Raw genomic sequence first — 142999 nt, 5'->3', positions numbered from 1 at the left:
CTTTTTTCTTTAGCAGGCCTTGCTCAGGAAATAGAGGGGTGTTTTCTTAGTCGCTCTCAGTGAACCTTAGTTAACATGAAATGGACTTTGGTGTTGTAAATTCCTTTTTTCCTGGTGGTGGAACCAAGTTACAGAAACAACCAGTATTTACTAATCATCATTTCAGATTAAGCTGCTTATTTATAAATAGAATCAGGCAACTGATTATCAGAACCGTTCACACGAGTCATTCACTTATTCCCTCACAGTGTGCACATATATGTTGGCATTCTGTTTTATAGTTACCTGGTTGAAACAATAATAATGAGAGCCAACCTGGTGTATTTAAGAGGTATGGGGTTCTACTGACACTCTAGCAGCTTTAGATAGGTGTCCAGGATGTCCCTGGGGGTGTATTTCATTTCCAGATGTATATATGATCTTGCAGTCTTAAATACATAGTAGCCACTGCCTTATTTTGTGCTCTGTAAGTTACACCATAGTGTACACAGTTACACAGTGTAGTGCAGCTGTAGTCAGTGTTAGCATGTGCTGGTGGTTTTGTGGAGATGCATCTGGCTCTTACTGTTCTGAGTTTATCTCTTCATGCAAATTCAACGGGACTTGTCAATAGTTGGGAGTCTTTCATGTGCTACTTATTAATTTCCATGCTTTCTTTTTGGTCTGCTGTTTTCTGATAACAGTTTTCTCCCTCCACAAACACAGGAGCAGGTAGAACAGTTGACAGGAACTCGCAGCAGTCGGGCTTTGTGTCCATTGCTGTTCAGTGTGAAAAGATGAAAATAAACATGGGGCAGTTCTGTCTGTTGACTTTGAATAAATGTCTCTTCCATTGCTTGCAGCTGACCTGTGTCATGTATTCATTACCATCTTCTCACTATTATAGGCTGTACTTCATTTTGAAAGGCAACTTTTGGTTTCTTTCTGGTGCTTTTGGCGTAGAAGAACAGCTGCACGTCTGGAAGAGCAGGAGGACTTGGCTCGTGCAAGAGATCACTACAGGAACATGCTTCTTCTGAATGCTTTCCATCTGTGGAAGAAAAATACTCAGGAGAAAAAAATGGAGTAAGAAATTTTTTAAAGGGGAGAATTATTTGGACTGGCCCTTTTGGTGGCCCACTTTTGACAAAGCAACATTTAATTCAGTGACTCTGACTCCTTATTTGTGCTTCAGATTATACTGGTTTATCTTTTACTGAGTAAACTGACAGTAGCAAATATGGACTTAGGCTAAAGATGTGCAGTAACGAGGATTGCACTGAGGGAGAAATAATTAAATTGTTTCTCCTATATAGGAAGCTCAAGGAGATGCAGGCCTTAAGGTTTCACTGTTCAAAGTGTCTGCAGCAGTCTTGGAACAAATGGAGAAAGGTGAGACAGTTAACAGCTGGGGAAAAGCTTAAATCCTTTTTATTTTATTCAAATTGCTTGTACCCATATGGCTACACTTTAAAGGAAATTATTTTAAACACAAATCATTCCTAAGTCCTTCTCTCTTCCCAGGTGGATAAAATCAATTCAGTGTGGGTGGAACAGGGATAATGCAGGAATGAAGGGAATTAGTCTTCATCTTGTTCATTTGTCTAGGGATAGTTAGAATGGGACTGTAGCTTTGGAGATTTATCTAGGAATGTTGCCATAGTTAGTGTGATGAAATTGTTCCTAGTATGTTCCACCAAATGTCCTTCTGAAATCAAGCCCTTTAGCCCTTTTGAAAGGAACAGCAGACTACAGCACTACTTTGTGGACCCTTTACAGCAAGGTAAAGGATCAATGTTTCCCCAGAGATTAGGAATGGTCCTTTTCCTTCTGCTGTCTGTCATTGCTAGTTTTCTCTTCATCAGTTATCTATTTTATTTTTGGCATTTTTTTTTCTCCCTTCCATGTAGTACATGCAGCATCAGTGTGAGAAATGGAGGAAGCTGGTGCAAGCAGACATGCATTATCAGCATGTGCTACTGGGCAAGATGTTGGCAGCCTGGAAGGTAAGAGAGAATGCCTTTTTCTTTGTGGAAACTTGTCTGTGTGTACTTAAGTGTTTCAGTGAGAAGCTCTCTTCTCAAAGGCCCTGGCAGCTTAGGAAATCTCACCTCTCTCTGCTTTTCTTACAGAGTTATCAAAATAACATTCACTGCATTCTGTACCAAGTAGCTGAAAAGGAGGAGCAGCACACTAGACTGCTGCTGCGGTAAGGTTGTGTTTCTGTTTACTTGTGCAGTGCAGCATGAGAGAGGAGTAACTGCACTGTAATCAGTTACTGTGTTTCTTTTGCTTGCCACCCTCATAAATTTTTGAGCATTTGGTGATGAGCATTGACTGTGTCTGTACTGGTCTAACTAAAAGAGTTCAGCCACTTACTGGGTCACTATCTATTTTGCTTTAACTTTTCTTTAAATTATTGTTACCATCTCACTGACTGTGCCTGTTGCACTTGCAAGAGTTTATCTGTGTTCAATTCCATAACAGACACCAGACAGCAAGCTGTGTCATTCCCTGCAGTGCATGGATTCTGACTGCTGTTACACTGAAGGTACCAGGTGAAGTGAGAATCATTCCTAATATTTTCTTTTTCCTTGTTTTCATTTTGCTTACAGGCAGCTTCTGTATTTGTGGAGGGAAAATGCTCTTGCTCTTATACATGAAAGAAAAGTGACTACTCAAGCAGATGAGCACTACCAGAGAGCAATCCTGTTAAAGGTAGAGCAGATACTAAGGTCTGTACAAATGCTAGGTCAAGTGGGGTCAAGTAATGCACTTAAAAGGAATCAAAACTTGATCTAAGAGCCACTATCAAGAAAGGCCTAAGAAGTTGTGAGAACCAAATTCCCAGTTCCAGGTTATTTCAACTGGCATCTCTGAAACTGTTTTCTGTGAGTGAGCTCTTGTTACTTTCCTCCTCCCCATTTCCTTAGGAGGAAGTAGTCTGATACAACTACTGATAGCAGTATTACCTGTGGGGAAGATGGAAGAATGCCTTGAAAAAAATGTGAGGGGGACCCTCTGAAATTTCATTTGTAGGAAATTTGCACCATTTTGCTAAGCCTGATGTGCAAAAATAAAATAGAAATAGTTGTGGTACCAGCAGTGTGGAGTACACTGCTTTCACTTCTAAGAATATTACAGTGTCAGTCTGTATCCTGTCTCCTGTTTGCATCACATCTTTCAGGTGTTGCAGCACTGGAGGTGCACTGCCTCACTGCGAGTGTATCACCGTCAGCAGAAGGTGGCAGCTGTGATGGAGGCCAGAAAACATTTGGATGCAGGTGAGCTGGTGGGGATATTAAACTCCCTAAAAACTTAGCTATCCATGTATGGTCCCTAGAAAGGCGTAGCTTAGTAGGGCTGTCTTTTATGTTGTCAGTATGGATGACTTCATGTTAAGCCTAACTGTTTGGTTCCATAGAATGGGGAATGACCTGGGGCTCCAGCATTCTATTGAAAGCTGCTTATGCCTCTCTCTCAGTTCCTTCTCCGTATAATGGATGATAACACTTCCATCCTTAATGGAGTTTTCCATTAGTGATACTGAGATGCTCAGACATCTCTGTTCTGAAGGCTGTGCAAGTCATTTTATCAATTATTGCCTCTAGTCGTTAACATGAAAAGGCCCTCAAACTCTGCAAGCAATGTCATGATTTCTTGTAAACAGTGTGGCTGATGACTGTGAAGCACAAAGGGGTCAAATGATTTCCTAAAGATTGTGAAGAGTGTCAGTGACATCAGGAAAGACTTGCAGAAGAGGGCAAAGCATCAGGACTGGCATCTGAAATTCTTCAGCATCCTTCTTCCTAGTGCTGAGTACTGTCAGTGAGAAGTATGGCCAGAACAGCCTCGAGGAGTAGCTGATCAATCAATAGTAGCTGAGATTGAGTTTCTTTCAGTATGATAGTTAATTTGTCTTTTCTTGATAGTGCGTTTACGGACCCTGTTTCTTTGCTGGAAGGAATTTACTAAGGAGTCTCTGATGATGAAGGTTCAGCAGCGCAGAGCAGTGCAGCACCATCAGCAGCACCTACTGCAGAATTACCTGGAAAAATGGAAGAAATACCATCAGCAGTGCATTGAGAAGATGGTGAGATGGATCAGCAACCTCACTAGCAAGTTGCTTAGGGTGGGAAGTTGCTGGTGTAGAGGAGCAAGTGATGTGTCTGGAGAAAGAAATGATAGTCTTGGCCCAGGAGGAGTGTAAGTGTATTGTGCACTGAGGAAGGAACATGCATGTGCTTTGCTTGAAGAAGTGTTGATTAGAACTAACAGATGTAACAGGAGACGACAAGCTGGGCTGCCATATGTGAAATAATTTACTGTGGATAAAGTCTTTTCTGGGGGCTTGAAAATTTGTGGATGGTGTTACACTGTAGAGTGTTTGGGATTTGAGGGTGGCTGGCCTCAACAAAGGGTAAATGATGAAGGCCCCTTGGTACTTGTTTTGCTCTAGTAGCATTTGGCTCAGATAAATTGGATTTGTGTGCAAGTGACTCATTTCTTTTTTTGCCTTGCAGCTACTGCAGAGAAAAGGAGGACAGCTAATGACTCATAGGCTTCGCTCTACTTTCTTTTTGTGCTGGAAGACAAGGGTATGGAATTGGCCCTTGGTTAAGTATATAACTCCTTGCTGATGCTTATTCCTTCTTCTTCTTCATGTTTATTTCACGTGAGACCAAACAAAATTATTTAAGCATTCTTGGTTCCATTAGCTCAGGAGACTCCTTATGTATACTGGGTGAACTGAGTAGGTATTCAGCAATGGTTCTACCAGCACTTCCTCTTTGGTTAATGCTGCGTTTGGCTAGTATGTCTGGTGTGGCACATGTAAACTCCCAACCTGATTGTACAATATATATTTTTTTCTTATAGCTGTTGCAGCAGCAATGGGAAAAGCGGAAGACAGTGCAAGCATTGTGGCACTGGTCACTTTCATTGCAGAGGAAGGTAAGGCTGTGTGAGGCTCAGGGGCAGACAAGTGTGTTTGAGACTGTGCACATCATGCATAGGTCTGACTGCAGAGTGCACATTGTGCATCTCTTTTTTCCTTTTTCTCTTTGAAGTGCTGTATATCAATTTAGTATGCTGGAAAACTGTCCCCAGCCCCTCTTATCCAGTTAAAAAAAAATTCTGTGTGTTTTCCCTATCCTGTCTTAGCTGACTTAAATCCCCATTTCCTTGTCTTTTTGGTGGTGTTGTGCTGTAGCTCTACCTGTTACTGTCCAGTGAAACAGAGAATGTTCTTGTCTGCAGGGGGAGTCTGTCACCCAGAACTTGTCTTTGTAATGCTTTCAGCTGTCTGCTCTTTATGCTGTAGGTGTTCAGTGCTTGGCTGAGATTTGCCCAGAGGCAACAGCAGTACAAAGAACGCATTGAAAAAGCCAAAGGAGTTTATCATGCTGCCCTCCTGAGAGAAGGTGTAACCAGGATTTTGAGGTACACTGCTGGCATGAAACAGTTGCGGGGAGAACTCCAAGCCCGGAATCAGATGAAGGTAAGAGACAAGAGTGATCTCTTGGATACACCCAGGGCACTGATCTGCTCTGATCTATGGTCAGTCTGACTCTGTGTGTGTGTCTGCAGTGTGTATGTATCTTGGAACTCTGTATCTCAGCTCTTATTTGGATCAGACCTATGCTTTTGTATGTGGTGCAAAGCAAAACACCTTGTCCTTCAGCCCTGCTAAGTCTAAAGCAGTTCAGGCTTGTGGTGCAATCTGGAAGTCTTAATGAAGCTGTTTCAAAACTGGCCAAATCCTACCATAGGCAATGTAGCTGGTTAAAACCTTTGCCTGTGGTTGAAGTCTCTGAACTCTAGGTTTTAGCTGCATCTAACCCTGCCCTAGATTTAGCACCACTTATGCTTGCAAATGTGGGCTACAGTGTCACTTCTGCCTTGGAGTGTCTGCCCAGCCCTATGTGTGGAGAGGATCATAGGAATGCCTGCACTGATTATTTTCTTCCTGTTCTTGGGCAGCTTCCCTAGCTCTTTTCCAGATTTTCAAGACATTGGTTGTTGTTTATTCATGTGCAGCTTGTCTCGTTACAGAAGCACCCAGTTAATTCTCTTTATCAAAATGTTAATGTGCTGGACCTGCTGATTTAGCATGGAGAAATAGTATGGCTCTCAGGTCGTCCGAATTGCAGTTCATTTCACCTGTGCTCTCCATGGGTGGGGTGGTGTTACTGTCTATTCTCAACAGTCAAATACTGTACTGTTCTTTGTGTTGGCAGGCAGCCTACAATCTTCACCAGTCAGTCTATCGCTGTGCAATGCTCTGGAAACAGAAGGCTCTCTACAAGAAATTAAATAAGCCTCATTCTTTTCTGCCACCTCTGAAGAAGCAAGTGACATTTGAAATACCTGATGACAGCCTTGAAACAAGAGGACATTCAGCAGAGGAAAAGCTGTGGCCTTCAGAATGCAGTGATCTTCCATTCCTATTTGCTGGCAATAACTCAACTCTCAGTGAGCTGTGAGCATAAAATTCTGGTCTCTCCTGCATTCCTCTGATGCCTACATGTAGTTCTACCTACACTCTGTCTGTGTGTCTATGTATGTATGTGTGCATATCTGTGTCTTGGAGCACTACATCTCATCCCTTGTTTGAATCTCACGTACAATTTTGCCTGTGGTTCAAAGTAAAGCACCCTGTCCTTTTGTTCAGCTATAGATACTGACTATAAATAGATAAAAACAAATCTATCTATGTATGTTTCCAAGTTTTTACAGTGGTGATGGTTATTTCCGTGCAGTTTTCCTTTCTCTGACACTTTGCCACATGGCTGGTGTTGCTGAGTTATGCAGGAGCTGCTGATAGCATATATATTGGCCTTTAAGTAATGAAAGAATTTTGTGACTTCTCTATTGGAGACGAGTGGAATAATCTCAGCCATATGCTTTCTAGCAGGACTTTCTCAACATGCAACTATGAATTTATGGAGTATTGACAGTTTGTCATAGGATCTGTTACATAATGAAACACTTGATTAGTGTGTGGTGGAGGGATTTATGCCATTGTGAGAGCTTATCTTGCCCAAGTGACTTAGAGCTGTTACTGAAGCTCTTTTTTTCCCCACCATGGGAATGAAATCTGACAAAACAATAAACATACATTGAACCAGGTTGTGACATTGATACAGGTTGAAATCTAATCTTTAAAAACTATTGCATGCAAGGACAATTTTGCAGGCAGGGGATAAGTGACAGAATAAAACTATTTCTTTAGCTTATGCCAATTTGAAATAATAATGATTCTATATGGTTCTACATGGTTTCTGTTCTTTTCAGAGAGGTTGTCCGACGAGCAAGGTTACCACCACGAAGACCTGACTTCCTCATAGAATCTCTAGAAAGAAAGGAACTGCTGGGAACTCCTTTTTCCAGGTAGAAAATCTCTTTTTAATAGTGAAGGAAAATGATGTTACGCTGTGCTTCTCCCCTCAAATTCCCATGCCTTTGTAATACAAAGCGTTCAGTAACTGTGGGACTGTGCATTGTCCTGTACTATCAAAACTGCCTTAAAATTTCAGATTTCTTGTAAAGTGGACAAGAATAATGGAATGTTCAAGTCAATTAAATAGCAACCAAGGCCTTTGTTTCGTTAGTACAACATTTGAACGGAAAGATGAGAGATCACCAATTTCCAAAACTCAGGCTGAATTGTCACCTCTGAAGCTGTTTCAGCCAGGGTTCATGTGAAGGATCTGGACAGGGTGGCTAGGCATCGTAGAAACCTTAACTGCTTTTTTGTGGTTTTCTGTTTGTTTTTATTTTGTTTTTCTTATTTTTCTTGTTAAATTGAGAGTTGCTTCTGCAGAACAGAACAGCCAACTGGAAAGTTTTAAAAATATGATTGTTTTTTTGTCCCATTTGAAAGGATTTTTAAATTATTTTCTACAGCAAGGTCAGTGCAGGTCTGGATGGAGGTAGGTTGCTAGCAGTTCTGTGCCATTATGGTACTGCTGGTGGTTTAGGAAGCCAGTTAGTGCCCTGCATGGCAGGAGCTTATTTCAGTATGTGAGGGAATAGCAAGATTCTGTTTATTTTTTTTCCCACTGACTGTGAAGTATAAAGTCAGTAGGTTGAAATGTATGGGTACTTTCTTTCTTCCTTTATAGATCAGAAATGCCTTTTCAGTCAACAGATGTGAACAAATGTTCTTCTCAGAATGGGAATTTAATGTTAACAACGGAAATGGAAGAAAACACCTGTAAGAGGCTCTCTCAACTGGGCAGTACCACTCACTGCTACTCTCCTCTGACACACAGTGCTCTCCCATCTGTACCATCGAGGACAAGTGATGTGCACTGCGCTGTTCAGAAGCCAGAGTTATGGTCTCCTTCATCTTTCATGCCCCAAGTGAAAGTTGGAGCAGAAATGGTGAGTGTATTGCTGAAGGGAAAAACTAGTGTGCTCACTGGGCTACTGTCAGCACACGAGCAGCTTATTGCTGTTTCTTCCTAGGACTCCTCAGGATTCCCTATCCAGGTGTTGAGCTATTTTTATTTTCTGCTAGCTGTCATCTTAGAAACTGACCAAGTGAACTGTCTGAATGCTTGAGAACCACCAGTCTAAAGCAACACTGTGCTTGCTGGCCAGCCCACGTATTTTAAACTACAATGCAAGAATTTGTACTGGTCTTGTGTCTTTCCCAGTAGGATGCTCCTCCTAGCAATTGACTTGGGGGGCAGCTCCTTCAACATTTCAGAGTAGTTTGCCAAGATTACAGGAATTTAAGAAACTTAGGTTAGGAGTATTGGCTATGGCCCAGACTTGCATCTGAAATTCATTTCACCTGCAAGGATGTGCTTGCATTTTAAACTCCTCAGTTGCACTCAGAACAAGAGGTATGAATCTTGATGGAGTACTTCCCTGCTGTCAAGGAAAGAACTTATTTTTTTCAAATAGCACAGAACAAGTGGTGCTTGTGAGACAGGCTCAATAATTGTAGGCAGTGTTTTCATGTGAGGAGGGCTTAGTAGCTTGGGACAGGTGCATTCCTCCTTGTAGGAAACTAAGGAAAATCATCCGAGGAACAAAATAATGTCTTTCTGACCTTGCAGAAAGGAGGTCAGCCTGTGCGTGGTCAGACAGGAGCCTGTTCCCAAGCTTGTCAACAGAGAAAAGAGTTGGAGAAATTGCAACCAAGCTTAAGGTCACATTTGCTGTCACCTGAAGAATTACTGAGAAAACAGAGTCACCAAAATGCAGGTAGGTCCTCAGCTCTAAGCTGTAATGGTTACACGTTCTTTCAGTCTATGAAAGATTGTAGTTCAACTCTCAAACATGGGAGACAAGGCATTCTTGTATGCCAACATCAGGAGGTAAAGATTCAGCCATTTATTTTGGACTGGTAATAAAGCTGTGTGGATTCTGCTGAAGCATAGAACTAAAGCCCTTCTGGAGATGGAAGGATTGGAACTGATCTGGGTCAGGATTTTAGCAGTGTGCTAGCAGTGGGGTATGCATGTATACCCAGCACGAATATGAAGCTGAGCTGGAGAGGGTAAAATTCACCCAGCACTGCTGGAAAACTTAAAAGGATAAATGATGCCTGAGCACCTCTTTATACTGCATTTATCTTGATGGGACCAGACTTACTTCTACAGTAGATAAACAAAAAATTATCAGCAGCATTTGTAGTACAGAACTATTCTCTACAGTATTTCTCATCTTTGTTATGTTTAAAGTGAGAGCCTGTAATGCTGTCAGTGCTCCTGCTTTCTTAGCTATGATCTTTTGAGTCAACAGATGCCACATGGTTACAAAATGTGAAAAGGACTCAAGGGTTTCATGTTTCCTGTCTATTAACCTGACTTTCCCTGATAAGAAGAAACAGAATAAGTGTACTTTCCTTGCTTGTGCCCTTTATCTTCCATTCAGCTGAATTGGAAGAAAGAAAGCACAGTTCCAGAGAAGAAATAGTGCTACAGAGAAAGCTAGAAGCAGAGCTCCAAAGCATCCAACAGCAAATGCAGTACTACTTCAGCAGGAAGCAAGAACTCAAGTAGGTTGCAAAGCCTCTACAGCCAGCCTTTCTTTGTGCTGTCAGCTCAATATTGGCTTGTATGAGCATGTCTACTTATGGAAATAACCATTCTGCTTCACAGAACTGTGAATTAAACAAAGGTTTCTGTCCTTCTAGGAGTTCACTCCAGGTGTGAGAAAAGGGTACATGCACAATTTCTTTTGCAGTCTGCAACTGGTTTAGTTTTATACCTTTGGCAGTACTGGAGAAACACTGACCAAAGTGTCACTGGCCATAATCTGAAGGCAATGCAAACGAAGAGTAGCTCAAATGAATCTTTCAGCTCTTTCATCACAAGGGGTGAATTTTCAGGTTGTCACACACACACAAAAACAAAACAAAAAAAACTTCCACTAAAATTGTGGACTTGAGAGAGAGCTTCTCCAATAGAATGTTAAAAATTTATTAGAAGTGCTTGAAAAAGAATGGGGGTTGGAGGAGTGGGGTCTGTCATGAAATGCAGAAGTCTGGGAATAGGAGTAAAGGTGGAGATGGCAGCTTCCAGACACTTTTCTACTTCCCAGCACCCCTTATTCCCCTTTTTATACTTTCATCCCTCACTGGTTTGGGACAAAAACAAAAACAAAACAAAACAAAAGGGCATCAATTGCACATCTAAGTTGGATTAGACCGCTGAGCTCCTACTTTGGATAAGAATCCTTCTAATCTATTTTATCAGGTCTTGTCGGCAGCAGGCAGAGATTCTACATGAGTGGCTAGAAAGGAGAGCACAACCACAGGATCAAGATAGCATACAAAAAGTTCAGGAAGAATTGGACCAGGTGAGTAAACAGCAAACAAACAAAGCAAAGTCTAACTTGTCATCACTATGCTATGCACTTAGCCTGAAGGCTAATGGTAGTTGTGGGAATCATTAGTAAGCTGTTACTAAAATAAAAAAAGGGAAATTTGTAAGCAGAAGTGAGCTGCTGAGCTCAGCAGGCTGCTGCGTCAATGAATCTTTGTTCAGAAGTGTAGCTGCAGCTCCAGTAGAGTTTTCAGAGTTTTGCTCCACTGACCGCTAATGTAAAGGCTGGTCGAGCTCATTCAGTCTTCCTCAGTCAAAAAGACTAAACATTTGTACAAACAACTCATGCCACCTTCTTTACTTTCAGTTGGAGGTGAGGATCAGTGCTCTCACCAAAGCACGACACCGAGAGAGACAGCACGTGCAGAACCTGGTTGCTCGCCTGCATGATATTCAGGTTGCTCTGGATACGTAAATTCATATGAACCCAACTTCCAGAAGGAGTGGCTGCAGTTTTCACCCCTTTCATAGCAGGAAAGCATAGAGGATGGAAAGAGATGTATGCATTCTCTTAGTCCAGGTGTGGTACTTCTATTTTATAAACTAACTTAAATATTCTTGCTTGTTTTATTTTGTTACCATAGTTGGTTTTAAACAAACAAACTTCACACTGCACTCATAGGACGGAGCTTAGGTTAATCTGACATTTCACAGAAATAAGCAACACGGATAAGACTCTTTATTTCAAAATGTTTGCAATTAAATGAGTTCATGTCAGTAAGTCATACACTTTGACATACAAAAATACCGTGCTACTGATACAGTTGAAGAATTCAATGGATTCTCCATGCAGGAGAAATTCACAGCATTATCAGTACCCTCTAGGAACTTTGCTTCCACTTCCAGGGTGATTGCTGACCCCTGCATAGCAAGTAACATTTATTAATTAGCTAGCTCTGTACAGCACTGAGACCTTCACAAAACCAGCCACTCACACACTGAATCATCTCCCTCCTCTTAAGACTTCTATTAAAGCAAACATCAGGTAATCTACCTCCTACTGCATGCCATTAACCTTCAGCTACTGCAGCTGATGATGCTGCTGAGTAGCAATAAATTAAAGCTTGACATTGCTTTGGCTATGGCTGGATGCCACCAACCCCAGTGGAAAAGAGGGGAAGAGATTCAGTCATTTTTCTCTCATCCATAGGAATGAAGGTGTTGTCTATTAATCTGTCTTTGAAGTTGAGGCTAATCACAGCTGTAGCTGCTGGGGCTGATGTTTGCTTTAGTATTTCGTAGTGGTTTAAAAAAGTACACATTTCTAGAACCTGTCTGTGGTAATATACTGCTGCAGGAGTAAACTTGCTAATGCCAAGAAGCTTAACGCCATAGGTGGCTGAGAGCCACTTCAAGCTTTCAAACTCCTCCCCGTGTAAAGTGAGGAAACACTGACTCTCAGAGCCAAATGAATTTTCTCCTGCTTGTCACCTGAACAGCCACCATCATCTTTGAGTCACAGCTGGACTACATCACTACACCCAGTTTACCATCCCTTCTTTCCTGATGACAAGCTAAGCATACAGGACTTGGCAAACTGGACGTGTACAATAAAATTATATTCTATTTTCTGCAGCGCATACAAAAAAGGTAAGTATTTCTTAAGGAAAACACAGCTGGTCAAAGCCTACTAAGCTCCTTGAAGTAGCAGAAAAAAACACCCAAGGCTCAAGCAAGAAAGTAATATGAGAAATTTCTGGAGATCAAAAAGGCAAGTTTTGTAAGCACGTCCACTCCAGCAAGTTCTGGGCAGCAAAGACAGTTCTAAATGTTGGAGTGGCTGGACTTAGAAGAACTCAAACTCTAAAACCAATCAATATATTGCTTTAAAAAGGAATTTCTCCAGTTTGGCACAGTTTCTGTCAGGGCTTTTGGTGCCATACTCAACAGATCCAGGGCGTTATTGACTCTTCTTGATGTGAAGTTACAACAAGGCTCTTAATTTTCACTGTAAGATGAAGCTTCAGCATAAAGCATTCAAGACCCAGCCCATTCTCATCATTAAGTATGAGGGCAGAAATCAGAGCAGGCGTGGCTTTTTCTGTTTCAGCTAAGACAAAATAGTTGCCAGTCCACTGTAGGACAGCCAGGTTGGCAGCTGGGAGGCCAAAGATTGCTTCAACAATCTGCCATATTTTAACACAGTCAGCGCATAGGGCATTTCACTCCATGCAATAAAACTTGGTCCTGAAGTATCTGAAGCTGCTCTGTAAATAGAGGAACTAATTCTTCAAGAATTTGATGACAAAGCAACAACGAAGATACATAGAATCACAGGAGAAACATCTGTCTTCCCACCCTTAATTCCAGAAGTGAACTTTCTCTTACACAAAGTCCTTAAGGCCTGGAATAGCAAAATAAAACCATAGAGTAGAAAATGGACATATGGATCTGTCTCTTAATATTTAAAAAAATAAAATCCCAAGATGACCAGTTTCATCATATGGAATGTAGACACAGTGTTTTTAGCTTTAAAATACAGTGCAAAGTCCATTTCTAAAGGGACATAGGTAAAAGAATTAAAAGTTGTCTAACATTGGAAATAGATTGGGCATATAACTTACTGTACAGATACTCTCTGTGCATTTTGCTTAGTTTGGAGTGCAAAGCCATACTTGTCCATTGAACTTTCTGGCTCTCCGTGCATTTTATGTAAGAACTTCAGAGGAGTGTTTTAGAATAAAGATGAGAACACATCTGTTATTCAAGGTCTGAAAAAGATGCTCCATATCTAAGGTACAAGGTCTGACTCAACTTGTCAACGTCCCTTTAAATACAGCTAATCTCTGCTTCCACCCTTACCCATTGGACCTGCAGTCTAGGAAGGCTTAAAAGGGATTTATAAGCTTATGAACATAGTTATCCTGTGGCACACTGAGGGGGAGAACACAAAAGACTACAGGCACAGGGTAGGACAGAAACCTCCATGGTCAGTATCTTTAAAGGCAACTGTACCTGATACATACATGTTCGTTCTGCGTTTCAGCAGCAATATGCAAATATAGGCCAAATATTCTAAAGGTGAACACAGCAAAGACATCTCTTTTCCTCACCCAGGTCCTGCTGAGTGATACATGCTTGTCAAGTGAAACATTCCACGATGTATTAAGAGTTCCTTTGTATCTAAAGCCTTCTTGCTGTGTCAGTCTCTAGAGAGAGCCCAGTGCTTCTCCAAAACGGATTTTCTGTCCGGCTTTAAGGTGGAATTTGAAGTCCTTGGGTGCCTCAAAGATTAGTACAATAGTTGAGCCCAAGTTAAATTCCCCTAGATGTTCTCCCTTCCTCATGGGGATTCCCTCCTTGTTGTTGTTGGATATGAAGCTGAAGTCGTTGTAGGAACCTTTTGAGTAACGTGGGCTGTTGGTATGCAAATCCTGTAAAGAGAAGGAAGAAACTGTTGAGAGTCTCAATACTCTATCTGTATAGCTGTAGCTTTTGGGTATCAAGGCATTTTCAATGCAGGACCTTAGAATTCAAAAATGCAACAGGAATATTAAGAAGTCTACAGTGCAGAATATCAACAGGGTGAAACATCTTAATTTCAGGCTAATAGGATTTTGATTTTTTATTGTTCTTCCATTATGCTTTACAAACCTCAACCATCAAAACCAGAAAGCTGCCTGTCAGTAATCTTACTCACCTGGTCAAAGTAGATGCGGATAGAGCCCACATTTGTTGCTCCTACAGCTGTTAAAGAGAAAAATCCATGTTTCCAGTCTCCTGTAAGGACAACCCGTTCATTGTGGCAGAACAATTCCTTGATCCAGCGAGCAACTCCAGGATTCACAGACATCAAAGAGCCTGCAATGGTGAGAAAATACTCAAGCTCAACTATCAGTCTCATAACAGTACTGCAGAACTGTCTGGATGTAAGTGCATTACTTCACTACATTGAATCTGATAGTTACATTTCATTAAACTCCTCTGTTTTGGAGTTTGACTTCATAACATAGATTAAATCCGGCATTTGACAGATTTCTCAAACTTTGTGGCAGGTCTTTATCTTCCCTAAGAGTGTTTGAAATCAAAACCAAGACGTTAGGGATTGAAGACCAAGAAACAAACTCTTTTTTTTGCTAAGCTAGAGCACGATGGTCTGCAAAGAGGAGGACAAAGCCACCTGAAACCAACTCTGGTAGAATTACTGCTTGGCTGTATCTTTTTTTTTGCCAAATGCAGGAACGGAGATCATATTTTAAGCTGCTGTTTGCTCTGACTTGCAGAACTATACTTCATATGCAAACTGATCTTTTTTTTTTTTTTCTTCTTTTTTTTTTCCTCCTGGGAGAATAGGATCAACCTGGGTCAACAATTATTTCCAAGAATTAGGAAAGCCTGAATGCAGTATTACTGCTTTTACAATTCACATGTGATTAATTCAGTAAACTATACTGCCTTAGAACTCATAACCATGTGTGACAAAGCACCATGCTCCCATCATCTAACATGTACAACTGCTCCACTGGCACATCTCATCCTGCAGGGGCCTGTAGCAGTGCTCCCATCCACAGCCCCTCTGCATTCATTTTCTAGAAGAAACCTACCTGGAAAATGACGGCGGTGTGACACTCTCCAGTCAGTGGGCGAGTGGAAGCAGTGATAATCCCCTGGTGCAAGGTAGATTACACAGTGGTAGAGCTCATTCCCTTCCTTTGTGACTAGTTGTTGCTGAAATGAGTTGCCAGGTGGGACTGCATAGAAAGAAAGGAGTTAAAGGTAGTCTTCATGCCATCGTTACCATAGTTGAGCAATCTGTATTAGAAACAATGGACTGAATGCAATCTGCATGTGTTGATAGACTAGAAATAGGCCCAAGAATCAAATATGTCAATGTATTCTTTTCCCTTTACAAAATGAGATTAGATCCTGCACTGTTTTAAACTGTTTGGAAGTTTCTGCTTCTCTGCTTAGGGAATGTGAACTCCAAAACTGAAATCCTGTTTTCCTAAAGCTACCATTTGAAGTAACAGAATTTGTGAAGAGGTCTTAGGTTTATGAAATTCTCTGTTGGAGATCATGTTGAAAATAAGCCTGCTGTTAGCAGAACTTCTCTCTCCATTCCCCTCTTCAGTTCAGCAAAATATGTTGCTCTTATCAAAACTGAAGGCCATGAAGATGGTGCTCAAGGTGCAGAAGTGGTGACAGCACCTATCAGTGGAGGTACAGTGCTTGTACACAAAATGCATTAGGGAGCAGCCAATCTTTGCTAATCACATGCTCAGGCACATGGTCTGTCAGCAGGAATGCTACAGCACTGTTATTGTGGCAGGCCTTGGAGTCATTATAATTATTAATATAACCACAGGAAATGGAACCAACCAAAGAAACTGGGAGAATTAGAATGAGTTAGATAGTGCAAGCTACTGATGTGAAAGAACTACAACAGTGACATGTTTATCCCCAAAAATATAACAAGTATCACAGAACTGCTTTTTTTCCTGGAAATGTGATGTCTATGGACACTTAGAATGGGCAGAGCACAAGAGGTGTGAGGGTCAGAGCTTACCCTCACTGAAACGCAAGTCTTCTGTGCTGATGCGAGGTCCCAGGAAAGACTCCAGAGAATAAGTAACCCCTTTTACTTGCTCCACTTCACAGTTCTTTACTTGTCCAAAGTTAAGGATCTTTCCATCAGAAGGACTAATCTACAGCACAGATATGAAAAAAAAAAGGAAATGCAGTGGGAATTTATGCTTTTGTCACCCTTCCATCCACCACAGCAAGCAGACAAGTTGCTTGGCGGGGGGACATTTGCATTTCCCTTCACTCACCACACTGTGCACACAGCAAACTGGCCGTGCCTGTGGTTTCAGCTTCCTGCGAAAGAATTCACTGAGGTTTCTATAGTGATGCAGATCTTCAACAGCTGCCTCCTTCATGTTCACACCGAACGTCCAGATGTACAGGCTATAAACAGGCTTCCGGAGCCACGTGGGCAGCTCCACCTGGTTCAGACGACCCCAGGCTCGTGAGAGCAGTCGAGTTGGTACTGACTTGTACAGAGCAACCTGAAGGAAGAATTAATTACATCACGTCATTCAGTCCTTCCCATAAAGAAAAGAGAATCAAGCTGTTCGTGCCAACAACTCCCTTGGCACAAATGGATTAGCCTTTAAGCAGAGAAAAATTAAACGCTGCACTCCTCACTTCTTCTATTCTGATGACAGCAAACAAGGGATAGGATGAAACTTACTACATGCTTGCTATATAATATATTACATACTATATACTGAAGCCAGAAACTCTACTGCCTTTCAGGTTAAAGCTTCAGATTCAAGTTACTGGAAACTGCCCCATGTGAGGCTTACAGGAAAAGGTATTTCACACATGGCAGTGGAATACTTCTCAGAGGGGCTCAACATTAACAATTTAGTACTCTTTGTGAACAACCAAATGAAAACCGACAGAAAAAGAATGCACCTCCTAATGACAGTATTTTCTATGTTCCAGTATCTCTGATAATGCATACAGATGAAAAAATATACCCACATCAATGCACTTAAACTGGTATAAGCTGATGCCAGCCTTACTCCTTCTCCCACAATAAAGAAGTTGATAACTGCTAAAATGCCTGTATTTCTGTAGAAATATGTTTACCTTTGGGCTTACACCAAAGCATGCATTTTAATAGCAAGAAAAACCAAATGAAACAACGTTGGTAAGAAGTATACTACTGATGTAGCAGGACAGATGACAGCATACCCTGTTGGTAACTCCAGCTTCTGAGGTCTGTGTAACTCACAGTCAGCCAGAAAACATGTGTGTGTGACCATGTAGGAGGTAGCACAGAAAATGAGCCCTCTGAGACCAATTTTGTAAAAGAAGTAGTTCTCTGCTGAATCTGGAGCAATGTTTCAAACAGCATAACTCAGCTGTGTTTCACTCCCAAGATTTTTTTAGTTATTTTTAAAGTGTTTTTTGTTTGGTTTGTTTTATTCCTTAGCAAGACTCATCGTTTATTCTTAATCATATTCACTACCAGCTGAATACTTGCACAGTGTGGCAATAAACACAAACGAGCGCATGCTGGCTGAGAGCCTGTCTATCCTATCAAACACAGTGAAATAGGACTTGACTCAGAAATCACCATTCTGCACTTGAAAATAGTGACATTTCAGCAATAAACAACCAAATTGCTCCAAATAAAATCCTCCAAATCAACAGTGCTCTAGCTGAAGTAACGAAGAAAAAAACGCTTTGCCATTCTGACATGCCTTATACAGCATTCATTTCTAAAATCAATTTTGCTCAGTTTCCCACCAGCACTGAGAATATACAGGTGCAACTGTAAAGTCACAGAAATTGTCTATTTCCTATATTTCCTATAGCCTTTCTTTTCCAAAACATCTGTTTTCAGGTTGATGTGATGAAGCCAAGCAGCTATTCAAAGGAAATCTAAGTACTGCATTCTGTTACAGTTTTCAATTGAAACATTAATGTGGTTGCATTCTGCAACTGCATTACAGATGTAGAGAATACCTCCATGCAGGGCTGCCTGCAGACTACTCTCATTGGTGTCAGAGCAGAGATCTGCATTAGTGTATTATTTGGAAAGGCTCAACTAGAAATATTCAAAAATAAATAAATAAATTGAAAAACAAACCCTCTCTATACCAAAAAGCAGGAGGCCATTTCAGCATGGCCAGGAAAGGGAACTGGAAGAGCAATGTGCTCTGCCTTATCCTCACCCTCATACTTTGAGGCGACTGAAGTAACTCAGAAGTTTCTGTTGATTTTTGTGGACAAACCATTAGAGGACAGATAAATTCACTGCTACTGAAAAATGACTTATCTGTGAAGCAATTAAGTCACGGCAGTTCTAAACAGTAAAACTAAAGGGATGGGTTTAATCTCTCTGCTTTCATGCTAGTGATGCTCAGCCTGTTCTAATATTAAGGGCCCTTCCACCCAGCTGCTGCCAGCTCCCTTCAGCACCACACAGCTAACAGACACGAAGCACAAGAGACCTGCTCACACTTACCCTGCTCACAGGCCTCCATCCCACTCTGGTCAAGGGCTTAAGAGCACCGAAAGGCAGAAGGTAATAGAGAATAGTCAGAGGCCAAGAACGGAGTTTCAGAGCAGGCCTAGACATACAGCTTAGCTGGCCCAACCTTCGCCTCAGGGCCAGCTGGGGAAATTGCAACCTGAAAGATTACATACACAACATCAGAGGGTCAGCCATCTCAGCAGCAGAACCGCCAGCTTCTGGTAGCTGGGGATGATTTATTCCTACTCATCTTTACTTAAAAATCCATTCTGCAAGTCCTTACTCCTTTATTTTGGCAAGTTCTTCCCAAAATAGAGGACCAGTAAAATACTCTTCATCCGAGTAACAACATAACATGATAGTTTACAATGCAAACAACAGAGAGCAAAGATCCTTCTTCCAAATATCAGGAGATTACAGCCCCAGAAAACGCTGCTCCTGACTGTTCCATCTCTAGGACAGCCACGGTAGAAAGCCAGAACCCTGTGATTCTGGGACATCAACCCCAGCACTGTATGGAGGAGCAGCAATGAGGAAACAATGAGCAGAAACTAATTAAAGAAATCCTTGCGATCTAAGAAACAGAGGCCTCCCATAGTGCTCATGTGTTGAAGGAGTCTTTAAGACTAGATGATGTCTTAAATGAGACCAGAGTCAAACTCACGCAGACCTGCTGGTTGTTAACTGCCCTGGGAGAACAAGTGTATGAGAAACAACAGGAGTGGCACTGCTGAGTGAGTTAATACAGTGCTCAAATAACTGACTCTGACTGACAGAAGACATCTTTCCAGGTCTTAAATATTAACTGGGTACCCTTGGTGCTGAACAGAGAACACGCGGAACAAAGCTCACACGGAACAAAGCTGATATTGACTGATAACCCAGTCTCTACAGGTTAATCACTCCTTTGCCTCATAACCAACTGCACTAATGACTTTCCATACAGTGGATTTTCTGACTAAAAGCAACCTCAGCATACATGGCTGTAGGCAGAATTTGAATGTGCAACTCTCCAAGGGAAAAGCTGCTCCTCTAACTAGCAGAGGGCACTGTATACCTCAGTTCAGGCCCTTGTGGTAGGAGGATGAAAGACCCCTTGGGTATCCATTTATTCTTTGGCTTTGCTCATGAAGAATATTTTGACGAAGCCATTTCTGATACTGCCCAGGTCACGTTACCAAATGGAAGTCTGCCTACTTGAGGGCAAAATATTCAAGTCTTCTGGGCATTGCCTTAAACCCCAGCCAGAGGTGTACTGGATGCAGTATGCCTGCAACCAGGATGCAGCTATGTGTTAACAGACTGGAAGGGTACGCTCTGGCTGCTCTGAACAGTTCTCCTTTACGCCAGACTACACAATATGAAGTATGAACTACTTCTTTTCAGGGTGGAAAGAAGCTGGGAATCTTGAAAGGCAATTTTCCTGCCAACCTGTTATTTTCAAAATGTGGGTCAGGATTAAAATATCACATAGGCAGGTGACATCTGTCACCACTTTGGGATGCAAGATGGTGCTTTTGGCTCACTGATCCTCTCTGCAGTGAATACAACTTTCCTCCAAAAAAATAAACACGTAAAAACTCAGAGAATTATTTGTGCATCACAAAGCAAGGAAAACAAGATAGCAGCCAACACCTAAGGAGATGAAGTGCTGTCTCAGCAGGCGTAAAGCTGCTTTCTCAGTGGGAGGTGGGACTGACTCAACATGGGAATAGGAAGGGGCACTCCATGTCCTTCCTCCCACTCATCACCTGCCAGCTTGCAGTCTGCACGAGGCCAGTAGGATCGGCACCAGGCTCTCAGCATCATGCCAGGGTCCTGCTCCCCAGGGTCCCGCTCCCCTGCCACGCTCCCCCCACCACTGCAGTTGCTGGCGGACCAATCCCATCCGAGCTGCATCCTGGCAGCGCACTCCGGAGCCCTGGGGCTCCCCGCTGCTTGGCCTGGTTTCAGTGCAGTCCCTGGCTAATCTTCCTATTCTCCTCGTGATGGAGAATGGGAGAAAGGAAAGAAACCCTCTTCATTCCCCTTGTCATATAACAGCATGCCCTTCTCTGACAATTCATCGCATAAGGAGCTTTATAGTAATTAGGCCAAACAAAAGCTTTGCAGATGGCTGTCGCTCCTCCAGCCCAGAAACCCTCCCATCCTCCCTCCCTCGTTTCTCCCTTCAGACACCATTCTTGCAAAGCAGAAAACACCACACAGTACCTGAAACGAGCTCTCCTATTTGGTGTCCCGCCAGCAGAGCCAGCCGGGCCCGGGCTGTCCAGTTGTGGGTGCGGGTCCCCGGCACAGCTGCTGCTGCTGCCGTTCCCTGAACGCAGCCTCCGGACATGAATTTTAACTTTGTGGAGGTTGTAGCAAGAGGGTGGAGGGTTAGATAAAGCTTTACAGCATCTCACCATTTCCCTGTGTGCAGATCTGGTCCCTGCAGAGCGTTTGACTGACACATTGTCAGGGTGACGGCTGGATACAAGGCTCAGTCTTTTTTCCTCTACCTCTCCTTTCTTTGCTTGCTCCGGCACAGGAGGGAGGACGCGACGGTTTCTAATTCTCCCGCTGGTTTGCCTCTGGATTCCCCCTCTGTTTCCCACTTGAATTTCTGCTACGAGGGTTTTGCAGCTATTGCAAACAAACAGGCACTGTGTCACATTTCAACATCCCGCTACAAAGATGACTCTGCACAAGATAAAAATGAGCTCTCCATAGAAGCAGTCCTTGCTTCTCTCTCGTCCTGGCCGCCATGGAAGCTCAGTTCTCCAAGGAACACGCTGCAGTCCCAGGCTGCTGGGCGCCGAGGCTCCGTCAGAGCAGCCCACCAGCCTTGTGCCGCTAACCTCAGCGGCGGCCTGAATATGAGGCCGGGAGGAGGAGTGGGGCGGAGAAGAGGAGGAGATAATTCCCAGCTTCAATTCTGCAGTGCAGCAGCTGCAGCTAATGCAGTTCTGGACTACCTGGCACCAAAAATCCCTCCCTGCTCCCACAGACCATCTTGAGAAGGAGAGGAAAGGCAGACCTTTCCCTTTCACAAACTCTTGCCAGATGCCAACATCCAGCCCCTGGAATCTCTTTCCATCTCAGAAGAATCCCAGGCAGCAGGTAAAGGACTCTCTTCTACAAATGCCCAAATGCTTAGTGAAATAAGCCAGCTTTAGGGCCAGATTGTGAATGAATTATAAAGGTGTTAATGTATCTTTTATGTGGCTCTCAACACTGCCACAAGTTTATATCTAGCAGAACTGAAATGCAAAACATGAGTAAAGGAAATTGTTTTTTTCTTGGCTGACTGTTGGTAAAGCTTTTTTGTTTATTTTAGTGACAAAAGGCTGCAGTATTTCTATCTCTGAACTATAAGCAAATATAGAGAGAAATTTCCCTCTCTGGCCCTGCAGACCACATCTCAAACCCAGATTTCCTGCCTCCCATGTTGTCTGAGTTTGGGTTGTTAAGGCAGATTGAAACTGAAAGGGGAAGCGCGCTAGGTACATCTCACCTCAGAATTAAACCAAGTACCCAGAATAGTTTAGGGACTAACACTACAGTGGTTATGCATTTCTCTTTTTCTGTGATAGTCTGGGTTAAATATACATCTCCATAAGCTGTGTGTCTTGCAGATTAGATAAAAAGAGCACTGGTGCTGAGGTAAGAGAAAGGGCCGCGTTTCATTAGAGATAAGCCAGAAGAAGTGGGAGGGTCAGCATGAAAATCTAGAACTAGCTAAAGACTTCCTGCTCAGGCCTTGAAAGGAAAATATTCCAAAAAGAATCAGGTATTATTATTGGCCCTTGACTCCAAATATTTCAGATATTCCCTAGAAACACCCCTGGAGTGCCTGCATGATGATAATTTTTTTCAAGAAGAAAATGGTGACACGATATCCTGTGTCACAGGAAGTTTCAAACCCTGTGCTTATTGTTGTGCGAGCTGAATGTTGACAACTGCACTGAAAAGGAAAAAAAAGTACCCCAAATCCTACCAAAATTCAAACAAAAGGAATAAGGAGCACAGGAGGGCTATTTCTGCTCACTTGCCAGGAATGCTGGAAGTTGCCAACATTAAAAAAAAAAGAAAAGGATTTTAAATAGAAAAATTGACAACACCGTTTCCAAAGGCACTTCAGAGTAAATGAAAACCACTCTGGCACCCAGCGTGCATCTCCATAACCCTGTCAAGCAGTTTATTTGCAGCAATCGCATTCATTGCTGCCCAAATCAGGCTGGCACCCTACCCCCACTTCTCAGCAGCCTCTCTACCTACACAAAACTCCTCAGGGATCAGGGAGGTCCGGCCATGAGCCCTTTCAACAGCAGCTCAGTTTCATACCCCACACGTTTTCAAGGAATTGTATTCCAGACTGTGCAAGCCTGACCCTGCAAAGGAGCAAGCTCATCTGCTCCCTGAAAATGAATGGATGCCAAAATGTTCTGCTGCCCAACGCAATGGGGAATGCCACCCTTCAGTTCAATTGTTTTTACAGCGTGGTCTGAGAGATTCCTCTCCAGGAATGGCCAATTAGTGGCATTAGGAGGCTTTTTCCTCCACTAACTCAAAAAAATCAGCTCAGATGAGCGTAACAACCTATGTTTCTCTTAAGTTCTGCTCTACTGACCTCACTACATTCACCAAGATGCAAATACCCAAGTCTGCTTAAGTGCTGTCAGACATGGCAAGCTGCCATTCCTCCAGCTGCCCCACAACCAATTCACAGCTGAAACCAAAAATCCACTCTGGGTTTCCCTCCATTGTTTGAGCAACCTGCTCTAGTGGGAGGCGTCCTTGCCCACAGCAAGGGAGTTGGAACAAGATTATTTGTAAGGCCCCTTTCAACCCAAACCGTTGTATGATTCCACAGGGAAAGGAACAAGAGCTGGTGGGGGAACCCACTGAGGAAATTTCAAATGGCTGTTGTTGTTGGGATGCAGGCAGCGCCACCAGCCCCAGCTGTTAGCTCAGACAAGAACCTTACAACTGTTGATTTGCTGGAGTGTGGAGATCTGTACCAAACCCTGCTACTTGTCTGATCCCACCCAGAATCCAATTTAAGTAAATAAAAGTAGTCATGATATAGTAAAAATCCCTAGAGAAGGATCTAATCTAAATCTAACAGTGCTGAAGGCTAATTCTAAACAAACTGAGCTACCATTGTATTAGGTATCAGTAGAACAAATACTTAACCAGGGACTCCCCAGAGCCAGAAGGCCTTGGAGTGAACATTAATGAGGACAGCTGGTGACACAACTTGAGAAGAAAACCCCAGGTTTGTGCATCCTTGGATGAACTACTTTCAATGTAACACTAAGATTCACACCCACAGGTCAAGAAGAGCCCTGCCTGGGTGAAGACCCCTCCCGTGATCAGGCATAGCAATGGAAGCAGCATCAGCACTGTTGTAATTGCATGAAAACTACAGACCAACCGGAAAGGAACACTGCTAACTGTACTCCTGTGTAAGTGCCGAGCAGAAGGCTGGCTCTGTGTGTGTGAGCCATCTGTGAGAAAGCACTGTGCACCAGGCTTGTGCAACCCTGCCATAAATAAGCAACACTTGCCCCAAGTATGTGATGATGATCGACTCAACACACACAGGGATGAATCCGCTTTTTGGACAACAGCAAACTGCCGGCTTCTATCAGCTCAAACGAGCCTCCCATCCAGTGGCCCCACAGAAACGTCCTTTCACTGCTGCCTGGAGCCTTACCAACGTGTAACCGTCCTTCAGACCTACGTCTCTGTTTGAACCCATGAATCACTGGCCGTGGAACGCGCTCCCCGGAAGGCTCGCGGCCTCCGCTCTCACTTTCTACATTTGGTAGCAGAACTCCCGTTTAAAAAACGCACCGTCCACATCCAAACGTTTCATCGCGGAGCTCCTCCCAGCGCTACGAACCGGCAGCAGCGGCGGCACGTGGCTGCCGGGAAGGGCCGGGCGGCCCCGGGGCTGCGGGGCTGCTGTGCCCGGCTGCGGCTCCTCGAGCTCTTTCACACCGAGACCTTCCTCTCGGTTATGCTTGTTGATTAGTTTTGTTCGCGAGGAGGAGCGGTGTTTTAAGCCAGCCGCAGGGGTACGGGGGTTTCATTTGATTTTTAAATGTAAGCTTGTAGAAACCCCTCCCTTCCCTCCCACCCCCAGATGTTCCACGGTCTCAAAACTCTCTCCTCCGAAACAGGACAGTTGCGTTTACGTTCGCAAAGCGACGCGTCAACTCACGGCAACCAAAGCAGCCGGACCCACCCAATAACGCCCATCCCCGCGCCGCCCCCCCGCAGTTCCCCCCGAACCCACCCGAAGTAAGCCCCGAGCGAGCCGGGTCCTCGCACCGCCGCCGGTGAAGCTTCCAGAAGGACGGAGCCCAAAGCCGGACCGCCCTCTGCGCCCCGCAGCCCTACCTGGTACCCGCGGCACAGCCCGACGGGCGGACGCGGCGCAGCACGGCGACACTCACGGCTGCCGCCCAGCTCCGTACGGGCACGGGACGCAGCTCCGCGCCTTAAGGAAGCGGCCCGGGGCTGCCCTGCCCTGCGGGGAGGAGTCGGGAGGGGGGGGGGGGAGGACCGGAACGCGGCCACGGCGCCGCCTCCGCGATGGGGGACGCGTGAGGACGGCGGGGTTCATCGCCGCCGCGGGGCTCCGAGTGCAGGGAAGCGCCCCGCTGTGCGAAGCCGTCCGGCATCGCAGCCCGGGGAGCTGTGCGCTGGTCGGAACCCAGCAACGCGAATGAAGAATGAGAGATCCAGCAGCCATAGGCTGTGCTTCTTCCAAAGCAAAGCAGGTTGGATAAAAAAATATATATATGTTTTTCCCCATTAGTTCTTTCCTGAACTTGTTACACACCTCTTACCGTAACACACCTCTCAGCTATGAGCCAAGGAAAGCACTTTCTGTATCAGACTGCCAAAATATCACTGTGCATCTCCTGTTACACAAACACCCCCTGGCACAGTTTCTAATATTAATAGGAAGGCTGTGTTCTTCCTCCCTTTAAGGATCAAGACTTTAAATCTGTACTCAAGCACTTCCCCACTGCATTAAGCCATTTTAAAAGACTGTTAGTGACATCTGAAGCGTCACCACAGCTCAGTTCCCCTGTGGGCTTGCTGTTTTTGCAGATGCTGTCATTCCAACAGGAGATCCTTACACAAAACTTCATTACATCAGAAAAAACTATAGAAGCACAGGACAGGTACAAGAAATTCCTCCTAGCAGAAAGAAGTTCCAGTCACCCTGATCACTCTTTAGCCCAGGTCTCACCGAGTAATTCAGCCATCCTACAGCACCTTGGTGAGAAGCTACACGATGCCTTATGCATGGCAAGCTATGCATGGAGATCCTGGCCAAGAAATACTTGGTGACAACAAGGACTTGAAGCTATAAGCTTCCATCTATCTGATGAATGTATCTAACTGTCTTCCTCCAAGCCCCCTGCTTTACCTCACCTAAATAAATAAGAGCTAATCTTCACTGGTATTCACACTATGAGACACACTAAGGTGTTATCACATCAAGCTATTAGCGACGTGATGTCTCTAGGAAAATGATAGGTGTGCTAAAGAAACAACAGTGATACCCAATATGCACCTCTGCAACATGGAGATCCTCTGCTTCCATAACATGGTCATATTGCATTTCTGACTTTGCACCTGGGTGCCAGGTGGATGATGGTGTGTGTGCACATGAGCACGATGCTGGTACATCGGAGCCGGGTGTCGCAGCAGCAGGCTCAGCACTGAGGCCACGTGCAGCAGCTTCTCTGTTTGTATCGCTTTCAAAGCCCATTAAATCGCACTGAGGCTCTTCTTACCTATGCAAAGGCTTACAGTCCTGTTCTGAAAACAACACCCCTCTTTTCCTCAATCCTAAGTGTGCTTCCAGGGATGCAAAACCAGAGAGAGAATAATGGAAAGTGAGAGCTCAGCTAAAAAAGACCCTCCACTTTCTAATAAAAAGGCAACAATGCAGCTCTTATTTTTTCTTGAATTCTTCATTGTTTAGAATATTTCTTTCAATGTTTGAACACAGTTTCTCTGTTTCCTCTTTTCTCAAGCTTCCTTTCCCTCCCACAGAAGCATCCAACAGAACTCAAGTGTATCAGGAAGGACCAGGACAACTTCTCAGTGTGATTTCTTTAGAGCTTTTTCACCAAAAGCAATATCTGTAACTTCACCAAATAACCACCAGCAATAACACTCAGCATACTAGTATAATGAAAGAAAGCAAATTTAATAAGGGAATTACTCATTTACATACCTAGAAATATGAACATTATTAAAACAGCATTTGTTTCCAAGAACCAAAACTGAATTGATGGTGCCTTTTAAAATAAATACTTCATAGACACTTACCAGTCTCTCTTTTAATCAAAAGATAAAATCTCTTTGAAATAAACTTTAGTAGGAAAAGAATATACAGAAGACAGATTTACAGACAAATTCCTCAGGTGCTATCATAGCCTAAGCTGCCAGCATCCAGCCTTCCTGGGTCATAGCTCATTTGGATCACCAGTGAAAACGAATTTAAGCATTCCAGCCTTGTTCCCTGAAGGCACGTGGCCAAAACCACTCACAGACTGGCAGTGCGCTCAGGAATGCAAAGAGAAGAGATGCTAAAGGTCACACTGAAGCATCTCCTACACAATCTTACACTCCTAGAATTTTTAACTCCTTGCCTCCTGAAACAGTACTGACGCACTTACCTGGCTGTTTGGAAGAATACCACATACACTTTGAACTCCTTCACTGAGCTCTACTGTATAACCTTAAGAGTTTGAAGGAAATACAGCAGTTACGTCCGGTTAAGAAATAGTTGTTTAATGCTGCAGCAGGAATTTGATCCACAAATCTGATATACCTCCTGCCGTTTCACAACAGTTTCTAATCTCCTTGGAATCCAGAAAAAAAGGCAAAAAAGCCTCAGGGTCAGCAAGTTCCATTATAGATGTAGGTGCTTTCTAAGATGTATATGTAATGTATACATAAGTTTATGTAATGTATAAAGAAACCATAGATTTATAATGACTATATGTTAATTCTGTCTTAGCATCCTTGTAAAGTAGATAAGGCAGGAAGGCACTGGGAAGCAAGAAAAATGCCAGAAGTAGCCTGAGCCTCACTGGCTACTGAACTGCTAGTGAGAAATAAAAACCCTACAGATGCTGCACAGGCTGTACCTTCAGCTAGGACTGGGACCAACTCAGCACTAAACGTTTTTTTAATCCTAAGACAAGTCAATTTCAGTCTTGCCTAGTTTGAGTTCTGTAAATAATTCTGTATATTATGTGCTTTATTTGTCACCGTGCAATACAAGGTGGGGAAAGTAAGAAATTGCACTGCACTAAACAGAGCCAACAGATCCTTCAGAGCAGATGCAGATGCACACCTTATGTTCTCTCTCAAGAGTGCAAGTCACTTAAAAGACAAAAACAATTTGTCAAAAATGCATCAGCTACAGAGAATGAACTGCACATTCCCTCGCTGGAAAGAAAGCGAAGGGGCTTTGCCTCAAACACAGCAGAAGCAAAATTGCCACAAGTTTCTTACCTCCCATTCACTCGCAAGCTTCACAGGCAACTCTATGCCCTTCTTCTCCAGCTGTTCCAACTTGTAGCCCTCATACTTTTTGTATCCTGCATATCCCCCACCTGTAGCCACCAGAACATGGAAGGGGCGCAGGCGGAAGGCTTGTCCTACTGGAGCAGTGTGAAGCTTCCTCCTGTCTGTAACAGAGAAAAGCAGACTTTCAGAGAGCAGCTATAAAGTTAAAACAAACACAGCCAATATGCACAGTGAGGGATGTCAGCATAGATGATATAAACACCACCAGAAATGCAGGATACAGAAGGTATTAATATATGTTCCTGTGTGCTACAGATATTGCAGCTTACCGAGTTACTGAAACTCAGCTGATCAGCACTGACTGCTCATCTGTGTTCCCCCAAAATCCTTCCCAGGAAGTATGTAAAATGAGCTGCTTGACAGCACCACGGGGATGGGCTTCACAGTGCACATAAATTCACCTCTGGATTTCTACGTCATTACAGCATGGAAAACTCAGTCACAGAGGAACAACGTGTACATGCAGAGCTTCATGCTTCTCAATCATCAGAACCTTCATTACAGTTAGATATCTATTTGGGAATGCCCTAAATGGAAGAGGGAAGGATGTGACAACCTGGGTTAGCACAGGTTCAATAATAGGCACATTTCTGCTGTAATGCAGGTCACTACAGAGCAGGCACGTCCCACATCCAGCTCTCAGCAACAACCAAACCCTCAGCATGCTGTTACCACTGTCTGAGCTGAAGTCAGAACACAGGAGGGCTCATTGCAGCATTAACTCAAATTATGGGAAACAGTTTTATACATTCTGATACATGGGCTAAACACAGTCCTGTGAACAGCAAAAAAAGAAGGCAGTCTTGCTCTTTCTTTTGATAAACTAAATGGAGAATAAGTCTCTGGTCAAGCACTGTCATTGGAAAAAGTGTTCTTCTGATACACAATATAATGGAAGCTCAGTTTGTTTGAATTAGCCTTCAACAATGTCATCATCATTTGGCAGGACGTACCAACAACTGTTTTCAAGGATGAAGTACAGGAAGAGTAAAATTTCATCAGAAACCTGACAAACACCTGAGAGCTCACTGCGAGTGGCAGCCACTGCCACTGAACCAGCCTGCTAGCTGTCAGATTCACAAAACCAAGGTCAAATATCCCACTGGTTTTGTGGTTTTGTTGCTTTTTTTTTTATTAACGTTTCTATAAAAAATAAGTCTTGTTACTCGTGTACTTTAAATATATTACATCTTGTGTATGTGGCTCAAGACTATTCCTCCTCGCTCAGTCAGAAGGCTCATGCCCATGCTACAGAAGGAAAAAATGTCATCCAGTATTACATCTGTTCCTTACTGAAAATTATCGAGCTCCTCTTGCCTAACACAAGCCTCGCATGCTGCATGTGACACACTACTGGGCAGCTTCTAAGGGGTAAGATTTCTCTTCCAAACTCTTCAGAGCTGTTCAGGCTGAATCAACCAAGCTGCCCCGCTTGTATTACAGTCTGGTGTCACTGCCAGACAGAGAAAAGCTGCCCAAAGGAATTCATTCCCGGACAGTGAGTGGTGTAATTTCCACAACAATCATTGACAAGGGTGAGCAGGAAGCACAAACAATAGGCTCTATCTCGTTCCACCAACGTTAGGGGTAGGGCTTGACTACAAAAGGACAAATGGACAACTAAAAAATTTCAGTAAATACCAGCTCTATTTCTAGGCATGCATAGACACAAAGCATAATTGCTCTGCAACTTGGGGAGCTTGAATTCCAGGTGGCAGTGATTAGGGACATTCAGCTGCTCTCCACACAAGATACAGAAAGATGCCCCATATAAGCAGCTCTCGCTCATATTTTGCCAAAATATATAGGAAAGAAGTGAACAAAAATATGTGATTTAAAGATTTTGATTTACATGCCTGAAAATACATTATGATGTGAAAATGGCTTTATTCTTAGCATTCTTGTTTTTTGGAGGAAAAAAATACAAAACAAAACAAGGCAGCAACTGTAGTTCAAGTTAGATTCTAGAAAATATTCTAGGAGGGGGAACGGTTGTTTATGAGGGCGGATAGGAACAAGGGGGGATGGTTTTAAACTGAGACAGGAGAGGTTTAGGTTGGATATTAGGAGGAAGTTTTTCACTCTGAGGGTGGTGAGGCACTGGAACAGGTTGCCAAGGAGGCTGTGGATGCCCCATCCCTGCAGGCATTGAGGGCCAGGCTGGATGTGGCTCTGGGCAGCCTGGGCTGCTGGTTGGTGACCTGCACACAGCAGGGGGTTGAAACTAAATGATCACTGTGGTCCTTCTCAAGCCAGGCCATTCTGTGATTCTACGGTATAATTCAATGATCCTGTCCTAAAGAAAATGCTCAAAAGGCCAGGGATCATTTAGAGCAGTGAAACGTTTACGAAAAAGGATTTTACTTACTTTAAGTCTACAAAGACTCTATAACCTTTCAACTTTGGTCCGCCTAGACAGCTGCATCACTATTTCAACAGAAATGTCTGTAGAGACCAACAGCACTTGTTAGCCCTAAAGCCTTTAACTGCCTTCCCACTACATCTTTGGTTCTAAGTTGACAAAGCTGCTCAGTTACTTCACCAGAGCCAGTAAATACCAGAAAGCCCTCAGTGGGAACAGCTTTTTCTGGTTTCTGTACAGGTTTTATCCAGAGACTGTTTCCAGCACAAGAACTACTGATAGACCTCTGCAAACATTTTTCTTCCTGTGCTAGAGTTCATTTGCTGACAAAACAATCAAAATACAACTCCACATCTTTCAGCCATAAATGAAATTCACACAAGTTTACAGATTCCAAAACCAAAGTTCATTTTCTGACTCTGGCAACAACACCACGGTCAGGCAGCTGATGCTGTTCAGAGGTTTCAGCTGAACATCACGTTCTCCAATGGTACAAACACTGGCACAGCTATCTGGTGAGCAGCAGGAGCAAGAGGAAAGCTCCTGTTCCAGAAGATGAACCAGTAGGAAGGAACAAGTCCAGGACAGGGGACTTTAAATGTATGTTTCCATGCTCTGGATTAATCCTAAGCCTGATCTCCTTCGAGGTAAAGCTAACCTGAGATTTCTCTTCATCATCAACTACTTTCAGCAAACCAGAATAGAAAAAGTAAGTTCCCTTCTCTGGAATGGATAAAAGCATATATTTCAATAAGAAACTATTCATACATGACAAGAGACAAAGGATTTGGACAAGGAAATTAACCCAGATAAGTGCTGTTACAAAATGGGAGCAATTGCCACCTCAGTTGACAAGGAAAAAATACCTGTAAGACTACGGAATTGTTTTAGCAACAGGTCAACACATGGACTACAAGCTTACAAATACTTGGTAAAGAAAAAAACAACAAACAATATTGGCTCTTCACAGCCCTGTCCAGCTAGAGCACAAGCATCGTTTTAGCAGGCCTTAAATATTTCACATAATCCTACCTCAATTTCACAATTTATTAAAATTACAAGTACAGATAGGAATTTAAACTATATTTAGACCTCTTCTTTCTTACAGGCCTGCTAAACTGCTGGATTCTGACCTTCTCAGCTGTCCCCAAGTGCATGACAGTTACACTCCAAAGCAGAAACACAGCTGAACAGCTTCCAACAAATTCCCACCTGGTATGTCCTGTTTCCTTCCTACTATCCATTAGAGACTAAGCTTGATGCCTCCTTTTAAGTCAGTCATTACGCAGTCTAACATGATTCCTCTGAATTTCATGTTAATAACAGATATCATTTTTGTCATCAGGCTCACTTCATGACTCTGCTGTTACAAAGACCTCTCAGCCAACATCCACGACACCTTCACATCTCCCCTTTGTGACACCCACCTGCAAAATACAGGCTCAGCTTTCCTGGCTGGCACCTGGCTGCACACTGTGTAGAAATGCTGAGAGCATGAGATGTTGCAGGGCATGGTAAGCAATTAAAGTATGCTAAAATGTGTATAAGAGAGAGGGACTGACACAACATAGGTATGCAAAGGACATGAAATATTGGCTCAATGCAGTCATTTCATTAAAGTTGTTTCTATTTCTGAAGTTTTTTTAGAAAGGATATTTAAAACACTGTACTAAAATGAAACTCTGCTAAATTGTATTGCCTCTAGAAAAGTAATTTTTCATCTGGAGAGCCCTCAGAAAGCCACACAATCTGAGAAAGGTAATTACAGAAAAGGAACCTGTGGTAAATTGCCTTTATTCTGCTACAGAGATCATCATCACTGCAAAAACTGTTGAAGTCTAGAAACAATTTAAAAACGAATACATTCCATTGTATATGTCCTTCCAAACAGAGCTGCTTCCTCTAGCATCACTCCAAGCACTCTGATCACAGTCTGATTACATCTGGTTTACAAAATATTCTCCAGTCATTGAGGCGAGGGAGTATAAGGAAACGTCAATTCCCTCATTTTGAATAAAACAGATCTGGAAAAATATCCCAGTATAAATTTCCCTTATGAAAAAATACAAGGGAGAAATTAGGAATGTAGCCACCATTCACTTTATCATCTTGGCTCTTCTTCTGCTGGCCCTGTCAGACAGGTTTCTTCAGAAATGATAATTGCAGTGTACAGGAGGAGTGTTAAAGTATCAAAGAAGCTTAAAAAAAAAACAACCAACCCTCAAATGAGATGTATTAAAAGGGACCACAGGGCAGCAGATGTCACAACAACAAAGGAAGCCAGTTTTTCCAATAAAAAACACACAAGAATGATGAAGTATAAGGGTGAACAAATATCAAGGGGGGAAAAAAAACAAAAACAAGCATGCAATTTGTATTCTGTCATGCTCTAACACAGGTATTCCTAATTTGAGACAATGATCCAAATTCCAGTTTTAGCCAAGCACTGCTCTGGATATTACAGCATCTAAACTGCTGCCCAGATTTGCTTCTCTGCAAGGCTCTTCATATCCATAAAACCACAGTGGAACAGATAGCATTTCTAGAAGGAGAAGTAGCTTTCAACCACGGCTAGGGATTACTTGTTTAAAATGCCCCTATTGTAACTACATATATATAAGTATAAATATTATAACTATATATATGCATATATATAAATCATTTGCTTTTAAAGTTTGCTATCTAAGCATTCAAAAAAAAAAGGGAAAAACAATGAATAATCTAATAAAACAATCTTATGAAATAGATAAATATACTTATTTTACTGCCAGCAAAACACCAGAAGTTTAAAATCACTGTTTGCAAGCTGATGTCTACAGAAATTCCATAAATTGAGCAGGTCGCTGAATCTGGACTCCGAGTTCACTTGCTTCAATATCAAGAACTTTATATTCACCACTATTCAATCACAATTTGACTAATTTTGAGTAATCCTGAATTTATAAACATTGGATTACATACAAGATACACTTACCACTGAAAAACGTCCTGGAAGGCGGCTGCTTCCACAGGACTGGAGTTCTAACGCGCGGGTTCTCACATATGAGGAAGTTGCAGCCAGTCAGGAAACTGTAAATGCAACATATAACAGACAGTGGCTCAAGTACAAATGTTTTACAGTGCAAATGTAAACAGAACATTCAAAGGCTGAACAACACAGAGGGGAAAATTCCCCTCAAAGTACTGAGATTCATAAAGTAAAGCATTAAAATCCATTTTCTTCAGGCCTACCTCCTCCTCTTCCAATAAAACAAAAAATCCAACTGCTCCTGCAGATACCTCATTGTTTAGTGATGTGTTTAGTTTGCTTTTCTTACCCCCATGTATTTCTACTTTCTTATCAAAACGTGAATATATGTTCCTTTTAAACTTTATGATAATAATTATGCTCTTCTGAGTATAGTGCTTGCTAATGTCACGTACCCTATCTCAGGCTGTTTGGAGTTGTAATATATTGGTTACTGTGAATATAACCTGAGCCTTTAAAAGAGCAAGTCAGTGGCATCCAATGTAATCTTTGATTTTATGCACTACCCTGGTCAACAAGACCAACAATCTGCTTGTTGTATTTCAAAGAAGTGACTAAAGCCAGTGAGTTACTCTTCTCTAGATCCGTTTCCAGTTTAATATGTTGGATTTGATCCAACAGCACATAAACAACTACTCCAAGACCAATAAACAACTTGTGTTTTACTGGGTAAAGTATAAGAAGGTCTAAAGCAGAATTCCTATAATTTGGAGGAATGGTAAGCAGCAAAAATATCGACGTTATCTTCTGCAACAACACGGCTAATAGGTATTTACATCCACCCAAAGGTAGTGCTTATTACAAAGTGGCATCCAGCCATGCTGATCAAAACAAACTCTGCTTATAAACGTGGTAAAGCTTTGTAATGAGATCATTACAAAATGACCTGGCATTATTCCACCTCCAGGACGCTGCCACACATGCAGGTGCCATTTAAGAGCCACGACTCTTTTAAGATACACCCACAAATCGGGTTCTCAAATCTGCCTTTCTCAGCACACTGATGGGAAGATGGCAAACATAGAAAAGTTATGGGATCTGCAAACAAGTTCTGCCATTTCTTAGGCCAACTGCTGGGAAAGTAACGAGTGCCAGGTCTTGTTCCCAGGATGCAAACATGACAGCTGGGACGTCTTCATTTGGCACTGTGACCTTTCACCTGCTCCCATCAGATGCACGCTAAGAGCAGAATTACTTCATTAACTTACGGCTTTCTGCATCATTCGGGTGATTCAGTTCCAGGAAGTGATTAGCATTCTTCCATATTTTTAAGAATGAATTTCAGCTATCTCACAAGTTTCAAGTAGACTCTTTATTTAGAAAATAAGGAGTCTATGAATAGGTTTCTCGTCCAGAAACCACACAGCGATAGCAGCAAGCACTCACAAGCAATGTTTTACTGCTAGTTAAAGATAATTAGCTACAGTTTTCACTTATCCTCGTAAAACAGCATCACGAGTATTAAGAAGCTGACAGGTAGAGCATAAAACCACAGTGCTGACCCAAACGCAGCAGGACGGGCCTTCCCCAAAGCACAGTTTCCCACAACCGGGTCCTCACCAGGTAAAAAGCCCCGCACTGCTGCACGTTTTACACAGCAAGGCAATAAGCAACGCGCCCGGCGCCGGGAAGCGGCCGACCCCGGCTCAGGGCTCACCCCTCCCGGCTGTCAGCGGCTGCCACTCCACCCTCAGCTCCGTCTCTGCCTCTGACTCCGGCCCCGGCCCGTCAGCACGGAGCAGCGCAGCGCCGTCCCGCCCTGCCCGTACCTGCTCCGCCGCACTGCAGCACCGCCGCCTCGCGCCACGGCCGCCGCCATCTTGCTGCTGCTGCTGCGGCGCCGCGAGCTGCGCTGCGTGCCGAGAGCGAGGGCGGGCTGAGGGACGGGGCGGGGCCGGAGGGGGCGGGGCGGGTGAGTTGTGGGCTGAGGCTGTTCCTGACGGGCTGTAAGGGGTGCTGTGGGGCTGGGCGAGTGCTGGAACGTGGTGTGGAAGCGTTTGAGTGTTAGGAGAGCAGTTTGCTGAGGAGGAGGCAGCGCTGCTCACCTTGAGCGAGATGTTGAGCTGGGACCGCGTGGCGTTGGCTGTCCCTGTGTGGTAACACCACAGGGGGGCTTTTGTAAGGATGAGGTGGAGATAAGGTGGGTTCTGCCCTCCTACGTGTGTCCGCAGTTGGATGCGGGGCTACCGCGTTAGCAGCCAGCGGCTAATTGCTGTTTCCTGAGTGCTGGGGAGGTTTCAGAGGTGAATCACTGTGAAAGCATTCCTCAAGTGTCCTCACCTCTGCTCCAGGCCGAGGTGCTCTCATGACCTGCTGTGTTTGTGATTAATGCTTGGCTGTCCGTTTTCGCAGCCAGGACTCCGTGGAGTCTGCAGAATGTTGCTATTTTCACATCGCAGCAGCAGTATCTGTAAGTAGCTGATTAAGCGTCTTCTACCTTAGGCATAAGTAGGAAAGTCTGTTAATAACATGGAATAGCAGAGATCCAGCTGTAGCTCTCACATAACGTAATAACATGAGCTGACTCAGCTGTCAGGATGCACATTTTCCTCAGTTAACGTGAGGTAGGGCCAGCAGGAAGCACAGCTGCAGAGGTGGGATTTGATGGCACCGGGTTCGCTGCCCCCGGCACGGCAAAGGCTGCGGCTTTGATGTCTGACTGCGCACTGCAGCAGGGCCTGACCCACAGGCTGCCCCACATCTGAGTCAGGAGTGACTCAAGGTTAAGCTGTAAATAAGGCACACTTGTTTATAGCATGTTTTAATTGGTGTGGACTTAACCGATTAGTGATCTGGCCTGATGTAAGTTTTTTTTTTCCTGCCATTGGAAGTATATATTTACCTATTGTCTTAGAACTATTTCAAAAGAATTAGTTTATTCTAATTTGTTGTAATGTGATTATTTTTTTCTTATATTGCCATGTTGCAATGTGTTGTGCTAAGAGATTGCATGCACTCAGTGGGGAATGGGGCACAATTCCCAAAGTGTTCTGAGCTGAGCTAGAACTATGTGGGTGAGCCAAGTCAAAGGGTGGGATAATACTGTGATACATAGAATCATTTGTGTTGGAAGGGGGGTCTTAAAGGTCTTCTAATCCAACTCCTCTGAAATGGATGGGGATATCTATAGTTCTCTTATTAAATGAGAGAATGTAGGACTTTGGACTTGAGAATGTCCAGGAAGCATAGGAATGAGTGAGAGAGGTGAGCTCCTTCTGTGCTCAGACTAATGGGAAATGAGATAACATATCAATAAATGCTGCAGATTTTGTGAAGAAACCTAGGAAACGGCAAAGGTGAGCAGTGGAGTCTGTGTGCACAAACAAAAAGAAGGAAATGGGGAATAAGGTCTGTGAATTGCTTGGATAAGGTATATAGCACAGGAACAGAAATGTGGGAGAAGTGTTGTCAAAGTGCATGAAGCAGAGGAAGTGCTAGGAGGAAAACAAAACTGGGAAAAATACTTTCTTTCTCCAGGACTCAGAGTGATCAAGTCTCTCCTGAAAAGATCAGTGCGTATTAGCAATACATATATACATATATATTTATGTGTTGTTTTTTGGTGTTTTTTTTTTTTTTTTTGCATCAGTTCCATTTATACAGTTATGCTTAAATATATACACATACATATTAGCTCCTCTCTTTATATAGAGAGAGGGAGCAAGCTAATGATGTGAGTCATAGCTGCTTTAGAGTAATTAAGAGGCAATGCTTCTCTAGGCTAAATGTTAGGGAATAGGGAAACAAACCAGTTTGGAATGAGACTGCTGTGCTAGAATGGAATGAAAAGAATCAGGAAAGCTGACAAAGTCAGGATTCTGTTCTAAATTCTTAGGTGGGCATAGGGTTACTTTTTGTTTAACATCATGCAGTAAATAAACTCTCTTACCGTGCCAAAAAAAAAAAAAAAAAAAAAGGAAAAAAAAAAAACCCTACTTCAAAAACAGAGGTTTTCATTTCTTTGTATGTGAGTTCATGCACTGATAAAAATGCACTGATATTTTCCAGCTGTGGGCACGAAATAGGTCACTGTTCCTTTCTTCTCTATGTGCGAAGATGCAGTATCTGACAGAGCTTATGTTTATTTATTGCAAATCTCATTTTATCTTTGTTGATGCCCAAACCCTCTTTTCTATCTTGCAGAAAGTTTGGTCATCACTGTGGAATTCCTGGTATGAGAATGCAGAGCGTCAGAGTAGAGAGTGGATCCTTGCTGAACAACTGTAATCATGAAGGCAGTTCTTATAATTGTCCTAATCATCTTCACTTTGCTGTGTTCAGGTAAGTTTGATGCAGAGAGGGGAAAGAGAAAGGTGAGCTCTGGATGAATTATCAGGATACAAACTCTAATATGTGCTGTGGTTTTGTTTTCTTCTGAGTATAGAATCTGCAGCCAGAACTGTGCCTGTGATTTCCATTAAGATGGTATTTTTTTCAGTTTGATCGTGGGCAGATGGTGACCCTGCTGGTCTGAAGGCAGCTAGTTTCTCCACAGTTCTGTGAAGGTTTCCTTTGAGTAGCTGGTGTCCACACACTCATTAGTGCTGTCAAAATGAATCAGTATATTTTAAGCTGCTCCTCTCAGAAACTACAATGGGTTTCTTTTTGGAATCGCTCTGAATTACCATCAAAACATTTGGAGTGCTAATGTCTGACATCGTGCTCCAAGGAATAAAAGCTTCAGTGTTCTAGTATTCAACTTTGTTATTCCAGGCGTTTTTTGTTTAATATTAAGTGGTTGTTAGAAAACCAAATGGTGTTCTGAAGATGACAGTATTCAAGCTGTTGCAGTCTCTTCTTTCTATTCAGTACAGGATTCTGTCAAGTTGTATAACTGCAGGCTGCTTTCATGTATGAGATCCACTTTTTTCTCTCCTGAAATGCATCGTATCTTCTTGAAATGCAAATGAATATATTTTATAGTAGAGGGCAGTTGATGAGAAGAATATAAAATAAATCTGAATAGATCCAAAATGGATAATTACAGAGTATGAAGCAAAAGAGGAAATGTTGTTGGCAAATCTGTGTCCCCTTTGGTTGTAGACTTACAGTCAGTATACAGTATACACAAACCATACCCCCAGCTTCCCCTGGAAAGGGAGGTATCACCTTCACCTCCACTTCTAATTGTATCTTCCTAACTCGTTCTTTCTGCTGCGTGAGTTCCTAGCAACTAGTTGTTGGTTGCTTTTTTAAATTGGTTAATTAGTTTTCATTTGGGGAAAGAGCTGACAACTAAGTTCAGTTGTGCTACAAATTTATAGAGCAATCCTGTGCAGGTTCTGTGAGCTCATTCAGAAATGAAGGTAATTTTTATTTGAGTTTTTGCTTGATGTGATGATCTTGTTGATAATGTTTTTCTGATACACTGTTCAGCGTAGTACATGATTATTGCTTTTCAGTAACAGAATTGTCCTCACTTTCTGTCTCTCATAGTGCATATCTGGAAGATAGCTCTCAGGCACTTGAGAAAATGCTGGGAGGCTTCTTAGGTGCACTGTGGCTAATTGAGGAGCTTTATGTGTACTCTTGGGTGCCTCAAAGTACACTGGTGGACCCTGCAAAGCATCTAGGCCACACTGAGGAGCTTCTTGGATAGTCTGAGAAGCATCACTGCAGGTGATCTCGGGCACCCAAGGATGCTCTGGGGGACCCTGGGAGATATGTAGGGCACACTGGGAAGCCTCTGGGGTGCCCTGGAGTACACTGAGGAGCCCCTGTATTTACTCTCAGGTGCCCAGGAAAAGATCATGCCATAATAATTGTTGAATCTTGAAAAATCTGTCTGAAAACTAGTTTGTTGCTGCCAGTCAAGAGGAAGCATAGAGACTTAATGGCAGATGTTTGCTCTCTTGTGCGTGGAGCCAAAGTGCTTGGGTGCATCTCTCCTGTGCCTTCATGTGTGCGGATGTCTGTGTGAGCAGAGTCTTATTTATGGAGCTAATTAAAACAAAACAACCTCTTCCATCCATGGGGCCTTAAAATGAGTTTGGTTTTGCTAAGTCCTATAGTTCTTGACTTTTTTTTTTAATCCCACAGGGAAAAAGTTTCGATGGTGCACCCTCTCTGATCTAGAACAGAGAAAGTGTGCTGAGCTGTCCAAAGCACTGACAGCTGTGCTGCCTGTCACTAACACCGATTCGTTTGCCAGGATTTCTTGCATCAGAGCCCACAATACATATGACTGCATTGATAAAATCAGAGTAAGTTCACAAAGATTTTTAAAACTAACTTAATTTGAACCAAATTCTCTTTTGAAGTAGAAACTGGCTATCAACTCATGGAGAATGAAATGCTATTGACAGGGTGGTATCTCACATAGGAGAAGGTACGTTGGATGTTTCAGAAATAATGCCTCCTACTTGTTTTCACAGAAACTAGAGCAGATAAAAAGAGCACTATAACACTACTTGACAAAGCAAATTCTCTGCTACAAAGCTCTATTTTTCAACATGGTCACCACCATCAGCTATGCATTTTTGCTAGCAGTGAACAAGAGCCTGCATACCACTCTTGTAAAAATCTCTATGGGCATCTGAATGAGGCTTGTCTTTCACATCACCATTGCCACTGTCAGAATGCACCACCCACTGCCTCACTGTGCCCACATCCACTGTTTGGTCTCCATAAGTGTTCAGCAAGAGTCAGTTAATTCAGTTATACACCTTTGTCTCATACACACTTCCATGTCAGGCACCATTTTGTCACGCTGCCCCTCTGCTGCTATCAGTCAATTCTACTGCCATCCTGCCAACATAATGAAATGGGAGGCATTACTTTCAGAGCAGGCCTTGTACAAGGTGGCTTGAGAGATAAGAATTCAAATATGTGAGCCTTCTACTAACCATACTATTTTACCCCAGCTTGCGTTTTCCAAGAAATAAATATAAAATTGCATGAAAATAAATGGACAAATCCAAACTAATAAATTAAAGCCAGGTCAGAGCATTTTTCCTTCCTTGTAAGTTTCAATCCTACTCTGACTGGAATTAATATTTTTCTCTTCCCACTTTTCCCCCTTGTTTTTAACTCCTTGTTGATCGTCCCTGGAGTAAAGGGTGAAAGTTTTTTTCCATGTGAAGATTTTCAGTTTTAATAAAATTATGCATGAGACCATTTGTAGGATTAGCAAGCAAAACCAAGAAGGACTTTCTTGTTTGTTAGAAGAATTATTTAGTTCATGTTTTCATGATAAATAGAATAGGCTTGTTAATAGACTTAGTTCCATTTTTAGGTGGTTATTATAACCAGGAGGAATCTGAGAAGGTTTTGGTGTTCTGATGGAATAGTAGGAGGAAAAAGAAGCCTTTTTATTCAGGTGGCATTGGAATTGTATTTTTGGAATGGAAAGACCAAAGAAGAGGCAGGAATCAATGTTACTGATAAAGCACAGATACTTATTTGAAAGTAACAGCCTTAATCCTGGTGAAGTGTTAGTAATTAATAGCAGAGATTCAGTTAAAAACAAAGCAAATGCTTGTAACAGTCTCTGCTCACTTCAAGAGCAGAGTTTCAGCCTGATGAACTGCTCTGTTTCCATTTAAACAAACTTGTTTTGAGGGTTTTGCTGTTGTGGTGTTTGTTTTTTTTTTAAGGTGAATAAAGCAGATGCTGCTTCTCTGGATGCAGGAGATGTTTACTCTGCTGTAAAGCTGTATGGTTTGACCGTTGTGGCAAAGGAGATCTATGAACAGGGTGCGTACATAAAGAAGAATGAACTGTGCTTCTGATTTGCCTGGTAAATTGCTGTGCAGGCAAAGTCTCTAAAAGTTGGGGGGAAAAAAGGTCTATTGATTCTTAAGTACTTTGTGGGAATATGGAGATGACTAACAACATATACTTCACATTAGTGTGTGTAGAACATGTAGTGATGAATAAAATTCCAGTGGCGCTTTTTCTTTCCAGCCTATGGTGCTCTCATCACAATAAACTGTATCCACCCCTGCCCACAGCACTGATACACTGGGGTTCCACATTGCATAGGGAATGAAGAATGTTTTATCCCATCTGTGTTAATTCTTATACCATATTCCTTATTAGTACGACTGTTTATTGATTGTTCTTTAAGAGATCAGTTTCTGTTGTTAATTCGTTCTCTGTTCTTCACAGAAAGAGAAGTATATAAGATGGTGAATGTTACGGTAAGATTCTTTAGCTGAGCAGTCTGTGCATTGACTGATTTGCAAGAGAAAGCCAAGTATATTGTAGAAAATACCTAGGAGGCATGACTCTGAGAAGGAAGCCAAATTAGCAGGTGGATGTAGGAAAAGACTAATCAGAGGACATTGCAAGAGCACAAGTGAGTTTTGTTTTGACTGAAAACCATGCAGTCCTAGTGGAATCGATACATTTCTGTCACCTGATCCCTAGGTTTTGAGGATAAAACAGGAGTTCTTTCTGCTAGGATACCTCAAACTCTTTGATACAAATGTTCAAAATTCCTGAGAAGCAGCCTTGCCCTTTCATGGTGCTCACTTTCAGTATGTAGTCAGTATAGTGTGAAATTCCTGGTATGAATTCTTCTATTTAACATGCCTAATTTTTTTTTTTTCTTTGCAACATTTAGAGGGGAATTGAACCTGGTGCACAGACAGAAGCTGGGGAGTTGGGCTTTAGTTATTTCTGTTGCATATTTTGTCCTATCACAGGAAATTGTGTTTTTGCTGTGGCTGTTGCCAAACGAGGAGCTTTGGATATCCAGAGGCTACGCGGTGTGCGCAGCTGCCACAATGGAGCCAGATGGACCTCAGGCTGGAATATTCCACTTGGATTTCTCCTTGCAAGGAATGATCTTTCCTGGGATGAGGGACAACCCCTGAGCCAAGGTGCGTGATAGCAACTGTAGCTGTGTCTGCCCTCAGCAAGAGTGAGTGAAACAGGGGCAGAAGTGTTACCAAAACAGGAAAATCTTGGTGTTTTGTATACAGTAGGGAACAGGACTTTGCAGTATCAAGCCAGCACAAAGATGGTTTTGAACAAGAAAAATCAGATCACTCTGTTTGCAACAAACATTTCAAATTTGCAATTTAGACAGTGAAGCTGCATTTATTTGCCAAAGAGCAACTTTTTTCTAAAGCAGCATATTGCCTTACTTACAGTCATAATATGTTTGGCCTCTTTCTTCCATCTTTTTGTATTTGATTTTCCCCTCTTTTTTTTCCCTGCAGTAATCAGTGAGTATTTCAATGCAAGTTGCATCCCTGGAGTTGGTGTTGCTGCTCCTCAGCTGTGTGCTCTCTGCCAAGGACAAAAGTCATATATCAGAGACAAGAACCATTTCTGTGAGACCAGCAGCAATGAACCCTTCTATGACTCTGATGGAGCCTTCAGGTAAACTGGCTGCTTTGAACTTATACTGAATTCACCTTTGGGGAAAAAGAGCTAGTGAGGAGAGAAAAGGCTGATGACATGTTAATGGATGGCATTTGTCTTCCTGCAGGTGCTTGAAGGATGGAGTTGCAGATGTTGCCTTTTTAGATCACCTGACAATTATGAGAGCCACAGGTAGTCCTAAAAACTCAGATTCCTTTTAACCTTTGTCTGTGCTATTTCCTGCATGGGAGTTTAGGAGATGTGTTTGTATGTTTATTGTCAGTCACTGTAAGCAGTTCAGTGGTATTTCTTGGCTCTCCACACAAGTCAGAGGAAAACAGAAAAGGAGGTTGATAGGATGGGAGCAGACAGGCATTTTAATGCAGGTGATTTCTTTAGGCTAAAGTCTCTGCAGCTGCCAGCTGATTTCCTGACTATTAAGATTCCTTTTAATTTTCAGTGTTTCATGAATGTCCTGTTACTTTAGAGTCAGAACAACAAGAATATGAACTCTTATGTCCTGATGGAACTACAGCTGAGCTGAGCAAGTACAACACCTGTAACTTGGGCAAGGGGCCTGGCCGTGGCATCATCACCCGCCACAACTTCCAAAAGATCACCAACAAATTTCTTACCATGATCCAAGTGAGTGGATATTGTAAGCTGTATATCTCTGTACACAGGATTTTCTTCTGTATTTGTGTGGAGCTCACCACTCAGTTTGCCTTCTTTTCTCAATAAATTTGTAGTTATTCTGAAGAAAATGTTCAACATGAATTGTTCTGGAGAAAGGTCCTGTACTAGTTTCTGAAGGAAAATTTTACTTCTCTCTGAGTTGTTCTTCTGTAGAAGAGTGGAAATAACTTAGGAAGAGGAAGATGTCAGAACACCCAAATTGGAAAATAGATGGTTATTTCCATTCTGCTTTAAAGCTTATATGATAAGAGGCACATGGGTTCAGGCAAGATTCAGCTTTAAGAGGGTGAGGGAAACAATTTATAGCATCTGTTACGTTGATATCCAGGAATTTATGTGGACCTGAACTTGAAATGTGTATTACTTAAAGATGTTAAGAAGCCACTCCACATTTAAAATAACACAGCAAAATGAATAATTCCAACCCAGTGAGTTGTGCTATCTTGTGAACTTGGACAGACAGTGGAAGTACAAAATCCCTTCTTTGAGAGGTTTTCGCATGTCCTTGTCAGTGTGCTTATTGGCATGTTCCTTAGCTATGTTCCCCTATACATAACAGTGGCTATGAAGTAATATTCCCAGTACATTCTTCAGTGCATGTTACTCTTCCATCAAGCTGGACAGCTCTCCTTTGCACACAGTGCTTCCCATTGTAAAGCACAAGACATCTTGTAGCCAGTTACTGCAGTTATCTGTCACAAACATTTCCCATTTGGCTAAACTACTTTAGTTGCCCTTATAGGGCAGGAGGCATTGAGCACAGCCCAATGAATTTGGATAACTAAGATGACAGGTAAAATTCTTCAAAAAAGGAAACTGAATCTCAAGCAATATGTTTGTAGGACTGTAACCATCCAGTCACTGTGGTACCTATGGGCTTTGTCACAGTGTGGTGGATACTGGAACCCTGAACACTATGTTACAGGCCATTGCTATGATGGGTGAAGGGGGTGAGGCTGCCTGACACTAAAAGGATGAGATGAATTTTTGCAATTAAAAATGTTGCTTTTGTCCTAGCATCTCTTTGGTCGAAAAGGAAAGGAAAGAGCCAGATTTGAACTTTTCAATTCATCATCCTTTGGAGGGAAGAACCTTCTCTTTCGAGATGCCACTCAGCACCTGCAACTTCTCGAGGAACAGCTAGAAATTGCATATGTCCTTGGTCTGGATTATGTAGCTCTCCTTAAGGGACTAGGTCATGAAGGTAAGAAGCTTCTGGAGGACTGTAGATGTCCTGTGCTATTCCTCCCTGCCAGACCCAAATGAATAAACTGAAGCATCCACTTAATGAAGAACAGATTGTTGTATGATTGACGTGGTTCCACTGTGCTCCTTCTTTCTAATGCAGGGAGCTCCTTGGACAACAGAGTCGTGCGCTGGTGCTGCATCAGCAATGCTGAGCTTCGCAAATGTGAGGAGTGGGCACTGAGCATCAAATCTGACCCATTAGTCTGTGTCCAAGCAACTTCCATGGCAAGCTGCATTGAAATGATCAAGGTAGGAGAGTCCCTCTGATTATATGCAGATTATATGATAATCTGCACAGAGTGCATGTTCAGCTTAGGCAAGGACAAGTGGAAAAACACTTCTACACTACAGGAAACAGTGGGAGTGACAGGCAATTTATGCAGGGGAATTTCCAACCAGTGGAGAAGTACAGCTGCTTGGTTATACAATTAATGCAATTGCTATTTGTGTTATTTTCTGTAATGCTGTTGACAGAGTAGTGAGGCTGATGCAGTCACTCTGGATGCAACCCACGTCTACATTGCAGGGAGGTGTGGATTGGTGCCTGTAGTTGCAGAGTGTTATGGTAAGTTCTTGTGTGCACCATATAAATATAGTTAAATGTTGACACGTTGTGATGTTTTGTTATGGAAGCAGGGATCCATACACATATCCAGGCACCCTTCTCAGCTCTTCCATTAACTGGCTGTAGCTTTTGATCTGTTTGTGTATTGTATCTCTTCTATAAAACGGGTGGAGATACTGACATGGTTCAAGAGGGGATTGCAAGGTTATAAAGTTTTTTTTTTTTTTTTTTTTTTTATGCAGTGCTGCCGTGCAATGAGAATGACAGCAGTTGCAAGATCTTTAACGGTTGTCTTCTCTCTCCAGGACAGGTTTGTGCTCCAGCTGATGAGAAAACAGAGGAAATTAGCAAACATCATCTAAAGCGCAAAGGTAATGAGAGAACTTTGAAAAGGCAAAATATTTCAACATTCCTGAGAGTGCCTCTTAAGATTTCTGTTGGGATGTATTTGCATGCTCATTTGGGAAAGAAATTGCACTGCATTTTCAGAACTTTCACTACAATGTGTGGCTGCTAGAGTAAGAGCTCTGTGGCTAAGCAAAGAATGCAGATGATCCACCATTAACTGAAAATACCACGAGGGGATGAGGGAGGGAAGACTGGGGCTCTGCCTATTTGGAATACTTCATTGCCTTTATACAACTGGTTGCTGTCATTGTTTTGTAGGACTGTCACCTGTTTATGCTGTAGCCCTAGCTAAGAAAAACGCCAAACAGATTAACATCCATAACCTGCGGGGGAGGCGATCATGTCACAGCCACTTGTATAGTCCTGGAGGATGGTTACTTCTTTCCAGATACACAGTGGGGCCTCTGGAAAACATTACTGAAAACTGTGATATTGGATCTGGTATGAGTCGCTCTGGGTTATCTGTGAGGAGACTCTTCATGTCTAAAGCCTAACGTTTAGGCTTTAGAAGGAATCTTACTTTAGGAAGTAAGATTGAAAAGAGTCTGTGAGGGCAGAGTAAAAGAATTTCAGTCTTGCATATCATTGAAGATGTTCGTATTTGCTATGATGTGCTCCTGTATAGAGCTCTCTTTTCAGTAGTGGATTTCTCCTGGACTGCATATGATGTTCCTTAGCAAGCAGATGCACGATAAATAATAGTGGTATCTGTGCCTACATGCAAAAGAAAGGATGATCAAAAGACACAAGTATCCACTCCTAGAGCTCAATGCGTATGATTCTGTGTTTTGTACTTTAAAAGTCAGTCAATTTCTCTATCTCTTGATTAAGTTGTCTAATTGATTAGCTCAAATGCATTTGTTTATGTTCTGGGTGTAAAAAGTTACGGGCTAGGTTTATCTCAAAATATTTTAGGAAGACCAAGTACAGTTGTAATAGAAACTCTTCCTCCCCTTGTTCTTTTCACCCGCTGTCTTGCCTCTTGATCCTTCTGTGTTGTGCTTGTGCTCAACTTAGTTTATCTGTGTGGCTACTCCAAAACCTGGAGGATGATGATCTCCTGTTTCTATCTCTCATGTTATGGGAGAAAAAAAGTGCTGTTCCAATTGTTAATACTTTCAAGATTAGGTATGAATAGAGATGTTGCCAGCTGCTGTATGATCTACATAGTTAACAACCTCTTACACTACAGCTTGGTTTACTTTCTTGAGTTGCTTAGTTCTATCATTTTGCCATTTTACTTTACCCAAGAAAGAGTTGATTAGTCACTTGGCCAGCAACTGCAGTCTCAAAGGTTGTTGAAACAATTATTCCTCTTATCTGTGTATGTGTGATTCTTCATGCCATTTAGGCTTCTTTCCATCAGTTATTAAGATGGAATCCAGTTCTTCCAACAGAAGAAGAGACTTTGCTCTAATCTCACCTGAGTTGCTTTTTTTTCTTCTGCTCAGTTTACCAGAATTACTTTTGGAAGGGCTGCATGCCGGGAGCAGATGGAAACCTGTGCAAAGTGTGCATTGGAGACAGTGAGGTGGAAGGAGCTCGAGTATCCAGCAGATGCGCTGCCAGTCACAATGAACACTACTATGGCAATATGGGAGCACTCAGGTAATACTTCTTTCCAGAGTCAGAAACATGGAGCAATAGCCAGGATTGGTTTATTATTTTACTGATGGTTTCCTATGGAAGCTTTTTTGTTTGTTAAGCAACTGGCTGTATTAACTTTTGGTAGCATGTATTTTGCTTAGGCTGCAGTTGCTATGATTTGTTCAGATGGTTGGAGAGTTTCATGTAACCTTCTATGGAGCAAGACAATGCTTGCAAACATGTAAGATGTGGAGCATTGGAACAGAACTCATTTAAGAGATGGAAAAATACTTAGAAGATCAGAGAGTAGAGATGATGTAGTAACAAGCACTGTAATAAGCAGTGATTAGACTGGATTATTATAATATATATTTTTAAAAGGAAGAAATAGTTGAAGGTTGTGTAGAAAAGGAACATTAACAGTGAAAGTGCTTTCATAGAATATCTGTAGTTCATTTAGCTGAATTAAATTCTCTTTCCTGGCTAGGCACAGGTGGGGTTACTTGGATGCTGTGCTGCAGCTTTGACTTGGGAGCTGCTTTAAGAGATAAATGAAATTGGCTTGACAAACACATGAATGGTGCCCACTGACATCTATGCTGACATCACTAACTTATTCCACATAATGAGCAAATAGCTTCAGATGAAGATATTTTCAGCTACTCCTGTTTTAGTTTCCAATGATTGTCTAAGATTCAGTCATTGTAATGGCTGTCTCTGGTAACTTCTTATTTTCCTCCTATACTAGGTGCTTAGTTGGCAATCCCAGTGGAAGAAGCTTTGGAGATGTAGCTTTTCTGGAACACTCAAACCTACTCTGGAATATAGAGAGTGAGATGCAGATATTTTCTTCTAATTTAACAATGTAAACTGTTTTCATTTTCTATGCTGTGACTGTGACCGCTCAGGAGCAGTGTGGAATAGGTTTAAATTAAGTCCATGAAATTGTGTTTGAAACCAGAAACGTACAGGAACTTTCCTGCATGTAGATGTTATGGTAAAGCTTTAAATTCAGGTACTGTTCAATTTCAGAGAGGGAAGAGAAAGAATCACTGAGTGATTAATGCGTTTGCTGTGGACAGGAGGGGAAATCATCCTTGGAGACTGCACTAGTTTTTGGAAAGCTCAAACTATAAAAATTTTCCCACTGCACCTTCTCACACAGGCATGTACAGAGCATGTATTCACTGTTTGTATCAGTCTAAAGAATGAAAAGAACAGAGACACTGTGGGCTACTTGTGCTCAGAGGTGTTCTATAGCTTCACCATGACAACTTTTTGTTGTTTCATAGGTACTTTCTGGAATAAATAGTCCAGGTAGGTAGTTTAGTAGGTAAAAATACTGCAAAGTATTTCATTGCTGCAGTGAGAAATGAGTAACTTCTTCCAGGAAACTGAAGTTTGCAAGAGTGTAGCTGTTGAATTTTGTTGGTGGAAATGGTTTCAGTTACAGGAGCTTCAATCCTCTCAATCTCTTAAATTACTTCTACTGGTCTAAGAGCCAAAATGTGCTACTCATAGAGGTGAGAGTACAGGGAACTCCCATTTGTTCAGCCTGATAAAATACACTGAAATTCAACTCAGGTCAATTTCAGTAGCAGAAGAAAGCTTTATGAAAGAGAAATATCTGTAAAATCAAGCAGGCATATAAGAACCTGGAAACCCACAGGAATTCGTGCAGTGGTGAGCAGTTTATTTGAGGAAGCACAGACAAGGAGTATGAATTTCTTTGTATTCAGGAAGTGATCAGTGAAGATGAGACATAAGCTGTTTGTATGCTTTAATGTTGCTCTGCACCTATCTTCTAAAAACTAGCTTCAGTTCATTAACTTGGTTCCTCAGAGAAAACACCCAACTATTCCTTTTGCATTCTTAATAGATGAATATACAGCATGTGTATTCACTCAGCTCCTTCCTCTCAGTTTTCCTCACTGCATGAGATTCACCTCGTCTTCTGCATTTGTTTTTTCAAAAGGATTTTCCTTCACTTCATTATCTTTTCAGATCTGGAAAGCTCTGGTTGGGCAAAAGGTTATACAGCTGTTGACTTTGAACTCTTGTGTCCGGATGGAACGCGTGCTGCAGTCACCGAATGGGCTGGCTGCAACCTTGGTCCAGTTCCTCCCAGCACAGTCATGACTCGACCAGTTACTGTCACTAAAATCTATGACTTCCTAATGAAATCTCAGGTAAGGTGGATAATGGGGGAAAAAGTTAATATGTTAAGACTTCTTATATACAATTCTGGAAACCTTTTCGTTATCAAGAGCTTTGTATACTAAATGTATAGAGTGCCTTCAGATCTGATGTGACAGAATTAAGAATGTGTGTAGGAGATTGAGAAAAATCATTATTTGAACTCTCCAAAGGCCATCGGTAGCCATCGCACTCCTTCTGAGAAAAAAGCCACTCCTAAGTCATATCTTTTTTTGTATGACTGTACTGAATGAAAGTAGATCTGTTTGTTGTTTTTTTCCTGCTAGATCCTATTATGAAACTGATGGTCACCAACATAACCTTGGTATTTATAGTCCAAACTGTGGAACCTTTTTTCTGTTTAGGGATTTCTGGAGACCAAGCTGGATTCTGAATTCCGTCTGTTCCAGTCACAAAAATATGGTGAGAGTGATCTGCTTTTCAAAGATGCCACTCAGTACCTTGTTCCTGCAACTCACATGAGCTATCAGGAAATCCTTGGAGAACCTTTCTTTCAGCTGGCAGAATCAGTGTTTAATTGTACACCTGCAGGTAAAGTCAAATTCTTCTTTCTGAGTTAGAGAGAAATGCAAAGCAGTAGGAAGTCTTCTGTGCACAGACATGGCCCTGTGCTTTACATTGACTTTAGAGGGGATTTCTACACAACCTTGTTAATGGAGCATAACATTTGGAGTATGTTTAGGCCTCTTGCAACTGCTATCTGTAAGCACTGAAACCAGGGGTCTGTGGGAGTGATACAACCAATATGTGTCAGAGCAAATATGAAGTTATTGAAGTGGAATTGTTTTACCTCCACCCAGAAAGTTTTTTTCCTATCCCAAAGATCTGTGTACATCAGGCTTGGGGAAAATATTCACATTTTTATATTCAACCTCAGAATAAGTTAAAAATTCCATTTTTAAAAAAGATGCACTAAAAATTACAGCAAAGAACTCAAGTTAAAAATCTTTTTGTATTTATAGGACAGCTTTCTCATTATTATCTACTGAAAGCTATATGGAATTTATATTTAGTTCCAACTGGAACTGAAATGAAATGGCTTATGAGTCAGGACCGAGCTGCTAGGGGACCTAAAAATCTGTGTTGAAGTAAAAGCAGATTGCACGATGTTTAGATGCCTGAGAGTTTACTAGCTGTTAAAAAAAAAACCTGAAGTTCAAAGAGGAAATTTCACCTCTGTTCAGTTTTAGTGAATGGTAGCTAGAGAATTTGTAACTGTCAATGCTGATGGAGTCTTTAAGGATGTTTTCTCTTACTGGTTTGTAGGCATCTTAGACTTTTGCAAGCAGGATATCTGTGCCTCCTCATCGATCTGACAGCTGCTATAAAGGCTTTGCAAGGCATGAGCCTTCACCAATGCTGAAAACAAAGAACTAGACTAGTCCTGCCTATCCAGAGCAATCTGTAAGGAAACTGGCACCTCTGGACACATATGCTGGTTATTCTTTTGTCATAACCTTTGTTTTCTTTAGAAAGTAGATTTTAAGTTTATGATCATGTAATACTACTGCTATGTCATCCCTTTCTTGTTTGAAGCATGGAATTGTGTGCAACAGCTTTCACCAGTCCTCATAACCCACAGCACAGAACTAGGATCAGCAGTTCTGATTGCCTACTATGGAGGATTCAGCATTTTGGGGGACTAGCAGGGTCAGTGCAGTGGACTAAAGAATGGACTGTCACGAGTGGCGCAGGTTAGTGGATAGCAGTTCACCTTGCTTTACCTATTTTATCTTCTAAAATTTGTTTCCATACAAAAAGTGCAACTGATATTTTGGTGGCTGCAGAATTATCTTCCTGTATTGCAATTGCAGTCCATGTTGAACACACACACGTATGATAGATGGTTTATGTAATCACTATCAGAAGTCTCTTCTGCTTTTAACTGGCAATAATACATTTCCTTTTTTTAATCAAGGATTTATACTGGTAAATCAAAATCTTTTTCTCTCAAATTCATGTTGTAAGACATGAAGTAACAAGCGGACCTGGATTCCTGCAGCCTTAAATTGAAGGGAAGCAATGGATAGATGAGGGCTGCTCCAAAAGTAATGCCTTCTATTTTATTGTGTTGGCCCATGATGTTAGGTTTGGATGTTGGTGATACAGCAGTAAGTAGAGGCTGAACCTTCCCACAATTATTGTTACATCCTATTGCTGTGTGACAGATGGCAGCAGAGAAGGATTCTTGACAGAATGGCGTTTGATATGATGCAAAGGTGTATAATTGAATTCCTCCATGTGGAAAAAAATGGCACCCTTGACATCCATCAATGCTTGCTGAATGTTTACAGAGACTGCACAGTGGCTGTGAGCACAGGGAGGGATGGGTGGTGTGTTTCAGCAGTGGCAACAGTGGGTCAACTCCACTGGTGTATGTTTTTACAAGTGTGGCATGCAGGTTCTCGTTCACTGCTGACAAAAACACACAGCTAAAAGTGGTGACTGTGTTGAAAAACTGTTTCGTAGCTGAGAATTTGTTCTAGCAGATAGTGTGATTGTGCTCTTAGTAGCTGTTATTTCCATGGAAATAAAAAGGAGGCATTACTTCAAAGCAATTCCCATTCTTCTCAGAAACACAAATCATTACTTTATAATAACTACACTGACGCTTCTACTGTCAAAATACAAATTTTTTAATTAAACTGAACTTTTTTTTTTTTTTTTTTTTTTTTACATACAGAAACTGTCTGAATGCGATATCAAGTCTTTTCAACACAGTGCATGATATCATAGTTTTGTTTTGCCTGTTAGGGGAGGGCTTTGTGTGGATGACTACTCATTTCATTTTCCAATGAGTGTTATGACCTACCCCCATGCTGCCTGACCAGGCAAACTGAACTCAATTAAAATAAATACAACAGCACAAAGACCAAAACAGCCAGCTTATACCCAAATGTCACAGTCTTGCTATATAAATACAGTTGCATTTACCACTGCTAGCAATAAAAGAAATGCCAAAGTGAAGACTGGTCAGCTGCACTAGAGAAAGTAAATCTCTCTCCCCTACAGAGCAAGGAAAAAACCCCACAAAACAATAAAACCCCTCAATCAAGCAAAACTAGCCAGTAAGAGCTCAAAAATACTCAGCTGTAAAATACAGTGCTAGAGTGATCTGTTTTTAAGCAGCTTATTTCATGCCTAGGTTGCCTTTCCTTTGATTTACATTAGCCTTTTTCATTTCCCTTTTTTGCTTCCTGAGAAAAAAATAAATTGCACTTTGAGCAGCACAGAGGGTTTTGGATTCAGTCCATCACAGTTGAGGCTGGTCTCTAACTCATTTGTCCCACACTTGTCATTAACTAAGCAAATAGCAGAAAGCAGATGCAAATCCAAAGCCGTGTACCTTTAAGAAAGAAAGGAGAGAAATAAAATGTAGACAAGTCGCAGTATGGTAGCAGAACAAAACCTTTACGTGTGGCATCACAGCCGGGAAACTGTAGCTCTGATGAAGTGGAGGAAGAGCAGGGTCTATTCGAGGTCTCTGGAGCGCTCCTTTCCTTTCTTTACTGGAGCTTACATGCCACCTGCAGGACTCGCGTAACATTGCACTTCAATCACAGGAACAGCTCTGCGAAAAGCAAGAATGCTGCTGAGTATGTAATACACTGAAACCTGGGCTATAGGCATGACTTAATGGGCTGTGAGGGGAATTACTTTCTGTTAAGCTTTTGTAAGAGCTGTGTGGAGCCCTGTTTGATGTTCCCATGCTTCAACTTTGAGTTAAAAGCAGGGGTTTGATTTCTTTCACAGATTGCATTAGATGTGAACCGTGGTACTGCTCCAGCTTTGAAATAGTTGGTTCCAAACCTAGGGGGAATGGTCTGTGCTGTCTTGATGTTACTATTATGAAGAGTAGTTTGGTAGTTCAGAGTGTGCTTTATAGAGCACAGGTCCATCTCTGTTCCTTTCAAAGTATGGCTATAGGAAAATCAACACTGGAATTGCTGCTGCATACCTCACTAACAGCCCACCCACTTAATTGCTGTCAGTCTCTTTGGAGATTGGACCTTTTTCCCCACAGGTGTAGGACAGATGTATTGTGTGCATTTACTAATACAAGCCTGAAGAAGGCTTGAAAACAAACAAAAACAACAGAAAGGGTCTCAGAAAAATTTATTTCCATAAATTAAAAACACACAAAAGAAACAGTAAAATTTTAAATTCACACAAAGTTGAACAAATAAAATGCCAAGAGCTTGATGGAGGCTAATGGCACAGGCGTACAAATTCTCACTGAGCTATTTGTTGACATGATAGCACTGTATAGACATTTAATCCACAGTTAGCATCCATATCCTAGAAAAGCACCTGGAACACAATATGCCAAAGGCCCGAATCGTATGAAATACAATAAATGAGAACTGCTTGCAGAAGATCACATCCAGCAAACATCAGAACTCAAATGTATGCAGCTACAAGACCAGGCAGGCAAACTTCCTAATGTACATTAAGTAGTCTTAGCTGCTCCAGTTGCAGCATGATGAAAATAAGATTTTAAGAAAAAAAACCTAACCCTCATAATCAGCAAATTTAGTAAAAAGAGCTGCCTGTCTCTGAAAAACAACTGCTATGTGATGGTGCACGCCAAAAGCTTTGCGTTTCTTCTCAAGCTGCTCTAGACATCATTCTGTGAGCCATATCTATCAATACCTTTCCATGATGTTACAAGAAAAAAAAATTACTGGAGTAGGCTCTATGAAAAGAGAGTTGTACACATTCTTCTGCTAGGGAAGTATTTTAGACTCCCAAACATTCTCTCTACTTTTTTCCTTCAATAACCTGAGACAGAAGCAGCCCGGAGTGGCAGTTACCTACCTTTGCACCATCATCACTCCCAGTGTACAAAGAACAGCCACAAGGAACGAGGTTGTTCCATGAGTGTTGTAAATAGGGACAGAGGTGGGAGAGGGAAAAAAGTGCACATGTATGACTGACATCTGTTCCTGAGGAGGATGGGGGAGGAAGAAAAAAAAAATGCTTTGTCTCAATTAGCTTACGACTATCATACAAATATGAAACCAAATCAGAATAATTCACAGACCCTAAGGTCTGAGACAACCTAGGCAACTGCTACATCATCTTCTTACTCCTCCAATTATTGTAAATAAAAGGGGATCAAGTGTTTTCTTTCTTATGCCCCCTCTGCTGTAACTATTAAAAAGTTAAGTGTTGTTTCAAAGCAATTAATGAGATACAAGACAGAGCAAGGAAGCAGACAAAAAAATAATTAAAAAAAAAACAACACAAAAAGTTCCATATTTTGAAGCACATCAGAAGCCTGAACTTTGCTTGGACCCAACTCCCTCCCTCTCACCCTGTTTTCTTCAAAGCCCCAATGAGGTTACAGCTCAGTTCTGTCACAACAGTAAAAGCCTCCCATTTTAACAGAAGGTTAATTAACACTGTGTCACAATTCCATTCTACAGCATAAAACCATAAAAATATATCTATGTGTGTATATATATCACTCTTGCAACAGCTTCCATCCAGTCAATATTTGGGCAATAAGCCAACATAGAGACAGTTTCAAATATTTTTTGAAAGGTAGCTGACCTTTATTTTTTTATTTTTTAGGGATTTCTATAAAAATAAGATCAATTAAAATGTTCCCCAGCAGCTCAATTAGGTTAACCAGACCTTGCTGCTGAAACAGCATGTCAGTATGTTTGAAGTTTACCTACCTTATTTTATCCTCAAAATCCAAATGACCACTACTCTAGGTCTGTACTCTCTCTTTTCCTGAGTCTTCCTGATTAATCAGCCTCCAAAACAAGAATGTAAACTGTCATTAATCCCAGCATATAGGCTGAGAGCAAAACAAACCCAGAATACATTTATGTCAGGATTCAGGCACAGAGAATGTAATATTCTTCTTCCATTTCTCCACTTTCCAAACTCTGGAATTCAACAGATTGCTTGTTAATTCTGAGTTTTCTGTTAGGCCAGTAACAGAAGTGGCAGAGCAGCAGAAGACACTGATGTATTTTCAGTTCTTCATTTACTGGGACTTTATCAAAATACTTGCCCACTAGATAGCTGCTTATTCTGAATGTGAATATAAACTTTGTTATATGGATAGGTAACTAAGAAAGTGCAAGTTTTAAGAGACAAATGAAAGAATAAACTGGTTAAATTTGAACATCCCAACAAAGACAACTTCACATGAATAACTTCTATAGGCACTAAAGGACAGAAATTACCTGTACTGCAGCTAGCATTCATTCTGAATTACTCTTCAAGTAAGTTTAACAGAAGTTATCCCAGAAGCGAGTGCTCTTCTCTTAAAAGTTATGGCTGAGAAATTGCCCAGTGTTGCATCATCTAATGACAGATGGCCTCACTTAATGAAAAATAAATGTTTTTCACATGCTAGGAGGCTCTTTGTACAACACTAGCTGTTGCATACAACAGTGCTGTACATAGAAAATCTGATTGGGAGCTATCTGAACTGCAAACCTAAAACGGGTGTTAAAATCAAGCTGACTGTATTTTCTGAAATGAAAATCGCTTTGAAATGAGTCTCAAAGGATTTGCTGGTGCTTCTTGGATGAAGCAGTTCAGCTCAGCTAATAAAAAACTCTACTTGCATACCCTGTGGTTTAATGTACTCCTGGGATTTGCCTCTGGAGAAGGGGTATAAAGTATCAGCCAATTTGGTAAAAAAAAAATCACTGTTTAGGAAGAAATAGCAGTGGGCATCATCTTTTCTGAAAGTATTACTTATTCTTTTGTTTTGTAATCTCAGTTGTGTTAAAAGAGGTCCTCATGCTGCAAATAAAACAAGGATACAAAGTGCAAGTTCATTAAAGTCTAGTTATGTGGAGCTTCTGCTGCCTGAAGCCAGGAAGGGCACAGAAATTTATAAGGAACCTTCTAAATAAACAGAAGGAAGAAACAATTGAAAGTAAGATAGGAATGCTATTTTTAATTATTAAAAATTTAGTGGTATTATCAAGAATATGTTGGCTCAAATGTATCTTTACCAAACACCACATACTCTTATGTCATATTGTTCAAAAAGCCATTACAGTAGTAACAGCAGATTCAATGTGCAAAGATTTTGGAGTACAGAGTCCCAGCATCATGGAAGGTGTGCTACTTCCTCCCTGATACTCCCACTCTACCCTTAAAAGGTCTTGAAACATAACTAAATGTTAGCCATAACTTCCGGGGGTTGGGGAAGGAATGCTAAGTCACACGTGACCCTAAGAGAATCCCTCCAGTAGCAAAAAAAGAAAAAAAACCAAAAAATAGATTAAATAGCACCTTAGAGGGTCACAGCCATTACTTGATCGTCATATATTACAAGAGAGTAGTAGAGTAAGGTAAGAAATCAGTAGATTTCTCCCAAAAGGACTACAATTCATACTGAAGTAGCTCACTGGACCATTTTCAGCTCATGGCTCCCCCCAGTGCTAGAAGACAACAACTGCTCATCCTCCTTTGCAAAAAATTCTTCAAGGTCCATTAGCTTCTGACTCAGAAGGGCATCTAACTCTGCACTTTGTGGTGCAGCTTTTTTTGCTCGAGTGAAACTTCCCACTGCTTTCATTTTGCCCCGTGCCTTTCTCTTCCGAGGAACAGTGAAGTCCTGAAACTCCAGAATGCGCTTTCTCTTCTGCTGACTGACAGAAATCAAGTGTCCATTCTTTTCCTTGGGCTCTTCAAAGATTGTTTCCAAGCTCCTGATAGAAGCAGAAGACAGAGCTGATGAATACTCAAGAAGTCCCCTTACAAGGACAGGGAGAGCAATGATTTCATAACCCAAGCAAACACTCCTAACTTTTTACATTTTTAGAGCCCGTTCATATATATATTCTCATGTATGTTTACAGTTTGCACTTCCAGCAACTGCACATTTATACTGCTAGCTAAATAATGTTATTGATGCATACACATGTGGTTTGAATCTCTTTGTATTTCAGTTCAAAAGCACAATTACAGAGAAATTTGATTTTATAGAAGAAAGCACCAGTCTTGATAGTCATGATATACTTGATAACAGACAATTACTCTTGTGATTTAAAGAATATTCAGTTGCCCTCAGATTCTGAAAAGGTAAGTATGTGGATGGAGACTAGATTGAATGGATAGATAAAAATATACATCTATACTTGGATAACTGCAAATTCTTAGTTTGTATTCTTTTTCACTGTTTACCGTATGAATTCTGTAAGATACTGATTTTGCATTATCTTTCCATATTGCTTTGAACTCGAGCAGTTTTTCAAATCTAACTCCCTCTTAGATTTCAGAACTCTTCAGTCTGCTCCCTCTCTCTGCCTAAGTAATGCACATTTATCTCAGTGGTTCTCGTTAGGAGGCAACAAACCTGGCTGGAGGAGGGGACTTGTAGTTCTTGTTTGTGTAGATTTCTTCTAGACTAAATTCTTTCTTCTTAAGCCTGGAAAAGTAATGAACAAAATCAAGAAAGAAAAATTTCAAAAGTGTCTTCTAACACCACAGTGATTTATTAGAATCACTAAATTGTACTGTTTGTCTTCTGTACTTAAATGCTAACTAATTATCCTTCAGCTTAAAACACCCAATTAAAATAACTAGGGATAGAGAAGAATGAATAAAAAAGTACCTCGTTTCAGGTGGCATTTTAAAAACATCTGTGTCAAAACTGGTCTTGCCTGCACAGACCAATGCTCTTTCTAGCACACTGTGATGTTTTGAGATAATGATGCCCAAAGGAAAGGGAAAACCATTCACAGGTCACTTTTTTTTTTTTGTGGAAGCGAAGAAAACACAGTTTAGCAGATTATAACATTTCCTCTCTTCAGACTGATTTTAAAACTTAATTTTCACACTTAATTATCAAGTCTCTACGTGAAGAAATGCAGACCTTCTGCACTCCTATACAATAAACAAAATAACCAAAGAAGGTCCATTCAAATGGTATGGCTCACCTTTTTGGTTTGGGTAGCCCCATAGGAGTAAGGTTATGATCTAGCCTAGGAACAGTTCTCCTGATTCGGATCTGTGAGACTTTCTTTGGCCTCTCTTCTGGCTCAGTCTTAGGGGAAAAAAAGAAAGAAAAAAAGAAAGAAAAGAAGTTAAGATGAAGGAAGTAATTACCACGGCAGTTACCCAAATTCCCCACTCATCTTTGTTTTTTCCACACTATTTCTGCTTTAAAAAAAAGGAAAAGAAGAAAAAAGAAACAAAGAGCACAGACTAGGACTAGAAGCCTTGTCTTTTAACATTTAATAGGTAACATTCACCAGCAGATATCTGAGATACCTAAAATCTCAAATGAACTCACTTTTTTCAGTTCTGTGTCATCTTGGGATCTAAAACAGTCTGGAGTGGAACTATCTGCTGCATCAGGGGCATGGACCTGAAGTTCAGGTTCTGGAAGCATAGGGGGCAATGCTTCCGAAAGCATGCAAGACTTTGGTAGTGGAAGAGGGAATGGAGGTTCCAGACTGTAAAAAAATAGGAAGAAGAGGATATAAGTAGATCAAGACCCAGTTTATGTTGCAACTGCATTCCCTGCTCTTGTCCCTAAATTGCAGTATGGGCACATAAAACAACATGGTTCATAGAAACTGTGTAAGTGAGCGCTTTCTCCACTGTGTGCCTACAACCAAAAGCTGCTGCAGCTAATATTGATACTGGAATAAACTAAATTGCCAGTATTTTGAATATCTGATTTTACCATTATTTTTCTTTCCATATGGTTTATAGCTCTAGTTAGTAATTACTGATAGAAAATAATTTTCCTGCTCTGTCAGCAAATTTGTCACAGGTATTAATTTAGTACTTTTTGTTCACAGATAAATTTAAGAGCTTTTCCATCTGCCATTCCAACACTGAAAAAGAGTAGAAGAAAGTATCAGCACCTTATTTCCACTTCCTCAAGCAAAAAGAGCATATTTATCCAAGTAAGAAAACTAAGTTCTGCAGTTTTGCATACATATTTCATAGTAAGATATTTAACATGCCTGAAAGCAGCAGCATTGTTCTGTGCAGTGATCTACTTGGTGTTTGTGTGAATGCTCCTGTGCGTTCCCCCAAATATCCAATCACTGTGTTTCTCCAGAACTTTAATCAGAAAGCTATTACTGACGTGAACTGTCAAAAACTGAAACACAGAACAATAACAGCATCTCCTTCTAAGAAAGCTTATGATCCAGCCACTCTGAATAAATATCAAAGTTCTAGATACTCACCATATCTCATGACCTGCAGTCTGTAGTGCTTCCATACCCTGTACAGGTAAGTGTGGTAATATAGCATAGCTGGTTCAACAGAAAAAAAAAAAACAAAAACAAAGTGAAGTTAGACCTACATTATAAAAAAAGATAAGGGAAAAGATTCTTAATATTATCTGAACTGTAAGACAAAAAATGCTAGTGTTGGGAATGGGAAGGGTAAGAAGTACTAGAATCATACAAGAGCAAGCCACATCTGTCATTTAGCCCACTAATAACTACATTTCACTGATAGCTTGGTAGGGAAATAGTTCTACTTCCACTTATTATTGTACTGGTAAGAAAAGGAAAAGAGTACAGAGAGAAGGAGACAAATAATTACAATTTTTGAGCTAATGCTTGAACTACTGTTATGCAAGTCTAAATTCCTTATTAAAAAAAGAACTTTTAAAGTGAAACAAAAATCATGGATAATTTTTGTACTGAATAAAAAAGTGAATGGTGGAACAGCAGAAAGTGCAAGGAAGGATTTTCATTAAATTGCCCCTCCACTGTCTCTAACTCCCACAGTCTCACTGGAATACACTTAATCGGAACAACCACAGGCCCTTCTATAAGGTTTGCTCATTTCTGTGGAGTAAAAAAATAAAAAATTAAAAAAAAAAAAAAAAATCAGCACATCAGCTTTAGGTCCTTTAGCATTAAACTTTACTTTGTGTCCACGCTATTAAAAGCAATAAAATAAAAGGAGTGAACTGGAACAGCTTTTATTACATCAAACAGCAAATCTTGTATTTGCTGCTCCTCCAACCTAGCAGCTAAACGTACTGAATGTCCTGACGTAAAGATATTACAGCCAGACTGGAATGCTACAGAATGAAAAATAATCAGCTGCACTGAAAATGCTTTTATGCTGCACCAAATTCACTTTCTTGTATTTTTGTATTTATATGCCAGAATTTCTTACATTTATATTTTCTGTATTTATTTCTATGTAATCATAGAGATTTCGAGTAAACACAAATTTAGGAGAGATTTACTGAATTATCCTTTTGCCACTGCTTCTGTTACTATGTTTAGAAGAATCATCAGTTGATGAGAACAAGCTTTCAATTTCCAGCAAAACAGAATCTAAAATGGTGTCATATATTTAAAGGTTTTTTTTTTTCTTTCAATTATTTTATATCCAAATCCTTTAATTCTATTTTTTGTGCAATTATTTTAGAAATAGAATTCACTTTCTACACGTCCTTACAATTCTGGAAACATTCTTTCAGACTTATTGCCTTAAATTCACTACAATAATGTAACATTAAAGAACGCCCAAATGGGCCAGAAGCATTAAGTGCACCCAGACAGGTACAGCAATTCCTTTCGTATATCTAAGAAGAAAAAACAAACTGAGCTTTATGCTACTTCAACTTTGGGCATTTTTTACATAGAGCGATCAGATTTGATTTGTCTTCTCTTCTTTAGGAAAAAGTAATTCATAGCAAAACAGCCAGTTCTCAATTTACCCTTTATGAAAAGGAGTTAAATCCTCCTACAGTTTTAGTTAACTGGTTGTGCTCTAACAAACTGCCTTAGAGTCTGCAGATGTAACTATAGAAGAAAACATGAGACGAAGTCAGCTCACATCTCGAAGTCCAAGAATAAAATGCCTCAACAATACAAAATAATTCATCTCATGCACAGCAAGAAGCTTTAAAAAGGTTTTCCTTGTGTTTGGAAAAAAAAAAAAAAAAAAGCAACAGTGTCTTATTTTAAGCTAAGTGCTCAAACTGTAGTGCTTACTGGTGCGTTACTTCCAAAGCATTAATTTATACATTAGAAAATCCAGACTGAAATATTGCCTCGTAGGGCAAAAAAGAAACCAGGTCTTATAGAATATGCTGCGAAGTTGTCTCTATCACTATTCAAATTCTATCTTTTAGTGCAAAGAACTCACAAAATTGAGCAGTTATTTCATATTCTCACTCAAACCTTTCTAGTAGACGTGAGAATTTATACTAGCAAGTAATAAACTTACAGGTATTTTCTCCACTTACGCAAAGTAAAATGTAGCACTAATTATATAAAAGTCAAATTCAACAGTTCTCTACAGACTGCCACATTAAATGGAAGACTTAATGAAACAAATTTATGAGCTCACAGTCTATCCAGGAATCTCAAGACTGCAAGATTGGGGACTAAACTGTCCTGTGTCTCAGGCAGCAGTAACTGAGATGTAACAGGTGAAAAGTTTGCACAAGAGCTCGCAACAATCTCATACCACCACTAGGAACCTCTTCTTTTATTCTGTTTCTCAGCAAAAGGATTTCAAATGCAGGTAGGAAAATGAAGTGAAATATGCAAAGTAGACATCAGTGCTCTTCCCACTTGAGAAGGACAGACATAGCAAAATTCCTTACCAGCCTGAAATGGAACTAGGGTTGCATGTGCCAACAATTCAGTACATCTGGCACACACAGTCAAAAGGCACAGTACACATAAAGAGCTTTCAATTAGCACAGAATAGTCATGGAATGCAATTATAGATTTAACTGAATTCCCTCCCCGCCCCAATTAGGATTCTTCCTAATCTGATATTGAATATTTTACAGTGGTTCAAGTGAAACTTGAACTTTTTCAGACCTCTGAAAAAAACTCTCCTACCTCAGAAATCCAGTTGTTCTGCAGTCACTCTGAATAGACCTAATGAAGTAGCTCACCTTTCTGCATTATATATTCTGATGCATGGTGTGTTTATTTTGCATGGGAGAAGAAAATAGAGTTAGCCATTCTGCCAAAAGAGGACAGCATTAAAGAAGCGAAGGCAAATATATTTAAATTCAGCTAACAGACTGTTCTGTAGGTAAGAATCTTCCACAATAAGCCATTTTTGGAGCAGAACACGTAGATTTGAAATGGAGGAAACTGATCCTGCAACACAAGCTTTTATCACCCTCACTTCCCCAAAAAAGAAGCAAGAGCATACCCTATGCATATTTATTCTCAGAAATAAGTTGATGAGTTTTACCTGTTCTCGATGCCCACACTTGGCTGCCACTTGCAGTGACTGGAATGAAGAGGAGTGATTTCGGAGGGACAGGCAGAAGGACCATGCTGACTCCATATGGATAGTGCCCTGCCCAAGGAGTACGGCAGGGAAGAGACCAGGTCATCTGGTACATTAGATCCCCCTTTCAAACCCTGGGTAAATTGGGATATAAATAGTCTCTGGATGGTAGGAATATGACTGGTTAAGTTTCTTCTTCTTGTCCAAATCCTGTAACATCCAGGTGAAGAAAGTGCTAACACTGTATGAAGGCCAAGCATGGAGCAACTTCCTGTTCTTTCAGCTATGGCATTTCTTCCATGGTCAGGATGAAGCGCAACAACCCCTGGGGTTGTTACAGAGAGAGGGGAATGCAGCTTGTGATCTTGACTGGAATCTTCTTTGATTGCTGCTGCACCTGAACAGCTCTGAGAAAGGAGGAAAGTCCACGTGGAAGGCGGTGCAGGCATTTCTTCCAAAACTAGTTTATGATGTACAGAATGCTGAGATGTAGTCCATGTGAGGTCTGTCACAGGACTGGAGTCCAATTTTATGTGAAAAGAAATAGGGAACACTGGGGTATCCAAGAAAGAAGACGGAGAATTGTTGCTCGAATCTAAAGAAGGTATTTTGGTAGATCTCATTGAATAAAGTGCCAAAGATTGAAAGCTGAACATCTTGGTACACCAACTGTCAGCCCAGCGTGAGTGTAAGTTCCTGTTAATGCAAGAGAAAGCTTCCAATAGATTTTTAGATCTACGCTGGCTGTGCCTTGCAGCTGCTGGAAGAATTTCAGAAGAATACGGCAGGGATTCCAAGCTATGGATGCTTGTGGCAGGTACCAGCAATTTGCTGGCTAATGCAGACAGCTTGCTCAGCAATGCTGGTTCTTTGGTACATTTTCTGAATTTCAAGCTGCTCAGCAAACTGCACCTCTTGGCTTTCTGCCTCGGCATATGGACAAATCTCACGGCTATTTCCTTCTTCACTGTTGGTGATTTAGAGGCAAAGTACAAAGATTTGAGGACTGTGTTTTCCTGTTTAGGGGGCATTTCTGAGGGAGGCTCCAAAACAGTTGAACTTTTAGATTTTTTTATTTTTCTTACAGTTTCTAGTTGATATGATGTGGGAACTTTTTTGCATGTTCTTCCAGGCTGTATTTTCAATGGGAGAGGTCCTCTTAGTTTATTTCTAGTTCCAAAGGCACCAAGAATTCCATTATAACCTGCCTTAAGGTTCAGGTTTTCCATTTCTGAATCCTGAGTCTTTAAAAAACATGAACTAATAGTATCAGTGGTAATCTTTGGCCTTTTGATTTCTTGTAAAGTGCTACACAGTTTATTTTCACTGCTTCTCACAGCAAAAGCTTCCTTTGAAGGACTTTCAAACTTTGTATTTCTTGACATCACCAACTCATTTGAAGAACTGCATAAAAGTTCAGAACTGTACAATACGCTTGGATGCACTGCAACTTTTGATTTCACTTTGTACGCTGCCTTTTTTTCTTGTTTTGCTTTGCCTGACCCATGCACTTTCACCCCCTCACACTTTTTCTTTCGTTTACGTGCCTGACGTTTCTCTACTTTATCACGTCTCACAGAATCTGAAGTCTCATTTTCCACGGAAACTGAATGAGCTGCTACAGTGTCTTGACATCCTGTAATTTCCTTTGCATTATCTTTGCTTTGTGCATTTAATTTGTAAGGCACACATACTTCACATTGAACTGCATAATTTGGTAATGATTCTTTACAACCATTTGATAGCAGGTTCATTTCATTATATTTGAATTCTGGTGAAGTTTCTGTATCAGATGCATCTGCAGTTTGACAGTCTTGCACAGCTTCTGATAGTAAACTGGTATCAGTGGAGCTTGTAAGCTTTGTAGCGTTCCTTTCCTTTGAAAGACTGTTTAGGTCAGGTCTTGGGATTTCTTCAAAACCTTTTTCATAGTTCTCTGTACTTAGAGTAATTGTTTTGCTACTAGACTCTTTTAAACCTTCTATTGAGGCCCATAAGCAATCTTCTCCATCAAGTAAGGAATGTACAGGCAACTTTTTTTTATGAGACACTTCTCTTTCCATTTTCTCTTCTGTACATGCATTCTTCAACTTCTCTCCAAAATCAGCACTTTTTGGTAAGGTCACATCCATGACTTTTGCAGTCAGCACACCATGCCTCTCATCTCTCTGCCTTTCTTTGTTGCATGCACAAACACTGAAACTTCTTGCACCTTTCAGAGAGCTAGCTGCCTTTTCATCCTCTAAAGATGGTATTTCAGTATTGCTGGCTTCTCTCTTAATGTACATTGTTACAGAAAAAGGTTTTGTCACTGAAGAACCTTTCCAAGAAATTTCATCTGAAGATGAATCGCTATTACCTATGTCTGTATTCTCAGATGACACAAATAGCTTTTCTTTCTGAGGCAAAGAGTTAGCTAAGTTTGGAGCCGATGGTGTTTCTGAATCCTCATGAGTCTCATTAGAAGAATCCTGGATGTTAAACTTCACAAAACAAGATGGACCCACGCCCTTCTTAGCATCATTTTCTTTACCAGGCTCCAACATTAACTGTGAGCAAGAATTATTTGAGACAGATTTTATTTTCAGATTTTTGTTTTCCATCTCTGAAGGTACACACATTTCTGGCTTATAAAACAGACTCCCATGAATTGATGAGGAGGGCAAAAACGAGACATTAACTGCTTGGTCCCCAGTTAACCACTTCATCTTTGCCAAGGATCGCTTCCTTGCATTTCTTGAAATTACTAGCTCTACTTTGTCTTTCACAGATTTGATGGACAAAGCATGCTGTGAACATTGTGATTTGCTATCAGGAAGGCTTTCTTCATGAGTTCCTTTATCTGCTCTTCCACAGCCGTTCTCACTTTCTTTTACTTCTGTCGTCTTCTCTTGAATTACATCACTGACAAAACCGATGCATCTTGAGTAGTCTGCATTTGTTAAACCACTTGAAGACTCAAAATCCACTGCATTCTCTTTTAAAGTTCTTTGAAAACCATCTTCTCTTACATGTTTATGACCTAACAAAGTCAGGTCATCACCTTTTTTTAACAATATCTGTTGATGTTGGCTAGAGCTGATTGACAGTTTAGCTTCCTCTGCAGAAGTAGCAATATACTGTAAACCAGTATTTGGTTCTTTGTTTAAGCTTTCTACATGTTGCTTTCTGCCATGAACCAGGCCATAGAACTCACTCTGATGTGCAAGAAACTGATTTTCCATTGGAGAAACGGTCATTTCTGTTTGGATAGCATGTCTTGTTTGCATATTCATATTGTTGAGCAGCGGACACGCACCACAGATAGAAAAGCTGTACTCAGAAGAACTAGCTGTGAGTGATGACATTCCTTTCTTCCCAGATGTGCCTAGTTCTCTCATCTTCAGAAGTAATGGAGAGTTGCAAAATTCAAAATTATGAACACAATTTTTTTTGTTCAAATTTCTGACTAATAGCTGTTTACCAGTCTCACTTCTCCAATTCCCTTCAAGAACTTTTGGAGAACTCACAGTTCTTATTTTATCAAATTCATGGGTATGGACAGCACACATACTAAATTGTTTTTCTGCCTCATCTTTGTCACAAATAATTTCACTGCAATCTGTTAATTTACAAAGATCAAATTGTTTCACATTTTCAGATTTCATATTCTTATTCATATTCTTATTTGAAACCTCATCTCCTACTAAGATAGCAGGAGGTTCCTCTGCATCATAAGTTAGGCAAAACATGCTTTTTTCTGTGGAAATATCATTTATCCCATGCAGAGCTACACATCTATTGCCCCAGTCATCTTGACAGGGAAGAGATCTACATGACAAAGGGCAGCATTCTTCCAGAAAAGTGATTGTCTTTTTACTATTACATCCAACTGAAACTTCTTCCAAACTATCATTTTCAATCTTCATCTCAATATCAGCCTTAAAAAAGTTACTGTTCAGGACAGCATCACCTACAGGTGTACTACTTGATAAGATACTGGAAGTAGTGGAAGCTGTATGCTGGTCTTTTAAAGTCTGATTACTACATTGCCACGTGTTGCTATGTTCATTTTCTACACTCTCTACCTTCCCTTCTGAAGACTTCTTGTTCTTCTGGGAAATGTTGCCTGTCATACTGGATTCATCAGAAGTCTTGGGATTTATTGAGGACGTGAATTTATCTTTATGCAGCACAAATTCAGAAACTTGTTCCTCTGTTGTCCCAGAAGAATCAAACAATTCTTTTCCAGATAGATTATCCTGAACTTTGTCCTTGCTTGCAGCTTCATTAGCAGTACAAAACGGACACTCATCACAGTGAGGCTCTCTTGATTTTTGTGCAAGAGGAGGTAGAATTACATTTAGTGTATAAATCAAATTAGTTTCTTTGTCAGAAAACTCTAACGTATTACTCTGGGATTCCTGCTCAAACAATTGTACCTCAGGTGAATCATCTTCTAGCTTGGCAGAAAGATCCTGACAGTCATGCCTAGTGGGAAAAGAAATTTTACTGTAGGCCTTATAAATGCCTACATCTGTCTGTACAGTTTCATGGGAAGCAGTGCTATTTGTTTCCTTCAACAGAACACTTTCTTTTAAATCATCCTTGCATATATCACTTACAGAAAATTGCAACTGGTCCTTTTTCCACTTACTGGCTTTTGACGGAATTGTTTCTAATTTTTCGTTCGAGAACTCCTCAGAAGATGGAGCAATAGAATTGAAAAGTGAAGGATGACAGTGCTCAACATCAGCACTCTCTCGAGCTTCAGTGTTACCCCCCACAGCAATTTCTCTCTGGATTTCAGCAGCCTCTTCAAATTCAGAGATGTATGATTTACTTGTACTATCATTTGTTTCCCCATCACCAGTTTTATCACTAGATAATTCTTTCTTACTTAGCAGTGAGAGATGCTCTACTGGCATGGACTTGGAGGTGCAGTTCTTTACAAATCCAGTTCTGTGATCATAAGTAGTCTGACTTGTCATGCTTTCAGGAAGATGCTTTTTTGAGGTTTCATTGATAATTCCATGGATTGCAGTACTGTTGTTGTCTAGTGACACATTTCTGAAGTCCAGATAACAGACGCTTTCCAGAACCGAACACATAACTTCAGAACTTTTTATGGAGAGCATTCTACAACTTCCTACTGATGATAACCTAACAGGTTCATTATGTCTATGTGGAAAAACGGTACAGAGGTCACAAGTATTGTTTTCTTCATTGTGACGATAAGTGTGACAATTATCAAGTGATGTATTGAATTCATTAACGAGATTTTGTCTAGGCAACTTTTCTTCTGTAGTCTCCAAAATAGATACAACATTGCTCCCTGTTCTCAATGAGATGTCAGCATGGGCTTTCAACTCATTATATTCACTTATTTCTTGTGAGTGTTCTGTTGTTGATTCAACGTCCGTAACTTTTAAAGGCTCTATGAAATCTAGCCTGGTGGTTTCTGAAACCCCAGCTCTAGCCATGACCGTGTCTATGTTTGGGCATTCATCGCTCTCAGGTAGAAGACCTTTACTCACACTGCCATTCTGGTATCCTGCTTTACTAAATATTCTAGTCCCATCAGCCTTCATACCTTGTGCTTCTTCAGTAAGCTTTGGGAGAGTTTCAGCTGTCACCTGAACATTTGCCTGGTTTTCTCCTGCACAAGAAAAATAAAGCAAATCAGTACTATACAATGCATTTGGAAGGCATTTAGCTTACTATGTTTCTCCTGATGATATACACACTATTGTGTATAGTCTGTCTTGGTTATCAAAGCTTTTGAAGAAGTGAGAATCGAAGCTAGCAGTTCTAATACAAATCATTAAAAAAAAAGCAAACAACTCCATCACAAACCCAATGTAACAAATGTAGTCCTTTTTAGTAAAGACATTCCACGTGAGCAGCAGATATCCTGTATTTTTCAGATTCCTCTGATAACAAACCAGAAGCAATACAAGTTGTGTAATTCAATACATTTGAAGTCTTGGTCCATCATAATATTTATTTGTTACATCAAAGCTGGGTACTTTATCTCCCGTATTCTAGAAACATGGCATTGAGTTGCCATTTCCATTTCTTCTTCCTTGAAGACATTTTTTGTCATAAGAAATCTACAGGAGGACAACCTATATCTCATTCTGTCCAAACAATTTGGATTGGTAACAAACATTTTTGTAAAGTCATGAAGAGAATGACAAAGTTCAAAACTGAAAGCTGCTGTTCAACATCCTTATATTCAAAACTTTACATATGCACTCATACTTCTGCACATCATTTTCATACTTCCAACTAAGGATCAAGACCAAATGGTATTATTAAAAAGTAATATTACAGCAAATTAAGACAGGGAAGTTGGACAGGATGACCTTTAGGAGTCCCTTCCAACTCAAACAGTTCTATGATTCTATGATTTCCTCATCAACAACAAGGCACGAGAGAGGAAAAAAAAAATAATTACTAGCTGTAGGCCAAGTGACAAAATCATTTGGAGCCAGAAAAATTACAGCTCATAATGAAACTAAGGATGAGTTTTACTATATTCTTCCTTTGAATTCTGGACTTGTAGTTTTCTAAAAATTAGAAAATGGATGAGTCATATTTTTACATCTTTGTTATTACCACTGTTATGTAAGCCAGCTCTGAAGAATAAGGAAATGCAAAACGTCTGCTACCAACAAGAGCTTCTGGTTTGGGTAAGTATTCCAGCAAAATAACTAAAACACATCTTTTCTGTAAAAAGTCTTTAGAAGAGTATACAGGCTATTGTAAAAAAGCGAAGGATGAAACTTTCATATTGTTTGAACAATGCAGAGTAATAGTTTCTACTGTAGAACAAATTCAGTGAGCCATCTTACAATTTCAAATCAACAAAAAGGAATCTGAGAGAAAAGCAGGGGCACACAACACACACAACACACCACAAATACGCACCTTTTGCGCAACAGCTAGCTGAAGAATTTACCTCGTGCTTGTTTAGATGAGGATCCTCCTGGAACATGACAAAAATAGAAGTGGATATAGATCAATTTTCTGAAACATTTCAGGGACTGCACCTGCTCACCTAAGTTAGCTCTGTCTGAGAAGGACAAACCTCAGAACATGTAAGGCCTTCTAGCCTTCTACAGGCACTTGCCATTCCTTTCTGGCCCTATCAATCAACAGCAGCTCAGCACTGAATAGTGAAGCATACAAAAGACATATTTAGCATTGTAAAGTGCTGTTGTATTTAGCAGCAGCAAAGTATTCCCATGCAAGCAGCTAAAATGTAGGTAGTTTAAATGGAAATTGTTGCAAATATGAATCAGAGGAATAATCCAGTCTCCAAGCCTTCCCAGGCTGTTACTGTATGCTTTTGGTAAGATGCATGTCTTCCCTGTTATTTACTAGAACTTGCCTTCCACCATTCCCTCTCCCTTGGCTCAAAACCACATATATCCAGAACAAGTGACTTAGGTTCTGGGGAAAAAAAACAAACACACACACAAAAAAATCTCAACCCAATCCAATAAACCGTCTCAATATTTGAAGGACATGAGAGTTCATCTTGGAAACACAACTATGGAAAAACTAATTATTTTCACAACTCTTCAAATAAATCAAACATATCAAAAAGGAAAATAAATATATTTAAAATGACAAAATATTTTGCTATTCTGCAACATTGTAAACCATGCAACTTATCCAGATAAGCTGGTGTATGTTCAGTCAGAATACATTTTTTTTCCTCCCCTATTCTTCTATATATAAAAACCCTGTTTACAAACTTCAGAAAAATGATCAACAGGAACTAAAAAAATCTTGACTTTTTAATAAAGAGTTTTGCAACTCTTCAGTTGATGGTAAACTATTTGGCACATTTTTCACCATGTCTTTGCCTAAAAACAACATTTTTATCATCAGCCTTTGCTAGAGAGGAGGAAAAATAAACCATGACCTTGTGAGCTCCTTATTTGAAAGGGAACACTAACAGTTCACTAACTCTTACTTTGTTACAAATTATAATTCCAAAAATGAAGAAGAATCTTCATTTTCAGAGTAAAACCGAAATGCTAGGCTGAAGTCTCCTGTAGCATTAAAATAGTTACCAGACTGAAATAGCTGTTACTTAGCAGTTAGTACTTTGACTACAGATCATAGTTGTAAAATGTGCTGTATCCACAGAACACAGATATTGGCATAAGAGCTTTCTCAGTTGTTTCTTTCTCCTTTTTAGCCACCAGTCAGCTTTAGTCTTTTCTCTGTTACATACCTGCTTTCTTACCATTCCAGTGGTACTTAAAAAAACCTTGATTTTTTTAAAACACCACTGGTCTACTCAAATATAATCAGTTTTTCACTGGACCTATGATAATCTAAGGACACACATGACTGAAGTCACAAATAAGTAGAAAATCACATGGACAAAATCCTATGTGTTGTTGTGCCAACTTTAATTTCCAAATATCACACAGATATGTTTTTTTTTTCCTAATTTGCTTACTTGTTTTAACCATTTTTCCCCAGGTTTTAGAGCACAGCATTCAGCGCGGCCCTCTTCAGCATCTTGTGCCTCTTTATCTCCTTGCTGGTATTCTCCACTAGAACAGTCTTGTTTCCTGTGAGTTTGTTTGTTTTCTTCATCCTTTTCAGCACCTCCATTGTGTAGTAATTCTTTGGTAAGCGGTTCTGCTGGCTCCCAATGAGCCTCTCTGACCACATCATCCACATGCACTGCTTCCTCACCAAAGCCTTTTTCCTCCAAAGTCCTGTGGTGCTCTGATGACAGCTCACTACTGTGGGCCAGCTCAGGTGTGGACACATCAGGCTCTGCATCTAATCCAGCACCGGGCTCAGACACAGCCATAAGGCCAGCAGGGATGCTGAGCCCCTCGTGAAGGTCTTCAGTGCCAGAACAGGCAGAGGAGTCAAGGAGACATTCCACCCCAGATGAGAGCATGGGGGCAGCTGGAGGCCCACTGTCTTTCACAGTTTACCCTAAAAATAAAAGCAACCTTAAATCAACAAAGATAGGAGTAATCTCAGAAACAAAAGGAAAGCTTTACTGTTCAAGGTTCAAAGATGCTCAGAGCTGGAGCACCCTTCCTATGGAGAAAGGCTGTTGAAGCTTGTTTAGCTTGGAGAAGAGAAGGCTCCAGGGAGACTTTACTGCAGTGCCTTTCAGTACTCGAGGGGCGCTTATAAACAGGAGGACTGACTTTTTACTCCATCTGACAGCGACAGGACAAGGGAGAACAGCTTTAAACTAAGAGAGGAGATTTAGATTGGATATTAGGTGAAAATTCTTCACTCAGAGGGAGGTAAGACCCTGGAAAAGAAGAGCTGTGGGTGCCCCATCCCTGGAGGTGCCTGAGGCCACAGGCAACCCGACCTGGGGGCAGCAGCACCCGGCAGGGCTTGGGGCTGTAAGATGCCCTTCGATCCAACACCGCCGCGGCTCCGTGACCCTGTAACTTCACGGGGCTGAGAGCTATTAGGGCACCCAGGCCAAAGCTTCGTTAACAGAGACCAGCACTGCCGAGCCACGCTTCTACAGCTCCAACTGCCAGGGAACCCCGAAAGCGCCGCAGCGCACCTGGCGCTCGCAGCACGCTCTACTTCCCGGCTAACCCGAAGCGACCTTTTCCCTCCTGTCAGTTTTCGAAGCTTTCAGCTGTCGCAAAGCCGCAATCCCGCGGCTCTTCCAACCCTCAGAGGCGCTCCGCCCGGAGCCCCGCACCGCGGCGGGACGTGACGCGACGCACCGCCGGCACCGGGCCGCCCCCAGCAGCGAGGGCCCGACCCGACGCTCCCGGAGCCCCGGCAGCCGCACGGCACGCTCCGAGCGCGGCTTTGTTCGACGCGCGGCCCGGCGCCTCCCAGGCCTCTGCAGCCCCGCGCAGCGGGACAAGGCGGCCCCACCCGGCGAAGCACGACCACCGCCCGTCCCGCCGCGTCCCGCCGCCGTTACCCGCGGCCGCCCCGCTCCTCTCCGCTCCACGGCCCGCTCACATCACTTCCTCATCCGGGCCCGCCGCCCCCTCCCTCGCGCGGTACGGCCGTTACGATGGCCCCGCCCACGGCTCTCCCCTGCCCCGGAGCCCCGCCCACTCCGCCGCTCTGTGGCGGGCATCACGTGACGCGAGGGCCGGAACCCGGATGCGGAAGTGGTTCTTGGCGGCGCCGCTTCCGCCCGGTCGCTGGCGGGAGGTTAGCGTCTGAGCTCGGCTCGCGCCCCTTAGTGCCGTCCCTCAGGCTTTGGCTCGCGGCGTTGAGTCGCGTTTCTCCTTCAGTCTCGGGGTTCTGGGCCGGGTGGGCTGTGAGAGTGGCGGGTGAGGCCTCAGCGCTCCTAATGTCCCGTCTGCGGCCCTGAGGAGCCCGGGAGCGGCTGACAAGAGCGGGTCGGGGGAAGCGGGCGCTGCATCCCGCGCTTCGGCACCTGTGGGGGAAGCGTTGGTGTGGGAGCGCAGCTCTAAGGGTGGGTGTTGTGAGGAGAAAAGCGTGTGTTCTGGTGACGTGTCTGTAACCGATGTGGAGAGAAACTTGTCAGTGGTGGGTTTGGTTTGAAGCACGCTTCTGAAAAAGTACGCTGCGAAGGTCGTGCGCTGAAATAGCGCGTGGTGCGGGTGAGAGCAGAGGAACGGGATTTTGGCGGTGCAAAGCCGTGAGGGACGGCACTGTGTGGCTCTGGTGGGTCTGGGTGCTCCCTGCCTGTCTGCCTGCAGCGCTGGGCTTCTTCCTGACATAGAGAAGGTTAAACTTCAGTACAGACGCTGCTGTCAGAGCCACTGAAGAACAGCTGTGCTGAGACCTGTGCTTGCTCTCGTTTCTGCTGCAGATGTGCAGGATGTCCTCCGCCCTTTTTACTCGAAGTAACTGAGAAGGACAGGAGCTCGAGATGAGAACCAACAAGGTGTACAAGCTGGTCATACACAAGAAGGGCTTTGGAGGCAGCGGTCAGTGTCTCACTTTGCATCAGTTTGACCCACACTTACTGTTATTGAAAGCTCTGAGATGTGTATTGCTCTTTTAACAAAGCAGTGGAGGCAGTGCTACCTGCTGCAGTGTGGAATGATCGGTTCTAACAGTAAGATACAGCAGAATAAAATCAGGTTTATTTTTCAGAACAGAATAGAATTCCACTTGTAAAATACAATTCCTTCATTCTACTTCTTTTCCTTTTGTTTTCTTACTTTTTCTTTAACTTGTACCTTGGTCCTTTCTTAACAAAGAGTGACAGACATGCCAGTGAGTTACTGCTGCATGTAGACAGGTGTAGGAACAAAATATGTGAACTCAATTTTGTGAACTCAATACTGTTTAATTGCCTACTTTCTAGTTGTAGGCTTAAAATCACTGCATTGTACTGAAGTTTATTAGCAAGATTCTGTGGATACCTGAATTCCTGCTGGTACTCTTTACATGTAAAATACAAAAGAAGATTATACTTGTGTAGTGAAGGCATGCTCTCTTGCTGAACAACTCTTCCATAAAAGTTCTTTGATTTGAAAGAAAAGCTTTTGCTCACAAGATTGTCCAGACCAAAACGGCTGTAGGGGTGTTGTTTTGTAGTGAACATGGTACATCAGTGATGTGTTAATCCCAGTGCGAGTGTCTGTATTTGGTGTGTATTTGTTCGTTGTCACATTCCTCATTTGCTTATGTTTTGCAGATGATGAACTGGTGGTGAATCCTAAAGTATTTCTTCAAATCAAGCTGGGAGATGTTGTGGAAATTGCACATCCAAATGATGAATACAGGTGAATTCTCCTTTTGCTGATAAGTCAAGTGTGGTTAGAGCACTGAAAGGATGTGTTGAAGTGCAGCAGGTTCTACACTGAGAGGCTTTGCTTCAGCATCTGCCGTGTTTTTTTTTTCAATAAAAGAGAAATAAACTGTAGCAGGAGCTCTTGCTCAAAGCAAAGTGCATGTAATCCTTCGTGCTTGGTGTTTCACTGGGCAAGGTCAGTGATGTCTTTCTCTTCACAGAGCTGTCATTAGCTAGCAGTTATTCTTCTATCTGTAGCATCTCCAAGGAAGAACTCAAACTTCTTGGTTTGCTATAAAAACATAAACCTGCAGTCTGAAGGCTCATTCTACAGCATATACTAAAAAAGCAGGATCATAGCTGTGTTAGATTCTGAGATGATCTTGTATGACTTCGTTTCCCATTTAGAGTGTCATCTTTACCTTAAAAAGTACCTCATAGTACCTTATAGTTGTAATGGGTATAAAGAACAGCATGGGGTCGCAAGCAGAGAGGATGGTGTATTGAAACCTTCTGGAAAGGGATAACGTTTTTGTTCAGCTTATTCTGTTCTCTGTGATCCCAAATAGATTTGATATAGGTTTAACTGGAGTACACTGTTGGTACCTCAACTTGTCTGCCTTTTTTCTTCCTTGCATGCTACAGCCCTCTGCTCCTGCAAGTGAAATCACTGAAGGAAGACTTGCAGAAAGGTAAAACCCTAGACTTGTGAAGTGCACAGTAAAATCATAGACAAAGATTGTGTGGTTGGACTTTAAATATCTGCATTACTCAACTAATGTAACTTTTAAAGAAGCTGAGTGCTTTGTTTATCCAGGATGAGAGGATGATCATTTCCATCAGGAAATGGATAGCCAAATTTTAAATCTGCTTTTGGTTCAGTAATGCTGAGTAAAGTTTGGAGGGAAAAAAAGCAACAAACTTAAGCCTTAAATTTTTGTATCTGCACTCTCTGACTGGATGTCTTCTCTTTTTGCATTTTTCTGGCATTAATGAATTCATGCTGAACTTTGTGTCGATCCCCATTGCTTTGATTTTAACGAGTCTTAATTTGGGCAATAATTGAAAGAAGTTTCTGTCTTTAGCTGAGGTCCTAAGTGTTTCATGACGACCTCATTATATTGCTTTTGTATCTGTAAATGCCTGACACCTTCTGGTTGTGTTCTCTGTCCTTTCTCCTTGCTGTGGCAGAAACAATAAGTGTGGATCAGACCGTTGCACAGGTTTTCCGACTGCGGCCGTACCAGGATGTCCATGTGAATGTTGTTGACCCAAAGGTGTGTGGCTTTGCAGTTTTTTTCCATCTGTTAGCTCACACTGGGGCTCTGTAAACTTCCATTCATAGTGGTGTTGGGGGAAAAAAGGCTTTTTTTAATTTTTAATGGAAGCATCTTTATCCATCTTTTTCTGAAGAAAGTGCGGCTTGGGCTCTTGCACTGTTTGTGTGTTTGTATGGGTCCCTTTCTTCTCTCCCCACTATTTCGGCATTCCTTTTGAAGTTTTTGGACCTGGTTAATAGGAATTTAGACATTTCAATTACATTTTCCTTCCAGTAATTCAGGATAACTCAGCAGAGGGAAGAGAAACTCACAGGTGCCCTGGTCCAAAGAAAAGCCATGGATTTGCATTATTTGATATTAGAGTACCTTGTAAAAGAAGCATCTCTCATAAATGTCCAACTGTATGAAGAGCTTCAGTTGGAGTTGTTCAATACATGACAAAACGTATGCAGGAACTGGGTTTCCTTAATGCTGTGAGCAGTGGAATTTGTTTTTTGTGCTTTTGGTTTGATCTCAGAGTTGTAGCACAGATAGTCCTGGGTCTTCTGTGATGCAGTTTCAGGTACATGCACAACTTTGGCAGCTGTTCAGATGGGATTTCCTCTTTGTCTTGCAGCTGTTGGCAGTACTGACTTGCTTAGAACAGCCCTCGATGCAACATTTGGCTTTTAGCAGAAAAGAAAGGTGCTGTGTTGAAAAGAACCAATGAAATCTAATCAGTGTTTTTCCTCTATTTCCCAGGAAGTGACCTTGGACTTGGTGGAACTGACTTTTAAAGATCAGTATATTGGCCGTGGGGATATGTGGAGACTGAAGAAAAGTTTGGTAAGGCCCGTGCTGCCCTCGTTGTAGGGTGGAGATGATTTTGAGAATATTACAGACCTTTTTCTTCGCTGACTGTAGAAGAAAATAAGCTTTTTACAGAGAGAGAAGATCAGTGTCAGCAGCTCCTGTAGAACTTCAGCTTTAAGCGGTACCTTAGTGTTGGAGAAGTGTATGTAAATAATAAGGAAAAAAATGACATTCCCATCATTTCCTACTCTGTTGCAGTAATGTTAGTTACTGCTTTGGGTACTGAAAGCTGCTTAGTGTATTTTTTCCCACGTTCTGAATTTTAATGATTTACTACCTCAGGAAGGAATTGAATCCAAATGTCTTTCAAACAGAAATGCTGCAGTGTTCTCCCTCTGATAGCACTGCTAATAACTAACTATCAGATTTTTTATTTTTATTTTTTTGTTCCTGCATCTCTGAAGCACAGTTTTCGACTCCTGTAGGAACAGTGAATTAGAGAGAAGAGCCCAGTCAATATCAGCTCCTGTTAAAAACTGTTTTCCGTGCTGCATTTGGGAGGTTCTGGTTTTCATGCTTTTATGCCCCAAGTCTGGTGCTTGAGTGCTTTGTTTGCTTGCTTGTTTGTTTTCTATGCTAATCTGTCTGCTCTTTTTTTGCCCACTGTTCTGTTAACACCTGTAACTGTTCTTTCGTAGGTCAGCACCTGTGCATATGTCACCCAGAAGGTGGAATTTGCAGGTATCAGGTCAGTGTGTTATGTTCATTTAGATATGGGAAAATTAGAGAGCAACACAGAAATCTCTGCCCTCAGAGCCAAGCGTGAAGAGAAGTGCTTTGAGCTTAGCTGTGTTTGTAGCATTTCCAGCTACTGGTGAGAAATATACACTGCTAGGAAAATGTTGATTCTGTGATCTTCATATTCTCTCTAATAAATACTGTGCACTTTTTTTCTTCCAGGGCACAAGCAGGTGAACTGTGGGTTAAGAGCGAGAAAGTCACTTGTGGATACATCAGTGAGGACACACGGGTAAGATTTTGGGGAGTAAAGAAAAGGAAGTCTTTTCCCTTGCTAGCTTTTTGTTAATTCTGTCTTACTGACAGATGGTGTGGATCACATGAGCTGGTTGTGTAGCGAGTTGACAAATGGCAGCAAATTCAGGGGAATGAGTGATCAGTGAAGCTCAACTGTTCTTCACTGATTGCTCTTCCCTTGGAGGGGGAATTCCTCACAGTGCAGTGGGCCCAGTCGTGTCACTTACTTGGTAGTTAACTTCCACGTTTGGCACTTGTTGTGAATGTACCTTGTTTGAAAGATGTTTAATTCCCCTGCAGGTGGTCTTCCGCTCCACTTCTGCCATGGTTTATATTTTCATCCAGATGAGCTGTGAAATGTGGGATTTTGATATCTATGGTACGTGGTTAACTGGCTTGCCTGGTTCTGAGTGTGCAGGACTGCAGCTGTCCTTTCTGCTGCTACTAGAAAACAGCCACTATGATACCTTTCTACCACTTGTAGAAAACTAAAATATCCCACCTTTGGTGTAGGCATTGCTCTGAGGTACGCTGTGGTGTTCTCTTAGATCCTTATTCACAGTGCCACGCTTTCTTTCTCCTGAGTGCCCCATAATTTTCCTGTTGTTACTGTAGTGCCTGGCTGTCATTATCTCAGCAACTAATTCAAGGGGACCAGCTTGAATACGAAGCTTGCAAAGGTTTTTCTGTGTTGCAAACGTTTGGTGATGAGGGCTTGGAGCCCTGAAAGCAGAAATGAATGGAAAACCCAAGCAAAGAATGTCTCGATATTATAGATTTCTCTTGACAGTGGCTGATGGGAGAGCTCTGCCTTTAGCTCAGGGGAAGGTTGCTAAAAGTATTCAAAATTCAAGAGGTTAGAATGAGTTTCTTAGCTCTGTCATTGCCCTATTGTTTTTTCTGCCTTAGTTCTTTAGCAGCTTTCTTACCCCTTCCTTTGACCATGTGCTTAGGCATATGTAGCTGGGCAGCTTTCCAAAGCAGAGCAGGGGATCAGTTGTGAATGCTATTTCTAAAAGATAGTACAGATGCTTTCCCAGCATGTTGTAAATGTGTTGGAAGAACGGATGTAAAGGTCAGATCCGTGTGACAATACAACAGTTTTGTTTAAATCATCTGAAACGTAATCCTGCTTTTAAATCTTTTTTTATGCCCTCTTTAGTACTGTTAGCATTCAGTGTGCACAGAGCAAATTGCTCTGATCCTAATTAAAAATAACTCCTAGAATCTCAGTGTAAAATACAGCCTGTAATTGAAGTAGTTGCTATTGTTTGATGTTTGGGTGTGATTACTTTGCAGGGGACTTGTACTTTGAGAAAGCTGTGAATGGTTTCCTTGCTGACCTCTTCACAAAATGGAAGGTAAATAGCTGCTCAAGTTCATCCTGTTCTGAAATAAGATGTCAGTGCCATCTTCATGAATCCATCAAGCTGCCTGTTTGAGGAAGGCCCACGTTGTGTCAGGCAGCACTAAGGTTTACAAAAGCATGAGAGATGGCTCCAGGGCATCAGAAGAGTGGTTACTGTAGGTCAGCTGGTAAATTGTGCGTGCAGGTGGCTCCAGTACTGCTCTATTGTATCTGCTGTGGTTGTCATGCAGTTGGTTGGTTTGGGTGGCAGGTCTGACTGGCCTTAAGTTGCTACATGCATGATGCAGGTGCAACTCAAGTTTGTTTTGCACAGTCTTTGTTCCAGGGCTTAGTTCCCAATGGTTCCCTGGCATTATGTAACCCAGTTGTGTTGCTGGTTTGTAGACTGGGGCCACTGGTGGTGTGTGAGCTCGTGGAAGCGGTGCTCTCTGAAACAAACAAACAAAGCCTCACTATCTTTGCACAGCCGAACAACAAAGAGCCATCTCCTGTTTCAGTGCACGCCTTGGCTCACAGCAAGGTGCAGCTGCTGTTGGCAGCCCTGCATTAGGGGAGAGGGTAGGATTGGAGGCTGAAATCCTTTTAGCCACGCAGCTGTGGAGAAAGCCTGGGGCAGCAGATTTCTATGGACATGAATAAGAGAAGTGTAGCAGTACTCAAGACATACAAAATCTGCAGTCTAAATTGGAAGGGTAGCTAGACAAGGCAAAAGAGCCTGAAACCCTACATGTATAACATCAGTGCAAAGTATAGCTCATAACACTCACAAATGTGAAGAGCTACAGGTTTGATTCATTTTCATTGTGCTTTTTCTCCCCTGGAGATTTACTGGGAGCACTGCATGATGTGTATAAGGCTTCTGTTCTGTTTTTGATACTACTATACCATGTTGGATATGGGCCTGGGTGATCTGGGGGCTCTCTCTGACCAGGGCTTTTCAAGCTTTTCCTTTTGCAGGGGATGGCCAATATGCTCTTTCCAGCTCATTAATTCCATTGTGTGTATTAGCACTATTACTGTTCAGTGAGGTTAGTGTCTTGTTTCCATGGAATTGCTAGGGGCATCTATCTGAACAGTAAGAAATAACAGTATCACACTGCTGTCAGTGAGTACGTTTATAAAAGCAAACACATTGAGTCAGCTGTGTTTTCTTACACAGAAATCTTGTATCCTGGTAACTACAGAAGGGAGCTGCTTTAAGGCTAATGGAGGATGCTTCCATTTAATGCACTAAAGCCTAGCAGAACAGACTCCTCAGGACTGAGCTTTATGTTATTTCATAGAGGCAGACACAGTCTTTTTGCCTATACATAAATACAGCAGTACACTTTCATCTAGGTCCTACATGTGAGGTATAGAGGGTGTTACTATATGTGTATGTACTGAGTGTTACCCTTTTTTGTGTGAAAGTTTTTTTTCTGTTCTTCCTGGACAGGAGAAGAATTGTAGCCATGAAGTGACAGTGGTTCTATTTTCTAGAACGTTTTATGAAGCAAAATGTATAGGTAAGTAAATCCTGTGTTTTCATGTTATTGTTTTTAACCTTTCTCCTCTCATCAGAGATTTTTAGTGTCTGGCAAAGACCCTTTCTGCTGTTTTTTATGCCCATGTCAAAAGTGTTCCCTACCAAGCACAATGGATACACAGCCACTGTCGTGACAGTACTGCAGTAGAAACTGTACTTGGAGGAAAATGTGGCAAATTTTCCTCGTACTCAAGCTGTCGTGTTGCTTTAAAAGCAATTTAAATATTGTGAGGGGCAACTAATATTTATCAGAGACTTTCCTCTTCAGTGGGAGTTAACCACTCCCTGCTAGAAAAGACAACAGGCATTTCTGTACAAGAACTCAGTGTGATTGCTGTGCTGCCTCCATTTCAGATGAGTTTCCTGAAACACATCGTGCATCCATCCGGCAGGATCACGAGGGAAGGTTTTATGAAGATTTTTACAAGTATGTCTTCTTCCCTGTTCTTTCAGCTGTCTCACAGTGTATGCACCACCCTTGTGGAGAACGTCGTGTTGTTAGCTGTAGGACCTTGCTAGGAATTAAGACTGAAAAACATGCATGTCTGAAAGTGGCAGCACTTCCCATTCTGCGGCCGCACGATCTTGTTTGCTATGTTAGTCTGCCCCTTGGGTGTGAGTGTGGTTTGTATTCCTGTCATGATACTTACTGAGCTGTGCTCTTTCTAGAGTTGTAGTTCAGAACGAGAGACGAGAAGAGTGGACCTCATTGCTTGTGACCATTAAAAAGCTTTTCATCCAGTATCCCGTGCTGGTACGACTGGAGCAAGCAGGTGAAGGAATACCCCTTGCCTGGGCTTTTTACTCTCTTAAAAAAAAATCTTTTGGGAAAACTGTTTGTAAACTCCAGCTTTGGTTGGAGTCTGATACTGCACTACTTAAGTGCTCTCCTGAGTAAGTTGTTTTGCTCAGATCTTTCTGTGAGATGCACCATTTTTGCCTGTAATTTGTTGAGGTAATAAGCCTTAATACCAACGCCGTTACAATTGATTTATTTTTTTTCCTTCTGAACGCTCGTCCAGAGGGCTTTCCTCCAGGTTTCAATTCTACATCAGCACAAGGGAACTACTTGGAGGCCATAAATCTTTCATTCAATGGTAAGTTATGAACAACAGATAAAAATATACAGAGGAGGAGCCACTAAAACAGGTGCAAGTAAATGGTTGTGGGCTTCTCCTGCCTGTTCCTTAACGTCACTGAGGAAAGAGAAATATGAAGTGGTTCAACTGTCATTTCCTGCTTCAGAAGAAAGTTTCTAATGTGTGTCTCTGGAAAAAACAGTGACTCTCCTAACGGAGTGCTGGGTGGTTCAGGAACCAATGCAGGGCCTTGTTCAGATGAAAATGTTTCTCCGAGCTGTGGGTCTGTGTGCAAACTTCTTGCAACAGAAATGGAATTTCTTAATTCTGTGAGCCTTTCAAAAGCAGGCTGATCAAATGTTACTTGGGTCAAGGTGATCCATCTTTTTTTAGCAGACAGGTGGATTTAATTGTCTGGAAGGGATCCCCAAAGATGTGCTTTTTTGTGACTCTTTACATCGAATGTTTCTATCCTCTGAATGGCTGTATTTACACGAGAGGGGGAGCACAGCAAGTTAGTGACCAGTACTGACCTTTATGTTATGATGTAGGAGGGGTTTATGATATAGGTGGGGTTTGCTTGTTTTCGAAGCACTGGATGTTTTTTTGTTTGCTGTGTGGTTTTTTTTTTTTTTTTTGTTGGCTTGTTTTGTGAGATGTTAGAACACGAAGCATATGAAAAAAGACCCTTTTTTAGGTATCCATTCCTGTTTTCTTTTTCTGCCCTACTGCTGTAGCTTTACTTATATTACTGGTTGAACAATGCTACGTGCAAGTCCTAACTTTCACATGTGCTTCGTGGGAACTTGTTTAATGCCTTTACCAACAGAGACTCAACTCCCTTGCTTTGAGAAATGCATCCAGCATCTTTTTCTGATGAAGTGCTCCCTGCTTCTTCCTCACAGTGTTCGACAAGCATTACATAAACAGGAACTTTGATCGGACTGGGCAGATGTCAGTGGTCATCACCCCTGGCGTGGGTGTGTTTGAAGTCGATCGCCTCCTTATGATTCTGACCAAGCAGCGGATGATAGACAATGGTAAATAACCAGTCACTTCTGTGAAGGATAACAGATACCCTTGGGAAAGTTCTGCCCTTTTCTTGTGCTGAAATAGTACTTGCAACTCTTGTACTTTTTTTTTGAAAGAGGGGCCACAACTGGAGGGCTTGTGTCTGCACTGTTGAAATGATTTGGTTTTTAGAGAACTTGCAGGTATTGATTTGTTTCAATGATAGTGGAGCACTTCATCAGCCCACAGAGACCTTCCCCTTGCAGGATTATCCTTCATGATTTATGTTAGTCTAGAAGAAACACTTTTGATATTCCCACAGGTGGTTTTGTAGCCATACCGTGGGATTGCTCTCTACTACTTACAGTGCAATCATGTTTTTAAAATCTATTGTGAATACAAAGCATATGGTCTGTTCTGACAGCTGAACTCTGCTGTTATTTGTTTACAGGCATTGGCGTGGACTTGGTGTGCATGGGAGAGCAACCATTGCACGCTGTGCCGCTCTTTAAGGTAATGCATGCTGTTCCTCCCTTCTCTGTTCCTAGAAGGAGTGTTACTTTGTGACAGACACTACTGGTTGCTTTGCCTTGAATTCCTCTTACAGCTCCATAATCGCTGTGGACCTGGGGATTCCAGGCTGGGTGATGACTACAACATTCCACACTGGATAAACCATAGGTAGGTGAGCTCTTAAAGTTTTCCAGGAGATAATAGCCTTTGCAAAACATCTGAGCTATGCTTTCTTTTCTGTACATATGTTGATTTCTTTCTTCTGCCGTTGTTTATTTCTGTTGCTCTGCTTACGAAGCAGGGACAGTAATCTTGCAGAGCTAAGACTGTTGTTGCAGAACTCTGGTCATTAATTCAACATGTCAGATGTGATAGGCAATTTGAAGTGGAAGAAGTTTTGATCTTAAGCTCTCTTTCCAGCTGAGTTGTAGCCTTAAATTACGATTTAAGTAAGTCAGGAAGCTTAGAAAAATTACTGTCACTTCAACTAAATTGATTGCTAGGGAAAAATAAGTACCTCTCCAGTGAATAGTTACAGGTAAAGAGCATGTGAATAGCATGGATAAATACTAGAGCAATTACAGGAAACGCAGGCTCAGTTTTACATTGCTTTACCCCAAGGCATGGTAGGTTTTCTTTCTGCTTTCTTTTAAACATTGTGTCCTAAAGCTCTCTCTCTCTGTCCTAAAGCTCTGCTCTTTCTCTACCATTAGAGATCAGAACAAAAGCAGCTTCTACAGCCCCTGTTCTGCAGCAGAACTTTTTCCTTTTAATACTCCGTGTTATCTTCGTGCATTGTATGGCTGTCCTGACTAATAACCATTCAAGCATTGTGTATACGCAGTCTTTTCAAGTAGCTGGAAGGCACTCTGTCCTTTCCTTAGATGAAAGAGGTGTTTGATGGCAGGATTTAAAAGATTCAGGTGACAAGGAGCAGATCTTAAAGAATAATTACCCCAAATGGGAGGAGATCCTTAGTTTTCAAGCAGTTCGTGTGAGTCATTACTGTCATGTAAATTAGGGAAAGAATCATGTAAACTGTGCAGTACTCTATAGACAGTGAAAGCTGATATGGTTCTGTAGAAGGAGGAAATGAACTGGGGAATGCAGACTTTAATACATTAAGAGGAGGTCAAGACTGAGGTTATATGAAATTCTAAGGCTGGTCTTTAAGGACAAGAGTACTGTCTCTCTACTTAACCATCTGCAGTGTTTTTCAGATGTTGTCTTAAGCAAAGAAAGGTATACCCTTTTTTTCCCTCAAATAACTGGCTCAAATTCATAGATTGTCTGCTATGTGGTTGTGCAGCTATGTTCAGTTCCTAGAAGACAGCTGAACTATCCTGTCTTTCAGTTTCTACACGTCCAAAAGCCAGCTTCAGTGTAACAGCTTCACTCCGCGGATCAAACTGGCAGGAAGGAAAGTAGGTATCTGATTAGGTCAGAAATCATCTCACAGCCAAGCATCCAATCCTAGCAATGTTAATATTGGAACAGTAGTCACTACATTTCTCTGTTTAAAAGACATTGCAAACTAGTCTGTAAATGGGTGTTGTAGGGGTTGTGCATGAGGGACTAGTTTGTTGGGATCAGTCCGTCCTGATCTCTAAAATTAACTTAGGTGAGAAATGCTTTATACTTTATACAGTCTTTTATACTTCTGACGTGTTATGGCTGCTTCAGTGAGCTTGAATTTGATGCTTTATCACACTGGGGTATTTCCTTACAATATGCTGACTGTTGTTTTTCTCCTTATCTCTTCCTTCATAACTCCTTTGTTGGATCCTCCAGCCACTGATTGAGAAAACAAAAAATAGCCGAGATGCCTGTGAGTAATCCTCCTCTGGAATGATCTGTCACACTGACTCCCTAACTAACAAGCAGCTGTAGTAAGACTGTGACATTAGCAGCAAAGACATTTCTGATGAGATGCCAGAAGGGCCAATTATTGCAGAAGAACTTGAAAAGCACACAGTTGTTACCCAGGATGTTAATGTGGATCTCTGATTTGCGTTCTAGGCAAATAACTACAGTGGAGGGAGGCAGTAGGTCCTAGCTGCCTGTCACCTGACTACAGAAATAAGTGGGGTCAGGCTGGTGTGCTTGCACTGCCATTCATGAGAAGTGGACAGGACTCATTTGCTGGCTTGAGGTGCTGTCAGTGATATGGCCACAGAATTGCATTGGGAGAAGCCTGCATTCTGCTTAGTACCACCTAATTTCAGGAACATGTGTGTTCTGAAAGAGGAGTTGTCATTTCTTGCAAAGATGGTTTAAAATATGCACTTTCCTCTTGAAGTGATTTGAGGCATCTGTTTATACAAGAATTGGTTTATTGAGTATTTGATCTCTTGGATGTATGTGGGAAAGACGTTAGGGCCTCAGCAACTCACATTCAGAGGCACAGACATTGATAACTGAGCAAGCATCCCTTCCAGTCTTCTGCTCATCAGATTTTTGTATGCATTTTCTTTTGGAAGAGCTGCTTTTTAGTGGTGTGAGTTGGATGCTTCTGCCCTGCAGTTCTTAACATTCTTGGAAGAGGTTTCAGAACCATATGATTTTATTTCAGCATTAGGAGCTCCGAAAGATGCTGAGAATGCCCTGCCCATCCAGGTTGATTACGATGGCTATGATGCCCAGGTGTTCAGACTGCCAGGTCCATCCAGAGCTCAACGCTGCACCACTTTTAGGTAAGAGGACTGTGAGGGTACCAGTTTGAGAGCAGTGATGTTCTGGTGTATTTCTTGATGCATAATGTACTTGGAGAAATATGAGGAGAGCATGAGCTTACTGTATAATGCACTGAGTATTTAGTATCCAAATAACCAAACCAAAACATAGTGGTAGCTTCCTTTTAGTTGTCTTTTTTTTTTTGCACTTGGCTGTTGAATCTTTTACATGAGTTGAGCTTGTTCAAGCCCCTTTAAAATTCTGGAATGAATTCTCCCTTTTTTCTTACCACTGCACATAACTATTTCTTTTCAGCAGATCCGTGAGGGAGAGAGAAAGTCGTACCAGAAAGAGCTCTAGTTCCTATGATGTCTCATGCAGCCCTTCTCTGCAGAGCCGCACGCTGCCCCCAGAGGAGGTGAGGAGCCAGGCTTCTGATGACAGCTCACTGGGCAAGATCTCCAACATCCTGATGATCCCACGGCCTCACCTGCATCAGTATGAAGTCAGCAGCTCTTTGGGCTATACCAGCACCAGAGGTCAGCCTGAGGCAGATGGGAAAATACCTTAGGTGGTGAGGGGAAAGAGAAAATCAAAGCTCACGTTGGTCTGCCAGGTCAACATGGGGAAAATGTGTTCACACTGGCAGTCGTGCTACAGCTTTTATGTGTTCCAGCTGTGTCTGGGTTTGCATTCTCCCTTCATCCTTGTCCATTTCCATTGCATTTCTTTAATTGGCTTGTCCTAAATAGAAGTGTCCCGATACTGAGGTGTTCTTTTCCCCTGCCTATTGCCTTCCCTAATATTTGACTATTCTCCTGTGCCTGTCTGCAAATGTGGACATATACAAGTAAATTTTTATCATCCAGGTCACCTATAATCTGTGAAATGAGAGCTGACCTTAGTAATGAGCCCTGGGGGACCCTGCTTGTAACTTCTCTCTATGGGTAGTTAGTGTTGTTAAGAGTCACTTTCTGGGTCCTTCCTTTTGACAGAGTACTGCTGAGCTGTCTCAGTGTGTTAGCAGTGATGACAGTCTCCCTTTTTTTTTTTCCCTCCACTCTTCTAATTTAATGTTATTCTCAGACAGTATGTGATAGCTTCATAAGCCCACTGCTGGGTAAATTGCATTCCCCCTGCAATTGCTTGATCAGTAGAGTTCTGTCCCTGAAGGCTCTCCATACTTTTATTTTTCATTTCTTTCTGTCTGATACTCCGTATCATATTTGTCTTCCTATAGTAATAGGATTTACTGGTGTGGACCTGCTATCACATAAGGAACTTTGTCACGTTTACCTTTTCATGCATTCTCCCTGTTCTGTCAGTTAATATACACATAGATACTCTTGTATTTTTGTTACTCCTTTAGTCTGAAGGGTGGTGGTGTGGCTCAGCTGAGGACATGCCCTGCTTGGGGATGTAGAGTGTAGAACAGGACTGATGGGGAGGGAATGATCAGAGTAACTGGAATTGTTCACATGTTCTGGTAAGCAGTATACAGTGCTAAACGAGATCATCCCTTCTCTTGGAGTTTTCTGTTTGTTGAACAGAGCAAATGCTACTGAGTCATCTAGTTTGTTCCTCCTATTTCTAAATAACTGTATTTATGTTCTACCTTGAGGAGTAATGACTGGCTGCTAGCTTGCTGAGATCTTGTGTCCCAGTGTCTTCTGGAAATAATTTCATATTTAAGTGGCCAAATCTGAACGTTACAAAAAATGTATACATTACTCACTTGTGGCTTCTTTGGTGCTCATCTTGAGGTTTCTTGTATGTTCTTTCAGTCTTTTGCTTTGTTTCTTCAGGAATTCTCAAAGCTCTGAGTAATTTTGCATAGTTGGCTTTATTGGGTATAAAGTGACACTACACAGAAATGCTGTAATGGCAAGTGAAATGGTACTCTTTCTTGTTTGTTGCAACTTACAGACTAGATTGAAATTGATTTCAGCATCTCTCCCTGCTTGTTCCTCAGCTCTCCTCGTTCCCACTTACCCTGGGGGGTCTTTATATCCCATAGCAATTTGCTTTCTTTTACTTGGCTGATCCACGCTGACTTTAAGTTGTGCTTTCTAGATGTCCTTGACAACATGCTGGAGTCTCAGCAGCGTGACTCCAGTGCTCCAGGGAGGTTCCACGTTGGCAGTGCAGAATCCATGTTACACATTCGGCCTGGGGGATACACACCCCAGAGAGCACTGATCAATCCATTTGCTCCATCACGCATGCCCATGAAGCTTACCTCTAACAGGAGGCGCTGGATGCACACTTTTCCTGTGGGTAAGTCTGTATCATAGCACGTTACACAGCTAGGAATTGCTTTCTTCATCCAACAAGGGAACCAGTGTGAAATCTGGTGACTTGAAGTACTCTGCGGTGTAACAGAGGCTGTGCTGGGTGTATGGACTTGTTAAAGCAGAGGTGTTGGCACGAGAGGGGTATGAGTGAATGAAAACAAATGAGGAATCGAGGCAGATGAAGTGAACTAATGATCAAACTGTAACTGTAGGTCCATCAGGAGAAGCTATCCAGATTCATCACCAAACCCGACAGAATATGGCAGAAATGCAGGACAGTGGGCAGCAGGATTTGACACACTCCTCTGCTGAGCTGCTGGAGCTGGCTTATCACGAGGCAGCTGGCAGGTGAGGTCCTCAGGATGGGTCTGGGTACTCTTTGCAGTAACATCCTTTTTCATTAAAATTCTCTCTGTGTTATAGGCTGTCATCTGAAAGTTCAATAACGTGCTGCATCAAATGCAGCATGTACTTCTCTTGTGGCATTTCTGGAAATGGTTTACCTTCTCTAGCTTGGGGAAGGCAGTAGCTTATGACAGCTTGCAGTGCATGAGCAATACAAAGCATTATTCATGGATTCATTCAAATTTGGGTTATTAGAGATTGTGTTTAACTCTTGACTCTTTATGCCAGTAGCCAGAACAGAACATTTTTTAGGATAAGACATAGCTTTGCCTCCCAGTAACTGCTGAACCCTTCCAGACCCATCCATTCATTCCTGTATTCCCTTTGCTCGTAAGAAGTACAGCCATGATAAACATCAGGAGTGGATTGCAAATGAAAGTACCTGTGTTCTCAAAACAATTTTTTCTTAAAAACAAGCTTTGGTCAGGGCTGGGAATTTGTATTGACTGTTGGCTGTGAGAAGTGAGATCCCAGTGTCACAGGATATGGTATGATTGTGGGGAAGCTGATTTTACAGTGAGAGAAATCAGGTCCTTAGCTCGATGTAAGCCATTTATCAAGCTGCACAGTTATTCTCCAATTTCCAGATACTCTCTTACCTGGTTTTTGCCTGGTAATTCTTTTATTGAAGACGTTTTGTCTGTTTTTCACTCTATGCTTATTAAATATCGTTTACAAAAAAAAAAAGCATTTTGGTATCCTAGACAACTCAGAATTGCCAATACTAATTTCTTTTATCAATGATTTTACTATTTTTCCTGCTGTTATTTCCTCTTGCTTATAGAGGTTGGTGTTCCATATTGTTTCAGAATGAGCAGAGTGAGGAGCATGTGCTATCCTCTGCCTTCTGAATTTTCAGGGATGTTTTTCCCATGCTGCCTTTGAACAGTCCTGCAGGAGATTTCAGTCTGGTTTTCTTTCAAGCATTTTTCATTTCTTTCAAGGGAGGTTGTTATCCTGGCTTGTTTTGTGTGCTATCCTTTGGCATGCTCTCATTCCTCTGTGTGTTGCATAATTTTCATATTATATTGTCCTCACAGTCTTTGTGCCGTAATTCTACTGCAAATAAAAGATTATTGCCTCCTTATTACTTCATAATATTTTAAAATTTCTGATCTTAACACTCATGTCTCCTGCTGTCTTATTCTTGATGGTACTTTCTTTGAATCTTTTCGTGGTCTCTGTGGATGACACAAAGCAATTTCCTTAGTCTGGAATGCTGGCTTTCTGGGCCATGAAATCAGATTCAGTAAACAACTAAGTTTTATTTCTCTGGGGGAGATGTATGTGTATCTAGCTCTCTGTTGTTCAGTGAAGACAGTGCACTGTTACTGCTCAGTATTTTTTTGTGCCTGTTCCCATCTTGCAAACATCATTAGGAGGAGCATGGTTGTGAAAGCTCAGTTGGGATGGCAGGCTGGTTGCTCGTTATTTGTTATATTGCTTGTTAGTGAAAGTATGGAATGTCATGAGTGTGGCAAGTATTTGTGCTGAAATACAGGCTGCTTTGGTTTTCTCCAGGCACAGCACTTCTCGGCATCCAGGTGACGGTGCCTCCTTCCTGAGCTTCAGTGGCACAGAGGAGTATTCCAACGGTCTGGCTGGCAGCAATGGTGCAGGTAACACAGCAGTGGCAGAGCTTCGTGTTTGGGACGAGGCCCTTATTGACAGCAACAGTAGTGGAGCCAGGAAGCATGGGAAGTAGGTGAACCAGGCATTACAGATAAAAGAACCAACAACAGAAGAAACCATTTCCAACTCTGAGGAGATGCTTCTTTTTTGATGCGTCTCTACTTGTCTAGTTGTATATTATAAACTTCAGAAGGAAAAGCTGCTCCTTGTTGGCATACCATAAACTCTCAGGCAGTAGCTTAGTTCTGTAGTAGCAAAGCACTGATGTATGTACACAAAAAAAACCCTAAATATGCACTGGATTTGTTCAGAGCTCTTTTTCCGTGTGTGATTTCCTCTAGATATCATTATTTGCAGTAACAAATTTGAGCATTTCTATTCCATCAGCTTCTATGTTTAAAACTAATAAAGTTTGTCATATCAGGGTTTTGAGAGCATCTGTAAAGCTGCAGCCCTGTTGTGCATGGAAGATTCTGGAATTTATACTTTCTGGCATTTCTTCTTGTTCCTTAGCAAAGCACTTTCTCCAGATTTTAAGCGCTCAGAACACAGTGCTGCTCACACCAAATGTTACTCACACAGCCCAAAATATTTAATCACATTTTAAAGAGTAGACTCATGTCTGTGCTTTCAGTTGAAGATTAATGCTGTGTTTCTTACCTTACCCACAGACCTGCATTAGTAGAAATTGTTCTGGTTTGTTTGGCTTTTTAGTCCTGTAACTGGATTAATATGTCCCAGCACCATTTGGTTGTGTTGCCTGACTATAGCAGCCTATCTTCTGATTTTAGGCACGTTCTTTTCAGATAGGATACATAGAATTTTAAAATTATCTTTTGTCCTATAACTTTCAAGACTTAAAAATAAATAAATAAAAATCTTCAAATTGGTATTAAAAAAAAGTTCACCCTTTGAAATTGCTTTTGAGTGAAAACAGTTATGTATTTCCCCTATGGTCACTGCAGAGTTACGAGAGTGTTTTGTTAGCAGGCTTAGTTTTCATGTTTGTCTTGTTCATGTAGCTGCATTGAAAGCGACTTCCATTATTTCCTTCTTTGGGTTTCATTTGAATTCATGTCATTTTTGTCCTCTGCTTTTTCTGCACGACAGATAGCAAATTGCCAGAACAAAGTCTAAGCTGCATTTCAGCTGCTGGGTATAATTTGCTGTTAAACAATAAACATCCTTGAATTTTATAGAAAGCTTCCATGTCTGTAGGTTGGACGTAAATCATGTATGTGGTGGAGGCTGATCTGTGTCTGTCTTTATGAAAGTTATCATGGGTGCCTTCCCTGGCTGAACCCCCTCAGCCATCTGTAGCTGCTGTGGTGTGACTCAGTGATTTGACTTATGTTTCTCCCTTATGGTTTAAGTCATCTATGAAATGGAACGCTTATTTTTCTTATTTCCAAAAATATGATTTCTCAGTGAATCTGATCTCCTTTGCTGCCCACAGCATGTTTTGCTGCAATGTGTGCTTCACAGTAAAGAACTGCTGCATCTGTTTGCACTGACATTCAGTATGGTGTCTCTGTTATCCAGCAGATGGTAGATACAGTTCAGAGCAAATAAATCTTGTTGCAATTCCCTAGCTAGGTGGCAGATGGCATCAGTGGAGCTGATGAAAGATGAATGCCAGTTTGAGCCACCTCTACTGTTTTACCAGCATCATAATGGGAGCAGATAACCATCCTTTCTGTTAGTAAATGCTATTTAGAATAACGGGTATGATGTATCAATTTCCTGGATGCATCTAAGTCAGGTTTTTTAAATTGTTCCTTTAAATGCTTGTTGGCCTTTAAAACTGCCCATAATTAATACTTTGGGCTTATTTAGAGTCACTGAACACTTGATATTGGAATTTTATGTCTCGCTTTCTCCTCATTAGTTGCCTTGGTGTATCTCTTTTTTCGTTATTTCTCAGCAGAAGATTTCTCAGCAGATCTCAGATTCTGTGCAGAATCCTGAGCTCTTAAAGGGCATGGCATGGAATATTTTAAAAAGTAAAAATACGTATTTTTCTTTCTTGTAGGGATGAACCTCAAAACTCAGAGCAAGGATTCATCAGAAGATGCTGTCTCTAACTCTCCAGATCCAAGTAAGCAGGAGGAAGGTTTTGGAAAGAATTGAAATAGATGTGAAGGTTGGGAGGGAAATGAACAGAAGAATAAGGAGGTGGTAGGCAAGAAACTGGAGGAGCCTGCTTGCCTTTCGGCAGTAGTTTTTTGTGCTGCTGTGTCAGGTTCTCCCTATTCTGAGTGTCTCACTGACAGAAGTTCCATATCTCTGAATATATGAACTGTTTGTCGTCTTATGTCTGAAATTCCTTTCTCACCACATGCTATTGTATTGAAACCTGAAGTGACTGAACTCTTATGTGCTTCTCAGTATGACAGGCTCGCTTGGCACAGCCAAATGAAGCAGAAGTAGTGCAGTCAGCTTCTGAGTTTGGTGTCATTTAGTGAGAATTGTGTACCTCAGTCTAATACAGAAACAAGCACGAAAACATTTTCTTTATAACAGGTCTTTGTAATTTCCTTCTGCAGTGTTTTTCCTATTAACATTTTCGTAGTAAAATAATTTATAAGACCTCTGTGAGAAGAACTAGTAGTTGGCCCTGTGCCTTGCTACGTATTGCTCGAGGCAGGGGAAAAAGTAGTGCAGTAATGAACTGATGATATGGCTGATTTGGTCAGCTTTTGCTTTTCAGTGCCTAGTTTTAGATCTCTGTAATCTTGAATCTGCAACATAACTCCAGAAGGTGGTGTGGGAAAGGATTCTTTCCAAGTTAATATTTTTCTGGTCTTCCTCTGGGTCTGTCTTCTGTTTTTATAACTGTAGAAATACTCCCTTTTGTGCTGCTGTACTATTCCAAAATGAGGCTGGTCTGTCATTCTTTGTCTGCTCATCCCCAACTCATTCTGCAGTTATCTGGGATGCAAAGCTGGTCTGATTTTTCTTGCTCAGACTTGGAATGTTCTCCTATTTTATTAATAACTTGTAAATGCACCCAACTTGCTGTAATTTTGGCAGAGCAGTGACTGTTTTGGCTTTAGCTTTCAATCAATAGAAAATTAAATGCATTAACTTTGATTGCTGTTTGCATGATGGGATTGAATTAGCATGTGGCACTGCATTGTTTAACAAACTGTCTCTTTCTCTCCCTCCCTTCTTCCTCTCTTACTTTCCTTTCCCCTCCCCACTCCGTCCCCTTTTTGTTCCTGTTGTCTTGATGCCAACTCCACACTTCTCCTTCAACCTTAACGCTCCTCTTCACATACTTCCATCTCCTTCCACACCCAATTTTTCCATGGGTGACCATATATGCCCTGATTGTCTCCCCCCAATGATGCGACGAGGCAGTTCTGACACTGTCTGCTCCCCCCGTAGTGCCAGGCTTCTGTTGTACAGTTGGAGTGGACTGGAAATCTCTCACTACCCCGGCTTGTCTCCCTCTTACCACGGACTACTTCCCCGACCGCCAGAGCCTGCAGAATGACTACACTGAGGGCTGCTATGATCTGCTCCCAGAAGCTGACATGGACAGGTTTGGCCAGCACCTTTTCTGTCAAGTGTTTTGCAGTGAATCCGAGGTGCTTCAAACACAGTTGATGGGAGAGGAATGCTTTGCAGTTTATACAAGAGAAAAATGAGCTGCTGATATCACTAGCAGCAAAATACTTGGATTTTTTTCATTTCAGTGGTAATTTTGCACCTTTTCTGATGTTGCCATCTGACAGTATTATACTCTATGCTTTTTTAGGAATGGTTTGCTTACAAAGTTCTACTTCAAAAAATAACAAGAGCCCCCAAGAAGAAATATCCCTTTAGAGCAGGAGGGCAAAGTTCAAGAGAGGAAGTAGTTGTAGTAGCACAGCGTAGTGATGCTGAGTCTCTCATCATCCCAGCTGCTGACTGATGTTTTAACTGCCTTTAAATCTTTCTCTGCTCCTGAATTCCTGCTGTGGGGAAGGGTGGAGCATTGCCTGCTCACCTGCAGTCTGAGTTCTGCTGAACATGTACAGTCTGTACTGAGATTCTCTGGAAAGTGCTGTAAAAAATGATCTTTGTATTTATTGGAAGTTGTAAGCAAATCTTTTGGAGTCTTTTTCTGTTACTGGTTTAAAATGAGCTTTCACAGAAGCTGCTATTAAGTACTGCCAGGCAGCTCATCATCACCTGTTTACAACAGGGTGCATTTTCTCTCCACTTCCTGCAGGTTGCTTTCACAGGCAGAGTGCTTCACTTGCAGAGAGCTCAGTGTGGGAATAAGTCCTCAATTAGGAAACACAGAGCTAAGAATAGGTGTGTGGTCAGCTTCCTTATTCTGCTCTCCTTCTTAACCTTTGTGTTCAGGAGAGATGAGGAAGGAGTGCAGATGACAGCCCAGCAGGTGTTTGAGGAGTTTATTTGTCAGCGTCTCATGCAAGGCTATCAAATTATTGTGCAATCTAAACCACAGAAGCCAGCCACAACTGTGCCACCCCCGCTCAGCAGCAGTCCCCTTTACAGTCGAGGTGGGTGACTTTGGATTGAAAATGAAGTTTTTGTCTCTCTCTCCTTCTGCCAGTGCCAGTAACGTCCATGAATCAAGCAGAGATATTCCTTGAAACCACTGTCATTTTTTTTGTACATGTTTCAGTTTCCTTGTTGTTGGTTTGGGGTTGGTTTCTTTCTGTTATGTGAAAAAAAAGTTTGGTGGGGGAGAGCCTGATTTGGGGCAGCACAAACAACTCAGGAGCACTGTGAAGGAAAACCCACAGGATTTTTGGAATGCAGTAAGAAGCTGGCCTCATTTTCATGATGCTGAACCTAGATTTAATATGGCTTGAGTGTACTTTGGGTGAATGCATCTTAACCACAATTCACAGGGTTACTACAAGGCAGGCACATCTCTGTTAGATGACAGACTGAAACCTCCAAAATTTGTGTATCTGAAAGTTACAAAATTAATCTAGCAGTGTTTTTCCAGCTTTGTAATAGCTGTGAAAGTCCCAAGCAGAGAAGTGAAGTTTTATTATCCTGAAACCAGGTGTCAGCTAAACCTAGTTACATTACAGAGGACTGGGAGTGGGATGAGACAATCTCATATTCAGTGGAGAGAACCTGATTTACTGTTTGCCTTTAGACTTCTTTCTGAATATTCTCCAGGCAAGAGTGATACAGTGTCCATAGAGCAGGGGATACACAAGATGTAGTGGTTTTTCACTGATTTGTAATGTTGAGTTTAAGTGATTATTTCCAGAAATAAAGGACAGAGAGGAAGGGAAAGTGGAGCCCAGCTTTACAATTGTAGCCACCGGTTTCTCAGCACTTCATGTTGTTTGTTTTCTCCTTGTCCTGCCTAAAGAAAGTCTATTTTGATGATGTATGTGTTGCTAATATTATAACTGGACAAATGCCTTCACAAACTGCAAGAACAAAAAGCTCATTCTGCAGATGTCCCTGAAAAAGGTGGAAGATGTCTTTCAGTTTGTCTGAGTTCAGAAATCTGTCTCTGGAGTCTTTTTCTATAGGTCCAGTTTGTTTATAAAGTTTTGGATGTTGCAGGAAGCTAAAAGGACCTGTGCTTTGATTTTTACATCTAGGCCTTGTTTCAAGAAATCGACCTGAGGAAGAAGATCAGTACTGGCTGAGCATGGGCCGTACTTTCCACAAAGTGACATTAAAAGACAAAATAATTACTGTGACTCGATATCTGCCCAAGTGAGTATCTCTGTGGTTGAGCAGTTTATAATGTGCAGATGAATATGCTTCCCCAGCTGCCTATACTCAAAAGAATGTACTGTGAAGCTTCTGCCCCTTTAGAAGAAGGAGAAGCACTGCTGTTGATAATGCGAAGATTAAGGTTTGTGTTGTATTTTTTTAGGTATCCATATGAATCTGCTCAGATAAACTACACTTACAGCTTGTGCCCCTCTCATTCTGACTCTGAATTTGTCTCTTGCTGGGTAGAGTTTTCCCACGAGAGATTAGAAGAATACAAGTGGAATTACTTGGATCAGTATATCTGCTCTGCTGGCTCAGAGGATTTCAGGTGAGATCTCCTTTTCCATCCAGATTGTTCTGTGTCCTGATTTCCTTTTTTCCATTCTGACCTCAAATTTCTTCAAGTAAGTTCGACCTACAAATGCTCAGTACACCAGAGAGCAGCTGTCTGCTTTCTCAGTGCTGCAGACCTCTCTTACTGCTATAGGAATCTTACTCAGTGCTTCTGTTGCATTTTCTGGTCTTTACTACCAAGGTTTTGTATCAAAACTCAGCACAAACTTTTACTTCTCTGCCACAGATGCAAAGAAGTATGGGGGCTTTCTGTATCTGCATCTGCAGATGCTTTTCTTGGCTTCTTACTCATTTCTGGATCTGACTCAAAACTCCCATTCAGCTCTGTATCTGTTGGATTCTTGCTCAAATTGTAGACATAGCTTTACTGTATTCCTACTTATAAACTATGTGGAATGGAGCTTCTCATTAGTGGTGTGGGATATCTTCACTAGTGTCAACAGCTTTTTTGATACCTTCTCTCAACAAGACCAGTGTTTCTGTATCCTTGTTTCTTTTCAGGTGTCAGCCAAAGCACTTGCTGCTGTGAAGTGTACCACAGACATTCCTTTTTTTAGTTTATTTTTTGGGGGCAAAAGACTTTGTAGCCTTCCCTTTTATAGATCAGAAAATACTTCCCTGTGATACAATTCATTCTGAGGATGGCCTTGATTTTTCTTCTCATTCACAGTCTTCTTAGTGTGCTGGAATACTTCCCAGTGGCATTCGTTTTGCTGACCACTTCAATGCTTGTCTGCCTTCTGTCACACACACATAACAGAATGAGATGCTTACTCTATTGAAATTGACAGCTGATAGATTTACTTACTGTAGAATCCTTCACAGGCAGCTCTGCTGAACTTTCATGTCTTCCACCTTTCTTCCTGCAGCCTTATTGAATCACTGAAATTTTGGAGGACTCGCTTTCTCCTTCTGCCTGCCTGCATCAGTGCCACAAAGCGTATTATGGAGGGAGAAGTGCACTGTGATGTGTATGGAGACAAGCCCCGTTCTGATGAGGAGGAGTGGCAGCTCCTCGATGGCTTCATTCGCTTTGTGGAAGGTTTGAACCGCATTCGTCGCCGCCATCGATCCGATCGAATGATTCGGGTGAGAAGATGCAGGCTTACCTAGTAGTTCTTTCCCTAACTTTGGGTTTCTCTGCATAGTCTAATGAAGCATTAGCAGAAATAGCTGAGACAATCCAAACACTTGAATGAGCCTGTATCTGGACATACAGCACAGTGCCATGCCGGATGACATATTTCAGATGTCAAACAGTGTGGTCTTATTAGCACCTCGCTGCTACTCAACTGATTAAACTAATTAAGTTCCCCTGGAAGGGGTGCCACGTACTGCTGTGGCTGGAAACAGAATTGGAACTGTCAGCTCACTCGGTGAGAAGCCAAGCTCTTCTGCACAGATACCTTGGCTGTAGCCAGCTGCTCTGCCCATGCCATAAGCCTGGTGTCACCTATTTGCAATGTACATTGCTTTGTGCTGTGGTTGTGGTTAACCTGGACACACTGCAGCTTGTGATGCAGATCATTGGTGAAAAGAGAGCTGTGAAAGTGTGAGGCTGCAGACTTCTCTTATCTGGTTGGCTGTGTGCTACAGACTTAGAAAAAAGATTGAGAAAAAGAGAACCGTATAGATGAATACCTGGTAAACAGTGGTTTTAAAAAGAACCATGAGAAACTGGTTAGTGCGTATTAAGTTCTCTTTGAATTCACATGCTGAATGGAGTGGTTTATTTTGGAGCAAAGCCACCTTGTTACCAGGAGATATATGTTTTATTTTGTCAACAGCATCCTTTCAAAAACATCAGACCAGTCCATTTCTCATTTACTTGTAGTTTAGCTCCATTTTTAAAGTTTGATTAGTAAAGCCCTGCTGTCATGAGATGCTGTGTTCTTGCTTACTAGTTAATCCTGGCTTGTTCAGGTCTGTGCTTTCATTTTTCCTCTGTTAGAAAGGGTCTGCCATGAAAGGCTTGCAGATTGCTGGTCCGCTCCCCACCCACTCTCTGGAGCAGCCTGGGCCTCCCATTGGGAAGAAAGGAACCTCAGCACTCTCAGCTCTGCTGGAGATGGAAGCCAATCAGAAGTGAGTTTCTACAGTTAGGGTGTGTGGAAAAACGTAGGCTATCTTTCATGCATATCTTCCACCTGGACTGACTAAGGCAGGCAGGGGAACTTTGTTTTGAAAAAGGGAGTGGTGTGGGATCTTGCTTCTCCACTAACCTTGTGGCAGAGCTCAGAGTGTACTGGGCTTTTCCTGGAACTTCTTTCTATTATGTTTCTGTAGTACTTCTAGAATGAAAAGACTGAAAAGGAGCAAGGAGACTCTAGAAGTGCAATCCATCACATACCAGATGTGTCATCATTTCTGATTTGCCAGTACAGTTGTTCCAGTTAAGCTCATATGGATACAGAAGTGTACACATCTGTAGGGTAGGCTCAATACAAATGTTGGGTAATGAATGTAGCCTAAAGAAAATATCTTGTTTGTACTGTTGATGTTTATTGAAATGCCTCTGAAACTTCTGAGGGTTTTTTTTTTTTTTTTTGGTACTCATCTAGAATGGTTTGAAGAAACTCAGAATGCTAATACCAGATATGCTGAAAACAATTTATAACACTTCTGCTGTCAGAAATAAGAGATGTTTATAGTTGTAATGGTAAGAAATTTGAGTAGGTTCAAGGAACTATTTCGTTTGTGTGGGGTAAAAAATCTGAAGTACTTAAAAAGAAATATTGGATTGGTTCTGTGCTTCAGAGCGTGGAGAAGCAAATGTCTGAGAATACTGTAGCTCCCTTCCCCAGCGCTTCTCTTCAGGCAGAACTGGCAGTATTTGATCAAACTCTGAATTCCTGCCTTTGTTTTAGGAGTCTGGGGGAGCAGCAGGCAGCAATGCTCTCTGGGAAGAGCTCTGGGCAGCCTTCAGAGAGTGGGAGCATTGCTATCACACCCACCTACATGGACAGCCCTCGTAAGGTAAAGCATTTTTGGTCCTTTTTTATGCCTACTATTTATTATTTGAGAAATTCTTAAGTAAAGAGGATTATTATTCTAAGAACACGACTACCTCATGCCATGTTTAACTCTGTAATTCAGCTAGTGGTCCTGTGCCCAGGATGTGTGTGAGGGCATAAAGAAGAGTTTGCAGCACAACTGTGCTTTAATGACTGCGCACTGATGAAATCTCTGGGGTGCTTATCTCAGCATTTGCTAAACTCTCTTGTGCTAATTTACATGGTGGCAATTGTTAATTAGCCCATTTCCTTTCCTGGCAGCACGCTTCATTTCAGTCAGAGTTTCATTTTAGGTTAAACAGTACAGTGAAGTCCTACACCTACGTGGTGACTGTCTCACAGAGCAGAATTAAACCATGTGTGAAGCTTCAGTGGAATCTTAATAGCTGGAACTCCAGTTGCTTACTTCTGTTTGAGGAAGGTGTGTTCCTGGATCATGAGTTTGATGTCTTTCCTGCACTAACTATACTCCAGGATGGAGAAGACTGTCATCTTGCTTTCTTCAGGCCCTTAAGGAGCTATACTATTCCTCAGCCTTCCTGTGAACTGTGCTGCGAGTGCCTTCCCTTTTTAAATATGGAAATGATGAATGTTTCTTTTTACCACTGAACCTGGTGAAAATTTCATGTAAGGCACAGAAAGATGTGAGTGGAGTTGTTCTGCATTATCCTGGACTCCATCAGAAGAAGGGTGGCCAGCAGGGGCAGGGAGGTGATTGTCCCCCTCTACTCTGTTCTTGTAAGGCCCCTTACGAGAACTGCTCTTACAAGGCCCCTCTTGTAAGTTGGACTCTGCAAATTGATGGGTTATGCTTGTCAGAAGGGTTCCACTGGACAGGTATCCTTATCTGGCAACTTTGCAGGCACTTGGAAACATCAACAAGTGTGTGTTGTGCGTGTCCAGGACACACAGACCTGTTAGGGCTCAACAGCACAGGTACGTCTGTTTGCTGCCCACAGACTTACAGCCCAAGTACTGACAAATTGTCACAGCTGTGTGCTCTGTCAGCAGCCACAGGAGCAAATCCTTTCCTGAGATACTGCTAGCACTGGAATTGTTCCAGATCAAAACTGAGCCTTGGCTCCACTTCTTCTCTGTTTCAGAGTAGAACTGACAGGTCACTTCAGCCAGTTACTATACAATACATAATTATTTAATGCAGTAATTGGTCTGCTGCAGAATCTCTTTGCTGACTCTTTGCCCTAATGGATATACATTGCCTGGCATTATCTCTGTGCTATGTAAATTGCCAGCCATGTAACCCTGGTATTGATTCTTTCCATGAAATGTTTCATTTGCATGTAAGCATCCTCTTAGCTGCAAGGTAGACAAAATATTTTACCTAGGGAACAGGATAAAGAATTGCAAATAGAGAATGAAAACGCAGTTGAGTTCCACTGCATTGTCTTTTATGATAAGAAATCTTGACATGTCTTTGAATAGCAGCAAAAGATACATTCATCTGGGGCTGGTTAGTAGGCAGGGAGCTTAGCATAGGCAGTGCCTGTTTTGATTTTGCATGAAGCGTTAAATACAGTGTTTGGAAGATCTTTTGATGGATTTTTCTTCCTTTTTCTTTACATCGTGCCAGACCTGCATTTGACAGGAGCAGTATGCTTTCTGAAAAGAGCTGCTTTGCCTCTCCCTCTGTATTGTTTGAATGACTGGGACCAGAAAAAAGCTGGCCTACTGTGTATGTGTGTCATTACACGTGGTTCTGCAATTTCCTGTATCACTGTTTAACTTTGCATTTGGGATGAAAATCCTCTTACTCTAGAGTTCAAGTCTTTCTCTTATAAAAGTGTGGAGGAAAGGCCACAGTTTTGAATTGGCTTCTGGTCAGTGTATTTTTCACAACTTTGGAAAAGCATCTGTGCTGAGGAAGAGCAATATCTTGGTACAGAGAGAGAAAGCAAGGGTACGTGTGTAACTCCTGATTCTCTGCATTCTGCTGCACCTGACGTTCTGGATCTGTTTGGGATTTACATTCTCCTCTTACTTTCTCTCTGTGGTCATTTTTGTATTTCCACAACTTTGTATTTGCTTCATCTCCTTGTTCCTGGTGCCATTAATGGGCCTACTTCCTCTGATGCCTTCAGGATGGGGCCTTCTTTATGGATTTTGTTCGCAGCCCTCGCTCAGCTTCAACTTTCTTCTCACAGGTTAGTTTTGAATGGGGTCTTGTCATCTCTGGCTTTCGGATTGAGGCAATGGAGAGCATTGGTTGTCTTGAGCTTGCAACTTGGCTAGTTTCCAGATCTGCTTGCTGAGAGATGCACAGTGTTAAAAGGACAGAGTGACCAGTGGTGGAGGACGTGACTCTTCTACCGTTCAATATTTTGGTGTGCCTTGGATATTCGTGTGCCTTGCATTACTGTCCTTTGCATTACTGTCTTGTCAACTACTGAAGCTTCTCTTTCTGTGCTTCACCAAGTACTGCTTTTCCAACTTCCCTTGCTAAGTGAAATGACAACAGCTTACTTACCCCATTCTCATCTGTGTTCCTCGTGTGGTCTTTGACTGTGAGAGATCCAAATCAAACTGTGTCCTCGAGTTCTTAAAAAAACTGAGGGCAGAAAATACTGTTTTCATCTTGATTTAAGAGCCACTGTGATAGAAGCTGTTTGTACACCTAACAGCAGTTAAGAGTTAGCAATAATACAGTATAACAGTAGAAAATACTGCTGGTTTAAGTGAGCTCTGAGTAGGGAGAGTGGTTTTAGCTGAGTGTGGGGACTGTAGATTCCATGTCAGCATTTGCCATTTCTGACTGCTCAAAGAGGGACACCTGCCATTGCAGCATGAGAGATCCTTGGGATGGAAGAAATGGAAAACAATATGAAGAATTCTGGTCTCACTGTCAGACCTCTAACTCAAACTACCAGCTTTGTGATTTTTTTTTTTTAGCTGTGTTTGTGCTGTGGATTCATCATGGCAGATCAGCCCTCATATTTACACTAACTTGAGTTGCTTAGTTACTCTGCTGTTCGTATTCCTCTCCCCCACCTTTCTAGCTTTATATAATGTCTTTCCTGAGCCATACGTGTTAAAGACAGATGGCAGTTACAGCCTGTACTTTGCTGAATCTTTCATGTTCTTTCTGAAAAGATTTTATGTTAATTTTTGAACTATTCAGTCTACCGTGGAATAGTGCAAATGTTCCTGCAGGGGGAAAATGTTCTTGTTGTCTCAGTGACACAGGTGTGGGTGGGTGCCAGCCAGCCTCCCAGTATTGCCTTAAGGAAGAAAGGAAGATGAACTGATTCCGTGCATTATGAAACTTGAATTCTGTGTAGTACATCTGCATATTTTTGTCTGAGAGTTGAAAATGTTTTCTCTAACTGCTTACTACTTTCTCATAGTGACTAAATTTCCTGTTCTGTCCATTGCATGTTTATAATCACACTCAAACTGAAAACGTCAGGTTGGGACTGGGATTATTAATTTGTCAGTGGTTCTTTCAACACAGTTGTCAATCCTCGTCTTTACCAGGGTCACTGTGGAATGCCAGCATAGGTAAATTTATGTTTGTCAACAGCTCTGTGGTGGTAACAAAAGAAAGACTGCGTTTATGCTTTCACTGTATGCCTGTTCTAGCTTTATAGTACTGCTTGTCATTAACAAACTTAAGCTGAGATGGAAAATCGGGAGGGCAGGGGAAGAAAGGAAACGGAGGAAAGATTACATTGTAAATCTTATAAATGTGTCTTTACTCCGTGCAGGTCTCTATAGATCAATCAGTTCCTGGAACCTCAGATGCCAATACATTGATAAACACAGGGCAGTCAGCCGAGAGGGGCAGCACTCAGAGCTTGGGAAGTTCCCAGAGCACAACAGACCAAGGATATGTAACAGCTGGTGCTGCAGAGGGCAGGTAAGAGGAGCACAGTAGTGCTGCACAGTGGATCTGCACAGTAGATTCCTCCTTCAGGTGTTGTGGAATAGGCACTTAAACAGGAACCTGAGAACAAGATGTGCTGTGTCTGTCAGCACTAGAAGGCATTTGTCACGAGACTCTTCCATGTGCAGAAAGAGCAGTAGTGAAAAATAAGCCTTGCAACCCAGTTTTCCAGAATTAAATGAACCAAGGTCTCATTGCTCCACCTCCAAAAAGAGCTTCGTTCTTCTAGAAATGAGGGCATTCTGTGACTGAAATCTGTTAGCAGAAGGCCAGGCTTTAAACTGACATCACTGACATCTGCCTTCTGTCTGTTCAACAAAGGGAGCCCTGCAGGCCTTATTGGGTGGAGTAGGTTGTAGAAATCCAAGAGGATCCGACCTGGAGGAAAGACACCAGGGAGGAAGCAACTTCAAAAATAAACTGTATCAGCACCTGCTTCCTGTAGTTGTATATTAAAGTTAAAAAAAAAAAAAAAAAAAGATAAAGCTAGTTTTAGAGTATTTGCTGTCCTATGTCTTCATCCCACGTGTGTGAATTGGGTCTCTGTAGCAATAACCTGACAGCCTCAGGGGGAGAAAGGGAGAAAGGAGTGTAATGCCTCTAGTTGTCCATGTTAGAAGGAAAAAGGAAATAAATGTAACTAAGTCTTGTTCAGAGGAGAAATCAGTATTTTTCTGAAGTGCTCATATTGGAGCAAATCTGGCGAGCTGCCCTGCTTTTTGAACATAGGTCTGTTTGCTTTGCAGCTCTCAGCAGTGCTCAGTAAGCTCTCTGACTTCGTCCTCCACCTTGATGGAGATTCTCGAAGCCATGAAACATCCTACGTAAGTGTTTAATCCAAATATGCTTAACATCTGTCTCCAAGTTTTGTAAGTGGATGTGGGGCATGGTCTCACTTACAGGAGAACTCCTGTAATGTGAATGAGAAATGTGAAAGAGTTTCTCCAACTTTTCTTGCTTTCAGTTCCAATCTCTCCAGCAATGATCTTTAAACATTGAGGTACCAGCACTGCAGTACAGACTTCAGTTACTAGAGTTCTGGTCCTGCCAAAGTGAGAATTCTCAGTGAGAGTAACACTGAAGTGCTGTCAATGTCATCTTTATCTTATCACCCAAAACTAACAAACAAAAATTCCACTTTGGGGACACTGTGCACCTACTGTCTTCTATCTTTAGCTCCTCTTTTTTTTTTTTTTCCACCCAACAGTGATTTTTGTCTTACTAATTAAACAGAATTGTTGAGCAGGCTGTGCTAACGTGTTTGACTTGCTGTGTTTCAGCACAGGGATCCAGCTGCTCTCTGAGCAGAAGGGCCTCTCTCCTTCCTGTTTCATCAGTGCAGAAGTTGTGCATTGGTTGGTGAATAACGTGGAAGGTGTGCAAACCCAAGCCATGGCGATTGACATAATGCAGGTAAGGGAACTGCCTCAGGGAGCAGAGAGGGCCAGAAACACCCCACTCTTTGAAGACAGTAGAATAGTGGAGGAAAGCATTGCGCTAATTCCTGTTTCTTATTAAAATCCTACTCTTGATAGATACTGAAAAATGTGTTCAACAGAACACGAGGTCACGAAGTCACTACTGAAAGTAACTTTTACCAACATTTTCTGCACTTCTGAGATGATAGATGCTAGTTGGTGATGGAAATCACAGTAAATATGCATTCCCTAGTGCTGCTTGATTTATATCTTAGCAAAGAATCGTTTTCTCTTGAAAAGTTTGAATTTTTAGGATTCCATATCACAAAACAGCAGTGTGGTCTTCAGTAGTAATGTATATATGTTATTGTAGCACTCATACACGTAGTGATAGTTCTGCATAAAACTCCAGTTAGCTACAAGTTACCATGAACTCTCCATTGTGTTGGAACCACAAAGCACCACAGTGTGGTGTTTTTGTGTCTTGTAGTAATTAGTTTGGTTAATTAAGTTGTTTGTATATCGATCATATACGATCAGCAAATGTCCTCTGTCTTAGGAGTGCTGAAGCACATGCTGGTTGTGTTCATGAATCTGTCTTCCATATTGAGCTGTGTCTGGGCAGTGGCTGGAAATGTTTTGGAGCTCATTGCTCTACTGAGATCCCATATCAATTAATGGAGAACCTAGAATGTTTCTGAACTCTCCCTGTGAATCCATCTGTAAATCCAGAGCATGGTAAGGGAGGAAGGCAGACAACTATGGAAAGGTCAAATGCAGTTTCTCCAGAAGATGAGGACTGGGCACCTTTGCTGAATATCAAGAGATAACATTGCTGGTATTCTCCATAGGCACACATCTGAACAAAAAGATGTCAGGGAGAAAACTGATTTCCAACTGTTCCTTAATAATCTTTTGTGTAGCTAAAAGAATGACTTCTTTTCCATTGTGTTGTTTTGTTCTTTTTTTTTGTTGTTCAGAAAATGCTAGAAGAGCAGCTGATTGTCCATGCATCTGGAGAAGCTTTACGAACCTTTATTTATGGCTTTTATTTTTACAAGATCGTTGTGGACAAAGAACCTGACCGAGGTCAGAATTGTTACGAGGCATTCCTCATTATTCCTTTGTGTAATTGCTAGCTGTACTTGATTCTTGATGGGTGTTGCAGCAGAAATTCACTTTGGGAGCAACCAAAAGCATTGCTCTAAAGAGAATTGAGGAAATGCAGACTTTGGGAATATTATTTAAAAAGAAAAAAAAAATGCAGACAACATAGCCTAATATTTTTGTTTTCCTTACCCATTTTTAGAAAGATCTTCTCTTTCTTGATCCCGAGCACTTGTTTCTAATGGTCTTCTGTCCCTCCCCTTGCCTTTTATTCAGTGGGCATGCAGCAGCCTGCCATGTGGCACACAGCTGCCATGGATGACTTCTCTGCCTTCCAGAGGAAATGGTTTGAGGTGGCCTTTGTGGCAGAAGAGCTCCTGCACTCGGAAATCCCCGCGTTTTTCCTGCCCTGGCTGCCCAGCCGCCCAGCCTCCTATGCAAGTAGGCACAGTTCCTTTAGCCGCAGTTTCGGAGGACGGAGCCAGGCAGCTGCATTATTAGGTAGATGCACAGCACAGGTGACAGCTGGGGAAGTTCACGGGGATAGTTTGAAGGGGGAAGAGCAGCCAGCCAAGGGTATGATCTCACGTGGACCAGCAATAAAGCTGCAGATTTCATGCTGGCCTTCCATGTGTCTTGCAGGTAAACTCGAATGTCCAAGGTGTGTTTCACTGGCTGGGCAGGGCAATTTTTGCTTCTGAGTACTGGAATTTATTTTGAAACAATGGTGAAAGAGTTGTGTGTTACTGAACTGCCATGGCATCCTCTAGAACTCACGAAGGAGAACACTAACCTGCCTTCTTGTGGATCCAGAGGAACTCTTTTCAATCTGTTGTGAAACAGCCAAGCAGGCAAACTGCCTGAAATGACATGCTGAGTTGCTTCTCGATGGCGAGAGTCCCAGTCTGATCCAGATGTGCTAGAGAAGCTGTCTGTGATTATGTGCTCCAGGCTTCTTGGCTAATCTGAATCATTGATGGAGAGACTCCCTATATTAAAGCCTGGGAGGCCCAGCTACAAATTGTCTCTGCAGCGTAGAAGCAGCAGGGATTGCATATCAAAGATAATAGTGTTCCTGAATGAGAAACCATTATGATATCTGAAATTTTGTACTGTGTGAACTATAATGCTGCCACTAACAGCCCGTGAAACATACTGGTTGCATGCTTGACTTTGTTGCTTTGTCATCTCTTTATTTCCAGGCCAGCCTGACTCACTTGCTTTTGTTCCCCTTTCCCTGTTTAAAATTACCAGAGAAATAATTGCTATGGAATTGTAGTTTCAGATTTATTAGATACACCTTTTAAAAGCCCATCTCGATTAGGGATAAAAACTTCTGTTGTTCTCCTGTTTTGTACAGTTGACCTTCTGAAGAGAAGCTTCTTACTGCTTGTGCAGTATCTCCTAAATCTGGAATTACAGTCATCTTTGTGTATTTCTGAAAGCCTTGTTGGAAGAGGAACAGCATCAGAAGTGGGAAAGTGTTAAGGATGCAAGTCTGAACTAATGGTTAATTCCCTGAAGCCAACATATGTTGGATATTTTTCCTTGTCACACGATAAATCTGCTGCCTTGGCCAGTATCCAACCTCATTAGCTCAAGGATTTGCCAGAGCCAAAGCCTGAACGTAGGCTGGTGTAGGAGCACTGTGGAGGCTGGAGGGGCCTGGGCTGGATCGTGTTCCTCCTTTGATCTCTTACTCACTACATAGGCCAAGAAACCACTTTTCTATGTCTATTCTCTTTTGTGAGATGAGAAAATTGAGACTCATAAGCTTGCACCTGGGGAAGTGGGCAAAGAGCCAGCAGTATTCCCGCAGTGTTTGTTGGAGTATACACCTGTGTAACATTCATTTCAGTTGTGATTATTTCTGTTCTGCTGTTTAACTAACATGCAGTTCTTGGAATAATGAAAAATACCTCCAGGTAGCTCACATAGTTGTTTGAGAAATAAGTGTCCTGGAGGAAGATCCAGTTTCCTTACCAAGGAACTGTTTTAACTGATGTTTCTGTGCTGTCCCTCTTCTAAACAGGGTTCCCAAAGAAATGTTACCAGCTCATCTGAGGCAAGGAGCTTTACTAAACCCAGATGACATCTGGTCCACGTGACTTCATTTGTTCCTCTCTTGGCTTTGATTTGGTTGTGGATTTTCTTTCTTCCCCTCCCCACCTTCCCTAAATGTCAGGCTGTGATATAAAACTGCATGCAAGCATTGGGAGCTCTGGAACAAGCTCCATGGATCTCTAAAATCTTTTTCCCTCCCAGTTCCCCTATTATTGCCCAGTGATTGTCCCCTTTCCTTCCCAGTGGAAGTCTGACCTGTGATACACTTAATCTTGTCCCTTCCGATTTATAGCAATGCATGCACTAGCCATTTTAGTCATGTATGTAGTGTAGTCTGTGACTGGAGAATAACCTGCCTGCTCCTCTCCGATGTACTCAATAAATCCTTAGTTAAATACTTGCTAGAACAAGTCAATTGGAAGCAGGTGAGTTCTCTTAAAGTCGGGTCTATGGAAGGCAGGGTGTTTATCAGAATTAAATCGGTTTCAATCTGAAGCTTTAAATTCAGTGACATGGATATTTCACATCTGTTTGTAAGGTCCTTGTGATTAGCTGACCTGGTTGGACTGCCTTCCTGGTGCTTTGCCTTTGAATTACAGCTGCAGGCAAGGTGGAGAGGCGGACTCCAACCCTAATGGGGAGGTTGTGTTGTCTGGAAAAAAGAACAGCCTGAGGGAGCAGGGAGCTCATTCTTCACTGTGTGTTGCTTCACACACACTGGACTGTAATGTTACAACTGACAGCTAACAACTGGTATCTGCCCAGCTAAGCTGCTTTCACTTTTGGGATTTGCTTTCCACCGTCTCAGAATGGGATTCATACTTCATTACAAAACTGACACTGTAATCTTGTAATGCACGTTGATAATCCACTGAAAAGGAGCAAGAAAATGGGAATCCAAGATGTTGCTCTGTTTGACTATAGCAGACAAACATGGATTTTGTTTACAAAACAAAGCTGGATGGTGTTCTTCCATTTTTCCTTTATTTTTATCTGTTCCTAAGCTGCAGTAATGGCAATATAAAATATTGGCTTTTAACCTTGAAAATTGTGTCCAGCCAACTTAGAGTAGAAGTGGAGGTGGGAACTGTCCCATCTACTTCAGGACCAACTTCAACCATTTTTTAGTGCCGTTAAGTCAGTAAATGATGAGGTTGTTTAAAAGTTGACCTCATAAAAGAGTGCATGTGAGCCTCTACTTAAGCAAGAAATAGCAGTATGCATCCCTTGTGCATCAATCTGAAAGGAAAAAGAAAAAAAAAAACCACCACAAGTTTTTCAACAGTAGTTTTGCAGCCCTTCGTTTCTGTCAGTATTTAACTTTATGGAAATGTGAAATGATTCTCTTGTACAAAGAAAAGTTGAAAGTGACAGCAGTGGTTCATAGCAGAACTTCGGACTGAAACTCAGGTGATCTGGTTTCTGTCCCTGACCTCGCAGTCCCCTTGTGACACCACACAGGTCTCTTCCACTTCCTTTGCTTCCGTTTCTCTTTTACTTGATACCTGGGATTTTCTTTCACTGGGGTGCTGGGCTGTAGGGCACAGGAGGAGATGGATCTTGGGCACTGTTCCAGCACTTACTGCAAGGCAGCACGGAGTATTGCAGTGATGCTAACACTGCTGCATGTGTCTTGGCTGACTTTTCTTGCTTTTACAAAAAGCACTGTATGTGCAGTTCTAGCCACGTGGTAATGTGGGATATTGATATGGGGCTAAAGGTACACGAAGTTCAATTTCTAATCTCCCTTGGCTCTAGGAAGTCCTGGAATGCTCCTGCCCTGTGCAGCAGCACCGTGTGATTTCTGGTGGGGTCACACAGAGGTACTAAAACCAAACTGGCTGTGAAGGAGATGGGGCTGCCTCGCTGTTTGCTCTGATGCCACCAGTTGCTTATTGATGAGCTTCTTGACTCTTGGTTCTGTATCTTCATTGCAACTTAAGTGCCTGTTCATTTCTTGGGAAGATAATTCTATGACATAGCCCCCCCCCATTTGAGCAATACTTTTATTTTATTTTTGCCTTTTTTGTTCTACATAGGCAGCATTCTGGGACTATTCTGCAACTCAAAAACATTTGGGGAGGAGTGGGAGGACAAATTCATTTCGAGTAGCTTGTCTTGTTTTGTTTTTCTTTTACCCAACTTCCCTCCTTCTCTTGAGTACATCTTTTAAATGTACCCCTGTTCCTTGGCTGTGTAGCTGCTACAGTGCCTGAGCAACGGACGGTGACACTTGATGTGGATGTGAATAACCGCACGGACCGGCTGGAGTGGTGCAGTTGTTACTATCATGGCAATTTCTCCTTGAATGCTGCCTTTGAAATCAAGTTACACTGGATGGCAGTGACTGCAGCTGTTCTTTTTGAGATGGTAAGAGTCAGTCCCTGTGTGCAAGGTAGTCACAGCAGTACCCTTCTGGCTTTTGTATCCCTCATACTGCTGAGGAACATGTCTGTCATGTGAAGCTGGTGGAAAGCATTAGGGGAGACATGAGGAGTTGGATATGCTGTCTTTTCCATTTCCAGGTAATTTTGCTGATGGTCATTAGCACTGCTGCATCTGGTCAGTGTTTATCATGCAATCCATAGTCATTATGTCTGCAGGACAGTTCTGCTTTTAGAGGGCTCCATTCATGCTGTGCAGAGGTCAGTGCAGGGTGGAGGTGCTATTTAAGTCCCACCTGAGCCAACCTTAGACCTTGAACGGAGTCTTTGGAAGGGAATCTGTTTTGCATTGTGTTCCTTCTTGACCCAAGCCTAAAAAAAAAATAATAATAAATTAAAATTGAGTGGGATTCCTTTTAGGACAAGGCTTTTCTGAGCAATGGAATCTTCCTGTTCAGCAGTGCATTTCAGTTTTTAAAACTTCCTGGGAACATTTCAAATTGCAAATGCAAGCAGTATTTCTCTCTCTTTTTTTTTTTTTTTTTTTAATGTTTAGATTTTTTTTCTCTTTTATCTTCTTTAAAACTCAAACTATTAGTACCAGGTTTCACCCAACTCAGCCAAACAATGGCTGAGTTTTTGCTTTAATTTAAAATCTATTGCACTGTTCCAGTAAAACAGCAGTGCTTAGCCACTGATGATAAGTAGGCTGAATCAGTTCCTGAAAAATGTCCTATTTTAAAGTGCTTTCTGATTGATGTGGCACTTAAAAAAGGAAAGCCTTGTGCTTGTACTGCTTTTACAAGGACACTTGTGTGTCTGCCATGCAAAGCGAGCTGTGCCAGTGGAGAATTGAGCTGTCTGATCTATTCTTGGGGAATTAGTTGCTCCTGTGCACCTTGGTGCCCCACGACATGTGTCGTGTGAGTCACTGTTTCAATCCTTTCCACAGGTTCAGGGTTGGCATCGGAAAGCCACATCCTGTGGATTCCTTTTGGTTCCAGTCCTGGAAGGCCCCTTTGCTTTGCCCAGCTACTTGTATGGAGACCCACTTCGAGCTCAGCTGTTCATCCCACTCAATGTTAGCTGCTTGCTGAAGGAGGGTAGTGAGCACTTGTTTGATGGTAAGAGACGTTTGTTCCTTTGTGCTACCCTTGATGTTTTTTCCTGCAAGTAGGTCCTTCCTGGCAGACAGCTGACAAGAAGAACCTCGTTAACCAAACCATGTTAGCTGGAGGAAGGGCCTGGTTTGGGGTTTCAGCAGCTGCTCTCAGGAAAGTCGTGCTCAGAGGAAACGGTGCTGGCAGCCTGTTGAGCACGACAGTATATGCAGCTGGCAGCAGGAAGTTCCCAGGCACAGGAAGGGTTGCCTCTCTGGTGATCTGTGCCATAATGTCGCATACCCTCACAGAGCCTATATCAAGTAGTTGCTGTGTTTGATGTGATGTTATGCACCTGCCCAGAGCTGCTCTGAATTTGTATACTGCATTTGTTTATCCTTCTCTGTGAGATTAGGCTTTCACAACCCTCTTTATTGTTGCCATGGTTACATTCTTGGTAAGAGTGTTTGCACATGAGATTAGGAGCTAGAAACTGCAATCTCCTTTTCTGCAGTGTGACGTCACCCTTCTGTGTGATGCTGTTGTGGTAAGCCTCAGGTGGGAGCTCAGCGAGCTCTGTCCCCATACAGTGAGGCAACATTGCATTGTGAGAGGGTGCAATCAGTAAAAGGCTCTGTTTAAAATAATAGTAATGCATGTTTTATTTATTTTCATTAATTCTTTATAACCCGGTGTCCAGGTTTAAATGTGGAACAGTCAGTGACAATTCCATCTGCTGTGATGTCACTGCAGCCTCTCTGACTTTGAACTGTTCTCAGTGCACTGTGTGGTGTGCTGCATCTTCAGCCCACGCTCCTCCTTGTCCCCTCCCACGTACCCCATTGTGATCCTTTCCTTCATCTCTGGAGATACAAAAGCTAAATTCAGGGATGAATCTGCTACTGATATATACAAGCAATACCTCTGATAAGTTGGCATTCCGGGGATCAGTTGTCAGAAAACAGTGGGATTAAAAGAAGTTGGTAGAAAAACTAAAATGCACAGAGGTGTTCTGAGGAGAGCTGAAGTTTTTAAGGAGAAGGAAAAGAAGTGTCTTTACTAGATAACTTTTTTGTTTGCTTCAGGCTTTGAACCAGAAACATACTGGGACCGTATGCATCTCCTGCAGGAAGCAATAGCCTACAGGTATGTACAGAGCAGAATGACTGAAACATTCACACCTCTTTGGAGAGGGGAGGATGAAGACCTACACTGAACAGCCACCCCTGTGTGACTTGAGTTCCATGCAGTCTGGCCCTCTGCAGTCTGCTTGCCAGTTTTGAGATTAAAACGTAACTAGAATGTCTGGAAGTGCCCCTGTGGGCGCAGAGGCAGGTAGGCAGTGTTTCATCCTGTCACTGGCAGGCCATGCTCTTGATGTGGGAGGGCATTGGCTTTGGAAGGTGCTGTTGCACTAAATTTGAAGAAGACAAGCTGCAAATACATTTCTCTGAGTAGGGACAGTTGTTTCCTTCGTGTGTGCTTAACATAGTGTTGATCTGGATGGCAGGCAACAATTAAGAAGAAGCAAAGGTGTGGGATATGAACTGTACACAGGAGGTTGGGCCCACTTAAGAAGGAATTGCTGTAAACTTTCTATACTTCTGTGTGCTTGAACTGCCAGCTTGTTTCACAGTGCTGCTGGCAGGGCCTTTTCTCGTGGTAGAGTGACTGCCTTTTGGAATGGACTTGATCTTGGAAATATGCTTTCATTAGCATAGAAAGAAGGTGAGCTGCACTGAGTTGCATGTGAAATGTTACCCAGCACGAACAAAGTCACAAAGTTACAGCTTGACTGTTTTTCTTGACTCTTGCTCTTCCCTCCTTTGTTAGTAACTACTTCATTTAGTCAGATACTGCTCCATGCCCTCCTGAACTGCTCTACAGGCCCTTGTTTCTGTGGGGGCTATGACAAAGATCAGTGTGTGGCATTGCAGTTTTTCACACCGTACCTAGCAAGAGCAGAGGACATTTGGAGCAACTCAACTCTCTGCCCTTTCCCCCTTCAGACTACAGAAAAAGAAGCCTTTGTGATAATGGAGGGTTTTCCTTTGTGCCCCTGCCTTGGGCTGATAGAATTATAGCTGGTGTGGCTCTTTAGTTTTTTTATTTCTCTGGTGTTTGTTTCTCCAGATTTGGATTTGTGCAGGATAAATACTCGGCTTCTGCATTCAACTTTCCAGCTGAGAACAAGCCTCAGTATATCCATGTCACAGGTGAGCAATACTTGGCAGGCACTGGAGGCAAGGAGGAGGCTATCATAAACAGAAGAACCGTTTGCCATGCACTTTGTGTTTTTCGTCAGTGATGTCTGTCCTCATTGTGTCCCTAGTTAGATGGCAAGCAGCTGCATCAGCCAGCACAAACCAGAAAACTGGCAAGATGGTATGAGAAGCACAAAGTGTTGCAGCTAATGAATGGCTCTGGCTTGAAATCTCACTTTATAGTGTCTCTGAAACTTTTTATTTCCAGGAGATGGAGAAATAATAAGAAATAAGGCAGAGCTTATTCCAAGAGCAGAATAAACAAATGTGTACATAGCAGCTAGAAGGGAAAGGAACTGGGAGAAGTCATTGCTGTGCTCTCAGGCTTAAGGTCAGTTGTAGATGTCTCTCTACCTGTATGCACTGTGTGGGAGATAGATTGAGTATTTAGAACTAACATTTACAAAGTGATCCTGTCAGTTCCTTTGTCTGAGCTCCATGCATGGTGTATTGCAATGAAATAACATGTTCAAGAGGGCTGCTGAAATGTGAAGGCAGTGATGGGAGAAGAGCTTTAGGAAGACTGCAGAAGACAGCAGGAATTCATGTAGGGTTAGAAAGATGGATCAGGGCCTACACTTCTGCTTCGTTCCCTTCTACCAAGAGAAAGGCAAGACTAAGTGCTCTTTCTCAGTGCTGCAGTTTGCAGGAAGAAGGACTGTGTGAAAGCAAGGAAGGAAAAGTATACTCTGTTTTACCTTGCTAAAAGGCAATTAACAGAAACTCAGTAAGTCAGCTAATGGTTATAGGGACTTAGGTCTGCCTGAGGCTGAAGTCCTGTCTGTTTCCCTCAGGGACAGTGTTTTTGCAGCTGCCATATTCCAAGAGGAAATTTTCTTGTGGGCAGCAGCGACGCCGGCGCAACTCCACCAGCTCCACCAACCAGAACATGTTCTGTGAAGAGCGCATTGGCTACAACTGGGCCTACAACACCATGCTGACAAAAACGTGGCGGTCCAGCGCCACCGGGGACGAGAAGTTTGCTGATCGGCTGCTGAAAGACTTCACAGACTTCTGCTGGAACAAAGACGGCCGGCTCGTGCTCTTCTGGACCGACTGCCTGGATAAGATGCATGCCAGTGCTCCGTGAGATAGGGCTTTATTTCGTAAGGAGAAAGCTTTACCACGTGGCAAGGAGGCAGGGGGAGAGAATGACTGGAAAAGAGCCCTTCTGGTGGTTTCATCCTGTGGCTCCAAGGGGACCTGATCAATATAGCTGTTGATATTCAACAGAATTCCTTTAAGCCCTTGGAAAAAGAACCTGAGCTCTTGGATTGCCCATACCTGTCACCAGACCTCTTTTTGGTATCAAGTTGCTGCAGTCCTCAGTTGCCAGAACTTCAGTTAGAACAGAAGTAGAGCAAGAAAAGTGCAAATGGTCTTCAAGGGCAGTTCCATTCAACACAGAGTGAGGGGGGCAGCTAATGGGCACTGGAAGCGGGTGGTACTGTTTGCCTACCTTGGCAGGCTGCAGCCCCTCTCTTGTCCTGTTGAGGTGTACCTGGTTGTGTGAATATGTATGATAAAGTGTGAGAGATGGCTGTTAAATTTCATATGTGTAAATAAGTAAAAATGCTGAAAACTGAGTGACCTGATGTTTTGTTGTAACTCCAGACAGCAATACAGAAACAGGAAGTAAAAGAGAATGTCACCGAAGGAGGTGCTGCCACTGGTGTGCAGCGTGGGCAGAGCCCAGCAGCCACAGTGGCACACAGTGGGAGCACACAGCCTGCTGCTGCCCTGCAGGGCCAGTATCCACCCTGCAGAGAACTCAGGAGCACTGACCACACGAAGCTGCTGGTGGGAGGAAAGGAGGAATTGGATTGTTAAGATAAGTCTGTATGCAGTGAAAAGAAGATGCCTGCATTCCAGTACACAATCACTGTCCAAGCAAATGGAAGGCAGCACACAGTGAGTGGGAGAAGTGGGCGTGGGGTGGGTGCAGGACCCTGGGTGGGTGGCAGTTCCTGTTCTCTGCTCACTGCACTGAGGGCAGTGGAGGGCTGGTACCTTCTCACTGCTGTTCAGAGCTGATGCTGCAGTTCTGTCCCTAAAGGTGATTGTCCCTTATGCTCTACTCAGTGCTGTGAGAACTCAGCTGGAGTGCTGTGTCCACACATGAGGTCCCTCAGCGCAGGAGAGACATGGATTGGTTGGGGTGCAGCCAGATGAGGGCCGCAAAAATGTTCCAAGGGCTGGGACACCTCCTGTGAGGACAGGCTGAGCTGGGGCTGTGCAGCCTAGAGAGAAGGCTCCGGGGGAGCTAAGAGCGGCCCTTTAATATCTAAAGGGTTCTCTGTAAGAAAGAAGCAACAGACCCTTTAGTGGGGTCTGTGTGATAGGATGAGGGGAAATGGTTTACTAAAAGAGGGGAGATTCAGATTGGATATAAGGAAAGAAGTTGTTTACAATGGGGGTGGTGAGGCACTGCACAGGATGCCCAGACAGATGGTGGTGCCCCATCTCTGCAGACACCCATGGTCGGGGATGAGGCTGTGAGCACTGATGGAGCTGTGGGTATCCCTGTGCACTGCAGGCAGTGGGACCAGATGTCCTTTGGGAGTCCGTTCCCCTTCAAATGATTCTATTTTTCTGTTGTGTGATTGGAACTACTCACCTGTTAGTAGGTGGGACCCATCTAGGAAGGATGAGTTTGAGCTGTGTGCTCATTCAGTTCACATACATGTGCTAAAGTTAACAGTGCGTGTCTGATCCCCATTAATATCTTAAAATACTCTGCTGTAGCAGTAACTCATCATCTCTTCTACTGCAGCCTTACTCTGAAGGGATTGTGCATGCAGTCTCTTTGGCAGAACAAGTGCTGAGGTGAGGGGGAGGGAAGGGAGGGATGCTCAGAGCGTGCAGAGCCCAGGGGTCAGCAGGAGTTCACACCTGCAGGGCCGGGGGGAGAACCTTCCAGGCTGGGCAGGCAGCAGGGCAGGCAGTGTAGCAGGCTGCAGGTAGTGAGGCTATGGTGGGAGGAAAGGCCAGCGTGGTGCTGCCCTATGGGAGGTGTCCATGGGGAAATGGGGAGCAGGCCGTGTGCTGTGCTGGCTGCCTGACCTGTCCGTCCTGCTGTGCTTGGGAGAAAAGCGCCCTTCTTGTCCCCTGAGTGTCTCTGTGCTTAATGTTGTAGTAGTTGGAAGCTGCAAGCAGTGGGCATTAAGCTTCTTTTATTCTCCGTACCATAGGAACTAAAAATAGGAGAGACTTGTTTTCGTCTAACCACAACCTTCTTCATTGCCTAGACAAGGTTTTCTGTGGGGCCTCAGCATGAAGTGGTTCATGGCCACGCTGAAAAGGAACAAATCCAAGGACCTGCTGTGGAGCAGGCAGCGCAGCTCTGCTGGGAGCTGCAGGGCTCACCTCCTGCTCTGGAGCAGCTGGCTGGGGCCATGGTGGACTGCAGGCAGAGGATGCATTTTCCTCACTAACGTCCATGTTGTCTGTGCTTGTGTGCTTGTCCACACCCATAAGGGCAATGCAACACAGCCTGCGTGCTCCTGGAGGTAGGGATGTGTTCTCCTTTGCTTTATGGAGACAAAAATAGGGGTTTAAGTTGTTAGGGTTACAATAAAATGCAGTGAGTGAAGTGTTTCCTGCTGGTGTAGTGGAAGGCAATGTGTGTGCAGTGGTTGTCCTGAAACAAAGGCCTGTTTTACTTTTTTACTTGATTGTGAATGAATCTTCTGGAGTCCATCTTGATCTTGTGCTCTGTTGTATACACGAGTCCTTATTTCTGTCTCGTGTGCACAGGAATCCTCACCTCCTTCCCTTTGTCCCAAAGGTATGAAGAATAGGAAGTATTCAGATGAAGTACACCAGCAGCTGTGCAGCTTTGCTGCAGGGGTGACAACAAAAGCAAGCAAGAAACAATGGGTAGGGATATGCTACTTGCAGTCAGGTGCCTTTGCCACAGAAAAACTGTGTTCTGTGATCGAGGGTCTATAACTGATCTCATCATACATCTGTCCTCAGAAGCCCTTGTGGAGCTGGGATTGCCCACGTTTGATCTTTCCCTAAAAGTTTCCTTAAAATAAATAAATTAAAAAAAAAAAAAAAAAGAAGAAGAAGAAGAAAGAAAAATGATGCTGAGTAATTTCACTTGCTTTGAACAAAAAGATCAAGGGAAGTTAAGTTCTTTGTTAGGCCTTTAACAGGTTTGATTTTGGACTTGAACGTAGGCAGGGAAACGACCTTCACTCACGAGGCTGTATTATGGTGATAAACAGTTCTGACTTGATTGGGCTGTAGGCTTATGCAATTGCATTTGCCTCACTAGGACATATTTTATACTGACTTATCACATTAAACTCACAAAATCTGGGGGGGGGTGAAGACTGTTGCTGTAAGCATGTATCTACCTTATCTGGATGCAGACAAATTTGTAATGAAAGTAACCTGTGAATTATTTCAGTAACCCTTGTGTGCTACTGTCTTGCAAGGTAAAAGCTTCAGGCTCTGCAGTCTGTGGGTGCTGCTCAGTTTGTCCCATGCCCTTCTCCTATAAGACGGGATGGCCCGGAGAAAAGGTCTGCAGCGTAGAGATGGTTTGTTTCTTTTCACAAAGCAGGAGCAACTTTCAAAATTCCATTAAACAAGAAACAAACAAACACAACATCAACAACAACAAACAGAATTGAGGGCATAATGAGGTTGTGCATGAAGAGATACTAAAAGTCCTAGAAGGTCAGGATACGACAGCAACTAGTGCCTGAATTTTCAAACACTCCTCGTTTATGCTATCTCATTATTCAGTTTATGTAGTTTAATACAGCAGACGTTTTTCTGTGAATGTGATACAGATGTTTGCTCAGGGTTAGTGGGAGCTCCTTGGTGTTGTGAGTGCATTAGTGCTTGTGTCACGAGCGTTCTGTTGCTGATATGAAGCTGTCATTCTGTGGGAAGAGCGTGCCTTGAGGTTTCACGCAGTATGTTGCGTGTTTAAATATAGCTGTATAAAATAACACTAAATGGCTTCCTTTAGCAAACAAATTGCCTAGGGGAGCAGGGTGAAATCTGTTTTCTGCCAACTGCTTTTGAGTTTATAAATCAATCTCCTTAATGGAATCCACACAGACTTATTGGAGACCAAGTGAACAAATGTCTCTGGTGGGTCTGAAAACTCTTCTGCCTCGCTACTTTTGGAACTGAAGGCGAAGACTTGATAGTTTTACTTGTTCTTTTTTCCCTGCTCCCTCTCTGCACCTGGGTTTGCAGGAGGGATTGGCTCAGGACATGAACCTGCAGCCTGCTCAGGTCTATAACTTGTTTGCAAATTATCGACGATGTCAAAAATCCCATCATCTTCATATGGAAAAGCTCATCAACTCGTGCCCTGCGGGTGCTTTGACCACACAAAGGAGCAGCTGGATATAGAGATTCCTACACTCCACAAACTGCAGGTTTGTCTCTTGCTGATGGGTTTGGGTTGTGGTCCAGAAAGCTGAAAACCTCCCCTGGGAAGAGAATGATAGAGAAGAGTGTGGGTGCAAGCAGCAAGAAGTGCTGACAAAGCTTGTGCAGGGAAAGGTGAACAGAGGTGCCGGAGTCAGAAGGGCACCAAATGGAAGCTAATATACGACAGGCAGTAGGTTTTAGCTCTCAGCTTTGGGGTCAGGATGTGAATTTAAGAGACTGATCTGGGATCAAAATGTAATCTTTGCACTCTGTGCATCTGTCAGACTTTTGCTGATGTTAATGGCAAGTGATCACAACTTGTTATTTCATCTCTGGTCTCAGTGATCACTGCTGTTATCAGCATTTTCTATCCTCTGTTGAAGAGGATGAAAGAGATGCCAGTGTTCATGTAGTGAAAAATATGGCACCTGCTTCTTTCTACATACAGCGGGGATCCAGTGCATCCCTACTGCAGCATCTTGCCTTCCGCCTGCCTGGCCGTTTTCACATTGCTTCTGTCTTTCTTGTAGCCTTCCCAGTGCTGGATTGGATGCAGAGTGCCTTTCAAAGGCAGCAAATACTGATGGTTTAAAGGAGCACAATAATAGTTCATAAACCTTTTCCTTAAAATGTGAAGAGGATTTTTAGAATGCAGATATGTCATTCTGAGCTCCAGTCCATTCTGGATTCCTGTAAAACCCATTCTTGTTGTGCTCTTTCACAGAGCCTTGACCAAATTTCAGTCGTGGGGGAAAATGAGGGTCTTGCTGCATTTGGCAAAATAGACCGTTGTTGGATTGCTTCTTAACTGTTTGTGTTTCTTTGCATGCCTGATTTGCACCTTTCAGGTGGATCTTCTGTAAGCATCAGCTCTGAGCAGATGGAGACGGCCCTCGTGCCCTGTGACCCAGGGTGGGAGCAATCAGCTGCAGGCCTGGGTAAGTCTCCTGAAGGAATGCATTTAAAGATGCTGGAATTCAGGTGATGTATGGAAACATCTTTGCAGTAACAGTTCAGAGAGGAAGCAACCCTTAAGCTTATGCATGGGACTGTCTTGTATTCCAGTTCCCAGGGGATATCACTTAGAGAGCCTTGACTCCACAAATGGGAGCGGTCCATGCCCAGCCTCAGGAAACTGGCATGTCTAGTAGTCAACCTACCCCCTGCTGAGGACAGGTTTAGCCAGGGGATCCCCCTTTTCAGCAGAGCAGTATGTCTGACTGATTTACTACAGCTTTACTCAGATCAGTGCACTGTGTGAAGTGAGGACAAGCCAGGCTTCGCTGACCCGTCACACTGCTGAACAACCTGTAGCTTTTGTCTCCAAGGCTGTGATGGAACCAGGAACCCACTTCAACTCTGCCATCCTGCAGCCCAGAGAAGCAGCAAGCAGTGTTGATGCCTGCCCCCAGCTGAATAACTTTGCCCTGTGCTCTTACAGGTCCTTTACCTTCCCAGGTGAACATGTAACCATGTGGCAGGTCCCTTCTAGCACCACAGCCTCCATGTGGATCCCAGTAACAGAAGGTCAGTGAAACTGCACCCAGAGTATTGTCCTGAAGGGTTTTCAATCACCCTTCAGGTGCTATCTGCTCCCCTTGCCACTTGACAGGCTCCTGGCTTTTAAAACCTCTAAGTTCATAAGACAAGTGCTAACTGAGCAGAGGCTGGCTGCATAGTGCTCGTCTTCAACACTTTCTCACTTCTGCTTTCTCTCTCCTTCCTATCCAGTCTTGTTCAGCTTTCTCACCATATTTTTTCTTATTTCTTTTCTTTAGAATAGCCTTGATGGGATGCATAACACCTCCTTTTGCCTCCTTTTGTAGGCCTACAGACTGCTGTAGCTGCTGTTCAGGCAGCCCCTGGTGTATGTGCAGCAGGGAGAGGAAGACTAGCTTGGTCAGTGGTTGAAGTCATATTGTCTGTAATTGTGTTTAATAGTAACATTTATTTCAGCAGGTGTCACAGCTCCCTTGAGCAGAGTCCCTCAGGGTGGTTATATTGAGGCCAGTTCAGGAAGAATCATTCAGCAGCCAGATTTAGAGGCTGAAAGCTTTGTCCTTAGAGAAGGACAGCTAGGACCCTGGAAGCTATTCCTCCCTCAGGTAAAAGAAGTGGAAAGCACAGGGCTTCTCAAAAGCATTGTCCTGATTTCCTTGTTGAAGAGAGCTGCAGGAAGTGTGGTAGTGCATCTCATTCCAGGGCCTGGCTTTCTGCTTGTCCTCATCAGATTTTGCAGATATTTTTATCTGTGCACTGAAAATGGGACATACTGTATAAGCATATGTGTGTTTTACAGTGTGGTTGGTACAAAGGAGATTCAGGGCCAGCATCATCAGAGAAGATATGTACCCCTCTCTACAGCAGGTCTGGCTTCTAAGCTACTTGCCTGGTTTTCTTTTTGACTGGAAATTGTAACTTACACAGATCTTAGTGAGAGCTGACCCTGCACACTAGGTTGGTAGGGCCTGTACTTAATCTAAAACAGTCTGTGTTTGGGATTGGCAGTTTTGAACTGTGGCTGAGGGTGATGAAAGATGAGTAAGGAATTGCTGGCAATAGTTTGGCTAGATTTAAAATTGCATGTTCTGCTTCTAAAGTTGAGCTCATGTTTATTTTTAAAATAGGTTCCAACACTAGAAGAAATCTATGGTGAATGTCTCCCTATTGGGTATGTCAGCTGTGCCAGGAATCCACACACCCTTTATCGTGTTCCTGGCAGGGACATGACCTGCTGCTTCTAGTGAGGATACAGCTATTTGGACTACTGGTAACGCCTGTTTAGCCTGGTCCATGTGCCCCTGAACTCCCCATAATACAATGAATGCTACTGAACATCAGTCTGTTCAGAAGTGATTGAGCCTTAGGTTGCAATTTCATCCAGGCCTTTCTGCAGTCTCTCTCTAGGGAGCCAGGAGACCTTGGGTGGGAAGCCTTGGGTGAGGCCTCTGCTCAGTGATGGGCAGTGAGCAAGAATCACCTTTGTTAGCAGGCAGGGCCCTGTTAGAAGTATGGTGTCACCCCAATTATCTTGAGCAATCATGATGAGATGAGCATATCTCATCTGGGGACTTAGGAAGGAAGAAGTCAGGAATCAGCTTAAACTGAGGTAGATGAGTGTTGTTACCCTAGAAAGACAGGGCAGAGAAACTATCCCTGCTCTGCACATAAAAGTAAAACACAGAGAGAAAATGTTTATCCAAGGTCACCCACCTGGAGTAGACATCTAATATCACTGTTACTGCCTTGCCAGTGCCTCTCTGTCTGCTTCTTAAGTGCAGGGGTAGAGCTAGAAGTCAGCCAAAGGAACCTTAATCAGCTCGTCTCATTTTAGAAGTGCTCACCTGGAAAGGACTTGGCCTGAAAGCTTATTAGACCAATTTCAGTTTATTTCTTTTATGGTCTTTTTACAGTCAGTCCTACGCGCTTGGGCTGCATCCAAACCTCTTCTGCTCTACAGGGCTGTGAGGTGGGAGTGTGAGAGGGAGCTGGGCTGAGAGCTGACTGTCTCCATCTGCTCCTGCTGCCTGACGGGAGTTTGATCCAGCTACTGGACTGGAAGTCCCTGTGGGACAGCCAGCCTGCCTTCACAGAGAGTGCTGGTGTATCTCCTTCACTCTTCTGGTTTGGACAGGTGGAATGTAGCCCAGCTAATGCTTCATGCAGAATATAGCTCTCCTGTGCCTCACATTTCAAGCAGAAAAGCACACTGAACTCCGTGGAGTAAGACAAATTGCATTTATGATCCAGCATATTGATTTAGAAAATACTGGTGCCAGCATGTTGATTGCAGCTTACCGCTTCTTCCTGTGCTTCTGGGATGTCAGCTCAGAGCACAGGAATCCTGCCATTAGGCCCTTCCCTCCCACTGCCCTGTGCCCATGATACTGGCAGGCAGCAAGTCTCAAATCTGCTAAAGCAGGCTACTTTTTGCTGTAATTAAGCTATAGGACTTGTTGCTGAGGGTACTGTGCATGTTAAAATGTAAGCAAGCAATAAAAAAGAATGAGACAAATTGATGAGGGTAGGGGCTGAGCCCATTTGTCACTAGTAAATGTAATTGCAGCATGATGAAAATGAGCAAAATGAATGCAGCCTCCAGCAGAGCAGTCCCAAGGCTGACTGCTGAAACTTGGGAGCTTGGCAGAAACTTCTGTTAACTGACGCTTTTGGTCTGGTCTGTACAGCTGTGGTATGGGCAGCATTGTTGGAGTACGGATACCTTTGGTGATGAATGGAGAGAGCACCCCATCATGGAGTACCTTGTGTCTCCTATGTGGCCTGGTGCCTGTGTGCTGTGACCTTTTTCCAGGTTGGATGGGGAAGCCGCGTCCCCAGACTTTGACAGCCTTGAAAGGCTGTAGTGGAATTGCAGCTAATGTTGTGGCTGTGTTTAAAGCTACTTTTGTGTGTTTTGACTATGAAGAGCTCTGTTTTGAAAATATCTTCCAAGAGAGAGACGTTTGTTAGACATCTCTTTGTTTATGGAGAGTGTTCTGGGGGCATAAGGCAAGTTGCAAATGGAGATGTAGTTCTACGTACTGCTCCTGGTTAGGCTAGTCCTCCCTGTGCAGAGTATGTTTTTTCAGCCTTTAACAATTTGAATAAATGACAGAAGTTTGTAGTCAACAGACCTCTCAGCCGCCCCTCTTGTCCTGCTGCAAGACTACAATAAATGGCATAAATACAAATGCATTTGTACATCATCACATTTTCTTCCAGTTCCAGACAGACTGTGGTTGGCAGTCCTCAGTGCCCACCTGTTTCTTCAACCCTGCGTAGAAGAAAGCCAAGCCCTGGGACAGAGCCAGGTAAGAGAACACACCTAATGTTCCTAGAAGGGAGCTCAGACACACACGCCATCCAGCTGTGGCACTCTCACAGAAGATGTGAAATCTCACGCTGTATGTTGAGTGACTCATATAAAATCTAAGCATATCTTTGGTACCCAGCTCACTGCATTCTCACGGTAGCATCGAGCAGATGCTAGGACAGTTTTTTGTTGGTTTTGATACTTGGATTGCTTATCAGATCCTGATTTTACTAAAAATATCATAGGAACAATGGCCTGTGTAGATCCAAAGTACCATTTACATTTTGAGCAGCAGAGGATTCACCTTGCACTATGAAAAGAAGATGACAGTAAGGTGGCTGCTTGACGGCCCTCCCCTTCTGAAGGGTTCTGCAGAATTTAACTCAGCTCTCTGAAACCTGTTCAAATCTTTCACGTCATTTTCATTTCCAAACTTGGTGTTGCTGAGGAGATTTTGCTGTGTTCTGAGATGGCCGTGAGAACTTTACAGAACAGTGGTATTATAGGAAATGATAAAAGAATTGACTTCCCTTCCATGATCTGAACTCAGTCTATACGCTTTCTTTTGCTTTTAAGGAGGTAGAGAATTAAACTCAGAAATTTACTGCTTTCAAGGGGATGGGAGCACATCCGTGAATGAAATGTTACTTAAAAATAGGACCCAAGAAGGCCCTATCTAAACTGTAGAGTGAGCTGTTTGTCAAGTCTATTTTCTGGATTCAAGTGTATTTTTTTGCTTCAACCAATGAGTTAGCATGCATTTCCATTTCTCTTGCAATGTAAGCTGCCAGAGAAAACCTTTTTGAAAGAGATTTTTGAAAAGCAGGAGACTTGTATCTGCTGGCCTCATTATGGGAAGTGGCTGCATTTCTGAGGGCAGTAACAGAACCTCTTTAGAGCCTTTGAAAGCATCAATATAAAGATCTGTATCTTGGAAAGTGGCCTTTTTACTGGCCATTATGGGAGCCAGATGAGAAGGAAAGCTTTGGGCATTAATAATGAATGAGCCTTTTCTAAGATTTCCCGAGTATGCAGTCTCTGTAGCCAGAGTTTTCTTCTTGCTATTTTGGATTTTTGCACTGATTTTACAGAAACATGACACTCAGTGCAATATGGGCTGGGGAACAAGATACCATGGGATGTCTGCAGATGTCAGAAGGGGACACCTCCAAGTCTTTGTAATAATTAGCCAGTTTGGGAATTCAGAAGAGCAGCTTTTGCATATTTTTTTTTAAATGTGTGCTGTAGGAAAATGAAGAGCCTGAATGGGTAAATGATTTTACAGCATTTGATTGGCTTCCTGGGTGCCCTGTGTCTGTAGGATAAACTTCCCCTAGACTTGCTGTGGGGTTATGCAGATGTTTATTTCCTGTGTCTGAACCACAGAGGTGCAGATGTACGCACCCTGTAGCATACACAACTTTCAGTTTGTTCTTTGTAGGTCATGTGAGAGTAGAACAAAAACCAGCTAACTCATTTTGGAAATGTTTCTTTCCCTTCCTGAACAGAGCTCCCTCGTCCAAGTGATCGTTCCCATCTTCATTAACTACTTTATGCTGGTTTTACCCTCCACTGTTAACTTATTTTTATACTGATCCGGTGCCTTGGGCAAAAAGAAGGGGATTGCTCTTCTCTGAATTAAGAACTGCACACAGATCGCGCTTGCCATTTTTACCCCCACACCTTGTACAGGTGGATTACTCTACCTGAACTCAGAGGGGAACAAAGACTTCATCCCTTCACACACAGTGCTCACCACTGACGTCCCCTCCCATCCTGCAGTCCTGTGCCTCTGTACATCTGCCCAAAGCTCTTCATCAGTGAGAAACTGCACTTAAGATCCTATGTAGTGGAGCTTTGATTCCCTCCTGTCTTTCAGGTCCTGGAGGGGCTGGCTGGTGACCCATGGAGCAGTGACACGTTCCAGGCAGCATGGCTGTGCTCTGAATACTGAGCAGGGACGAATGTGCCCCGCCTGCAGAGTGGGACTGCACTTCTCCAGCAGAAACCTCATTCTTTCTTGGTTTTCTTAATACTTTAAATGAATGAGGAGTTTGATATGGAGATGAGGAACAGAAAGATTGGGGCAGAAGGATGAGGGCCTTTTCAAACAGTAAAGCTTACTAAAATGGGCTTTGTAGGTAAGAATTTTGCAAAGGATGTAAGAAGTGGAAGGTAGATTGTGGATTGTACGTTTTCACTGGAGCAGTCTGAAGCTCTTCTGAAGATGTCAAAAATACCAAGTTACTGATTCAGTGCCTGGTCAGGTCTCAGTCCATTGTATCGTGAAGGCAGGTGAAACCCAGCTGAAAAGGAGGAAAACCTGTTATTTGCACACGGCCTTTCAAAGCCCACACCTGGGCACATGAGGCTGTGTCCCTGGTGCACCCAGTGCTCATTCCCTGGCTCTCCCTTGGGATGCCGTTTTCCCGTTGGCTGCTTTGTGCTCGCAGCCCGCCGACCGAAGGGCGGTGTGTGCCTTCACACAGTCTCCTTTAACAGGGGGGCGCTGGGTGAACCGGCGCTGCTACGCAGGGAGGGAGAGGCGGGACGCGCTGTCCGTGAGCCGCTCCGCACCCGTTAGCCGCTCTCTCTCCCATCTCCAACGGCTCTTTCTGCCCTGAACCGCCCTGCAGGACCGCTAAGCAGAGGCGGTCCTCCCGCCGTCCAGCGCCATGGCGGCCGCGAGCCGCCTCCCTATTGGCCGTCCGACCCGCAGCGCCGGTAGCAACAGCGACAAATATATCTCCCCGCCTCCTGATTGGCTGCCGCCTCCCGCCGAGCCGTGGCAACAGCGGGGTGGGCGGGAGGGCGCGCGGCGACCGTTGGCGGGTGGGGCGGCGGAGGGTGGGTGGGCAGTTGTCCCGTCCGTGCTGTTTGAAGCCCGCTGGTCGGGTATTTGTGCTGTGGCGGGAAGGGTCTGAGCCCTGCCTGTTGTGGAAAGAGGATAAAACAATGGGGTGGCTTTAATGCAGAAGCCACCCGTTAGCAAAATTCTCTCTGGGTCTTGATAGTCCTGTGAATGAGATACCAATAAGATGCTTTATTTCTCAGAGCTCATGAGACAGCGCATCGCTGCTGTGATGTAGTTGGCAGTGCTGCACATCTGTACAGCTGAACAGAGCCTGGGCATGCTTTTCCCTGCTGCTGGAGATACATGTTATCTGCAGCAATACCTCTGTTACAGTGAAAAGCATTTCCCTTTGCTCTCAGATGTTGGCACCACTGCCTGCCAAAGAGATGCTACAGATCAGATGAACGTTACTACACCTGTATAGGTGTGGGCACTGTCAGCGTTTTAAGCAGTTGAAGAATGTGGTTATTATGACTGATGTAAAATGGCAGCTCCGGTCAGCAGAACTGCTGTGGAGTGCTGGGAACGAATCCTCACCAAACTGCATCTGGAAAAGGCTTCGCAGCTGAAGCAGAATCAAAGTTTTTTCTCTTGCACTTCATTTAATGAATTTCATCTCCAGATTTGGCACAGTTGCTCTCTGGAGGACCATTGCATTTTCTAGGTCATTTCCCAGATGAAATAACTTATTACTTCTCCATAAACTTACTTTAGGTGATTCAAAGTTTGATATGTGAAACCTAGCAAATTAGAAGTACATCTTTTTAAGAGACATGAAGTCCAGCGGCTGAAGTACAGTATATCCCAGCCTGCCAGCAGCTCTGCTTCACACCACCTGGATGCTGAATCTGCATGAAACATATCAGAGGAGCTCATTGCATTGGAGTGAGAAGTTGCAAGCAGTGCCTGCCGATCTCAGTGCTTCCATCAGCAAGCACAGGCTGGAGGCACTGCTGTGCAGCAGAGGAAGAGATCAAGTGAACCTGAACCCCGGTGGCACCTGGCCTCCTGCCTGCGGTGCTGGGTGGAGCTGGTCTTCCATGGACAGTGCCATGGAGTTCTGTGTGCTGTGCTCACACGTTTGAGTTGTTCCCTTTGTGTATTACCTTGTTGCTGTTTCCTAGATGTGATTTACATCCTCGTTGTGATCTGCATTCCCTGTCCTGCCATTTGTAGCGAGCTCTGGATGTGTTCATGTTCTTCTTCTGTGGAGCTGTAATTAGAAATGCTCTGTGCATGTGACTGACCTTCCCTGAACTGAATGTACTGTACCTGCTGTTGTCATTCCTCCTCCTCAACATGGCGTGCCCTAGCAAAGAGAGGAGCTTGCCCTAGATAGAAAACAGCCATTTTTATCTTAAAATGCATATAAGAGCCCAAAGAACAGTATTTATGTTAACAGGTCCCAGAAAAGCGATGGAAATCTGGTTGTGTTTTCAAACTGTAGTTCCTTAGCTGCTGTAGAGCCAAGGATGCTTTCCCAATGGGCAGGCACACTTGTTTCCCAGCGCTGCTGTTGAAGTCAGACCAAGTGTTACCTACCAGCCTTCTTGGTTGGAAGTGTGGCGTGGAAATGGCAGCAGCGAGGTTCTGTGTGGCAGCTGCCCATGAATAGCTTCTCTGAAGTAATCGTCTACAGTACGAAAGACGATTAATGGCGTGAGGTGCTGCTCTCCCTACTTTCACGTGCCATGACAGCTACAAGCTAGCGTTACTGAATGGGCTCACCTGAGGCCCACTATGGACAAACGTCAGGAGAGACAACTTCAAGGCCCATCTTTTCAGGAAGCTTCTTGTTCTGGGTGCTGGGCTCAACTTGCTTAGGGCTTCGTTTTCAGAAGAAATGAGCACTTATAGAGGCTTGAGTAGGGCACCTGGAATAAGGGTCCACTTTTGGAAATGTTGGCAAAGGCGTTTTATCTCTGTGCTTCGTTAGTCTGATCCCCAGTCTTTCATCCTATGTTCTGCAGTGAAAGGTCATTGTTTCAGATCAACCATTTTCAGTGGGATTTAATCCAGTTCTGAGTAAGGCTAATCCTCTTTGGTGTAGTTTGAAGAGCAGTAAAAATTAATTTGTCAAGAAAGATCTGGGCATATTTCTTAAATGTTTGCTGGTACTGAGTCCATAATTGGGTAGCTCTGAATGAGATGTTTTGGGGGTAGTTCCAGAAGTGCTAGACATGGAAATTCTGACTTTATCCATAGGTTGCAAATGCTCAGCACCTCTGAAAACCCCTGAGGTGGAGTAGGGTTGGTGGGGCTTCTTCATGTGGATGTGTGTGTGTTTGTGACTTTCAGTATTCACTTAGCATAGACGTCTTTTACACATAGAGGCTTTTAGCAATAGGATGCTCAGGTGTGAGTTCCTGATAAGCAAGCTTTTTTATTTTTTCCTACTTATGCTTGTAAATTCTGGTTGTATCCCTTTGATTACATAAAGAATGAAAGCACATTCTTGTATCTGGACCAAGCATTGTGGTTTGAAGCAGCTCTTGAAGGGTTAAAGCTGCTTTCAATTAGGTGCTGTGTTCTTGCCACTGAGAGAAACCCCCACAACTGAGCATGCTTCATGGCCTCCTGTGCATATCCCTGAATCATTCTGGCACCTAAAAACACTGCCATAATCTTTTATTCAGACATAGCACTCATTCTTCACTGGACTCCAAAATGAGCAAGTGCTCCAAAACAGCACATTTTGCAGAGAGCTCTGAGGATCAGCTCCTGTCTGCGTGGGATTTTGAACATGCAAAAGGCTGCTGTGTCTGAATGCAGAGCAATAGTGCACACACTGCAGTGATCCTCAGTGGGGTTGGTATACGTGTCTGCTCCCCTGAGGGAGGAAGGGCTTCACAGATGTTGTGCAAATCACTGCCCTTTTCTCTATCAATCTCCTGTTGGTGCAGATGTGCACTATGCACAGCTCACAGTGTGAGCCCTGCTGCTTCTGAGCAGCACTCCGCCGCTGCCATCTTCCTCTCTTCACTCTAGCTTTTACCTTTGAGTTACGAGGGAGGTTCTGTGAGAGTGATTGAAGATTAATAAAACTTGAAATATGGCAAGTAGTAGAATATTTTCACGCACACTGTGACAGCCTAAAGAGTTCTGCTGCTTGTTAAACTCTGCTGTACGGTTTGGCCAGAAATATATCACTGAAATTACAGTCCCTTGAGGTTTGGGAAAGAATCATCACACTTCAGCTACACCCACTCCTATCTTCTGCTCTGATCTTGTCATTGGTTACAGCACCTTCCCTCCCTGATGTGCACTTATCTCACTTTGTTGTGGGGATGTGCTGCCAGGATTGTGCCCCACAGTTGCAGCATTTCCAGGATCAGATGCCCACAGACTCCCCACCTCTTTGTCTCCCCGCCCATCTCTATTTCCTGCCATGCGGTTCAGATGCTGGTTAACCTGCACTGCTCACTCCTTGCTTCTGTTCTGTTTTTCACTGCTTTGTCCCCAAGCCTGTATCATTTAGCAGATCCCTATGTAAAACACTTCCATGCAGCAGCTCCAGGAATGAGGCAGATGGTAGCAGGGATGTTACCTTGCCTTGGTGCTGTGAGTCTCAGGAGCAGTGCTGCAGGTGTGTGTGCTGCCAGAGCAACCAAACAGGTTGCCCAGGAGGCTGGGCAGGCTCCAGTATGCCATGTGGCCGTTTCCCCGTTGCTTTTCCTTGTTGTCAGCGTGCCCTGTGGCTTGTGCCCTCAGCTGAACATCAGCATTGGGCTGCTCCGTGTGGCTGCCGCGCTGTCCCCAGCGCCTCACACAGCGAGCTGGCTTGGCCTTCCAGCAGGGAGCTATTTGTGGAGCAGCAGGGCTGGCCAGCACACTTAGATGTGCCTATGGAGCAGAGCCACTGCCTGAGATCATGGGGCAATTATCAGAACCATGAGTTTCTCCATCTACAGATTCTCTCTGGGTGTGGTCACTGTGCCAGCAGCTCTAAATCCTGCCTTGTGAGCTCTGCTGGGAACATGGAGCTCTAGGACATGAGGGCTGATGCCTGGCATCTGAACTTTAGCAGGAGGACAAGTTAGGTGCTTTGACAGCATGTTCAGCACGCCAGTAAAAGATCTGCTGACCTCTCCTCTCCTCTCTTCTCCTTTCCTTTCCCAGCTTACAATAACTGTAGCAGATTAAGACTGCACAAGCTCTGATTTTTTTTCTCCTTGTTCCTTATGGATTCTGGGAGCCGCACTGCTGTTGTAGCTGAAGGTTGGAGCACTAGATGCTGTATATGAGGGCTGCTCCAAAAGTAATGCCTTCTATTTTATCTTGTTGGCCCACTGGTGGTGCAGCAGTAGAAGTTGAACCTCCCCATCTCCCTCCCTATTGCATCCTGTTGCTGAGTGACAGATGGCAGTAGAGGGGCACTCTTGACAGAATGGTGTCTGACATGAAGGTGCATTTGAAGCAAAAATATGTCATTGAATTCCTCCACGTGGAAAAAATGGCACCCATTGACACTTGCTGGATGGTTCTGGTGTGCAAACAGTGCGTGTGAACACTGTGATGCAGTGAGTGTTGCATTTCAGCAGTGATGACAGTGATGTGTCAGACAAGCCACGTTCTGGACAGTCGTGCACAGCTGTCCCACCGTGAAATGAAGTGCATCTCCATCAGCTTTATCCGTGTGAATCAGCACATTACAACCAGGGAACTGTGTGTGGCTTCAGTGCATTGGAATATCACAAAGTGTGCATCAGGTGCATCCTACAAATGCTCACGTAGGAACAGAAAGAAAACTGTATGCAATCTTAGTAGGACCCATTGAATCAGTACAAGGCTGAAGGAGCCGGTTTCCTGGATTGTATCATTCCTGGTGATGAGACATGGTTCCACCACTGCAAGCCAGAGTCTGAACAGCAGCCCATGGAGTGGTGATGGGTAAACTCCCCATAAAGAAAAGGTTCACAACGAGCCCTCAGCAAGTAAGGTGTTGTGCAGTGCCTGCTGGCAGAGCAACCCGGCCAAACCATCAGCTCTGAGTGCTTCACTGCCTGCTGGCCGGGCTGAGGGCTCCAACTTCCACCTGGCTGCCGTGAGGTCAGTGATGTTACGTGTCACCGTGTGCACTCAGAGCTGGGAATCTCCGAGGCGCTTTAGACTGGTAAATAGCCATTATAGAGAAGCTTCGATTAAAGAGAAAAACAAGGGAAGAAGAAAAAGCACTTTGAGAATGTTTTCGTGGACATACCCACATATATTTGCTGGATTAACGCACGCTCTGTGGCTCAGTGGGTGAGTGAGTGGTTGTAGAAACACCGCGATCTGCTTTCTATGGAGCTGCAGCACGGCAGCAGGCAGGGCAGGCACGGAGCGCTGAGTGCTGCGCGGAGCCTCGGGCGCGCACCGCGTACCGCCAGCCCTGCACACAGCAGCGCGTTGCGCGGCGCTGTTTCTTAGCGACGATCTTGACGTACGGCCGCTCGATCTCTTACAGAGCTCAACTATTAAAAAGCAAGACGCTGGTAAAGCTCTGAAAACGGGGACCAGAGCCGAGCAGCCGCGCCCGGGGCCGCACCGCCCGGCTCCGCAATGCCCACCGCCCACCTCCACCTTTGCAGCAGTAAAATGCAGCACTCGCAGCGCGCATGCGCCTCCCCCCGGCCGGCGCCCCGGGATGGCTATTTATAGCAAGTGACGTCATCTAGAAATAGAACGCGAGGGAGCAGCGCCCCCCTCCCCTCCCCTGCAGTCCCCTCGGCTCCGCCCCCTCGTTGCCTTCCTAGCGCGCAGGCGCAGGCGGCGGCAGCAGCGCGAGGCTCCGAGCCGGGCGGAGAGGCGCGAGCCGCACGCGGCGCCGAGGGGAAGCAGCGAGCGCGCGGCTGCAGCCCGTGAGCGCGAGGCGCCGACCGCCACTCGGCGCGTGAGGCGCGGCGAGCCTAACGGTCGCCCGGCGAGCGGGCGGGAGGCGGCGGCCGCGCTGCGCTCTCCACGCGCGCTCGTATCCTCGCACCGCCCGCGCGTCCCGAGGCGCGGACCCCCGCCCCTCTCCTCACCGTCTGAGGGGCTCAGCGCCCGGCCCGGCAGCCACCACGGAAGCGGCCATGGGGGACCGAGAGCAGCTGCTGCAGCGAGCCCGCCTGGCCGAGCAGGCGGAGAGATACGACGACATGGCCTCGGCCATGAAGTCGGTGAGTGGGGCGGGCGGCGTGGCGGCGGGGCCGGGGGAAGGGGGGAGGTGAGGAAGGACGTCCGGGCCGGAGCGGGGTGGGTCCGGGCAGGATGCGGCCAGCCCGTGGCGGTGAGGAAAGGAGGGGGGGGTTGGGCGGGAGCGGGGCCGCCCGCCGGGGAATGCGCCCAAATGTTCCCAGTGCTCCCGCCCTGCGGAGCCCCGCAGCTCCCGTCCCTCCGGAGCTGGTTTTCTCCCTCCCTCGTTTCTCTCTCCCCCTCGTAACGACGCCCGCGCCTCCCGCTCCGTCCCTGCCCGGGGGTGTGGCCGGCCCTACGCCGCCAATCGGGCGCGGTGCGGAGCGGCCGTTTGAACGCCGCCCGCCTCGGGGCGGAGGGAGCATGCTGAGCCGCCCCGCCACCCCGCGCCTGGAGCTGAGAGCGGGCGGTGCGACCCATCCGGGGCTGAAGGGGCGCGGGGCGGGGTGGGATGGCCGGGGGGGGGGGGCGGGGGGCTGAGCAGCGCGCGGCAGGAGGAGCCCCTTCCTTTTCTAGAGGGTTCTGCCGTAGAGGCTCCGAACAGGGGCCTCCCACGGGCGTGAGCGCTGCGATTCGAAGATGGAACTGTGGTCGCATCCGGGTATACGAGCTGCTCACTGCACCCAGAATCTGTTTCCTAAGCTTTAACGTTGCCTTCTTGCCTCTTTTTGTAGGGTAACGTTCTCAGTGTGTTCTTACACAGTTGAATACTGATATGTGTTTTAACACTAAGCTACAGCTGCGATGAAAATGAAGTGTACTGACCCGTTTGTACTGGTACATAATAAAACTGGAGAATGACCAAACTTCATGTCTAGTGTCTCTTTTTAAAAAACAAAGCATATCTGAATTCTGAAGCCCGTGTAAATGCTGGTAAATGTTTAGCAAAGACCATTACAGTCTTTGTATTAATTGCAACTGATTTACTCTTATTGATCTCTTTTTTTTGTGAGCGCCAAGAGGCCTCAAGGGGACCCTGGTTTCTCTTGAGAAATAATGCTGCATGGTTTGAAAGAGCAGCTACAAATCAAGTTCAGTCATGGATTGATTCTTGCAAAAAGTCTCCTTCAGGGACTGTATGATGTATGTTACATCTCTTAAATGAGGGCAGGAATCAGATGTTTATTTTATCTTTTTAATGTCTAACTGTTTACAGTGGCATATTAAGCACCAGCATCAATCTAGTTCTAAAGCACAAATACTTCTGAGTATCTCAGTATTAAATGCAGTTGATGTAAGCTGTCTTTCAGTGATATTATTAGAATTCCTGATACCTACCGTGAAGTAGTAACAGCTTCATTCACCTGGAGAACACTTCTCATCACTATTTCTGAATGCAGTCAAGAAATCACTAAAATCCACTGCTGCTCTGGAAGACACCATTTCTAGCTGTAGCTGGTAGCTTTTTTTCCCCCAGGCGTTGCTGATCTGCAGGATGTATATGGCTCCCTGAACATGTGAAGCAAAAAGAACATGGTTGCTGTGTGTCAGGAGATATGTAAAGTAGAAGTAACTGGTGTGTGTGTCCTGTTGGCATCTTAAACTGAACTACTGCTCAGTTTTCACTCACTGAGTTTCGGTATTCTGTAATGCCATTTTGCTCTGCAAGAAGTTGTATAATGATGAGCTTCTGTAATTTGGAGCTTGCTAACACTGTAGATGAGCTGTCTTTAGAATGTATGAAATGTTACAAGTACTGAAATACAAAAAAAATCCAGCTGAATTTAAAGGGCAACAGTTGGCTCTTATTAGGCTGTTCATGTAATCTTTCATCTTAAGATTCGAGTTGATTTTATAGGTGTGAGCTGAAGCACATTGTGCACTCAGATGTTAGACTTCCTTCAGCAGGAAGCCAGTGTTGTAAATCGGATATCTAGTCTCAATGCAGGATATTTTGATTTGAAAAGATTCTTAAAAATATTCACATAACATACTTGATTCTTTTTATAATGGTGCTGTGTGAAAATGCTGTATTTCCAGTGTAATGGAAATGCAAATGGTTAATTTCAGCTCCAGGTATTTATCAGCGTGTTTCTACAGCACACAACACTGTCAGCAGCCTGGCAGTTGCTCTTAACGCACAAAGTGATAAAGATTATTGTAGCAAAAGCATATTTGTACAATGTTTGGGATTTCCAGTGAAGAAAGAATGTGAAGAGGCTCTTACCAGCTGTTGATATAAAGCTGGAGGAACACTCATTGTTCAGTCCTGTCTGTTCAGCCTTCTATAGAAAATATATATATAAATCTATAGATAATACAGCTGTTGTAGCTTAAATAAGGAACCTGCTGTTAAAGAGTACAATTTTTCTTGCTGTTTGTTCTTAGAATTTTGCTATTTCTGCTTGTATTTGTACTTACAATAGAAGTATACTTCTATTAGTACCTATTTATCTATGTAATTAAGTTGCTGTTATAAATCAATGGGTGTAGTCAATATTATTTTCATAGAAAGTACATGCATATGTAAAAGTGCCTCTAACCAAATTACATCCTTCCAAGGACAGTGGCAATCTCACTGCGTTAAGTGCCACTTTAACGTTCCAACTGTTTGGAGTAATACATGTGGTAGGTAAAACCTGGCTTCCAAACACACTGGGGAAAAACGTGCTGTTATTGTAAGAGTGTTAAAAGTGCTCGTTTGTTGGAATAAATATTGTTCCAACAAATTACTGAGCAGATTGGGAGCATGAATGCTTTTGGTATTAGACTGTTCCAGAAATTGACTTTAAATGTTGATTATAAATACTAAATAGCTGAACAGTTTTGCTTTGTAAACTGAGTCAGTCTATTAATTCCAATATATAGTAGTGTGCAGTAGTTTTTTTTAATCTGCATTGCTTTTCTAGTACAGGTACATAGCAGGTATTGAAGATTGAGATGAATCTCAGTTATGTGAGATGTGTAATTTTGATATGAGGCATGTGAAGGAGATTTACTTCACCCTGAGAATCCTGAGTCTTGGTATTACTGAATATGTGAATAACTATAATGTGAACAATATCTTTCCCCGCTGTGAGATGATTTTCACTGTGGTTTTATACCGTAAAAGTATCTGTCACAAAAAAAAAAAAAAAAAAAAAAAAAAAAAAAAAAAAAAAAACAAACAACCAGAAGCCACACTGATGCAAGGTACTGCTCTGGTTTAAATGAATTCATCTGGTTTGTTCAGAAATAATGAACAGTATTCATTATGAACCTTCTCAGGGTAGTTTTAATGATTAAAAGTGGCTTTCCTGCTCAGGTACAGTCTTTTGTTACAGCAGCTCATTAAGGACTTGTCGAGCTCTGACAACAGTGTTCTTGCTAACAGAACAAGTGCAGTCACACACATGCAGTTTACCTGGACCAGACTGATGCCATTAGGTAACCTGACAGTGCATTCATCTGCTGTCAATTACAGAACCATTGCTTTGGTGAGTTTTCAATGTAAGATGAACTTGGCTTGATGTGGCCCATGTAGGATCACACCAATGGAAGTCAGTTCTGCTCTAGGAAGCCCAGTGTTGTGGCCAGGATTCCTTTTATGTACTTCTACTTCTTTCTCAGTTAACCGTGAGAGCACTTGGACAAAGAGCTGAGGAGATACCTCCAAGTACTACAGAACCAACATTTTGTGGTTTTTAACACTTATGAACTGCTAGTAGATCATAGCCTGTATATTCAGCTGGCTTTATCTTGCAGTCCTTAGCAAGATGATGCAGACTTTGATGTCAGAAGAATGTTTGCATAAGAAAAGTAGAGTTATACATCACAAAGTTAGTACTACTTTGAAGTCGTACTACAAACTTTTTTCTCTTAAGTGCTCTTTTTCCTGATAGCCACTATAAAAAACACTCGGTCAAAAAAGTAGGAGTGCATTTCTTAAGCAATCATCAACTCCAGGTAACGCTATAGGGAGAATGGAAAACAAGAAACATTTCCTTTAGCACTTCAGGTTTTCTTTTCTACATCATCCCAACAGGAAGAGAAACATGTCTGTTTTTATGTAATTTGCTGGTGTATCTGAAATTGATAAAGCTGCTGATAAGCACTACTTTCCTTTCATTCTAGCTTCTGGTAATATAGCTGTTTGTGTTGGGGCTGTAGGTGTGATTTTTATGTATGCCTGCACAAAGGACCAGCGTTCTTTTGGCTAGGATGGAGGCTAGTTTGCCGTTTCTCCTCCAGAAATCACCTTTGAGATGGAAAGGGTTCAGCATTAATGAAGTAAAAGTGGGGAGGTGGGGTGAAAATGACGCTGACATCTTGAAGGTTGTTGAAAGATGACACTGGAAAGAAGAGTTCCACTGCAAGCATTGGAAACTTCTGCCATGGCAAGAATCACTAGTGGGAAACAGCTCCTGTTATGCTGAGTTCCTGCACTCCTGCTAGGTGCTGCTCACGTGAAAAATAATTGTCAGTTTTTACATTAAGTTAACAGCATCTGCCAAGGGGAATGAATGCACTTCTGAGTGTAGTGATACTGACACTTCAGCTGTACCACATCTGAAAAGTAATTCACTTAAACTTCAGTTATGGAGAAGGAAAGAAAGGTGGAAAGGCATTTAGGGGTCGATCTTTTGCAAGTGCTGTATCCTGTGCACGTGCAGCTCGTGAATCAGTGTTTTTAAGATGGATGTTGTGATACATTTTCTGCAACTGAAAATGAGTAACGTCTGAAGAGAGAAAATAGGCTAGGAAAAAATCTAGACTACTCTTCCGAGGCTAATGATACTGCTGTGGGATTGCACTTTGTGTTGTGACAAATAGGATGAAACTTTGAAAACTGATAGCTTCCATCTCCATACGTAAATACATCAGCTGTAGCGTAGTAAACATGTAGGTTTACGTCGTGTTTTTTTGATGGTTCTTATGGCATTTGTTAGGTGCTGCAGAGTGCTATTTAGATATCCACCACTGGAATGACCAAGTAATTATTAATCTCTGGTTTTGATTTTTTTTTTAATATTATTTTTGTAAAAGCAAACACTGTCCTAACAGACTGGGGGAATAGAAAGGCCTAAGCTAAGCCTTCACATCCTGAGGGAATTGGTCTTTACTAGAGATAATGATAGAAGTGGGTCTGAATAGAGATTGTGTTTGGGAAAATGGGGTGTGGAAGCTGTGAAGAAGCTTGTGACAATTACATTGAGTTGATTCCTGTGCGTTTACCATGGGTAGGTTGTCTGTCATTGTATCAGGGTGGACACAGCAGTGTCTTTTGGAAGTTCAGCTTCCAGAGCTGTGGGGAAAAGGAATTTTGGAGGTAACTCAATTCGAAGTAATTTCCCTTTCTGAGAAAGTTAATTTTTATAATTATTTTTCAGGCTTGGCAGGATCCATGTTTACTGGAGAGTACACTGCTTACACAAAGAGTGTAAATATTTGTGACAGTTACTTGTAGATTGCAAATTTGGCTGCAGACACTGTGTGTCATGGAAATATGCACTTTTTTGGGAAGTAGTTAATTTTAGCAGTGCGTGAGCAATGGTAGTTTTATCTTCAATTGGAAGTGCACATCCTTACAATTCTAGTGACTTCCAATGCAACTAATCAAGTATGTGTAAAGTAGCGGAGCTGTGATTTTCAATTTAATTCCTATTAACTTAATTTCACGTTTGTAAACTTGAAAATCTGAACAAATCCAAGTGGGTGTAAGTCTGAAAGGCCTTTTTTCTAATCAGCACAAAGTGAAACAGGGCTAGGCATAATCTTGGATGTTCTACCCTTCCCTTACTGCAGCTTTAGTAGTAGGAACTTAGTTTTTTTTTTTTTTGTAAATAAAAAATAAAGAATAAAAAAAGAACAAAAACAAAAAACCCAAAGAAAACAGCCCTCATTTGTTCCACCTATGCAATTTCCTTTATATCCTATCCTTCGAACTTGCCTGCAGCCACCAGTCAACAGAAATCAGGCTAACTTCTGTATTACTCTGTGTAATGGCTCACTCAGTGAATGAAAGACAGTATGAAGCACTAATTCCATTTGTACTATGCAGAGCATAATCCTAATGGCTGCAGCGCTTCCATCTCTGCTGTTGAATGAAAAAAAAAGCAGCAAAGGAAAGAAATGCAAGAACTGCAGCAGTTTCCAGTGTCTGTGCTGTGTTCCAGATTGATAAAACTGATATTCTAGGTACATTTAAATTCATTGTGAAGTTTGTAGTCTGCATAATTATAGCTCAGACTTGTAGGAGTTAAATCCTCCAAATGCTTCTTTGTTACACCAGCCTGACTCACTCTTTTGGTGAATGTGCTTTGTAATGGGTTTTAAATTCAGCTCTATTACAGCAGAACTGGGGGGAGTTTCATTCTTTTGTGTCTTGACTGCAGCAACAGCTTTCAAGCTTAAATGTTACAAACTGTTTTCTGGCTAGAAGGAATTTTGAGATCCAGAAGGAATTTTGAATGTTGGGTTTCATGATGGAGGTGCTGAAGGAAACTTGTTATTTCTGAAGATAAACCATTTGAATTTGATCTTTGTCTGTATTTTCAGGTAACTGAGCTGAATGAGCCTCTCTCAAATGAGGACAGAAACCTGCTGTCTGTAGCCTACAAGAACGTAGTTGGAGCTAGGCGATCCTCCTGGCGTGTCATCAGCAGCATAGAGCAGAAAACTATGGCTGATGGCAATGAGAAGAAGCTGGAGAAGGTTAAAGCCTACAGGGAGAAGATAGAAAAGGAACTTGAGACAGTCTGCAATGATGTTTTGGCTCTCCTCGATAAGTACTTGATCAAGAACTGCAATGACTTCCAGTATGAGAGCAAGGTTTTTTATCTGAAAATGAAAGGAGATTATTACCGCTATTTGGCAGAAGTTGCTGCTGGAGAGAAGAAAAACAGTGTTGTGGAAGCCTCAGAAGCTGCCTATAAGGAGGCCTTTGAAATCAGCAAAGAGCACATGCAGCCTACTCACCCAATTAGGCTTGGGCTGGCGCTCAATTTCTCGGTGTTCTACTATGAAATCCAGAATGCTCCTGAGCAAGCCTGCCTTTTAGCCAAACAAGCCTTTGATGATGCCATAGCAGAGCTGGACACACTAAATGAGGATTCCTACAAGGACTCCACTCTCATCATGCAGTTACTTCGAGATAACCTCACTCTGTGGACGAGTGACCAGCAAGATGAAGAAGCAGGAGAAGGCAATAATTAAAAAGCTTTCCTCTGATCTGTCTTTCATCCACTTCACAATCCCTGTCATCACCGATATTACCTTGCCACAGTCACACTAAATATCTAGTGCTAAGCATATCTGTATTGTACAGCTGTTCAGATTTGCTGTCCACTTTATCAAGAAGCAGTTTCAGATGAGCCTTCATGGGTGTTGATGGATTGATTGGTTTATTGGCCCTAGTTATCTTAGTTGCACTTCAACAGTGCAGGAAGATACATGTATTTAATGAGGCATTTTTAGTTTGCCTGTTGATTAGAACAGATGGGAAAGAATAATGGAAAATGATTGAAGATGATTAGATTCCAGTTTCAATTTTTGCCATTTGAAATGAGCTGACTGTTCTGTTAAGCAGTACATTTTGTGCATGCAAAGTAAACTAGCCACCTCAATTTTTTTTCAGTCAATGCAAACAGTTAAGCTGATGTGAAATGACAACTCTGTTCATCAGTTTACAATAAACTGTTTGAAATGTGAAGTTTTGGTAGCAAATTTTTTTTTGCCTCTTAACTTATGTGCACAGTTTATTTTAATGCAGTGCATCTACCTAAGAGTTTTGATACTTGTAACCTTTTGCAATTGTTTTGAAGAATCATGAATTTATTTTTTGTAAACTCTTTGGCTGTTTAGTTGTCTGTGTATTCTGACAACACTATGTCAATATTAGCCCATGTTAAGATGGATGACTGAGATGCCAGACTTCTAAATTAAATGTTTTGGAATTAAATAAAATAAAATGCTGCTTCGGGGAATATTATCTCTACATAAGCTGTCCTGTCTTTTGTTCAGAGCAAAAACTGAGTTACTTAGTACATCACTGCTAAGTTAAAACATGTCATTAATGAGAAGACGTCTCGTACACTAAAAACAAATGAGCAAATAACAGTGTGCTAAAAAGAAGAAAGAAGCCCACAGCAATCTAGAATGGTACTTCTTACCTGAGGTAAAATGGAGTTTCCTAAGGTACGTGTTAGTTGGTTTACTGGGTACAGGAACTGTAAAGCAGTTCTGCTCAGAGGCTAAAAAGTAGCGTAGAATATTACTTGTTTACACCAACGTAGAGACTTACATTATTTTCTTCTGTCCACAGTAACTTCTGAAATTTTTTTTTTTTTTTTTTTTTTTCCAGAAGTGCTAACCACCAAATTGTATTTGCACATTAAAATTCCAGTAGTGTTACTTTGTATTTACCTGGTTCTAGCAGAAGCAGTATTTATTCTTGGAGAGTGCCTCTTTGTTCTAGCGAACTTAAGTCTAGTCCCCAGACTTACATTTTGCTTCTTTCTCCCCAGCAGTTAGAATATATTTATTGGTTCCATCCATACTTCTGTACTGATGTATTACAGAAGCAGGAAAAGTTAGCTGTTGTGTTACGTGTGGCTGTATCCAGACTGCTGCTGGCACCTGGGCTAGCTCAAAAATCATGTAAGTTCTCAATTTATCTAAATCCATTTTTCTATGACTTAATAAAACGCTAGTGGCCTGAATGCCCACAGCAAGAACTTCTCATGCTTTTTAAAAACAGTGAGCTGCTTCCTTTTAAATATCTGGAGAATGACATTTTTTAAGGATAGATTTGTTCGTATATTTTCTAGTCTCCTAGGTAATTCTAGATGTATTATATTAGTTACGTTTGTGATAATCAAAGGGCTTGTACAACATCTGAAAAAGGTGTAAGTTAATCTTGATGTTTTGCTGTTGTATGATCTGGACATGCTTGATTCCTACTAAAATAAAGCACCTTGAATTATGTCCTTAATACCAATTACTGCTGTGTGCCCATGGCCTACTCTAGAAGTTATTTTTTCCTGTATGCTCTTTGCTCAAACAGTGCACAAATGTTTGGCTTCCCTCCTTCCACCCCTAATTACTTATTAGAGCCTTCTGGCCAATAGTACTGTTTTTGGACTTTACCTGTCTCAGATATGGTGCTTCTACATTTTTTCTTCCTTGCTTTCCTCTCAAATATACATATCTGCCAAATGGAACCAAAATGAAACTTGGACAATAAAACTCCCTTTTTATATTGAAACACTGTAGCTAGTTAATCACTGTTGGTAATTGCTAAATTTATTTTTTTCATGTTTTTGTAGGCACTAATATGTATATATACATACATATGTATATATCTATACATATATGTATGTATGTATATATAGTTAATTAAGGGCTAAGGAGTCTTTTCTCATTCTAGTTATTGCCTTACGCAGCTCCTTTGTCAGTGGGTCTCTCTCTTTGCAGGCTAACCTGTTGAAGATTGACTACTGAGCTGTTGCCTAGGGTCCCAAATGGAAATGAAAAGCATTCTGTGAAATGTTAGGATTTCTGGGTGTATTTTCCTGAATTGCCATTAATCTGGATAAATCTTTACTGATTCTAATGAAGTATAAAGCTCTATTTTGAAATGGTTTAATTTGCTTGAAGGGTGGATTCCCTTCTTCTTAGCAGTGTAAATTTCAACAAATTAATCAGTTATAGTCATAAATGCAAGCAGATGAGAAGATGGTTGGAAGCTGTTAGGAAGATATGTGTAAACCTAAAGTTATAATTATTTCTTGATGAACCACTGTATTCTTACAGTGTTTTGTGCAGTTGGCTGGAAACTGTCAAGGTTTTGTACTAGGTGTCAGGTTCTAATAGTGTAAGTAAACATGGCTGGAAAGAAGAAACTGCCTTCTAAGAATTTCTTGTGCTAGAATCTCTAGAGGAACTCTCCAGAAGAGCTAGGAATAGCAAGAGCTTCCTTATCACAAGATAACCTGAAGTTTGGTAGTGAACTGACAAGTGCAGGTAATTTATTGCCAAGTGAAGCCAAAAGGTAGAATTCAGTGACCAGGACATTATCCCAAGTTGGGCTTCAATTAGAATATCTTCATCTGAATGTGAAAATTAAAGTTCAGTAAT

At 42.6% G+C, this 142999-nt stretch overlaps 6 protein-coding genes across 6 annotated transcripts in view; 4 read left to right on the top strand and 2 right to left on the bottom strand.

Moving 5' to 3' along the window:
* The window catches only part of SFI1 (SFI1 centrin binding protein), a gene marked incomplete at both ends in the record, with an annotated part of 23710 nt that extends 12472 nt beyond the window's left edge, over positions 1 to 11238 (top strand). Inside the window, 17 exon segments of the mRNA XM_079543688.1 lie at positions 887 to 1065; positions 1296 to 1371; positions 1890 to 1985; positions 2112 to 2188; positions 2595 to 2697; positions 3167 to 3263; positions 3912 to 4072; positions 4503 to 4577; positions 4858 to 4932; positions 5303 to 5479; positions 6219 to 6460; positions 7276 to 7371; positions 8106 to 8367; positions 9051 to 9198; positions 9871 to 9994; positions 10695 to 10797; positions 11131 to 11238. Coding sequence (XP_079399814.1) covers positions 887 to 1065; positions 1296 to 1371; positions 1890 to 1985; positions 2112 to 2188; positions 2595 to 2697; positions 3167 to 3263; positions 3912 to 4072; positions 4503 to 4577; positions 4858 to 4932; positions 5303 to 5479; positions 6219 to 6460; positions 7276 to 7371; positions 8106 to 8367; positions 9051 to 9198; positions 9871 to 9994; positions 10695 to 10797; positions 11131 to 11238 — 2199 coding nt within the window.
* Positions 11239 to 13972: 2734 nt separating this feature from the next.
* PISD (phosphatidylserine decarboxylase) lies at positions 13973 to 21260 on the bottom strand (the record flags this gene model as incomplete). Its single annotated transcript, XM_079543957.1, has 7 exons — positions 21025 to 21260; positions 18805 to 18970; positions 16595 to 16831; positions 16330 to 16468; positions 15368 to 15514; positions 14464 to 14624; positions 13973 to 14197 (listed from the first exon to the last, which is right to left on the bottom strand). Exons 1-7 carry the CDS (start codon positions 21219 to 21221, stop codon positions 13973 to 13975), a joined length of 1272 nt encoding a protein of 423 aa, XP_079400083.1. The 5' UTR covers positions 21222 to 21260.
* A 16784-nt stretch (positions 21261 to 38044) lies between these two features.
* LOC306952911 (serotransferrin-2-like) lies at positions 38045 to 51494 on the top strand (the record flags this gene model as incomplete). The annotated part of the gene is made up of 17 exons (XM_079543686.1): positions 38045 to 38096; positions 39855 to 40018; positions 41411 to 41510; positions 42464 to 42640; positions 42983 to 43145; positions 43255 to 43319; positions 43615 to 43772; positions 44841 to 45027; positions 45172 to 45320; positions 45546 to 45636; positions 45942 to 46007; positions 46303 to 46485; positions 47496 to 47652; positions 48380 to 48462; positions 49636 to 49820; positions 50193 to 50379; positions 51385 to 51494. 17 exons carry the CDS (start codon positions 38045 to 38047, stop codon positions 51492 to 51494), a joined length of 2277 nt encoding a protein of 758 aa, XP_079399812.1.
* Positions 51495 to 57229: 5735 nt separating this feature from the next.
* Positions 57230 to 71989, bottom strand: PRR14L (proline rich 14 like; the record flags this gene model as incomplete). The annotated part of the gene is made up of 8 exons (XM_079543685.1): positions 57230 to 57536; positions 58184 to 58255; positions 58767 to 58873; positions 59123 to 59285; positions 60033 to 60101; positions 63034 to 68710; positions 69985 to 70042; positions 71534 to 71989. The coding sequence occupies 8 exons, from the start codon at positions 71987 to 71989 to the stop codon at positions 57230 to 57232; spliced, it is 6909 nt and encodes a 2302-aa protein (XP_079399811.1).
* A 1938-nt stretch (positions 71990 to 73927) lies between these two features.
* DEPDC5 (DEP domain containing 5, GATOR1 subcomplex subunit) lies at positions 73928 to 114810 on the top strand (the record flags this gene model as incomplete). The annotated part of the gene is made up of 42 exons (XM_079544006.1): positions 73928 to 73985; positions 74702 to 74789; positions 75443 to 75489; positions 75989 to 76074; positions 76819 to 76902; positions 77568 to 77617; positions 77830 to 77899; positions 78205 to 78283; positions 79204 to 79265; positions 80709 to 80778; positions 81153 to 81225; positions 81468 to 81571; positions 81821 to 81895; positions 82783 to 82917; positions 83340 to 83401; positions 83496 to 83569; positions 84756 to 84825; positions 85193 to 85229; positions 85974 to 86094; positions 86390 to 86613; positions 88148 to 88351; positions 88581 to 88716; positions 90295 to 90392; positions 92438 to 92503; positions 93769 to 93952; positions 94762 to 94922; positions 95994 to 96111; positions 96275 to 96442; positions 97338 to 97557; positions 98420 to 98553; positions 99336 to 99444; positions 101582 to 101644; positions 103205 to 103356; positions 104130 to 104207; positions 104664 to 104796; positions 105782 to 105890; positions 106185 to 106409; positions 110173 to 110342; positions 111309 to 111480; positions 112542 to 112602; positions 113590 to 113672; positions 114515 to 114810. The coding sequence occupies 42 exons, from the start codon at positions 73928 to 73930 to the stop codon at positions 114808 to 114810; spliced, it is 4809 nt and encodes a 1602-aa protein (XP_079400132.1).
* Positions 114811 to 132840: 18030 nt separating this feature from the next.
* On the top strand, positions 132841 to 140077 carry YWHAH (tyrosine 3-monooxygenase/tryptophan 5-monooxygenase activation protein eta; the record flags this gene model as incomplete). Its single annotated transcript, XM_079543951.1, has 2 exons — positions 132841 to 132927; positions 139421 to 140077. The coding sequence occupies 2 exons, from the start codon at positions 132841 to 132843 to the stop codon at positions 140075 to 140077; spliced, it is 744 nt and encodes a 247-aa protein (XP_079400077.1).
* Between the last annotated feature and the right edge of the window lie 2922 nt (positions 140078 to 142999).

Source organism: Tetrao urogallus (assembly GCF_951394365.1).
Source record: "Tetrao urogallus genome assembly, chromosome: 17".
NCBI lineage: Eukaryota > Metazoa > Chordata > Aves > Galliformes > Phasianidae > Tetrao > Tetrao urogallus.
The sequence above is the reverse complement of the archived record's forward strand: the minus strand, read 5'-3'. Positions and strand labels throughout refer to the sequence as shown.